The sequence below is a fragment of the Myripristis murdjan genome, chromosome 13 (assembly GCF_902150065.1).
Source record: "Myripristis murdjan chromosome 13, fMyrMur1.1, whole genome shotgun sequence".
NCBI classification, from domain to species: Eukaryota; Metazoa; Chordata; class Actinopteri; order Holocentriformes; family Holocentridae; genus Myripristis; species Myripristis murdjan.
The window spans coordinates 28,378,062-28,499,957 of NC_043992.1; the positions used below are offsets into that span (position 1 = coordinate 28,378,062).

General features: G+C 42.1%; 1 protein-coding gene and 1 long non-coding RNA gene across 3 annotated transcripts; one reads left to right on the forward strand and one right to left on the reverse strand.

Moving 5' to 3' along the window:
* Positions 1-28,374: 28,374 nt before the first annotated feature.
* On the reverse strand, positions 28,375-30,878 carry LOC115370751 (uncharacterized). The gene is made up of 3 exons (XR_003929279.1): positions 30,750-30,878; positions 29,955-30,165; positions 28,375-28,562 (listed from the first exon to the last, which is right to left on the reverse strand). It is a non-coding gene; the product is annotated as an uncharacterized LOC115370751 (long non-coding RNA).
* Positions 30,879-52,328: 21,450 nt separating this feature from the next.
* On the forward strand, positions 52,329-121,667 carry dock10 (dedicator of cytokinesis 10). 2 transcript variants are annotated; one of them, XM_030066700.1, is made up of 57 exons: positions 52,329-52,576; positions 83,900-84,019; positions 85,545-85,634; positions 87,839-87,921; positions 89,651-89,723; positions 90,510-90,641; positions 91,222-91,356; positions 91,908-92,094; positions 93,020-93,105; positions 93,269-93,352; positions 93,879-94,037; positions 94,243-94,494; positions 94,642-94,764; positions 95,301-95,383; positions 95,729-95,851; positions 95,960-96,039; positions 96,169-96,356; positions 96,618-96,683; positions 96,832-96,924; positions 97,064-97,187; positions 97,347-97,468; positions 97,675-97,758; positions 98,341-98,433; positions 98,614-98,732; positions 99,012-99,081; positions 100,093-100,206; positions 100,814-100,885; positions 101,071-101,217; positions 101,552-101,635; positions 101,792-101,888; positions 102,074-102,106; positions 102,581-102,759; positions 103,751-103,867; positions 103,984-104,101; positions 105,551-105,672; positions 106,093-106,207; positions 107,194-107,260; positions 107,720-107,767; positions 110,098-110,217; positions 110,838-110,950; positions 111,454-111,569; positions 112,079-112,216; positions 112,559-112,741; positions 112,873-112,983; positions 113,185-113,400; positions 113,534-113,591; positions 114,429-114,530; positions 115,179-115,285; positions 115,507-115,629; positions 116,073-116,186; positions 117,975-117,980; positions 118,695-118,841; positions 119,008-119,218; positions 119,396-119,586; positions 119,699-119,799; positions 120,129-120,267; positions 120,757-121,667. In XM_030066700.1, exons 1-57 carry the CDS (start codon positions 52,469-52,471, stop codon positions 120,802-120,804), a joined length of 6,534 nt encoding a protein of 2,177 aa, XP_029922560.1. In that variant the 5' UTR covers positions 52,329-52,468; the 3' UTR covers positions 120,805-121,667. The 2 variants fall into 2 exon arrangements, with proteins under 2 accessions (XP_029922560.1, XP_029922558.1); XM_030066698.1 differs by lacking the exons at positions 52,329-52,576; positions 117,975-117,980 and adding an exon at positions 74,198-74,356.
* Positions 121,668-121,896: the final 229 nt, after the last annotated feature.

Genomic DNA, 121,896 nt, shown 5'->3' on the forward strand with positions numbered 1-121,896 from the left:
AATGCAGCTTCCCAAGAAAACACCCATCGCTCCCCTCTCTGTCGACCCCTTCCTTGTTTCCCTCTCTCTCCCTTTCTCTCTGTCTCTTCCTCACTCTCTTTATTTGTCATCAAGAATCTATTACCATTTTTACCCCACAGTGAAGTGTCAGGTTATTGTAAATAAGATGATATTTTCCCTGGTGGAGTATGTGTGTGTGTGTGTGTGTGTGTGTGTGTGTGTATTTTTGTGTGTGCAGTGCATTTGCGCAAGGAGACAGTATAGCTTTATGATGTTGATTTATCAGCTTGTCAGAATCAAGTATCTCTTAGAAATTAATGTGTGTGTGCATGTGTGTGTCTGTGCCTGGCCTGCGCACATGCATGTGTGTGTGTGTGTGTGTGTGTGTGTGTGTGTGTGTGTGCATGTGCATGTGACGGCTGCATGTCTCGTGCACTTGCTCTGATCCTGTCACAGTCCCCACAACCCGTCCTGGCTGCTCATCAGCCTGTGTTGATTGGTTCAGTCACATCAAATCAACATTAATTCTGATCATTTATTGGTCGGTCTCTTGTCCCTCCCGTTAGGCAGCCAGCTGAGCGGTATTGGCTTTCCAATCAATGTGCTGATTGTTATGGAGGGGAGATATTTATTCAAAATGGAATGCTTTTGCTGTCTTTACAACCTCTTTTGACGGCGCATGATATTGATTTTATATTCCTCACAAACAGCGATTAAGTTTCTTCTTTCGCAAACAATCAGCTGATAAAGTAAAGATGACAATAGCGACTGAGGTGAGGCCTCTATCCTGTTACAGTGTGTTTTTTGAAAATGTTTGTGTGAATCAGGTTGTGCAATTAACTCTCTCAAAAGAGGTGGAGAAAGCAGTATGTACAGAGGTGGAAGATGGGGTGTGTGTGTGTGTGTGTGTGTGTGAGTGCACCACTTCAGGTTGACTGAACAGATGGCACGGGAAATAGACCACTTGAACCTCATCTCTCTTTCTGTCTCTCTATCTTCTCTATCACTAAACCTTTTCCTCTCTTTCTGTCTTTGCCTCCATTTCTGTCTTTCGTTGTCTCTATCACTTTTTTTCTGTGTATCTGGATTCGGCATATAAGGAGTGTGAAATGGTTGCATTATGTTGTACTGGAGCAGGGCTGACTGTGAAAAGCTCTCAATAAAAGACAGCAAAGTAGTGCTGATAGCTTGCTCTCCTCTCCCGGTGGAGAAGCCAAAAGCTAGTGTAACTTTATAGATACACTGGGCAAGCGTTTTATGCAAAAATACATGTTTTTATCAACATAAATGACAGAGTGGCAATAGTGAAGAATGGCCCCTTCTCCTCTACCTGAGACTCTGAGACCACCCAAATGAAATGCTGATGTGGATATTATAGTACAGACAAATCAAAACTTAGGAGCAAAATCCATAACTAATCTTATGAACAGCATTAAGCAACTGCTGGACCTACCACTGTAAAATTTGTTTCCTCTCTTGTCCCTTTAGTATAAAGCAAAGACATACCAGCCAGGTTAGTAAACATGAATGTGCCACAATTTCTTGGCATTCTGATGCACAACTTGTGGGTGCTGAAGTTTGAATTTGAACCTTTCACTGTCATCTGCAGCCGCCAGCATGTAAAGCTGCCTTGTGTAGCTTTAAAGGTAAACATGACTCTGTAAGAAGACCAGAATATGAAATGGAACAGGGGGAAAAGAGCCATAAAAAAAGCCAAAAAAAGCCAAAAAAAAAAAAATGCTATCACCAGCGCTGTCACCAGTGATAAGCCCTTAAAATTAGAAATGGACGCACAAATAGTCTTCACAAGGCAGTAGTATTAGTAGTATAGAACATCAGGATAGAGCATCTTACAAAAAATCCCTATAAAAAAGGCCTTTTGATTGTGTGCATGAGAACTACAGCCTCACCGACGTTTTACTTTCTGTATATGAATAATGAAGTGAAAGCAACATTTTGAAAAATACAGTGTGTTTTATATAAATTTCAGAGTCAATGTAGTGTAATTATAAAGACTGGTAATTGACATTACGATAACTCACTGTCCTATAGTTATTTATTTATTTATTTATTTATTTATTTTGTGGAGGGCCTGCCGGCTAGCTGCCCGGGACAATGAGGCCCCAAGATGAATGCAGGGAAGTGTGATAATTACTGCTATTCTGAGAACCAGCGACGGAGAGCAGGAGAAGGAGGGAATTATTGTTCTTCAGCGAGGGAGGGGAAATACATGTTTCCTCTGGAGCTAAATATTTACCCTCGTCTACGGGCCGTTGACTCACGCTCAGACGGCAGCACACACGGACCCGGAAAGGCCCGTTGATGGCTCCAAGAAGGGACACCCATACATACACTAACATGCTCCCTCTCCCTCTCTCTCTGAACACACACACACACACACACACACACACACATTACTTCCTGATCTGATTAGTGGACTGTGGTGCCCTGTTAGCCTGATGACAGCCTGCTTCCCATTTTCCCATCAGGCCACTGTCCTGCCCTTGTCCTGCATGGGACAAATTTGTGGGAGCAGGTGACAAAAGACTGGAGGAAGTGAGACAGTGTGTGTGTGTGTGTGTGTGTGTGTGCTGCGTGTGTTATAAAGTCACACCATCAGGGAGAAACCTGCTTACTTACTTAAGAATGCAGATGAGCTACATTTTGCATGACTATTCAAGGCCTGGTTTTATTTAACTAGACTTTAACTCACAAATTTAGCGCAACTTTTTTTTTTCCAAAGCGTTTTCCAAGAAGAAAATGGGAGAAAGTTTTCCTCTTGTAAACTCATGTATATAGCTTAGCATTCTATTTACCCTTTTAATTCTTTTAATATAGAGAGGTTCATGGAACAGGTGGCCAGCTGTTGTCCATACCGTGTGTACCTTCATATGGAATATATGATGTGGTATTAGTGAGTGGTGACTGAATTAAACAATAGGAGAAGGACCTGGTGAGCAGTGTTGCTTGTTGACCGCACTGACCTGAAAGCTGCAGTCCTTCTGTCACCTATGTTTACTTTCTTCCACCAGCATGCATGGTCAATCTGTCTTGACGACCCTCAAACACACACACACGCACACACACACACACACACACACACACACACACACACACACACACACACACACAAGCACTGTTCTCCAACTCATGGAACGCAAATGAGAACTTTGTTTAGAAAGAGAAAAAAACAAAACAAAACAAAACAAGCACATGTTTATTGTTCCAAACCAACTTCACTAAGTTCTCTCTGCTCATAATTCAACAAATGGAGGGAAGATTAGAATGCAGATGTCTTATTGTTTGAGGTCACTGCGAAAAGTCTGTCGGTTCAAATTGAAGCTATCAGCAAAGACCATGTGTGTCATCTTCCTCTTACTCTCATCTTGGTTCAGCTTCTTCACTGGTAGCCGACTAATAGTCAACCCTAACACATCCAGCTGGCTAATAAAAGCTTGCAGAGTAGACCTATCTGCTGCATTTGAGGCAGAGTAAAGGCAGGAGAGGGTCTTCGGTTTTCAAACTTTTTCATCTTTTTCAACTTTTCAACTCCTAAGACGACTTTCACTAAGCTGCAGAACCCCATTTGAAGTGATTTTGCCCTAGGGATCCTGATATGAAAAGATTTCGGTCTGTGTTCAGTATTAAATAGTCTAGATGTCATTCTTTAACACTGACAAATGTATTCAGTGATGAGATTAAAGTATGTCACTCATGCATTTTCTTCCAAAACAGTTTCTGGTGAATTACATTATAGTGAAATTAAACTATTCCAAATTTTGTTGAGGACACCGCTGAGAAACCCGAAGGACCCCTGGGGGTTCCCAGGCCGCACTTTGAAAACCACCATCTTAGCACATTTCAGTGCATAGCCGGGCTTTATCACCTGCCCCACTTTACAGCCTCAGTATCTGGTAGCACATGCTGAATACAGCCACGTAAACTATTTATTAACCATCTTATTAATACTCCAGTACCATCCCTTCTCCCCCATAGCCTTCCCTATCGTGGTACATGGGAAAGAGAGTGAAGCAGAGAGAGAAAGAATGAGAGAGAGAGAGAGAGAGAGAGAGAATATTTGTATCAGTCAGTTTGTCAGTCTTTTTTCAACTGTGCCATGTCATGATGAGCATCAGTATCAAATCAGAGAGCTTTGCCATGGTGAAGGCTTATGGTAGAAATAACTCTATTGCTGTATTCATTGCTGCAATCCCGAGTGAAAACAAAAGAGACAATAAATAATAAATGCTGCTCTTTAAGCTGTGTTCCTAACATCAAAAAGTAATGCCCCTTAATATGCATCTAATATCCCATATTTTGTCCTCGGTGGAAACTAATGAATAACACAACTATACCAATTAGGTGCAGGAAGTTACCGTTAATTACATTTCTAAGTTCTATTATGTAGTTAGCATGCATTAATCACAATGTTATTTTTCTAAATCCTATTTGTGGTTAAAGCAGAGTCAAAGTGTATTTGGAGTGGATTATGGCTCAGCTGCTGGATGTAGAAGTGCTCAGATAAACAGCAATGTACCGTGATACATTAGGGATGCATGCTATCAGATAAGAGAAACCCATTCTTGCAGCAGCATAATTCAATAATATGTATGCAGATTCATATTGATACAATTGTGCGGTTTTAGATATTGTGGAATAATAAAGACATAGCTGAGACGAAGCAAGGTCCAGTTTAAACATTACACTGACAAATTTAAGCAACGCAATAAGAAGATGACACTGACCGGCCGCCGAGGTGATAAAATTCTCCTTGGACCATGTAATTGCGAATTTGCAAAGTAACAATGTCGTAAGAACTCAATTACAATTGGGTACTCAGGTACAACTGCTGCAACATTGATGAAGAGACCAAGTCATAAAAAGAAAAATAAAACGAGGAGCAAAGTGACAGGAGGCCAAGGGCTGGAGGGAGACAATAATTGTTTTCCTGAGGTCAAAGAGAGAGTGTATAGAGGACACACTTCCTTCTAATCAAAACCAGTACAACAATCCCCAGTTTCCGCCTCCCAAGCCTGCATGCTCCAGAAAGAGGAATTACATAGCTAAACAGGAAATGTCAGATATAAAACCAGGAAGTGAGAGTTAGATTATCAAATCACAGAGGAAGTGAAAGTTTGACTTTAAAACTATGGGATATTCTGCAACTTGTGGTGGGCCAGTGATTTAGTCCAGCACATATATGGTATTACATATACACACTAACAATCATCCCAGCTGCCTGCGTGCAGATCTTGGCTTTCTCAAAACAAGGGGGTCCATTTTTCTCAGACATCCATCCCTCCATCCATCCATCTTTCCATGTTAACCCTGTTTTACCAGCGTCTCTTTAGACGAGCAAAAAAGCCCAAATTTGTCTGATGTTGTGGCAATAGCCTATTCAAACATTTGCAGTCTGAGCAAACTGACCAAATAAAAACAATTACTTAGGACAAAAGGGGACTTTCCTACCCAAGGAAATTAGTCTTGCAGTACAACAGACCTTGTCAACATTTGGGCCCGGGCTTCCACCTCATGGGACTCCAAATTGTTCTTAGAGGATCAAACAGTTTCTATAAATAGATGAAAACACCCAAAAAGAGGAGGAGGAGGATGAGGAGCAAGAAGAGGAGGTGGAACAACTGGAGGACTGCTTTAATCTACCCCACTCCTCTGACCCTAATCCACTATTCAAGTATCCAGCAGCACCAAGACAACTTATTGGCATCCATTAATTGTGAATTGGCTAACAATCAATGGTTTCCTCAATACCTCCTTATTCATTCATCCATCAATACTTAGCCCAGGCCCGGCCCCCATGTGTCCCACTTGTCACAAGCTTGTCCCTGCATCCCGAGCACCAGCCATTTGCCTCCAATGCTTTTTAAAGGGCAGTTGGTCAAGAGCCATGCTTTCATTTTTTTTCATTTTTTTTTTTTGGTTTTGGTTGTTTGTTTTCGGTTTTTCTAGGCTGGGAATGAGGGAAGTGATGTGGCTGATTGATATGACTGATGAGTCCGCTGCAGATCCCGTAATGTCCCAGCGGCTGGTGACCCATCTGTGTGTTTGTTTGTGTGTGTGTGTGTGTGTGTGTGTGTGTGTGAGAGAGAGAGAGAGAGAGGGAGAGAGATCCCAGCGCGTGCCACTGACAGTGGGTGATCAGATGGACGTGTGAATGGGCGTGTCAGTCTCCTCAAAGTAAATCAGTTAAGCTGCTGGAATCTCTAGGGAGAGAGAGAGAGAGAGAGATGGAAAGAGAGGGAGAGAGAGAAAGAAAGACAGAAAGGTGCTATTTCCTGTCTTCGACTCCCTTGAGCCCATTAAAATACACATATAATTCAAGATGTAATCTAAATTCCCATTACCAAGGCCATAGCCGTACTATAGAGGCACCTCTGGTCTTTATGGGCCCAGCTGTTGTGTCCCATAATACGGTCTCCTAAACCAGAAATCAAGAGCAACTTTGCCAATTTATATATATATATGTGTATATATATATATATATATATATATATATATATATATATATATATATATATATATATAATTGTGATTGTTTCTCTTTGTTATCTTGAGTGAAGGCTGTCTCTCTTTTCTCCTTTCCCTTATACTTGAGTTACAAACCAAAGTAGCTAAATCAGCTGAATGTTTAATCAGATTAGGTTGTGATGAACCACAGAGATGGACAGATTAAGTGTAATCCAATCTCCTCACCACAGGTGTTTAAGTTGAACACGAGTGTGCATTTGAGTGGGGTGTTTAGGGTGTGGAAAATGTCCTGTGTTGTGTTAAGGATTTATGTATGGCTACAGAGACAGATGACAATGATGCGCATCACCATTTAAAGAACTGTAAACAACAACAGGCATTTCAGTGATAATATGATGATAATGTACGTTGAAAACAATGATGTGCTGAGCATGAGCCAAACGCCGACGTTCAAAGGTTGCACTGTCCCTGAGGGGAAGGGGGCGGGTGGCACCTGGGGAACGCTTAGCCTCTCCAGGAGGAAGAAACCCACCCAGGGTCTAAAGGCAAAGTCTTGCCCATATTATTATGAATATTATTACAAATTCATGAATAAGTCTCATTCATGTGTTTGTCCAGTGTGAGCAAACCGGCATCTAAATGTTGTTAAAAATAAATCTGTTCACTGTTTAAAGGTGAGGATGGGGCGTTTATTAATTTGCATTCTGATTGAATCTTTATGGCTGAGGAGGACAAAAATTACTCACAACAACCTTTCCCCAATTCAGCCTCACTGAAACATCCTCGAGCAATCCACCCCTCACCCCTCGCTCTTCCACCTCCATCCTCACCCTGAACCCTCACCTTAACTCCCCGAGAGGCATGGGGCTGGGAACGGGACACGGGCTATAGATGAGGGCAGCGAAAAAGAGCACTGTTTTAATTGACACCCTTTAAGTTCTCTGCAAGATAATTATGGCCAACAGCTGTAGATGGTGCAACATGCAACAATGGGACTTATTAGCATTCTGATGGAGCCGCCGTCAGAAGCGCTTCACTCAGGGCGTGCCAGACCAAATGAGTGATGTTTAAACAATGTTGATATGTAGTATGAACGCAGGCACAATTCACTAAGGCACGCTCGAAAATATACACACATTTTGCACACAGTGGAATTACAGACGCACAAACATGTATGGATACACACTAGCTTCCTGCTCCTTTGAGGGAGAGCTGGAAACAGTTGAGGAGAAGCTGCTACTGATGACTTTTGTTATTTTCGCATTGCACTGAGGGGTCATAGCTCTTTAAAACCATATTCTCGGCTCTGCCTCAAAGCAACAGCAGACCCCGCTGAGCTTAAGAATATGTGCTCCCCAGTTTAGTGCTAATACAAGAATTAATTATGAATTAATTAACATTACGCTTAGGAGCGGCTACTTTTGAATCTCTCTCTCTCTCTCTCTCTCTCTCTCTCTTACTCTTTCTCTCTCTCTTTGAATGTAGTAAGGGAGAATATGAGAGCAAGAAAGAAAGGGAAAGGTAGATAGAGAAAAAGAGAGCGAGAGAAAGGGAATGAGAGAGAAAGAGAGATTGTGCATTGTGTTCCTCTATCTCTGACTATCTCCAGGTTATGAATTAGAGAATGTGTGTAGAGTTTGTTTCTCCCGGCAAGCCATTAAATATTTCATGAAGGGGGATAAATGCTGGGAGAATGCCACCCCCTCCCAACCTGATCCACACTGCAATTAGAGGCCCATTATCCCTCTCTCAACCCTCACACTCCGTACAAACTGGGCCTCAAAAGCAGCAATAAAGAGCCCTGTGATGAGATATAATACAGAAATGATGAATAGAATACTCATCGTTAGGATTTATAATGAAATTACATAGTTTTGCTAACCCCAGTATTTTTATAGGTCATTTCCCCCTCAACATCATCAAAAAAAAGAAAGGAAACCCTCCAGCTTTACACTATTGGGTTTCATTCATTTCATTTGATTTGACATATCATGCTTCTGTGCCTTGGCAATAAGGACACAACATTGCAGCATATTGGCAAGCTCATTTGCTTTTCATAGTGAGCGTTGTGTCCAAAAAAAAGTGCCCCCTGGGATAAACACGTGTACGGGGACTGCGGGCGCGCCGCCCCAGCAGCAGGTGGCCCATTGCTGCCTAATGAACACCGCAATCTGTTACTATCGCGGCGGCGCTTTTCACCAGACAATTAGGCGACTAAGCATGTCATTATTCCAGGCCAACAAGAAGAGCCTCTTCTCTAATTTCATCTTTTCATTCCTGTTTACTCACCCACACTCCCCTCATTAACGAGAGATTTTCCAGTCCATGCTAATTGGTTTCAATAACATTCATTTTAGTTGAAAGGAAACGATTCTGTTAATTGAGGAGCGCAGAGAGAGGAGAGGGGGAGAGAGGAAAAAAAAAAGAGGGGCTTCTTTTCATTTTCAAGTGCGTCCATGAGATGACGCTTTTGAAAAAGCGCTCTACAGGTTCAGAGCTAATGAAATTAAGTGATGCCGGCCGTGGCAAAAAGGAAAGCCCAAATTAAAAGCAATTTATTTTCATTGAGGCATGTGGCACTGTTCGGGCACAATTAATGGGCTGAGCATAGACACAGAGACACGGAGAGAGGGAGGAAAAAAGAGAGACGGAAAGACAGAATGAGAGAATTGGTGGCACAGATATGTCAAGAGAAGGCAAAGAGTAGATGCGTGCAGATACACAACTGAAATGATTTCTGTTATTTTGTTTGGTTTGAGTTAAAAATGCTTGCTTTGGTTGCTCAAATATTTAAGACCATTTCAAATAGGTGTTTGTCTAAAGTCTGGTACAGCCACTAGGCCATCTCATTCCTCTTATTGCTCAGGTAATATGGGGGATTAAAAGCAGCGTACCTGGAATTAGGGAAGAGTCATACTCCAAAGAGATGCTGTTAACCTGGGAAGAGAGAATGTTAGACACAGCTTTTGTCTATTAATTCCTCTATAATTCTGTATATCATTTTCATAGTTCTGTAGTTGTTAAAAAACACAGCAGTTAAAAGAGTTTTATATCGGCACCTTACCATTCACATATGTTGGTAAACATTCACTCACTACTCACCACTTCTTTACTTTTGGCCATTTGCCTGTGGAGAGAGGGTCATTTTATTCTTTACCTATATCCACTTAATTGTGATTGTACAAGCTTATATTTTGCCCAACTCACACACACTGTGGACTGTGCTACAACTCGGCCTACTAATAAAAAATACAGGATGAAGAGCTGAAGGGAGGAAACCCTGTTTTTTCCTCACAACTGACTTCGGTAAATGAAACATGAATCTCTCTGTAGCCTCAATGTCTATTTGAGTGGAGCAAATGACGGTGTAATGACACAGTCAACTATGCAATATGCTGTCCTGTAGGCAAAATATATGATTTGATTTTTTTTAATCAATAATGCACAGAAGTACAAAAAGTGATAAAACACCACTGTGTTTGTGAATGAGGCCAATCCCAGCAAGGATTTCATGCAAAGTGGCAGCAGCCACTGTTAGCCTTGCAGTGCATTTAATGCTCATCTACAGACCTTCAGGGCGGCATCATTAAGACAATGACTCTGCAATCATTCCTCCCAGTATATCAAGTGTTAGCTTAATGCCACTGCCAAGAGCAGAGCCATGGTTGGGCCATAACCTCTGCACAACATCACCATTCTGTTACGGTCAGTCAGCTGCCTAACTGGCCATTCGATGCTTGTGTAGTGATGGCAGAGTGAGTGTGTTAATAGCCTGTCTAAAAAGCCTCAGCTGGGGGCCACAGTGATGGGAAGGGGGCAGGGTGGCTGTGGTTACTCTGCCGGCTGCAGGTGCTTGCAGACTGTTGCCCATAAAGGCATCTGGAGACCTTGGGAAAGAGCAAAGTGACCAAGGGGATGAGTCGAGTAGCTATAATCATTACTGATCAATACGCTGACAAGCAGAGAGAGAACGACAGAGAGAGACAGAAAGTTTGGACGGGGTTAGCGTGAGGATGAACAATTAAAAGAGTTATTTGCAGGCAATTGTGCTGTCTGTTTCCTAGCTGAACCATCAGTATAGCTGTCTCTGCCTGTGTTTCAGCCAATGAGAAACCAAACTAGTATAAAGTATGACTAAATGCCCTGCTAGTCTCTGAGGAGCTCTGAGTGTGGAGCTAGCGGGAGATCAGTGCAGTTAATTTACATAGCATTTGCATTATGTCAGGACATGAGCTACAAATAGGTATGAGTGTGTGGCTTAATTAGAAATGAGCCAGGCTTTTCAAAAACACCCTTTTGCATCATAATTGAGTCAGCTCAGCGCTGGTATAAACGGCTGCGAATGGGGGAAAAGATGCCTGTTTCTGAACAAGCTCAGAGATGTTTGGTAATTATGGTACACCTACCTGGGCTCAAAGAAAGTTGTATTATTTTTGTACAAAACATTTGAATAAGCAGCTTAACATCAGCAAGGCAAACAGTCCTGTAAGTCCTGGCACAAAATAATGACATGTGTTAAATATTGTACATGATAAAAACTGCCCTGTGATGGGTTACATCACATGGGGACGGGAAGCAGGACCTTTTTAAACTCCACCTTGTTGGTGCCCCTGGATGTCGGGATATGCTGAAGTTGTGTATTGTGTGTGAATATGTACTTACTGTTATCCACCATGTGAAATGTTGCTCTATCCCTGCACCTATGCAAAAATAAATTCCCTTAACTTGGTGAATAAAGTTATTTAGATTCTGATTCTGACTGAAAATGCAGAGCTTCCCACTGGAATTTGATTCAACCATTCAAAACGCCTGAGATTTTTTGGGTTGAGCAGTCATTTTCTCTTGTTTAATAATTAAATCATTTACAATTTTAATCTTAAAACATGAAGTAAGTTATAACAGTTTCATTTAACCACAAATACCTGCGTATTGTGTCATTATTCTGACAATGCCGCACAGTAGCAATAGTCTCTGTGTTGGAAATTCAAATTAGTTGGCAGTTAAAACCTTAATGCAGCTGCCTTAATGAATTTTATAGATTTTAAATGCTAAAAAGTATGTCTGTTTGACTCTGTTGCATTTGATTATCACTGATTATGATTGCTTTGGTTGTTAATGTGGTCTATCAGCATGGAAATGTGTGCCAGTTTTAGTTGAACACAGTCCTATTGAAAACCCACTACGGCTGTACGTGCTAATATTCTGAAATTCTATCAGCGCGATGAGTGGGAGTGATATTGGCTGCAGGGGGTGCGTGACTTGAAGGCTGCCAGTTTTTTCAAGATTGTCTGGGAAAATCTTGTTCTGCAGAGGCATTCCTCTGACCTACAACTACCACTGAAGTGAACTTGATCAAGCCAATGACATGACAAATGCATCCATCCATCCATCCATCCATCCATTCATCTATCCATCAACATCTACCTGCAAATTAATGCCACATCTACATGTGACTCTGTGTGCTTGCGTGCATGCACACAGAATACATTCATGTCTGTAATAATCTACTATATATGTGTGTGATGTGTTACCTGTGTGGCCTCACCTGTGTTTCTATAAGTCCCTTGAACCTGCTAAATGATGAGCCAGAATAGGTAGGTGTTGGGGATCTGGGGTGTGAGAGTACCTGGGGTTACCAAGGTTACCAAATTGAATCATCCCCTCAGACATGACTGATTTACATAATTTGGTGGCATCATTCACAGCATCTCACAGCCCGGGTGATGAATGGCACCTGCAGAAGATAATATTTCTGCTTGGATGTAATAAATCTTATGTAAAGTGCTCCAGTGCTTATACAGCTATGGAAGCAAGGAGGGAAGAAAGACACCCGCCTTCTTCTTTACTCTATCTCTCTGTGATGGCTTCTCTCAGTCCCCATCTCTCTCACACACAGTAATTCCTTTCCGGCTTCTCATTCAGTCTTTGAACAACCCATGTGTGGGTTGTACACACACACACACACACACACACACACACACACACACACTTATGCCAAAAGGAGGCCCTGCTTGTTCCTCGAAGATGAAGAGTTCAATCACTGCCTTCCAGAGAGGAGTTTCTGCAAACCAGTAGAGTCTTCTTACTCTTGGAGACTTGGGCCTAACCCTCTATCTGCTATATTAGTCAATGACCTTGATGGATACAGCACAAGCAGTGGGTTGAAATGTGAGAAATTCCACTGAAATGAATGTGTATTGTGGTGTATACATGTAACTTTTCATTTTCCATGCTGTATAGACTATGATAACTTTGGTCTCCTCAGGGACCCCTTCTCTCCGCTTCCTCCTCTGCTGCTCCTGTACCTGTGGTATTGATCGAAGCCCCGGCCATCCCCACTCAGACAGCCCGCAGTGTCCTGCTATTACTAAAGCAGCCCCGGGGTCATGCACTCGTGACCTGCTGTTGCTCAGCACTGCTCAGTGAGGGGGCATGACCCCCACAAGGGGCTGGGAAGCCAGGGACCCTCTGGGTAGCTATTCAGTTATTCATCGCTAACCGGTCATGATGTGTTTGCATGTGCTTATCATGCATTAACACTCATTAAAACACAATGAAAAACAGATGCTGATCTTTAGAAGGGCTTTCTGATAGATGCCTGGGTTTAGAATAAGCTGGGTTTTGATTCTGCAGGTACACTGAAACAGGAAGAAAAGCTAAGAAAAAAACTGAGGTATGTGTGGAGAACTTTCCATAAATATAAAAGTACAACATTGTTGCAGGTTTGTTTTTATATTTTGAGTAACGGGGAGCATGTGCAAATTGAATACAAACTGTGCCTTTTAATTGCATTAGCCTATCATTTGATTTATGATAATACTTTCCCTAAAATTCAGAATATTCAGGACTAAATATCTATTTATTCCAAGGGTTACTAATTACATTTGTTTACTAATTAAGTTTTTCACTCTCTGTCCTCCTATTATGCCTGTTTTTAATAAGCTGAGAGTCAGGTGTACTTGACAGTAATGAATGACTGATTTTAGCTGATCGTTATTGCTGCCCTCCTCTCGCCCGCTATGCGCTACATGTGTGTGTGCGCTCGCGCGTGTTTGCGTGCGTGCTGTGTCTGCCTAATAAAAGGGATAATTGTTCCATCTTTGCTTGCAGACACATAAAGCAGTGTGTATTGACTGCTTGACAGGCTGTGATTCCAGTGAAGCTAATGGCTTTCTCAATTCTCCTGCGCCATCCATCAGACTCCGAGAGCACCCCGTCATGTTTTCAATTAATGAAGAGAAAACAGTAAAAAGTTAAAAGGCAGGGTGACACAGTGGATGACACACAGTGTCTCCAAACACACACACACACACACACACACACCCACATAGGCAAAGGCACACAGATACACACACTCAAACTTGTAATCACCAATGTGAAATACAAACATGCAGCCATGTGCATACACACAAAACACACAGACTTTTGACATGAAAAAAGCATCTGAAAGCTCACACAGCTTTTAGACCTCCACACACAGGAAGCAGAGCCATCGCATTTGTTGTTCGCTGTTGATTTGAATTGTACCTGTGCCTCAAGTTCAGGCCCTCAGCTTGTAATCATTATGCATATATGTATTGTGGTGCTGGGCCTGCCTGGTTTGGATGCAGCTTGCTGGCTTTATGTAGGAGATAAAGGGAAGCTTCCGATCTGCCTGGGTGAGCGATAGCAAAGCCCTCCAAGTCAGGCAGGAAATTATGGAGTAAGTGGCTTGGTGGCTGATAGTCAAATGAAGCCAGGGCGGCTGGATGCCTGCTCTAATTAACCAGCTGGCAGGTTTCAGCGCTATCAGGAGTCCTACCGGCTAACCTGATGACAAGACCAGGGGTACATGCAGGATAATACACACACACACACACACACACACACACACACAAACACACAGACATACACCCACATAAACAAACACACATGCCCACACAGATGATTATCTGAAATGTAGGTCGCTCATGATGAATCCCTACAAAGATCAAACCCAGCGAAAACTCCATCCTGAACCCTTGACCCTGTAATGTCCGTGTGATAAACGCAAACATGCATGGTGCCTAGATTCATTTCCTGCCAATATACAGACCAAGACAAACATTCAACACGGGGAAATGTTTTGTCACCATATGAACAATACGCCGCTTATATTCTCGCTAATTGCCAATCGCTTCCGAAATGAAAACAAAAAAGGAAGGGGAAATTAGGAGATGAGAGAAAACACACAAATAACCTGCATTGGATTCTCAAATGCAGACAGCCATTTTCTCTGCACAAATACCCCCTATTGTCTAATGATGGCTCCTGTGTGAAGATCAGCAGCAATCTAACAATCACATCATCAGGCGCTTTACAGAATTAATTTTAAATGATTGACAGTCTTTTATATGCATATCGCTAATCTCTGTAATAGTCCATTACCTTACTGGGTGGAAATGTGGAGAAAGAAAATGGGAAAACACTTTTAGCAGAACAATCAGCTGAGAGAAAACAGTATAATTCTTTGGAGTGTTTTAGAAGCCAGTGATTGACTAGGCATTAAAACTGGAGTGAGTTTGAGGGTAATGTATTGTAATGTCTAAATACTCAGTCAATTTATTTGAGCCCCGAGCATGTGTCTACAGCATATTACGGTGGAATATTGGGAGAAATGAGACGATAAGGCAGGTTGGCCGGCGAGTTCGAGATTTATGCCTCTTCCTGTGTTTAATTTGCCGGCTTAAATCACTGGTGACGTCATGTGAAAGGAACCTAAAAAATAAATGACACGGTGACAAGAACGCCTGCTGGGAAATGTTCAGCATGACTGCCATATTCCTGAGGTCTGCTGGCAATGTTTAGTCCATATAGACGTATAAAACATTTATCTCCACCACTGGTTTCTCTGAAGCTAATCAGGAGGAGTACCAACAGAGGAGACCGTGACTGCGGCTCTCAGTAAACTGTAAGGAGCTCATTTAGGAGAGGATATTTCTATATTTCTCCACTTTCTCTTACACATATGTAATGTTGACACCCTGTTCGTGGTGGAGCCTCTGTGTGTGTTTCCATGTGCTTGTGTGGTTCTGACTCAGTGCTATGGGAGTTTTTGCACCTTACCCTCTAGGCGCAATGGTTTCCTGATCAGTAATAAGTTTAATGAGATGAAAATTGAGAGCGGAAAAGAACATGTTAGCTTGGTGAGAATGACTTGATAGAAATCATAGGAGTACCTCATATCCAACGCCTCCTCACTTTAACCAAACAGAGCTGAAGGTGAGAGAGTTTCTGAGGGATGGATGAAGAGAGTGCAATCATGTGTGGGAGTGAGATACAACCGATGCTTGTCAATCATCATCAAGCGCTGTTCTTGATGCTTGCGGTTTGACTTTCCTCATCACTCGGGGTAAGTACACCACTAACCTGGCACACTTGAGGGATTCTGATTTCGATTTAGACGTGGTTATTTCTCACTTTGCTTGTGCATGCTGAATGTGACACATACCTTATTCTGCCTCACTAACACACAGACAATTTCACTGAGATGTTTTTTTTCTTTTTTTTTTTTTGTGGGAGGGAGAAAAGGAGGAATGGCAGCTGAGGATAAATGCATTTTTCATTATTATACATTCTCTTCACTTCTCTCCTGGCAGCGCAGAGCAGCAACCTCTGCTTAAACATCTCTTCTCTGCCCCTCAGCACTCCCTGTGTTTGGACGCCGGCCAAGGAAAAAGTAATTTAAACATTACAGGAAATTAAATCTCACATTTCCAATTTTTACCCTAAAGTTTTAGTACAATGAAAATGTCACCCATGAATTATGGAGTCAAGTTGAATTTCTCCTAGAAACTTAACACTGCAAACGTAAACGTCCCTGACAACAAGATGGTCTCTTTGAGGCTCCTCTGCTCTCCGCCTCTGATGCGATGCTGTGGCCAATCACGAGCAGGTAAAGACGACAATACCATCTTTCTGGTCACCATGGGCTACATTTTTCCATCTCATTAGAATTTCCCTTTACTTCAGTGAACACTCCCACTTCGTCTAACTTTTGGCAGGCTTCTGGCCTTGAGCAGAGGGGCGTGTGCTGTATATAGTTTCATATGTATTATCATGGCAAACTGTTGAATTCCCTGGCAAAGAAAGCATCTGTTTAACATCATCTATCACAGTATCTAATGTAATATCTTATATTAAGACATCATACCATTCTGCAGAGTTCGGAGTTATCCTAACATCACCTGTTAAAACATGTCTTTGTGATTTTTCATCCTCTAAGCGCAGCATTACTACGAAGATAATACATCCACTTGATACGTCTCACACCCAGACCAAATTATATTTACTGCTAAATCACATTTCTGATGGCGCCGCGTTATTAGAAGATTGCGTGTTGTGCATTTGATTTATGTCCCGACATATCGAGAGGAAAAAAAAAAAAACATCCACCCTCCCACCCTTGCAGGTGAGATGAGTTCCTACAGATTGCTGTTAGTGTCATCCTCCAGGCTAAGTGTTGTATATTAAAGAGACATCGCAGTGGGTTGTCACCCTGGTGCCCCACCGCCGAGCAATGGGCCAGCTTTAATTATGGTCCGACGGAGGTGAATGCATCAGAAAAGGCCTGACAGAGCGGCCAATGTGTAGATTATTTTAATTTGCGCCCCGCCCCTAGGTGAGCGATGTGGCCGGCCTTGACCCTCCTCTGACTGCATGGATTAATGCCTGGTAATGACTGCTGAGGCTATCATTGCGGCGGGCATCATTAATTATCCTTATTGATTGTTGCTCTCAGAGATAAAGCGTTCTGCTGACTGGAAAATACCCTCCACGCGCAAGGTCAAGGTAAAAAAAAAAAAAAAAAAAAAAAAGGAACTTAGATAATCGCACAGGGGCAACCACGCCAACAATTGAAAATAAATACGGTTACAGCCCCCTCTCCCCTCATTGCTTCCCCCACGCAACACTGCTGTCTCACCGTCACCGTCCTGTCCTTCCACCCTGTCCCAATATCTCCTCCTTTCTGCCTCAATCTCTGTCTGTGTCTCACCATTTCCTGCTGTCCTGTCATCTTCCCCCAACAGGGAGTGTAAGGGACTCCAATAGGAAACCTAAGCAGGTCTTGTTAGGTGTATCAGTATTAGAGCATACCGGGTGCATTTGTGTGTGAAGGCTAATGATATGACAGATGAATTGGTGAGGGGAGAGGGAGGCATAAGCAGAGAGAGATGTTGAGAGAGAGAGAGAGAGCAAGAAAGAAAAGAAACGGTTGGAGGAGGAAGGGCAGGAAAAGAGCGAGAGGGAGCAGAGGGAGACAGAGGAGAGGCAGGCTGGCAGGCAGCTGTAGTGCTCCAGCAGATTAAGTTTCCCTGGCTGCTATAATGGAGGAGACAGCAGGAAGTCAGGGTTTTATATTTACACTACTCTACATCACCCTGCCCTCATACACACACAGGCGAAGACATTTAACCTATATTTAACTCCTCATCCTCCATATAAAGTCCGCTCTCATCCATATAGAACCTACTAATTGGACCTTCTGACTGCTGGTAGGATCACGGTTGTTTGAGTGTTGCGTGCATTTTCTGTGTCATTTCACAGTAGGTGAGTGAGTGGGATCTTAGCAAGCCTCCAGTCTTTGTGAGATGTCTTGGGTGTGCATCTGTGTGTGTGTGGGTACGCACGTCTCCTCTCTCCCCTCTTCTCCCCCTCTAAAACAGTGCTCGGCTCCTCAGCCTGATCTCGGAGACGGGAAGTGAGTGTGACAGAAATGTATTCGCTTTTCAAACGCTGGTTGGAGAGGCTGCCGTAGCTCTCCTCATGTCCTCTCTGTTCCCTCCCTTCCCTAAGCCTGTGATTGGCATGTCTTCATATGTGGATCCTGTTCTTCCTGCGACTCGCTCCTTTGTACAACTAGCCAGTGTCAAACACTGGAAATAAATAAAACTAAATCCAGTGAGAGAGGGAGAGGGAAAAGTGAGGGAAGTGAGGTGGGGGACAGGGAGAGAGGAAGTGGGAGAGAGAAAGACTGACAGAGAGAGACAGATAATTTACTGTAAGAGACACTAAAGAGGAAGAGCATGCAGACACTTAGCCATAAAAGTTGATGTGGTCTTACCAAAGAGCTGCCAGGTTTTTATGCTCTTAAAATCGATATGAGAGATGCATTTAGGCGCATGCCAGTGGTTTGGATGGCCTTGACCCATAAACACTCTTTGTCTGTCTGGGTTTCATAAGGAGGTGACAGAGAGGAATGGATATTCAGACAGGGGAGGTAGGGCAAGATGAAGGGGTAGTCTGTCTTTTTTTGTTAGTACCTGTTTGAAGTGTATCAGAAGGAGCTTTCCAAGGTCTGGAAATTCATTACTGGGCAGAAGCTTTGAAAGAGGCCTGTTGGACGGTTGTGTGTGTGTGTGTGTGTGTGTGTGTGTGTGTGTGTGTGTGTGTGTGCATGTGCGTGTGTGTACAAGTCTGCTGCAGCCTATTGTATTCAGAGTGGAATTGTTAAGCAGTTGCCTGAGGCCATGAGAAGGCAGCTATAGCCAGGTATGGCTAGCCATTACTGCAGGGCATCAGACTCTCTGGAGAACAGATCATACGGACCATACACACCCATATAGGTAGTGTGTGTGTGTGTGTGTGTGTGTGTGTATTTGTGTGTGTATGTGTGTGTGTGTGCATTTGTTTGAAAGAGACAGACGGAAGAGCTACAGCATGTACGTCTATGCCATAACTCTTTCCTAAGATCCAGAGCATTTGAACATAGATGCTGATCTCATTCAGTCAATGGTTTTCTTAATCCAACCAGAGGGTATTTGTCTGTACAATGTGTATGTTTATAAATGTCTGTGTGTGTCGGTGTGTATGTGTGCAAGCGTTTGAAGAGAAAACAGAGAAAGTCAGTTTGTGTTATTGTACAACTGCCGGCTAATCAATATGTGACCACAACACTGACAGAAGAACCAAATCCGAGGCCAAAGGCTGGAGGAATGACCGCAGCACTCACAGGTTTACACCGAAGTGTATGACTGCTGTGTTGTATCGTGCTGTTGTGCTTCTCTTCTCTTCTCTTTTCTTTTCTCATTTGTCACAAGTGTGAGGAAACACAAGATTAAACCCTGAAGTGCCTTTAGCTTTAAGCAGAAAGTGAGCAGGATTTGTGTTCAAATGAGAATACGCCAAGAAGAGCAGGAGAGAATATCCTTGGGGCGAACAGACATACTCACTCCCAGGACAACCATCACTGAGACGGGCTCGACAGCTACTAGAGTCCCAGGATGCATCAATCATCCAACTGGGCCTTCTGGGGGAAACAAAGGCAATAGTCCTTGGAATTGTTGAATGCAATCTTAGTATATATTCATAACTGGTGTGAGAAAATACGCTATGCACAAATGCATGTAATGTTTGCATAAAATACTAATCTGTCATGCAATATTTTATGACTGAATGTTCTACGTGATATATAAATCTTGTCTCATTCTCTAGAATGTGTTACACGTATAACCTCTCTTTTCTTTTTTTTCAGTATTTAACAAAAATTTGGCTTTTTGGATGCTGTGAGACCAGGTGCGGGCAGGTGTGATGTCTTATTTGAGCACACACACATTTGATAAAAACACACATGCAAAACAATTTGAGGGGGTGAAGGGGGCTGGGGTGCCGTAGCATGATGCCCATCTATCTTTCTGACATCTCCTAACCCAATCCCACTGGGGCTAACTGAATTCAATCCTCAACATTAGATAAGCACATACCCCCTCCCCTCCACACGTACCCCCCCATGCGTGCGTGTGTGTGTGTGTCTATGCACATGTCACACACATAGCAGGTTGAGATTGTTTCTACAGTCAAGCGTTAGTGTGCAGGTCACATAGCAGGATGGGGAATGAGGCAGAAATCAAGAGAAAAAAGGCAACAGGCCCAGCAGACAAAGAGAGACCCCAGCAGAGTGAGAGGGAGAGAAAGAGGTTTGACGTTGCCCGTCCAGTGGGAGTCCATCCTCTGTTTCTGCTCTCACCCATTCTCTCTCTCCCCCTTTCTTCCTCACTCACAGCGCCCCCCTCCCCCCTCTCGGCAGCTCTCCGCTGATTGTTTGGGCTTCTCGGTGCCTATCAGGCAGATCGCTCTATGTTTCCATCAAACACAGCATTTATCTTATCATTGCCTTGACAACTGCCTATTAGTCCAAAAGAGTCTGCGGGCTCTGTGTTCCCATGGCGATGACATGGTGACATTGCCAGGCAGCTCTGAACTGCCTGCTGAGATAGTGGACCCCTCTCTTCTCCTCCCTTCATCCTGCTCTTCCCTCTATCTGCCTCTTTGCCTGTCCTTTTGCACAACTGTACCTCCCCACGGCCCTCTTTCCCCAGAGGTTATGACTCTTTGAGGGTGTGCATATGTGTGCGTCTGTGTGTGAGTGTGTGTGCGTCTGTGTGTGTAAATGTGCATGGCTCTGCACTTGGGACAGATGGGAAACTCCCCTGCTCAGTTTGTCTGCCTGCCTATCTGCCTATTTGTCAGTCTGTATGTACAGTATGTGATGGTGTTACAGTCAAGAGGTGCATGTCGCCGGTGAGGGGAGAAGACAGGCTCCAGGAGTGCTTGACACCACCCCTGGTGTATCTTCAAGCATGCCAGCCCCTTGTGTTTGTGTGTGTGTGTGTGTGTGGAGGGGTGTAAGCACGGTGGAGCTGAGTGAAGTTTGAAATTTAAAGTTAGAGTGGCTTATACTTTTTACAAAATCTAACTATGCATGCCTGATGTAACACTGTTACATCAGGCGTATAATAGATGCAAGAGATGTCTGGAAAGCTTATGTTACATGGACTAAGACGCCAGAAGACTGTTGTTCTACAACTGCAATTACAAACAGTCACCACATTGGGATGAGACACTGTTACCTCAGCTATTGGTTTGGCCTGTTATAGATACATGACTGAATGCAGTATCGTACAGCTACTTTGCACCCATTATTGTTTATGTTTAGGACTGACTTGTACAATTGTGAGCATAAATAAAAATAGTAACGTGTTGTGAGTTACATCTGATCTCATTAATGATGTTCTGGGAAGTAGCTGATAGCCCAGAATAACTGGCATAATGAAAAATCTGACTGAGCAGTCAGTGAGAAATAGATACTATAATCACTTTTTAAGAGCTGAATTAGAAACTCTGAAAAAAACTGCAAATGCAATCAAGCAAGCAAGTGGTCAGATGCTTTGAATTTGACAGGGCCCAGCAGCTGCAGGGAGCGCCCCTGTCCTGGTGCTTATCTTCTCTGTGGTAGCATGTGTAATTACCAAGAAACACAAGTTCAGCAATAACAACCGCAGCAGTCAGGGCAGCAGAGAGCAGCAGACCTGCAGACTGGAGCACGGTGGGGTAGGTCAGGCTCACGAGGAGAGAGAGAGATGGAAGAGCACGGTGGGGTAGGTCAGGCTCACGAGGAGAGAGAGAGATGGAAGAGGTGAGGATGCACTTACGCTTAAGCAAAAGCAGGTATAGGGTATTTGATAGGGTATTTGAATAGGGCATGGTGGAAGAAGCAAAAAGGGAGCAGGATATTGCAAATGGCTAGGCCGCTGACCCAAATCAAGCCTTTCACTGCCTGCCAGTATTTGTGTATTGTGGAACTAGCTGGCAATGCCAGTAGTGATCAGATGGTTGCCTGGCGAGTGTCTGCATGTTGAGCACAGACAGAGATGGATAATGAGAGGGGGCACTAGAAATGACAGAGTTGGAAGATGTGTTGACTGTACAACTCATTTCCTCCCTCCTCTTCTCTCCCTTCCTCTAGCTCCCTCCGAGTCCTGCCACTGAGCTCCAATGAGTGTTATTAGGACTCGTTAACAGCACTGTATGGTCTTAACATACAGGTATTGTCATCCCCTCTGCTGCTATTTCACAGAAGCTGGGACGCAGTTGTAATAACGTTCAAATGATATCTTATAATATGCTGTGTAATTCTATGTCACTCAAAACAACTTATGGGATGGAGACACAACAGATGTGCACATATTTGCTTGGGAAGGCAAATTGGCGCACACGTCCACAAACACAGTATTTTTGCCTCTTATCAGCATGTTATCCTGTGGTCAGTGATTCATTGTATTAGCTGTGATCTGCAGTCTTTCTCTGTGCTCTCTTTGCCAGGATCTGAAAGAGAGTGGAAGGGGTCTCCAAGGGCAGCTCACAGGGGCCCAGCTCTAATAATAGAGTGTAAATCTTAGTCATTACTGCACTGACAGGACACTGTGTCATCATTGTCTGACTCACAACTCTACTGGAGTGGAGAGGCTTCAGTTAACAACTGTTTTTATTCTGGGCAACCCAAAGTCCCTCACAGCTTGGTAAATGACAGAGTGTAAGGGGAGGTATGGGAACAGCGCAGTCACCACAGGATGTCTGATTCAACAACAGATGTTAGGATTGAATATTGAACCATGACTTGGTGTCCATCAATCCAGACGACTGCCATGAGACCAGAAAACTTTTGCACTGTTGAAGGATTTTTTTTTTTTTTTTTGTATACAAATGCCAAGCAGGACCAATCCCAGCAATCCCGGTTGAAAACCAACCGAGATATACTTTGTAATTTGCTCTCTCTCCTGTTCAAGCTCCATACTGCTGGGACTGACATTCCATATCGCGTTAAGTAGGAAATCGTCATTGGTCTCAATAACGCCGGGCCATAAAATCACATTTCAGCATCCATTGATTTTTATTTCATAGTAAATGGCAGGTAACAAACCAGGAGGACGCTGAGCGGTCTGGTGTAAATGCGCCTCTGATAAACAGTTAAAGAAGTTCATCCACTCCACCGAACTGCGGCTTGGCGGCAGAAAAATCAACACTAATCTGATGAGAGGCAGCAAAACAAATTCTGCTGTTGTGCTCTCAACACAAGACCCAAGGGAGAGGAGAGGAGAGGGGAGGAGAGGAGAAGAGAGGAGAAGAGCGCACAACACAAGAGAGAGAAGGAGAGGGAAGGAGAGAACACCAGTTAAGGGAAGTGGAAGAGATGAGAAGAAATAAAGGAGAATATAGCTTAGGAAATTTGGAGGAAAGATAGGGGGAAAGGAGAAGGGGAGAGGGATGGAAAAGTAAGACACAGGAGACTGAGAGAGCGAGGGGAAAAGAAGAAGAGAGAAGATGAGAAGGAGATAGTAAGGTCAGGAGATGAGAAGTCAAGGAGATGAGGGAGAGAAGAGGGGAGTGGACCCCAGTGGCACATGGCTGCAGATATCATGGCAGCATCCTTGAAGCTCACCACACGACACCTCGCTGTGTGTGGCTAATAAAGCAACAGACGAGAGGCCATGCTTCAACATCACAGCTGTGGCGATGCCTGCGATTACAGCCACGATGTTATATAGTATAACACAAGCCTCGCGTGTTCTGTGTATACAACAGTTACAATTTTTCCAGCACAACAACATTTTTCAACAATTTTCTCATATAAAATGGTGAAACTAAGTTGCTGTTGCCGCTTTTAATGCTCCACCAAAAACTTAGGTCCTCCAACTACAGTGATACGGCTCCTGTCATGTTATAATAAATACCACACAGCTCATTGTGCTCATTGAATATAATCAGAATATATCTGAAATAAAGTTGTGATTACTGTTTTTTTTTTTTTTTTTTTTTTTTATCATACTCTGTGAAAAAGTAGTTTCCCTCACAAAAACTTGTTTAGCAACATGAACCAATCAGAGTGACAGACTGTTCACACTGGTCTACATGTTATAAATTAGTTTATAGCCTACCGTTAAACAGCTGAGGGCCCAACACCGCCTGTCCTGTGGTGGCCACCTCGTTTCCTCCATTCTCCAGTTTGTTCAGCTCACCTCCTGTCACAGTAACGTGACGAGAAATTTAATCTGTCACCTTATGAACGTTAACGCTTACATTGTCTTCCTTTTCTTCAGACCATTTGGGAGCATATCCATTTGTTAGCCACTCAGAAAATGTTGCGTGTGGTAGGTGTTGTCCGATGTCAGCTAGCTAGCTTAAACAAATTGTAATCACCTGTTATTGATAAGCAGCTGATAGTTTGATAGTTGTTGTGGTGGAAAAAAAACAAACAAGTTCACTTCAGTTGGAAAGTCAGGTAAGTGAGCACAAACATAAAGTTAAATTATTAATTATTAATTATTATTATTAAATTATGAATTTAACAAAAGGCTATGGAAAAAAACCCCATGATTTGAACACAGCATACACAGTCCATGTTCACTAGAAAAGCTAGGCAAATTTAACTGTGTTAGTTATGAAAATAACTGCTAGCACAAGCATAGCATTAGCATCACCAGTATTGTGTTACGGAGTGATCAAAATGATGCATAACTCATGGACTCATGGACATAATCGTGTACAAATACAGTCTGTCAAATACAGTGTCAGCGTTTAGGCTTACATTAATGCTATTATATTCACAACTCCTGTATTGATGCTACACTTGCAATTATAGCTTAGCCTGGCTTTTGTTTGGCCAAAATGGACTGTTAGGCTTATGGGCATCCAGGCATCAGAGTTCATCGCCTTCATATGATGTTAGGCTACTTTATAACAAGTTGATTTCCCCCTGGTGGATTTCATGGAGGCCACCATGATGTCTGCAACCACTTCCTTCTTGAAAGGCAAAGGATCGAGTGGAAAGGATGCAATATATTTTGGTTCCTGTGGTCCTGCTTCTCTCCTTTTTGTCTTGTTTTGTCTCTGCTTACCCTTACACATCCTACTGCTCCCTCTTCTGCCACTCTCTTTCTCTCCTGTCTCCTCCTGTTCTCGCTCGGATATCAATGGAGAAAAATGCCAGATCGACAGAAATGTCACATCCAGGATAAGGAGCTTACTGTTGTATCTTCTAATTGAAGTGCCTTCCAACCTTAGAGTCTGACATCTCCTTTTGACATGTGATGTGTTTTTTTTGAGAGCGAATCAGCTTTCTTTGGCTCTGAGTGCAATAGACAGCCGGGATTGGCGAGGGTCAAGCTGAATGCTGGTCTCTAAGACTGAGTTACTGCTGCCTCCTGCCATCACAAAGCATGTCATTCATCTTATCATTAACCTGGCCTTCCTCTTTCAGCGGATACAGTCTACTCTTTTTTTTTCTTTTCTAAACGGCTTTATTCACTGGGAGAGAGCGTACCACCAAGCACTTTTTCATTTAGCAGGCGTTCTGTACAGCAACATACACATGTACCAATGATGCTCAGTGGCTCTGTGTTCCTCAGAAATGTGTGTGATGCTATAAATTAAAACGTATGGACGCACACCACAGCAAGAGACACAGTAAGGCAGGAAAGTAAAGAGATCTGAGAAAACAGCACGGTTAGTTCCAATTATTTCACTAGTAAGACACTATAGGAAAGCGTTGCATCACTGCGATTTTGTTTGGCTGCATTTCGTCCTAGAAAAAATCTGTACTCCCACTTAAGAAATGCACACACAGATTCATAAACCGTATCCTCAAATTGCAAATCCATACCCTTGGATCTGTAAACTGTATCCTCAAATTATGAATCCAAACCTTTGTATTTGCCATGCATGCCTACTTTTTTTCATTCACACAAGCAGTTGCAATACAGCATCAGCAAGGTAAAGCCATTTCATGTGGTTTAAAGGAGGTATCTGATGATGTTAATGCTCCATTGGACACTTCAGAGCCAGTGGATGTGCTTTTCATTCAGTCCATTGGCTATGTAGTCCCTTCATGGTTTTCAAATCTTTGGGGTTGGATTTTTAATGTGAGGATATGGTTTGCACATCTGAGGGTCCAGATTTGTTATTCGGTTACAAATTACAAGGGTACAGTTTATGAATCTGTGTGTGCAGATTTTTAAACTGAGAATAGGCTACAGATTTGCACATGGATTTATTTTTTCTACTGTGTGACCCCCAGGAGGTTTCCATGGAGAATGGTCCTTACTTTGTCCACGTCTTGTGGTTGTGGTTGCATAGTCCAAAATTGTTCCAAACTGCATTTCTAATCCCATCCCATCTTCACTTGTGGTGTCCAGCATCACTTGATGACCAGCCAGTGTGTGAACTTTAAATATTTCTCTGTCAAACACACACACAGCCTGTCCTCATCTCTGGCTCCCAGCCACCTCCACAAATCATTTCTCTCTCTCCCTCTCTCTCAATTTCTCTTTTTTGTCTGGAGATTTTCCTAAATTTTACTCCCTTCATCCCTTCGCCTCTACTTGGCCTCTTCCCACTTTCCCACTCCAGTACTGTGTGTGTGATATTATCAAGAGCAGATTTTCCATAGAGGAAATGAAAGAGCTTGTTAGCGGAGGAGGGGAGAGAGAGGGAGAGGGAGAGAGAGAGAGATCAGAGGGCGAGCGTCGAGGCTGACAGCAGCCCAGTTTCCGCCACTATCGTCCGACCCACCCAGCAGCTCAGCAGCCTTCACAGGGCTGCAGAAATCCACATGCAGGTCACATTACTGCTCGCCTTCATCAATGTTTACTGGCATGTTAAAGATTGTAATAACATCGGTCAGGACAGAGATTTTTAATTTAGATGTTTTTTTTAAGAGTTTGTAACCCAGCTGTGGCAGGGAGGCAGAGAGAGAGAGAGAGAGAGAGAGGGAGAGAGATAGAGAAAGAGAGAGAGAGAGAGAGAGAGAGAGAGAGAGAGAGAGAGAGAGAGAGAGAGAGAGAGAGAGAGAGACAGAGTGAGTCAGAAAGAGGCAGACGCTGGCAGAGGGAAGAGAGGTGTAACCACACTTGGACTGAGATGAGAACGAGGCCTGCAAGGTCATGTTCTATAAACAGTCTTCAAATCAGGATGCTAGACTTTTGTTATACATGCTAGGTTCAGTCAACAATTTGTGTATGTCTTCATGTTTTCAGTGATCATTTGAGGTAATATAATAAAAGCGGTTTGAATCATGACAGTAAACACTCAACTATGGCAAGAAAATTACCCACAAGACCAACCGTGCAGAGGCAAATCAGAAATTCCCCTTTTCCATTGCCAGCATCTCTCTCTCTCACTCTCTCTCTGTTTAACTTGTGTATTTCTCTCTCTCTCTCTTGGTTTAACGTCTGCGAAAAGGCTTGAAGCTGAAACATGGTTTTTCGGTGTATTTTCTTTGGGTAGAAGGCCATATTACACTTAACTTAGATATATTGGATTTTGATCAAATGCTTGAGAAGTGGCACAAGGACTTTGTGCTTATTTGAACTGTAATGTTGAATACACAAATCAGACCAGGCGCTGTGATGAGGCCTACATACACACACACATACTCTCTCTCTCTCTCTCTCTCTCTCTCTCTCTCTCTCTCTCTCTCTCTCTCTCTCTCGCTCTCTCTCACACACACATTCCCCTCTGCCCCATAGAGCCTGGCTGCACAGAGTTTGGGCTCCTAAATCAAAGCTTGTAGAGTCTTGCCGTGCTCAAGGTTGCACACCCACTGTTCTGTTCCACTGAGCTGTGTAACCATAACAGTTTAATGACATGCTATTACAGGGCTATCACACTTACACCATCATGTTAACACCATAACCTCTGCTTCAGTCCCACACAGACAGTAGGCCATATCAGATTTAGGCTCTAATTCTACTCATTTGGCCTCTGTGTTTCATTTTTTGCAAACACGTTTAACTTTCCTCTGTCTCTCCTCCTTCCTTCCTTCTTTCTTTCTTTCTGTCTTTCTTTCTTTCTTTCTTTCTTTCTTTCCATACAAAAACTGTTGAGTGATTTTCAAACTCGTGATTCAGACTCAGCACATTGCCCCCTTTTTTTTAGCTTTATCATCAAAAGAGGTAAAAGGCAACATGTTTCTTGTCTAGTCTGCTGTGCACAACAAACAACGCTGGTCTGACTTGTTTGTTTTGATGCATTAAACCTGACCCTCAGAATCGGCCACAACAACAAACCCATGCCAACCCCCGAAGCCGGGCCAGTCACTTGTGATTTATTTCATATTTCCATTTGATTGGGGGCTGTTTGGGATAATCAGGCTCTGACAGTGGGCCCTGTGCTGTGGCTGAGCTGTTTACATAGCTCTGCTGGAGACATGTTGACAGTACGGAGGGTCTGAGACGAGGAATAGAGCTGCTCTCAAGGTCTGGACACTATGGTTCTTAGCTGGCCTGTTGGGGAGAGGTACAAGTCAGCCAGAGCAGAAAGAGGGAAAGACGGATAAGAACCAGGCAGGAGAGACAGAAGAGTGCAGGAGTTTGACATAAGAGAAAAGTTTTAAGGAAAAACTCATGCTAAAACACTTAAACATACTGTAAAAAAACAGATTTCTGAGTAACTTGCATGTCTGGGCCCATTTAGTATTCTGCTAAATTCAACTAAGTAAAATATCAGTGGTATCAGTGTCAAAATTTTGTCGACTGGAAAAACTCTTGTTATCTTTCATGCTCCACCTACATGTGTAATGCACCCACATGTATGTAAAGTTTAAAGGAACACTTTATCCAATCTACAAAAAGTAAGATATTTTTCCCTGGTGCCGCCTATCCATTCAGATTTCTGTGTTACATCTGGGCCATGCTGCTTAGTCGAGAGGTGTGTGCGTGCCTTTTGATTTTCATTTTGGCGCCCATATTAAGAGATTAGAGCAGCCACACAGCCTGCATGAGCAGTGTGTCTCAGACACGGCTTGAGTCTTGCAGAAAGACGTGCCAGTTCGAGTTTCGGCGTGGAGCCTGTTTTCTCCGTGTGAGGTGCGTGGTTCTCAGCAAAAATAGGCAGGACAAATGATCTGCTGATAGTCATATTGACAGCACAACAGCAACACTGCATAGCTAACACCTTTCACTATGTAAAATGTGTCACAGACATGAAAAAATCTAATTTTTTACAAACGATTTTAGCAATTGCATGGAGAAAGTGGAGTCTATGCCTGAGTGGGTTTTTGGGGATGCTGAACACACCAGTCTTGGTCCTGTGTTGCTACAATCTTCCATTCTGGAGATATATATATAAAAAATATGTTGGCCTTTATCAAATGTAAACTCAGTGTAAAAAGATAGGGCTGTGGACACCACATGCGTGTGCGCCACAACAGTTCAGCGAGGTAGGTCGAGGTCAAGCACAGGTAGAGGTAACCAGTCTGGCCTGGGCATTATTTGGTGAAGTTTCCAGTCCACTGTGATCCCTGTCTCCAGGCTTCCCAGTACAATGGGGCTGGATGGGTATTGTTTTATCGAGCTTAAAAAGTAAAACATTTACATGTGAGTAGCTCAACAGCTGTACAATTAGACAAGGGAGATTTAGGGTAAATGGGTACACCAAAAAAAGTAAATTACAACCTTTTATCACAAAGTCACTACAGTAATGCACCAAACGTCATGACTGTACAATATGTAAAGTTGAGTTTGGGTTGATTTTTCCTTTAAGGAGAAGTAAACTGTGGACTGAAGTGGGTTGGACTTGGTGGGCTCAGCAGGACTGAGAGAAACTATGAACCCAAACCAGGTGAGGGAGAATTTCCGTGCCTCTGGCAGACATTATTTCTGCAAAATTGTCCTCACCTGCCCGGAACTATATTGATGTTCAGAAGGTAACAAATACCCTTGATGTGCTGTAGAGCCAAAAAATCCAAAAAGTTCCATTTCTGAGATCGAACATACAGGTAGAGCTGTCACACAGGCATCTTTTCCTCTTTTCCTTTCCTGCAAAAGACCCTTGTGGTAAAAGTCAACAGCCCGCTCTGCACCTGCTCTAGAAGTAGGCCCCGGGTCACTGATGGAAGAAAAGAGAGACAAAAGGCATGTTTGTGAACTTTTCCAGTGCAAGCGAGAGCGATATTGAACTTTTCACATTGAGTTGCATCAAAAACCTGAAAAGTTTGGAGAACCTAATCAATTTACCAAAAGGTTTTGTTTGACTGCAGAGCAAGAGTCAAGTCTTTGAAAAGCAGAGGCTGACATCCTTGAAAAAAGACGCGCACTGAACCCACGCCTTTGTATTCTTTTGGTCTTTGTTTGTAGAAGGTTCTTACATGGAGGAGGAGGTGGTTGGCTCTGAGTATCAACCTCAAGTAATAACACACACACTCGCACACATGCACACACATACATGCACATACACACACATTTGCTCAGTCTTTAAAAGAAATGTATAATGCTGTTAGATATTATTTTAAGGCGAGGTACTGATTTCAATGCCAAATGTCAAATCAGATGTAGATGACTAGGAGGGTTCTTTATGCTAATGAGAAGGAGTGTTAATATTCAGATGATATGTCTACACGAAGCCTGAGTGTGTTTTTAATATCCCAGAGAAGGTGTGTGTGCATGTGTATATGTGTGTGCGTGTGTGTCTACCTCCAGTTAGAGACAGAGATGGTGCACCCAGGGGCGAGATGGTGCACTAGCTAGCCTGCGTCGGCGCGACTGGAGTGCCTGACTGTTTTACCGCAGGAAGTAACACAAAAGAGCAGCAGGAATGTTTATGAACACCTCAAATCCCCAAGGACCTGCGGGCTGACCTGATTATCGCCTGTCTGTAATTCCACAGTCGGCAAGGTGTTGCTACTCCTGGAGGGGTTCGAGGGGTGTGAGGGTGTGTGTGTGTGTCTGTGTGTGTGTGTGTCTGTGTGTCTGTGTATTCCATCACTGATAGGTATCATTAAACATCATTAGAGGGTTGGAAGAGTCTCAAGCTTCTTTGGTTTCGTGTGTAAGAGTGTTTCTGTCAGGCGCACTCGAGGAAGATCACTAACAGTGTGGCCCTGAAGACACATGCACACACACACACACACACACACACACACACATGTACACACACACAAACTCAAAAGAGGGTATTTACCAGTCAAACTTGTTTTGTTATTGCATGCATTCTTTTGACATGAGCTCTGACTGTGGCCTTTGTAAAAGAGGAAATCAAATAACAGGGCCAACAGGAGCAGAGCTACAACCCCCTCCAGCATACACACACAGAAATAAACCTCTGCTCTATATCTAACAATAGGACAACAACTTTTACTTCAAGGCCATTGCAAAGTTTGAGCAGTCATTTAAGGGTTTTGTGTGTATTTGTCTGCTTGTGTATTTTGATACGGCTGGCATCTGCTCATTTATTTCCCCAGACAGCTATTTGTTTTAAGTTATGTTTAGTATTCGCTGCCAGAATGTGTCGTGTGATTGTGTTGATCAGCTGCTGATTCCTGGGATGTTCCAGGAATGCCACGGTTAACTGGTTCCGCATATTTAAATGGAGAGAGCAGTGGTGAGGAGCAGGCTCCTGATCAGCTCGCTGACCTACACTGTGTAGAAGGCACGGCCGCGAAACATCTCTATCATTGGACACAGCGTGTCTATGAACAGAGTGATGAGCAGAATAGAGACCCAGAAAGGCCGAAGCATAGCTGGGTGCTGCCATCTGCTGGCTAAGTGCCACACAATGAGGGCCAAATCCATATCATAAGAGAATTATGCATGTTTTCTATATTCAAGTTCACGTCATTTGGTTGTCATAGAGCCATAACAATGGGATAAATGTTAAATAGGCTTTAAATTACAGCTTTGTAACAGTCTTCCATTAACTGAGGTTTACATCTGGGGCAATTTAAAATCAAATTCTTTCCCTTCCTGCTTCAAATGGAAACACCTTACAAATGTGAAGTATTTTTGCAGACTTAATTTGTTGATTTTTGTGTAATAAGTGCATCAGTGATGAGTATCCTCTAAAACTTAAAAGCTTCCATAATCTATGTTGCTTTGTGGTGGAATTTGCTGTAACTCCTCAGGTGATCATACAGTGCTGCAGAGAAGCTAGAAAAAGCTCCTGGCTACCTCTCTAAACCCTAGCTGAACATGTCAAGCTAATACAGGGTGACGCGTGGTGAGTTATTGTACTGAGTACCAGGCCGCTGGTTCTGCTCACAGGCCTGGTTTGATCTTTTATTTACACTCCTTTTTGCTCAGGATTTCAGGACAATTTTCCCAGCTCTTTACAGTCAACAAACTACAAAGCAAGGCCCCCATCTCTGGGAGGCATGTTGAATAGAGAAACAGACCGCTGGCTTGGCTGCTTGCTTCAGAAACAAAAAGCTACACCGCTTCAGCCACTTTGGACTCCATGTTGGCCTGGTAAATAGGTTGATCCTACTGTGAGAGTCCGGGAGAAATGGGTAGGTGGGTGGATGGATGGGTGGATGGATGGATGTGGAGAGACAGTTGCGAAAGCACAAAGAAGCAGGCAAACAGACAAACAGGCCGACAGACCAACCACCAGAGAGTCCTAAGAGCCAGATACTGCAGACAGAAAGACAGACAGACCATTAGATAGTTGAGGCGGAGGACAAACCATTCTGACTGCAAGTACAGTTGCATATTCACTCAAGTGGCTGTCTGTATCAGAGAAATAGAGCCAGTAGCTAAAACTATTATTCTGCCATTAGTTTTCTGCAGGTCACGATTGTGGCATAATGCAATAGCATTCATCTATTTCATTCATTTTAGTTCTTAGAGAGCGACACACAATTTAATTACCCATCCTCCTCTTTGGCTGTTGGAGCGGGAGCAAACGCCTCGCCCCCCTCCCTTTGCTCACTCACTTCTCGTAAAGGATCGAGGGTGCCGAAACAATGATGGATAGAGTCTGAAAAGTGCATTATTTCTGATGCATTTTTGATTATTTCTACCCTTTCCCTTTTTTTCAGGTAATGCAATAAGCCTGATATGCCCTGAGTTCTGTCAGAGACATGGATATTGCAACAGCTCAGGCATCCCTTTCTATTGGCAGGCAAGTCATTGTTTCTTAAACAAGGAGCTCTTGTCTTTTTTTTGTTCTTTTTCTCTTCTTTTGCTCCTTTACATTTTTTTTGTTCCATTTTCCTCTGTGTTAGATTGTCTGTCTTTCCTTTGTACTTCTATCTGTCTGTCTGTCTGTCTGTCTCCAGCTTGGAGACATTATCATTTGGACCAGTGCCTTGGATCCCCCAACAGACCGCCACAATAGTTCCTCATCGAAACCATTTCAAGGGCCTCTTCAAAGTGAATGAATCAATAAGACTCATATGTGGGGTTAAAGCAGAGGTTACACCGATATTATTCAGTTTGAGATGTTCCCTTAGCCCCAGTGTACTACCCAGAGCCAGCGACCTCTTGCTTACTTAATATAATTCATTCTGAGAATAGAGAACATCCATCCCCCCAAATATAACCCCATTTTGCCCCCAAAACAATATGTATATATAACTGCAAAAAGGCAAAGCAAACCTTAGGGCTTATTCATCAAAACTCCTTTGTCTAAACTATTTCCTCCAGAGCCAGACAATGCAAATGTTTGTGATGTCTTAAATATATGTGCTGCCAAAAGGCATTGATCCCACGGTCCTCATGTTGTAGGAGATATTCTCCACCAAATCCGTTTTGAGCACAATTCCTTGTATTCAAATTGTTATACAATATTTCACATGCTGCAAATCCCTATTGGTCGCATGCTTTCTACTCACTGTGATATGAAGAAACCTCATTGATCTCAGATAGCACCAACAAGAACTGTTTGACACACAACCAAATGCTTCTTAAGTGGCTCATGCTGTTCACCACCATTAACGCATCTTCAATGCACTGTACTGCCTACATGTTATGTAGCCATTATTGATTTTATATGTTGTGTTATAACCACATCTTGGCAAAAAACACTGAATGTGTGGAGTTTCCACCAAACAGAGAACATTAATAGTTGATTTTCATTATATTCTCTAAACAGTAATTATATATGCGACACAATGCCATGAACCCAGACTGATTTACCAGCAGAAGTATCAGTCCCATCAAATCCCATCAAAATATTCTTTTATTATTCAGTTAGTTGTAAATTATTGAATTATTCCAAAAATTAATTTGTTGACCTTTATTTCATAATTTACCCCTCCAAAGCTCTCAGCAAAGATCAATAAACTGTCAAAAGGTATCAACAGAAAACTATGTACCAATGGATGTATCTTAGGTAAAAAAAAAACCAAAAAAAAAAACAAAAGAACAAAGAAAGAAAGAAAAATACCACAATGCTTATAGTGTAGGGTCATACATTTTTCCAGCGAATAACAACAAAGAACCACTTGGATACAAGATGGCACTCTACAACGCCATGTGAAGATCTTGCTATGTACCACCGCAAAAAAAAAAAAAAACAGGTTCAGTGTAGCACCAAAAACAAAGCCAAAGAACAACCATTTGGCACTGTTTAACACCTTTCTTTCTTAGAGTGTATGCCCTGTGCCTTGCTAACCCTTCTCTCACTTACCAGCGTTGCACACCACTTTGCTTTGATACAGCCAACAGCTCTACACATACAGAGCTGCACTGCACTATTGGGTCACAGGCACAGGTGAAGCAGCCCAGGTGAGCTTGGCAGGAGAACGCAGGCGGCTGTCTGTAGGACGTGAGACTCAGATGGGCTCTGAAGCCTTGTCTTGGCATCCCACTTCACACAGAAACACAATGTAACCCAGGTAAGGCAATAATATAGTGTACACAGTATTGGCCAGGCTCCATCATGTGTGTGATTGGCCACAGGCCATTTCGTAATATACAGTGAAAAAATGAGCAGTCATTGTTTAATTGGTTCATTCAAAGCTTTATCTTTCAGGGTAAGACCTCAGCAAAATCTAAATTGATTTTTTGATGAATTAATGGAGGTGTATTACAGCCAAAGTGTGGTTTATTACTGTTCGATGGCTGTACCTTAACCAGCCCTTTCACTGAAATATGGCATGATGGGATTATCTTCATGGCCTCCAGGTTGAACTCAATTGACAAAGCTGAACTCTGTTGCTCTGTAATACAAAAGTTCCTTGCTTGAAATACCAGCTGGTAATAAGGGCAGTCCATCACCCATCTATGACTCAGCAGTCACCAACCTTTTTTGTACTGCGAACAGGTTCAATATTGACAGTATTCTTGTGGACCGGCTGACTGGGGTGGGTGGTGATAATCACAACAGGAATATAGCTTAGGTTTATAAGTCAATAACATCATAACATTTAAGTGACGTTTGGATATTAAACACACACTGCATATTTTCCTTGCATGAACATATAAGTATACTGCAACTCAAAAATATCGCTGAATCAGTGGGAGCACTGGGCTTGTTTCCCTGCAACAAGACGGTTCCATAGAGGGGAAGCAGCTGGGAAGCAGTAACATCAAAATGGTGTTCCTTATGTCCAGGCATTTCCACAGTGTAATTTTTATTGCATTCATTGCATAAGATCTCACTTTGCAGAGATATGATGTTGGAAATGCAAGCAAAGTTTTCAGTGCTTCCATGGCTATCCAGGATTTTCACCCTTGACTTTGATCCAGAATATCAGCAGAGATGTTAGGTCAAACTACTTTTCAGTCCACCATCATTTGCGAGCCCGAGGAGTTGATCTTCTTGCACTGACATGGACGATTCACCAGGGACGTTCACAAATGGGTCATAGATCCATTCCTTTGCACTTCCTGGTTCATCTGTGGTTGTGAAGTAATGCTTGAATTCTGAAAACTGCAAAGATAGGTGATCATGCACCAGCTGGGATCCAGTTCCAGTCTCAGTCTCTCCCAAAATCCCTGCTAATGTTTCCAGTAGGTCTTTGAATCCAGACACTTGAAGACAGTTGTCACTCTCTGCTGAAGTAACAAATTGAGTTCACTGAGCAGGGTGAAGATGTTGCACAGGTAAGCGAGTTTTGCCATCCACTCCCCCAGCTAGGGCTCTTCCCCTTGATAGCTACCTGACTTCAGTGTGTCAGAGAAAGCCTTTGTGCTCTGAGCATATTTGTGAGGAAATGGAGAGAAACAGACACGAGTTCAAGGCATGTGCTTAAATGTTATCGATAGTATTAACAATGTCACTTAAGTTTAGGTGACATTTTAAGATCATGTGACAATTTTCTGGTTGTGAAACCAGTCTTGTAACTCTTGAAAGTTTCCAGCATATCTGACTCACTGTATTGCTGGTGCTACCGGCTGTGGCTGTGCTGGCTGCCAGTAATGTTAATATCAGCAAATACCCCCCATCAAATATACTTATCAAACAGAAAGATTTGGAAATAAAGGCTTCTCTCTAAGAAAAGCCTCCCTCAAATAAAGGCCTGGTATGCTCTGCAGTTGAGGTAAATAAAGACCATTATTTGAGGAAATACGGTCTGTTTAATATCCAGAGTTTTTAAAGATTTTTTTGTTTTTGCCCAATCATATTGTTTCCTCGCCATCCGGAAGTGAATTCTGTGTGATCCGGTGCTGGTCTGTGGCCCAGTGGTTTGGGACCGCTGCTCGAAATGATGTCAGCAGGAGTTAAAAGGTTGAGGTGTGAGTGAAGCCGGGGAACTTTCTCTAACTTACTTGCCCCAAGTATTCACATAGACATGCACATGTGCACGCACACACACACACACAAACCCATACCTACCACATTGATTCACCTGCATCCAGATTCTTCTAGCTTTCCTTATACACACGCACGCATGCACACACGTGCGCGCGCACACACACACATACACATGCACAGAGACTCTTAACAGGCCTGAGGTCTCCTGACATACCCTCTCCAGTGACATTTTGTCAGCAGGTGAGTGTGGCATCCCGGCCTTGTTGATGTGATTGGCTTTGTGCTCTGCTGTCGTAGTGACCGAGAGAAGATTGATCGTAGAGGCCTTGTGTGTGTGTATGTGTGTACGAGTGTGTGTGTGTATGTCTGTTTGAGAGGGGACAGCATGGAAAGGTCAGGCTCTGAGGTGAAGCCTGTGATATTGACTCTACAAAGGTTCCCCCTGATGAGGCTTTAATGCTTGGGATCCTACATCCCTGTGGTGTACACTCTCTCTCTCTCTCACACACACTGAAGGATGCACTTAGAGTCATAACGATGCTCTGAAGATCACTTAGAATTGATAAAAGCACTAGTTGAGCAGTAATTCCTGTACCTAGAATAACAACTGTTTTTTTTTTTTTTCCAATGGTGTGTATTCACTTGAAGCAATTCAAGTTGTTTAATGGTTTGAAAAAATAAAGATACCCTGTGCACAGCAGTGCATCTCTCCTGGGTGCAAGCTGGTGCAGCGTAAACCACAGTAAACCAAAAAGAATATTCCAGTGCACACCAGGATACCAGGATTGACTCTTTTATTAATTGATTATACTAAAACAGAAGGAGAAAACACTACACAGTCCACATGTTGGCTTCATCAGATTCATTCCATCTGATAAAGCAAATCTGATGAAGCAACAGGTGAAACACTTAGTTCACGTCTTCTGTTTTAATGTAGTATATTAATAAAATTGTGTCAATCCTAGTATTCTGGTGTGTGCTGGAATAGTGTTTTAAGGTGTTTTATGCTGTGTCATGGTTCAGCTTGCCTCATAAACACCATAGAAACCATTGTTCAAACACCATGCTCTGTCCCGCTGCGCTTACTCTAACTGTGGTGCAGACTTTTCCTCAAATTTCCATGCCATCATCTGCAGGAGCGTGACTGTGGTTCTGCAGTGTCATCATTACCAAATTTCAAATTCTCTATCTGCCTTACCTGTCTAAAGGCACTAGCCAGACATGTGTATAATGCTTATGCTCCATTTATCACTCTCTCTCACTCTGCTCCTTTCTCCCCTTTCCTCTGTCCCTCATTCTATTCAAGTTTCTCTCTCCCTCCATCTTAACTGCTCCTCTCCTTCCTCTTCCTTCACCATTTCTTTCCTTTCGTCACTTCTTTCTTTCTTTCCTTCTTCTCCTTTCCTTGCTCCAGTCCTCTCTCAGCACTCGTTGCTGTGTTTTCTCCAGGACATTTCCTATCATTGTGCTTCAGCTCGCAGTGCCATGCCTGTATGTTTCCTGCTCCCTCTCAATCTGTGCCCACACCCATTCGTCTTACACAGCCACCTGGCAGCGAGAGCCTGCCTCTCAGCAGTTCCTCGGCTCTGTGGGCCCAGACCTTCTCACTCGCTGAGCCCCTTGCCCCGAGAACCTGCCTCCCTAATTAAAGGAAAACAAACTCTGAGCTTTCCACCCTCTCACCGCAAAACACCGCTTATTAAGAAGTAAAAAGTCAAACTTCATGATTCATTAAGAAGAGGAAGTCTGAACAGACTGGACAGATCAGAGAGAGTGGAGGGCTGTGTAGAGATGGAGGAAAGGAGGAAATGGAGGAGGGTGTGGGACTCTCTCTGTGTGTGTGTGTGTGTGTGTGAATGCCTTACTATATTTAAATGTCCAGATTCAGTCATTGGGTCTGGGGTCCTCCACACTCCCCAGTATTCCAGGCTCTTAAATGTGGTTTATTTCAGTGTAATAGGCCTGTCCCTCAATATCCTTGTCCTACTTTCTATCAGAAGTCATTCTATTATCTCAACTTTTTTTTGTATCCTTCCCTCTCAGTCCTAACCTCACTCTGCTCTGTTGTAGCCTCTGTCCTCTCCTTGTGTCTTTGGTGTGAGTCTTGTGTTTTCCTCTGGTGTAAAAATAAAATATCTGAGTTAATTTAGATTGCATGTATTTGGGATTTTTTGCGTGAGAGTTTTCTGCAAAGTTCAATGCAAAAATATGTATATTTACATTTATGTGAATGTGAATTAAAACCCAAATTCTAGTTTAGCAACACAGATTTTCAACCCTTTTGCTTATTTGAGTGAAAGTGCTACACCCGCCACAGCAACATTGTCATATTGCTGTGATCATGTAGAAAGCTTGTAACTCCAGTTTTTCGTGGTTTTCATATTTCACTTATGATTGCACCTTATACTGTCAATATGACTGTACCACCCACAAAAAAAATATATTTACACAAATTAAAGTAAAAATTGCAAGAAAAACCACCACCACCCAGTCTGCAGGAGCATGTGGGTCTACAGAATAAATGCAAGTGCTGCCTGTCAGTATGCGGACAGGTCAGCTGTGAAATCTAGTACTAATGTTTAGAGTCTGTCTAAGTCTATCTAAGATGTCTAGAGTGTCTACAGTGGTGACTGCTGATATCAAGGCTGTCTATTGTGTCCAATGTTTTGACTGAAAAGAGAATTAGATAATGTGGGTTCCCCATTAAGTTGCAATAATGCAACTTTAAAAGCTGTACTATTGCAACATATCCCATTTTTTCAAGTTGCATAGAGCCATTTGACTTGTGCCATATTGCAGAGTACCAGCCAGGCAAGGTAGAAGCCCAATGGTTGCACCATTAATATTAGCAGCACAGTCATAAATGTATTGCATGGTAGTTTGACTGACAAAACCTTTCACTTTTGAGCAGTAGTGTGCTTTTTTTTTTTTTTTCCCTCAATTTAAGACTGATGCCTCCATATGACCTACATAAGCAAACGGGACAATCACTGAGAAGATTGGCTATTTCAGTATAGTTATTCTAAATGCCTAAATGGCAAATTTCACATGAATTAATGTAGTTTGTAAGTCTGTAGGTTAACATACTGACATGCTCATAGCTCATGTTAACATACTGACATGTATCGTCCTAGCTCCACTGTTCCCCAGTGGCCTGTGTTAACTGTATGGACTGTGGCTCACATGCTACGTTGACGTCTTTTTTTCACTCACTTTCAAAACAAGGCCAGTTCATGACACAACTTGTGTCGTAAAGATTAATCTTCACGACATGAGATGGTGACGCTCATGGGGAAATGCATTCTTCATTTTGGGAAACATTACCGCTTTTGTCCACAGGGGCCACCAAAATCAACACATAATGAAACTTCTCTGTCGTTGCTCTTAGGTCCTATATATGTAATTTAATGTGAATTTGAGCTTGAACTTAAAAATAAATGTTGTGTTATGTATTTATATTTAAAAGTTGTAGAGGTCAAAAGAAGGTGGAGACAAAAAGACAGACTCACCTCAACAGTGTGTGCATGTGTCTGCATGCATGAGTGTGAGTGTGTGTGTGTGTGTGTGTGTGTGTGTGTGTGTGTGTGTGTGTGTGTGATATTTGTACACAACAGATGCATACATGTAGTAGGTGATTACCAATTGTGTGTAAATGTATGGAAGTCCATGAAATATTTGTGTAGTAATCACTGATGTCAACAGAAATGCCATGATCCCTGGCAGGCCAGTTACTGTAAATGAGGCTGCAGGGTTGTGTGCATGTGTGTGTGTGTGTGCATGTTTACATATGTCACTGACATCTTGAAGTCAAATCAATGCTCATATCTGGACATGTGCCAGTTAGCGCGAGTCTTTCTTCATTGTGTGTGTGTGTGTGGGTGTGTGTGTGTGTGTATGTGTGTTCCCATTTCTCCTTTCTCTCCTCTCTTTCAGCTTTCCACAGTGTGATGTTTTCCTTCGGCACTAATGAGTTCTAAGTGGCCAATACTTTCTTCTGCAGGAAACTCGTGTCAAACTAATTAACTTTTAATGAGAGGAAACCCACTGATTAGAGTGTTTTTCTTGGCAAACGAGCCTATTAATTCTGTTGGTCTGAGCAGTGGGGCTGAGGAGCCGGGTGAGAAGAAGGAGGCCTCGCTTCAGCCGTCTGCACCACTCCTGGCTTTTCTCTCTCGCTCTCTCTCTCTCTCTCTCTCTCTCTCACACACACACACACACACACACACACAACACATACACACACATATACACACTCAAAGCTCCAGCCTGAACCCCCGCTCAGTCTGTTTGGCCAGCTGCTGAAGCAGGGCATTTTGAGTCCACTTTCTCTCTCTCTCTCTCTCTCTCTCTCTCTCTCTCTCTCTCTCTCTCTCACTCTACCTCACACACACACAAGCATGCACGCACGCACATACTGACTACATTGCATCTCCACTCTTATCGTTGCCCAATACTGCTCTCTAGTGAGCAGAGTGATTCTTGATGATGTTTTGCAGTCATATTTGTGTCCATGCTGTTCTTTGCAATGTCTCATCATTTGCTCTCTTTACTTTCCCCATGTATGAATAAAGGTGAAATGGGGATGAAGCAGGAAGAAGAGCAAAACAACAACAACAACAACAACAACAACAACAATTTTTCACCTGCTCATCAAACTAACAAAACAATATAGGTATGTTTTTAACCTTGAATAAAAGGTTTTTTGGATGCCCTTTAGCTTCCCACGCTTGTATGTTAATAAACTTATTATGGAATGCAAAATTTTGCCATGCTTCCTCGCTCTCCAGCACAGACAAAGAGCAGCAACTGCAAGAGCAATGAAACTGAGAAAAATGACCTCAGTGCTCTCATTCTATCAAAATTGTTGTCGGTCAGATACAGATTGTACAAGTTGTACCCTCGTTGTTGAAATAAAATCTAAACCATAAACTTGAACTGTGCCCTTTCAAACACACTGATATTTGTATTGCTGTGAGTGTTTACTCTCCACAAATATTTACTTAACTTACAGGATGTAGATTAAGTATAAAAATGAGCATTTGCTTCTCTAATATTTTTGAGAATCAATGCTTCAGTATACCTAAAATAGAACTTTTATATCAAAACTCTATCTTGTTCATCTCATTGCTGTTGCTAGGCTGTCTCAATTTCTACTATCACCACACATGATTCACCATAAACCTGATAATCCTTCATGTTAATATTTGAAGTCATGGTTATCACCATGTCACCATGCTGTAACTGCAATTAAAATGTTTTCTGCAAAGTTAAAAAGAAGTAACTGCGTTTAAAGGCAGAAAACAGTATCTATACAGTTGATACGCAAAACAGATATCATATCATCAAGGCATTATCAAGAGAAAAAGTCATTTTTTGACACAACTGTCAGTTATTCCCTTTGTAGGGCAGCATGTGTCTGAAGTAGGCTTACATTATAAATCTGTGTAATGTTAAACCAGCGTCCACATGGGGCCTAAACATCAGGGGGCAATATTTCAATGACACACAGACACATTTTCATGATGGAACTATCTTTATCCTGTCTGTTGGTGTGTGTGCGTGTGTGTGTGTGTGTGTGTGTGTGTGTGTACTTCACCACGATCAGCAGTGGGCCTATTTGACTCATATTTTCATATCAGAGTGAGTTTAACTGCCAATATTCTACATTAGAAAGTGCTAAAATCTCTTAACAGCGGCATTTAGATCCAGTGGGAGCAGAGCGCCGCTCTCTGCCATTCCCTGGAATCCCGAGTGGGAGCGTTTGATGTACCGATCGGAGCGGGCCTCTCAGAACCTGGAAAATGTGTCTGTTTCATCTCTCAATTACTGTCAGGGTTTGAAGTACTGATGTTCTGCCTTTATCTGTCACAATATGTCTCAAGTTTGTTGAAGTGTCTGGAAAAAAAAGCGAGGCAAAGAGTCCAAAAGAGAAAGAGAGAGAGACAAGCAGGCCCGGCAGCTGGTGCTGTTTCAAAGCCTGCCCCGAGCCCTTAAAGATGAAATCCATTTTGTTTCAAGTTCCGCATCCAGCTCGCCTGATGAGGGATCTAGGGGTGAAGAGAGGGAGAGAGAGAAGGAAAGAAAGAAAGAGAGATAGAGAGAAAAATCTGTTTGATTTGTCAGAAGTTCTCTAATTTAATCTACAGCTGTCAGGATGCTGAGGATCCAGACCTCATCACTGCCTTTTATCTGCCTGATTTCACCCCAGGCACCAGACACGCTTTGCTAAAATACACACACACACACACACACACACACACACACACACACACACACACACACACACACACACACACACACACACATATACAGAGAGAGGGAGAGAGAGAGAGAGAGAGAGAGAGAGAGTAAATGAATGATAGAGAGTACAGGATGAATGCTGTTGGTTTATTAGAGAACACAGCGAAAAGCGAGCATGTAAGAGTAATATACAAATAAAGAAGGGCCTGTCATCTGTTATCGAGGAATCTCTGTTGGGCTCAGAACAACATACCACGTATCTGAGCAGCTTTGTAACACTCCAAATTATGCAGAAAGAGACAGACATAGGGAGAGGCACGAACAAACAGAGAAAGACAAACTAAAAGGTGAGAACAGCGGTGTGAGTATGCCACATGTACAGCAAAACACACACCCATACTTACACACAGATGCATGTATACACAAACATGTACACACAAATACACACAGAGAAACAGTTTGTCTTGCGCTATTATAATAGGATTAGTTTGACGACAGTATGCGCATAGGTACGTTATTTTTGCCCATATGTCTCCTGCCCCTCGAGCCAGGTAAGGATGAGGGTAAGGGTTGTAGGACTCCTTCCCTTCCCTGTTCTCTCTGTATTTCTTTTCCTTCACACTTCCCAACTGGCCACAGATTTATGCTGAAGCTCGACACACCTCCTCACCTGCAGGCGGTCTCTGTGTGTGTCTGCTGTGCATTTACACAGAGAAGATGCACACATTGCTTCTGTTGACCATCATAATTTATGACAGACAACTGGGGTTTAGAGGGAATTCTGCACTACACATTTATTACTGCATGGCATTACACAAGGCACTTTGTGAGCTGGATTTATCTGTGACAAACACATGAACCAAATCAGCTTACCGCTCAGTGCATTTGCATTTGTGGTCATTTCACTGTGAGGATATTGAAAAACTATGGATAAACCAAAACCCCCAGCCTAATCTACATAGGTTTTTCTGTGATCCTGAATACAATTGCTCAATTTGTGAACATGAGTACACTTCTCCTAAAAGTGCAGAGCCAAGATTCTTCTCACAGTGGAGGCCCAAACCTTGGAGCTGCTCCAAGCAAATCAGAGTCGCGGTACCTCAGCCGAGGGTGACGTGACGGAGATACGATTTCTGGCAGATACATGTAAGATACTCTAACTATGTCTGAGGCCAATATGTCTACTGACTATTTTGGTTAACCTCTCTCAATTTGACATTGATTTTTGTATTTGTCATGGTTTAAGATTAGTTTTAGGGTTAAGCTGCACCATTACAGTATTGAAGCAGCAATGTAAAAATGTAAACAAACAAACAAAAACTCTAGCATTAATTTGTTTGGTTATTCAGCATGTGATACTATATATGATAGCATGGAGAGACGGCACCCATGTGATAATATCTGCTCCTTGTTTGATGGCTTTTTTTTTTTTTAAATAAGCTGATAGCTCATATAATAAATTTAACAGGCTCTGTGTAGAGGTAGGTCTTTTCCACTCAGGTTTTGATTGTTTGCATTTGAAAAACTTGAAAGATCATGTTAAACGAGGTGTGCAGAGTAATTTTGCTATCATTTTTTTTTTTTTTTTGCTCATTTCGGTGCTCTAAAAAGTGGCACCCATGAGCTTTAGTTTTGGAGTAGGCTGCTATGGAGTTGCACTAGCTACATGTTGGACAAAGATGTAACTTGTCTTTCAGCTGGCACAAAAGTTTCATTAATAGGTGAACTGTACCTTTAAAGGACAAACAGATTGGTAAGTGAGCAAATCCTTGGTAAATCCTTTTGATATGTGACACTGGCGAAAAATAAAATTCACTGTCACTAGAGCAGCTCCATGCTTTGTATCTCTGTGACATCATAGTCTACACCTTTTGTCTTGTGCTTCCTACCTTTGGGACAGTGTTGTGTTTAAATTTACTGACCGAACTGCTGGAGGTGACTGCGGTAACAAATGTAAGCTGTGCTTTAGGCTGGATTTTCTCCTTGACAGCTTCACCTTTCTGCCACAGTTGGAGGCTCATATGTTTACAGATCCCCCACTGTCTCCGGTGTTGTGTTTTCATTTTTCTCCATCTTTGCCTCCCCACCCACCTTTTAATATCGCTATATCTCTCCCTCTGTCTGAATCTCTCTCTGTGGTAGTATATTCACCATCAGCTTGTCCTCTCCTGGCAGAGGGCCTCATTTTCCATACTCTCTAAATCTGACACCAGTCCAGTCACTTGCTTTCCCCTCACATCATACCTCTCTCTTTTTTTTTAGCATCTTGCACACTCAGCACACACACAGGCATCATACTCTCACACATACACACCATTCTTCTCTTCCTTTCCCATCGGGGGACTGTACTGCAGGCGGACACAGACTCTTTTTGTGTTAGCGTGCAAAAGAGGAAATTAGAATTAGACATTGGGACGGAGCTTGGCGTGCAGAAATGTGTTCTTGCCGCTCTCCCATAAGGTATTTTTCTTTTCTCTGTCCTCATGATAGCCTTACTTGTTTTGTGGAACCGGTAGACTCTGGGGAGTGCTATCTAGTTATTGAATCTAAGGACTGGACAAGAAAAATAGGCTGCCTAAAGCTTTGCAATGGTCCAAGCCCTGCTTGAGGGGATCCAGCAGTTTACCAACCCTCTTCACTCCCTTTCTCTGTCTTGGCTGCTCCTCTGTCTCTTTCCCGTATACTGTATTTCACTTTCACCTTTCTGTTAACCTTTACTGTCAACCATGCAGAGCTGGGATTAGGGTACAGTTCGGCACAGTACATTTATAAAGGTATGGCTAAGTCATTATGAGCTAAATTTATCATTTACTGGCCCCCAACCCCGCTTTCTTGGCTGTCTCTCTCCCTATTACGTGTCTTCTCCATTTCCCGTCTTTTATACACCTATCAGTCTTCTCTCAATCTGTCTGTCTCTTCAGGCTGCTCCTCTCTTCATCTCTTCCCCTATTCCTCTCATCTGGCTGTTTCTATCTACAGCTCTGAGGTGAGACTAGATGTCTGTCAGACCGCACAAGATTCTGTCATACATCCAAATCGCACATCTACTTTCTCTGGCCAGTTTATTAGTTAAACCTTGCTAGTGCTGGCTTTTGCTTCAAGAACAACGTGAATTCTTTGAGTCATGGATTAAAAAAGGTGCTGGAAATGTCCCACGGGGACCCTGGTCTACTCTGACTTGAAAGCATCACACAGTTCCTGCAGATTTTTATATGTGCATTTATAATTACGATTAATTATAATTATTACATTCATAATTGCACATCTCGGGTCTGCCTTATCCTAATGGCTCTCTATCGGGAGGAGACCTGGTGTCTGTGCAGACCACTGGACTGAACTAAAGTCACTGTCATGTCCCTGGAACTATCTTGAGATAATATGTGCTTTGTGATACAGCATATTATCTCACTCCGAATATCCATTTGAAAAAAAAGTCAGACTGTGGACATGAAGGCATGCACTTTGTCAGCAACAACGCTCAGGTATACGGTGGCATTTAAACAATGCTCAGTTTCTTACTCAGAGGGCTAATCTGTACCAAGAGAACAGTTCCTTATCCATTATACTACCACCAACAGCCTGTACTCCTGATACCAGGCAAGTTCTCATGTTATTTACACCAAATTATGACCCCGCCATCAGTTTGCAGGATTGTTCAGAATAGGTCAGGGGTGAGTAGAGTGCAGAATAATTATACTGAGTGGGAGAACAGCTACTCATCTAAAAATGTACTTGAGTATGAGCAAAAGTTAGCCTGTAGGAACAATACTCAAGCAAGAGTAAAGGAGTATTCAGTAGAGATACTTTTACACTCCATGTCCATGTTTATTTTGATATATGACTGAATTTTTTCCAGTTTGATTTTGGACAACACTATCAATAGGTGTTACATTCAGCTAATTCTTTGCAAATGAAAAACTTACCTTGATGTGCTTGTGTGGGTTGGATGATGAATTTTTAAATGATGAAATTTTGGTGGTTTGGGGCATGCATAGGCAGCACCTCATAATGTAACTGCTTTCCTTTTTTTCCAAATCCTTTTAGAAAGTGAATCTAAATGCAGCCAAGCGTTGCTCTCTGCACCCTCTGATTCAGCTGTTTGACCTTCCGTTGCTGCTAGCGAGCTAGCCAGCGTGGCCTTCTTCTTTAACCACTGGCTTTACTGTGCAGTCAAATCATCTGCTTTTTATTAACCATCAGGAAGGAATAAACAATTGTACAACCTATTTGGTCAAATGTAATGAGGAAAAGAGTAGATTATCGTTTTTAAAGTACAGTCCACAGAAAATAACGTGAGTACACCTTCAAGGGGCAGCTCCACCCCAAGGATGGATGACTCTCCTCACATCTCTCATCAGAGTTTGGAACTGTTGTGTTTGGCATCGACAGTCGCACCATGTTAAATGTAACTTAAATGATATACTTTGTCCATTTTCACATATTTTTTCAAAAGGGAACTGAATCTGTTGACCCTGTATACTGTATACTGTAGATACTGACTGATAGTCTGGAGGTACTTTTTGTGTAGGTAATCTTAGGTCTACCTACCAAAATAACCACTGTGTGTGTGTGTGTGTGTGTGTGTGTGTGTGTGTGTGTGTGTGCCTATGTGTGTGCATGCATGCCACTACTCATATGATGCAGACTAGCTGTTTGAAGATTTACTTGGGTGGAGAGGCTCATCGAGAGAAATGCACAATGTGACACTGCCACCCTCAGATCAAACAGGGGAAATCAGTTTTTCAGTACAGCACACGGGAAGTCTTGCCCAGTGACTTTTACTTCCTTGTAGGGTTATTTTTGCCAAAGATCCTTTATCTTTGCATGGGTGTTTAAGTTCAGTGCCTCACTGATTTGAAAAGCCTGCATGTCAACAGTCTTTGTGTCTTCATTGTGCATTCACAAGCTCACATGAAGCTCTGACATCCAGGCCCTCCAAGCTGGCTGCCAAACAGCTTTGCCTTCACGTTATTTGTCTGAAAAAGCATCAGAGGACAAACCAGCAAACTATAGATAAACATCAGCATCATGAAAAGGATGACAAAGATATGGCTTTTTATTACCATAATCTGCATAATTAACAAATGGACATTCATTTTCCCAAATTGTCAATGGCTTTTCATGGAAAAAATTATTCTACCGTTTTTTTTTTTTTTTTTTTTTTTTAATCTTTATTTTGGGACCTTGTTAATGTATCAAGATACTTTCCCATTCCCCAGCACCCCAAATTATTTTGCTGCCTCAAAGCAATGTTGTGCAATAAAGGTACCAAAACAGGGAGAAGAATGATATTTTTTCATAACATTAATTTAATGAAAAAAGTAGAAACAACACAATTTTCCATCAGTAAACTTTCTCAAAACATATCTCCTCTGTGCTGTACAGTTCACTGTCCTCAATATCCAAAAGGATCAAGCTTAACAGCCCCACTGGCTCCTTTCTTCCACAGTAAAGTTTTGTGTGCATTTCCTGTGAATACAAGTTCATATACTGCCAAACAAACAAACAAACAAACAAACAAACAAAAAACAAACAAAAAAACAAACAAACAAACAAAAAAACAAAAACAAAAACAAAACCTCTTCCCCTCTTATTACATTTTAATGCAGTAAATTGTGGTGCTAATAAACCTGTCTCATAGTTATATTATTTCCTTATTTTGTTGATGACATCCACACTGTTATCTACTGTGATGCCACTGCCTCTGAGCCCACTGCCTCCTGAGGGTCCACACTCTCTGTCAACTGCATCATGAGGTCCCTCTACTTGCAGGATAGACATTAACAAGAGCATACGGTTTCCTCTCCACTCCTCTCTGAACAATGAAGAGTTGTTTTTCAATAAATCCATTGCTTCATCAGGCTCCACTGTCTGTCAGTGATGTGCCTTTACCTTCAGAAAACACATCACAGTGTTTCCAAATTTAACGAGAGATATTAAGTGAGTAAATAAGTGAAAGAATGTTTAGGTTGAATAAAAAAGGTCTTCTCCTTCTCCTTCTCCTTCTCCTTGAAACCTTATTTCCCAAACACACTGGTTCACCTGTTCCAGTTTTATCAGCAGCACAGAAGTGGCTTTGGGTGTATCAGATTACGTCCATAAGTTGAAGAGGCCCAAATTAGATTTTTGTTCTGCCTACATGTGGTACAGATTAGTTTTTTTTTCTATTCAGTGTGAACATAAAAATCCAACTTTAATATGTGGGTTTAAATCAGATATGTATCTGATTCCTGCCGACGGCTGTGATGGCTGTGTGAGTGGTCAGATCAGAATTCATCTTTTTTTTTTTTTTTTTTTTTTTTTGGTCAGAGCATCATCAGTCATTCAGTGTTGGGCTAAAACAAAATGTGGAGGACAACAGCAAATTTAATAGCTGTATGGGAAGATGCTTCAATCCAAGTCCTTTTTTGCTTATTTGCCCTCAGCCCCAACAACTGTCACCATGCCACTGTAAGCACAGCAAACATCTCAAAAAACGCATGTCTGCACTGCTATTTCAATCATTGTGATGATGGACTGTCATGCAAATGACATTTGGTCAGATCTGAGGTTGAATTTGAAGTGGGTCACTTTCATCCACAGTGTGAATGTAGCTTTCCAGTCAGTGCAGCTGCTCATTGATTGTGCTCCTACATCCAGACAGTTTTAGCCCAGTACCTCTATCCACTGTACTGTCCTGGGTGGAGGGGTGGTGGTGACCACGGTACTGATGGATACTGTACCGGGGCCTCTAGCCAGGTGCTGATTTTAGACCACCCTGTGCCCACTCATAACAGATGTAATGAGAAATAGATTAGCTAACTTAGCTGTGGGCAGAAATGTGCACCACTAGAAAGTGAATTTGAATTTGAGAAAACTGAATTTGAATCACATATCTTGAATTTGATTTTTTTTTAAATAATGAATTTGTGTCAAATAATTTGAATTCTAATTCAATAAAAATTCAATAAAATTCAATAAAAAAAACTGAATGTGAATCACATGAATGTGAACTTTGGCTTTTTAAGCTGAATAACTGAATTGAAAAAGTGCATCTGAATTTTGAAATTTGAAATTGAATTGGTTTGGAGCTGTACTCAAACGTGACTATAAGCTAAACCTTCAAGCCTAACTAGTGATAAATGACTGTATTTAAGTCCAGCTGCCCCTCACAGACGTTGTGATCCTGAAAGCTGCAGTGCTGCACAGACACACAAGAGGGAGCCAGAGCACTTTGTTATGGCGCACTGAGCGGGGCCGTTTGAGTGACTCATTTTACAGAAGTGTGTTTCTGAGAAACTCTGTGGTAGGTCGGAAGACTTGCGGACGGGAGAATCAAATCAGATAATATTACTTGGTTGCTTTCAGTGTGTGTCCAGCTTCTGTATCTACCAGCCAACATCTCCATTTAACAATTCTGCTGAAACTGTTAAACAGATTAGGCTGTAGTCCCTCATTCCACCCCTCTCAGGGGGCTGTCCTCTCTCTCTCTCTCTCTCTCTCTCTCTCTCTCTCTCTCTCTCTCTCTCTCTCTCTCTGCCTCAAACACAAAGAGTAACCTTTTCACTTGCCAGTGCAGGATCAGGATCATATGCGGTGAGGTACTGGCAGTGGTGGAAAAATACTCAGATCCTTCACTTACCTGAAAGTGGCAATAATGTGAGAAACAAATATTTGACTAGAGTAAAAGCCCTGCATACAAATTGCACATGCATAAAACCCCAGTCTGCAGAAATTTCTTATAGCAGTAAACGCACTCAGGATTCTAAAGTAAAAGCATACTTATTCTGAAGAATTATTACTGACATCTTAATCCAGTTGTAGCCCTAACTGTTTCATATACTGTTGGGTATAGTTGAAACTCCAACAATTCACAATATTTTATGATATTATTGATACATCTAGTGTAATTAAAAGTATAAGTATTCCCCTAAAATGTAGTGGATTTAAAGTATGAAGCCTCATAAATTGGAAGTACAGTGCCAGTGTGTCAAAATTGTACATAAGTACAGTGCCTTCATAATGTAGCTACCTAGAGTTACTTATTTTCCACCTCTGTGTATTGGTAATTAAACAGAGGCCCTCCAGTCAGCCATCTTCATATGTAAGGCAGGCAATACCAAAAAGATCAGAAAAATCATTATATTCTTTTAAAATCTACTTTAAAACTTTTAAAAAACGATCTGTATATGAAACTACTGGGATATACTGTAAGTTGTTTAGATCTACAGCTATAGCTCTAGCCAACAATTCACTGGCGAGTTTACTGTGCTTCTATAACAAGTGCATAATGGATAGTGTTTTTCCGCATCATCTCCATTTTGATAACCTGAGCAGCCACTGTGCATGATGGCAGAGCATTTCTATTTGAATATGAACACACAGCCTTCCCTCCGCGCTGTGTCGCTATTGGCCAGTGTTTTGTCTCCGTCTACTAACATGAAGCCCTACTGTATATGCTGCTCCATCCCTCCCTGGTCGTGAGTGGACTGCTGATGAGTTGGTTGACATTTCAGAGCTCCCCCAGAGATACACTCCCCGATACCAGCTATACGCTGATCTGGGCAAATCGATTTTAAAAGCAAGTCATATTGGTCTCTATTCGGAAAAAAAGAGTAATGTCTTTTAGCGAAGCTGTAGGTGAAGGTCTGGCTGGTGACTGTTATAGATTTTCTTAAAGGAAGTGAAAGGTTTGCATGATTCATCGCCTGCTGCTTGAAAAGCCTTCTGTTGGTCGGAAACCAGTAGAAATACCATTAGCCACAACTCTGGTGTTTAGATTATTATCATTATATTACATGTCATGTGTCTGCTAGAAGTGATGGTTGCCTCCAGTAGGTCTCCTAGAGCAGACCTACCTAGAGAAGATGTTTGGAAATGTGTTTCAAAATATACAGAAATTTTACCCAGAAGTGCCTGTGTGTAGATTAGGCAACATAGGTTTCATTTAAGACAAGCATGATAAGAAAAAAATCTCCCCATAATATATTTAGAAATATATTTACATATTTGGAATGAAAGTTTTATATTTGTCGTCTACCCAAATTCATTTCGGTCTCTTTTACAAACGTATATTCAATTATATCTCTCAAATTAATTCTGAGGAAAGATATGTGCAATTCTGGAGCAGCACAGGGTGAATTCTCCTTCTTTGGACGCGTAAAGTTGGCCAAAGATAGCAGAAGAAGATCGGAAGTTCTGATTTCAAAAGAAAAGTGTCAACCGTACTCATAAGGAAATATTGTATCAGGTTCCTCAAGAAGGGCTTTAAATGTGAGGCATTTTCCGGAAGCCGTGTCTTGCATTCGCTGCAGCTTGACGGCGACAGCGCACAAGCATCCTCTGCACCCCGCGCTCTGCGTGTGTGTGGAGTTGGTGTGTGGAGTGTGTGTATGCGCACGCTGGGACGGCTCATGTGAGGAGCGAGGGCTAGATTTGAGTGCCATAAAATACCAGGTTGTGTTTTCCCTCCCTCGGTCACCGCTCAGATGAAGAAATGGCAGCTGAATCAACCCGGAGATTCACCAAGAACCTGCTGAAACCGGGGAGCGCAGCGGAGATACGGCAGACAGCGTGCAACGCAGTCAGACACTCCGCAGTGACGGTGAGTGGACTGCTATGAATAAAAACATGATAGTAAAAACATGACGGCAGTGGAAACCTGATCACCACCTGTGGGCCTAAAATCACAGCTTTGCCCCACACAATTACTCCGCTGCTGGCCTTAGAAGCTGCAATCATAGGCGTTTTTTTTTTTTTTTTTTTTTTTACAGCTGGAGACGGAATGGTTTCGCTAGAATGTATGAACCTCCCGCAGACTGGAGGGGTTGGTTCGGCGGAGACCGCACCATTGCACCCGCACTGTTGCGGGCTTGACATTGACATTCATCTTGCATCTTTCTTTGCAGTAGTCGATTACAAGCACCACTGCTGCTCATCTGGAGCCCTGATCCTACAGGCACACGATTTTTTTTTTTTTTTTTTAAATTATTACCGAACCCATTGAATGGATCTGCGATGCTCTGTCGGTGTAAGAATGGGCGCATTTCGCTTCAGCAAACCGTCTATTGGTTGGTAATAGCGCTATAAAACCGTACAGCCTATCATATTCCCCTGTGGGTTTGGAGTTCATTTCAGACTGGCTGGTTGAATTAAGTCAATTAAATAAATAATGGCTCGGTAGTAGGATAGTGGGATGCGGTGTGACATCGTCAGTCGTAACATCTGTCCAGCGGTGCAGGCAGAGAGACACCAGCAGAGATGGTGGGAAAAAGGGGAGAGCGGGGTGGGAATGAGGGGTGGAAGGAGATGAATGCGTCGATGGGGCTTGATCTAAGCTGTGATAATTACGGGTCTGATTATATTACTATTAAATCATCAGCCTGTTATTATTTCTACGCTTGTGTGAGATGTGAAAGGCGGATTTTAGTGGGTGTGTCACGTCTCATGACGAGAGGCTCTGGTTGACAGAAGATACTGGGAGGAGGGGTAATCCAGGAAACACTAGCATGTACAACGCATCACACATTTGCATGCACGCACGGACGCGCACTCACACATACACACACGCAAAGGATTTGTGTTTGATGATGTCCTTTTCATTCATCTGCCAGACAGAGGACAAATCCTCTACCTTACATTGTGTATATGTGTATGTGTGTTTGTGTGTGTATGTGTGTTTGTGTGTGTGTGTGTGAGATCCTCCAGCCTCTAGTAGAGATTAGCATAGAGAAGGTCACTCCACTTCAGCCCCCCTTTAGTGCTCTCTACACCCTCACTGATGTTAGTGTGTCACTGGGACATCATCAAAACAGAATGCGATAATACTGAGAATTTCTCTACGGGGGCGGATGATGAGTAAAACAAAATGTTATTGATTCCACTGATGGGTGTATAAATCTATCAGTGGTGATAGATCATATGGCCTGTGACCTACATTTCTAGAGGCGATGCACTGCAGTGACAACAGACTGCAGGAGTGAACTGCCTTGCTCAAGGACACAGCAGCTGCGGTGACACACTCAAGCTGTTGTTATCCAAACACATAAAACAAGCGAATGCTCAAAGAATGAAGGAGTGCATTACAATGACACTGAGAGATGGAGGGGAATAGTTGCAGAGTAAGAGCACACAACTCATCATGAAACAAGAGACACTTCAGCTGCCTTTTGTCACCATGATATGTTAATTGTAACCTGTTACATGTTAATACCGTCATTAATTAAGCTAAATAATGCATTAAAAGGTTCACTTAACATACTACAGTAATACTTTTGAGGTTTCTCCTAAACATTTTTTTTTAGATGAGACATCATAAGTTAGCAAAGATTTCTGTGCCAAAATACAGTACTTATCTCTACTTGGGTAGTTCACAGTCATTATTTAAATTAACGATAGGAAAATTTATACAGAACAATGCTTCTAAAACTGAACAGATCTACTCTATAGAGAGAGTCTGTTGTGCAAGTATGGCATTTCAATCATTTATGTATTCCTGAGTTATGTGTTCGTAAGATTGTGTCTCACCTTCACAACACAGACAGACACACGGACAACAGCATGATAGCATAATGTCCCACTGTATATGGTGCCATGCAAAAAAATGCTATATTCTTGGTGGACCATGGAGTAATATAAACCATAGTTTAGATATTCTAATCGATGTTAGTAGGCACAAAATACTTGCTGCTTTTTGTCCCTCTGATCCTCTGATCACATTACAGTCTACATTAAGAAGCCGGCTAGTTGGTCCGTCTCCACTCCGCTCTAAAACCAAAGGAATTCATGTTTCTCAATGGCTGCCCACTGGTCACTGGATCGGTGCCTGCTGCCTACTAACTCTGGCCTTAACTTAAGCTCTGAAGAGACAGAGCCTCTGAGAGAGAAGATTATGAGAGATGAATGATGACTTCAAGGATGTGACTCCTGAGATTTACTATGCAAAGACCTGGGATACAGAAATAAAGATGGGGAAATAGAGAGAACATGGGTAAGAGTGTGAATGCATATGTACAGCCTAATGCTCACACAGACTTGCGTAGGTTAAGTGGGTGTGTAAATGGCCTATAGGCATTGCATGCATGTGTGTGCACATATTTGTGAGTGTGTTAATGCATGGTCTTTGTTGGTGAAAGAAACCAGGTCAGCAGAATTGGGCCCTGTGGGGGAACGCTCGATGAAGCATGAGTGTCTCTCTCTCTCTCTCTCTCTCTCTCTCTCTCTCTCTCTCTCTCTTTCTCTCTCTCTCTCTCACTTTCATTCTTTGTCTCTTTTCAGTTTCTTTTCCTCTGTAGGTCTGTGACCCTGAGTCACTTTTCACACAAGCCCTTTTTCCTCATTCACCTGACTTCACCTCCTCCATAACTTCTCTCTCCGTCTCATCCTTTTCCACTGTTTGAGTTTCCCCTATATTACTTTTTTCCTTTCTGTGTGTCTCTCTGCCCCACTGCTCCACATGCATCCTGACCTGGGTTGTATCAGTGACTGAAGTGTGTGTGAACTTATCTGTGCTATCGAGCAGCACAAATGCTTACCAGCTTATACCGCATGATACCCAGTGAAGCTCCTAGATGCGTGCTGAGTTTTCCTCTCACTGCTCTGTCAAACCAATCACTGCTTTCTGCTTACTTCACCGTCAGATTTAGACTTACTCATAAATAATAATTTGTTTATTAAGCACATTTAAAAACAACAAATGTTGAAGTGCTGATGCGCATAGTGTGTAAAAGTGGCTAACGCTCTGCTGACTCAGTTACTCCAGAGCTCCAAACCTCCTCTGGCATAGGAGAACGTTCCCTGCCTGACTGCACTGTGCCAACTGTAAAGTTTGGTGGAGGGAAGGGTAATGCTATGGGTTTATTTTTCTGGGGTCAGCCTCGGCCCCTTAGTTCCAGTGAAGGGAAATCTTAATGCTTCAGTTCACCAAGACATTTTGGGCAATTCTCTGCTTCCAACTTTGTAGGAACAGTTTGGGGAAGGCCCTTTTCTGCTCCAGCATAACTGCCCTAGTGCACAAAACAGCTCCATAAAGGCATGGTTGGCTGAGTTTAGTGTGGAAGAACTTGACTGGCCTGCACAGAGCCCTGACCTCAACCCGATAGAACACCTTTGGGATGAACTAGAATGGAGATTGTGAGCCGGGCCCTCTCGTCCAACATCAGTGTCTGACCTCATAAATGCTCTTCTGGATGAACAGGCAAAAGTTCCCACAGACACACTCCAAAATCTTGTAGAAAGCCTTCCGAGGCAAGTGGAAGCTGTTATACCTGCAAAGGGGGGACCAACTCCATGTCATTGCCTATGGATTTAGAATGGGATGCCATAAAAGCTCCTCTGGGTGTGATGTGGACATGGCCCAATACTTTTGTCCATCTAGTGTATTATCAGAATGTAAGTTGGCATTAGTCAGGCTTAAAGCCTAAAGTGTGGCATTTAAAACAAATAAACACTTATTTTTGACCTAATTCTTCTTAGTGTTGGCATCAGATGGAGTGTGTTTGTTTTGACCGAGCAAAAGTGAGCAGCATTGTAATCCAACACACAAGTGTCATTCTTGTGACACTGGCTTCCTGCTGGGATGGACCTGCCACATGCCATACCATGCTTTTAGGATGCCAGCCACACTAACCCCACAGCCAGTGAATGGGGCCAACATGCTAAGTCTGGCATCACACTGTAGTTCAGTGTTTATTTTGCCCAGAACCACCGGGTTGCTTGTCTGCAGTCACCATCACTGACTGCTTTTGGCCATATGCATGCCCCTGCCTTTCCACATGGCATCTCAGTGTTTTGTGATACATCTCCATGGTCCTGTCCCCCTATTGGCATCAGATGCTGCTGCTTCTTGCCCTTGGCATTACCCGAGTCCTTATGGTACTACCAGTGTAATGCCTAGTCACTTTCTGCTTGTGCTTGGTGCATTCACTTTCTAGTCATTTTCCATTGTGTTACTAACCACAGTTGTCCAGTTGTCCCACCATCTATAATGTTATTGCCCATACTGTCTATAATATATTTTATATGATGTGTATTAGCACCTGGTTCCCTGGCTCTCAGTCTTCCAGTCCTATTGCAGTATGTAGCCTGGTTTGTTTGGGGCTGTGGTGTGCTGTATGGGAATGGTCAGACCTCATCTGGGACCATCACCAGACATCAGCATGTGTTCTTCTGCATTACTGCCAAAGATGGAACAAACACACACACACACACACACACACACACACACACACACAGTCTGCATCTTTCAGAAAGAAGGAGAAGTCACGCTTTATTTAAAGTTCAAATGTCTTTCCTTCCTCAGTTTTTTGCGGTTTTATTATGAGAGCTTTGGCCTTGCATTGGATGTTGTCAAATATTAAGAAACTAATTCATAAGGTATCCGCCTCCCTTTCAGGGTTTCTTTTTCCTCTCCGTCTCTGTCTTGACCTCATCTGTTCCCTAACTTATCTCACTTTATAGCTTGACAGAGAGGACAGCAGAGTATTTGTGCAGATTTGTTGAGGGCTCCTTTCCTTTCCTTTCCTTTCCTTTCCTTTCCTTTCCTTTCCTTTCCTTTCCCTTCCTCTCCTCTTGATTATATCTGCTGCATTTTCTGTCCTCTCCTTCTGCCTGTACATTCATCAGCATGTCTGCATGTCTTTTCATCCAGTAAATATCATTACCAGGCATGTCTGTCTGTCTGTCTGTCTGTCTGTCTGGAGCTAGACTGCATGTCTGACAGCGTGGAGCAGGAATTTGTCAGCGGGGGGTTTGTTGGGCAGGCAGGCTTGCCCCACTGTAGTAGTGTGCATGTGTCTAGTGGCTTGGGGGAGATGCTGTCACCATGACTCCCCTCCCTCCTCATGACACATCATGTTAACAGCCTCGGGAGCATCGTGCATGACTGGTGACCTGCCCATTTGTGCAGCACACAGACAACATAGCTGTGCATTTGCATGTTTGTGTCTGTGTGTATCTTTGCATGTGTGTGAGTGGATGCGCTTGTGCTTTTTTTGTGTGCTCCACTTTTCTGACAGCTACATAGCTTGTGGCCGCTCTGAAACTCCAGCCGTTTATGCAGTGTAGCGTACTGTAGGCTACTGCCGGGTGAAAAAGTAGCCTACACATAGTGAGAAAGAGTAAGTGGGTGTATTAGTGTCAGGCTTTGTTTTTTAGTTGTTGTTGTTCTGCTCACATTATGCCACAATATTTCAAAAAGATATCACTGTCACGCACACACACACACACACACACACACACACAGAGTCACTATTAGCATGCCCCACTGACTAATATCCAAACCTCATGCAAGTCAGTCAACCTGATAAATGTTGGAAATCAATGATGCCAGTGGAAGGAAACCAGTTAGATTACTGGTAATTACTCTTCTGCAACAGTGCCTCTGTTACCATAGCGACAGAGAAAGGTCAATTAGGTTGGAATTCTAACCAGGAGGCACTCCTATCACTCCTTGCATATCTGTACTTTTCTTCCCGTCTGTATCTCACTCTATCTCGTCCATCGCTCTTGAGGTCGCTCTTCCGTTCCCACACTCTCTCATCTGGATCTGTCAAGATAGTGTGTCACAAAATTATTTCCTCATCTGCGTAATGTCTAGTTAAGCTTGCTTATATCACGCCTTCTCATGCCTTCCTTTAACCCTTTTTTCTTATGTCTTTATCGTCTTCATTATCCTTTATTTACTTCTTTTCTGCTCTCAGGGTTCTTCAAGATGACTAGTCACGACTGTTGTTGCCTGGCTGATGTTGCAAGAGACCTGTATTGATCCTGACATTTCTGTCACATGCCTCCTATTACATCTGAACAAGACAGGATAGGATAGGGCAGGAGGGGAGTTGGAACCAGGAGCAAGGCTATAATTGGGTCAGACATCAGCAGTCTTATTATTTAAGAAAGCAAGATGATAGAGAGGGGAAAACCAGGGAGAACCTGGGGGAGAACAAGTGACAGAGAGAAGGGAGAGAACCCAGCTATCATCTGGTCTATCTGCACTCCTCCCCTCCCAGAGGAGTTTGCGGTGAGGAGCCAACTGCAGATTACTTGTCCCCTTATAAACACATTGCGTGTGTGTGTGTGTGTGTGTGTGTGTGTGTGTGTATGTGTGTGTGTAGTTAAGTGTTATTCACACAGTCTAGCAGACTACCAAGTTTTCAGATCTGTGTGTCTGTGTGAGAGTGCATGTGTTATAAGAATAAGTTTGCAAGCTAGTGAGTTTCAGGTCTCTGTGGACAGTCATGTGGCTGCTCCAATTTTTTAAGGAAACTCAGATTGGATTCTCAACACATGGGGACAGAAAATAGAAATATTCCACTACAACGACTGTCTCTATTCCCATACGGTCAGTTATGAAGCTGCTCTATGAAGGAAAAGAGATGACATTTCCTTCCGTGCCAATACAGTTACTCTTACATAAGTTTGGGGTTTTGGAAAGCATACCCCAGTTGGATTATATAACCAAAGTGTGTGAGAGAGGAGACAGAAGAGACTATCCCACCCAGAACAATTAAGAAAGGGGCTCATGGCCAGTCGCATCAATATGCATCGGAGGAAATACTTTTAATGTAGCGCGATCAGAGCGTGATTTTAGCAGAGCCAGCACTGATACACACATCTGCCACAAGGTGCAGGATTAAGTGCTCAAGTGACTCATCATCAGCAACTTAGCACTGGGCTAATTACCAAGCTACTACATGCATTGTGTGACACACATTCTGAATTTGTCATCTTAAGTTTGGCATTACAGTATGTCACAGATAAGAATAGTGGCTTTATTTCTGTAGCACTTCTAAAAACCTACAGTCCACCAATAAATACGTACATACATACATACATACATAAAAGAGAATCTGTTAAAATTCAAGACCATGACGTAAAACCTAAAACAGTCGCAAAATAAAAACAAAATTCTTGGACTGCATTACATTCGGTAATATGTTATATGTTATATGTTAGATATGTCACACCCAACACTCTTCTGCACATTCTGCACAGAGCTTACTGTATAATACTACATGTCAAAGTAGATTGTGAAAGTGTCACCTACACCGCGTGTGTGCGATTTCTGACAATGTGAGACAGGATGTTGTGCTCGGTCTCTATTTCTCAGAGCATTTTGAGTCTTTGAACAGCACAGCATGCTGCTTTTCTGAGAAGCCTCACTGTGCAGTTCCTCACACAGTGTTTGCCACGCACTGCAACTTAAATGTGTGTGCATAGCAACATCGTCATTTTATCAAAAGTGAGACCCACATTGTCTCCTCTTCCTGTCAAACTGCAGTCTCTGCCCTCCCCATCTCCTTCTACCCCTTGCTCCACTTTGCCTCTGCCTCTCTATCCGTCTGCTCTGGCTCCGTCTCCTCTTTTTCCCTCTCTACATGAACTCCCTAATTGCCTTCTCTCTCTCTATACCTTCCTTTTCTCCCTTCTTCTCCTTCCTCCTCTTTCTTTCTCAACTTCAACTGGATTATGTTCACCCAGTACTTCGGTTTTTCAGTCCTTGTTATTGTGAGAGAATGGTTCCAGTGTCACCGGTGTGTATACAATGCAGACAAGAGAATAGAGACATGGATTAGAGGAGATGAATAGCTCTTTGACATTTGTTATGACTGAGCTGCAGACAACTCGGCCATGTTTGCTCGATAACAGTGGGACCGCGCGCTGCCAGGCCTTGGTGTGTGTCTGTGCCTATCCTTTCAATGAGTCATTCAGAAAGAACAGAGATATAAAAGCAAAGCGAGGGAGAGAGAGAGAGAGAGAGAGAGAGAGAAAGAAAAGAAATCAGAGCCTGTCACTGTCACTAGTGACACTGTCTCCTGCTGAATTCCCCCAGTGTTTGAACTCTGTGTGATCTCGCACTCTGTTGTGTGTGTGTGTGGTGTGTGTGTGTGTGTGTGGATTTCCTGGTCAGTGCACGAGTATGAAAAATTGAAATTTCCTTGCAGTAGCCTTGCCGTATCAAGCACTGGACCGTAGTGAAGATGAAATGTCTGTTTAGTCTAAGTAGGAGAGCGGGATAGAGAGAAAGTATGTCTGTCTGTATGCCAGTGTTTGTAAGAGGTCACATGAGAGTGGAGTGGACAGAGGGCAGTGTAATTGAAAAAGAGTGGGAATGCAAGGCAGAGAGGGGAGAGAGGGAGAGGGGTCCCTCGCGGCTCCATGCATTGTGCCAGTGTAGGTTTACAATAGGCTCTTTGGAGAGGCTTCACAGCCAGTGAACTGCTCCATTCAGACTTAGCTGACCAGGCTTCGCCTCACTGGAGCTTAGCTTTTACCCTTTCTCTCTCTCTTTTTCTTTCTCTATCTATCTGTCCCTCTCTCTCTCTCTCTCTCTCTCTCTCTCTCTCTCTCTCTCTCTCTCCCTCTCTCTTTCACTCTTTAAAGCCATCCATCCAGCATAGCCGTGCTGCTCAATCGTCCGGGCTCTCTTTCAGCCCCCTGGGACGGGGAGTCCACTTCACATACTGGACTAAGAATAGTTTGCTGACTCCCTGCGAGTGAATTGCAGTGTTGTATCTCTCCCTCGCTCAGCATTCCAGAGTAGGAGGCCTGAATATTCTGCTGTCATTACTGTACACCACCAGCCTGCCCCCATCCTCTCCCGCCCTACTGCCTTGGCCGTGCTGTATGCACACACGCAATAAACACACACACGCACACACACACACACACACACACACACACACGTACACGTTGTATGACAGCTGTACATGACCCATCCGTTCCCTCATTAGCTGGCTCTATTGGCTGCATAGGGTGAGAGGACAGGGATGATCTAATTAAGCACCAAATTGGCTGAATTAAATGAAAATAAGTCATATGCTCCTATTTGTGCCCATCCTCCCTCATAGCCTTGTCCAAAAATCTTATGCCTGAATGACTTTTGCTCACAGGTGCAAATTCTGATTTGTTTCTTTCTTTTTACTTATATTTTTTATTTCTCAAAACCAGTGATTCTGCACTGGTTTAGCCACATTTTTCCTCAGTCATTTTATTTCGCAAAATGACAAGAGTGGTAATCCTCAATGCTTTCTTGCACTGCGAAATCACGAAACAGTTCCTTGAACTCGCGCAGTCTTCTTTGAAGAACCTCCCCTGGTTTCTCTACACTGGCTGAATGTGTCATTGCTATTTGCTGTTTTAGCTTGGATGGGGTCATGTTGGTATGTGCCAGTACATCACTGCACACAGCACACTGCAGTTGTTGGCCTTGTGTGTCCTCGATGCTAGTAAAGCCAATTTTAACATATTCATCGTCATACTTGCACTTGGCCATGTTGTGCAGCTAGCTAGCTTCCTCTCTTTCTATGTAGCTGGCCTCATTTACATGCTGCAGTGGGAAATAATGGCTCAACATAAAAGTGCTGTACCAGATATTCATTTATTCATACACTACAAAATATTTTTTTCTTTTTCTTTTTTTTTTTTTGCATTTTATTTTTGGACAAAGTTGACACACCCGCGATCCACTCAGTATTGGCCTGCAGTCCACTTTTGATCTGTGACCTGGCAGTTTGAGCACCAGAGCTCTAAATATATATACTGCTAGATCAACCTGTCTGACCCACCAATAATCCTGTCTGATCGACTCTGCCCTCTTGGCACTGGTGGCAGAGGGGAGCGAGAGAAAGAGGCAGCCATCTGCTACTGAAGCTGTATGCACCCACCCACCTTCCTGCACACACACACACACACACACACACACACACACACACACACGCACACACACACACACACACACAATACACATACATGGAGCACCAGCATCATTACTTTCTGAGGCATTATTAATGTTTCATAATCAGCATCCAGCTCCACACATACATACGCACAAAAATAAAGCCACACACACACACATGCACGCACACATTATAATTTATGTTTTTGCTGTGTCCCTGTTAGAAACACAGCAGATCGTTCTTCACTGATTGAAGAGAGGCTTTCCAACAGATAGCAGCATGTTGCCTTGGGGCTGCAGAGCCCAAGATGACATAGCTGGCATAACTGGCTGGCACTGGCCAAGATAACTGGCTTAAGAGCCCATTCTTTCAAGATACGACTGTCGTCACTCTGCTCAGTTGGTTGAATGCTGGATAGAAATATTTAGTGTGGCGCTGTTATGACTCTCTCTGGCACTTCATATTATTTCTACACCACTCGTTTCTTTCTGAATCGTTCAGACTCTTGAACGTGGCCCAGCACACAGTCATACAGTTTCCCTGAATCAAATGCTCTACCAGCCAATTGACAAAGAGAAGTGTCTTGCTGACAAATGTCCCAGGAGAAACGCAGGCCCGAGCTAAAATGAACAATAACCATGCGAGTAAAAAAAAAAAAAAAAAAAAAGAGTATGTGGAGAAACAATGGGCAGCCGTATGATGGATGCTGCCTTGTCTTCCATGCTTGTGCAAGCTGATATTAGAGGGAAGGAGTCAGTGGGATTTCTGTTTTGTTTTCTCTGTTTTGGATTTACAGCCAGTCTGTGGGTCTGTGCTGGCTCACAGTGTGTGTTTGCATGTGTGTTCACCTCCATCATTTTGTGTGTTTGTGTGTGTGTGTGTGTGTGTTGTTGTGTGTATCAGTGCCTGTGCGTGCATTCATTTTTGTGGGCCTTAATGTTCCGCCAAAGAGCTGAAAGCGGATCTGTAAAAGAAATAAGGGAGAGGAAAGCAGAGGGCAGAGGAAAGGGGAAACAGAGGAGTGGGGAGGAGGGGAGGAGGAGGAGGAAAACGTAAGGGAAGATAATATATGTATGAGAATGAGGAAGCATGAGGAAAAGTCTTCAGTATAGCCGTGTCCTCAGTCTAAGCTGGGACCTCGGGGAGAGGGAGCGGTGCTGAGTGGGCGTCTGTTAGATGGTTTGCGCTGGTGTAGAGGTTACACAGAGGTTACATGTATGCTTTGTGTAGGTGTGATGTGAAGGCGTTATGACAGGATGATTTATAGCAAACTAGGCGTCACAGTGGGCTTTTTCTTGGCTTTAGGGTTGCATGAGTGTAAAGCTTATTTTCAGGTTGGGGATAAGCGTGTGATAAAAGTGTTGCGATTTTTTTTGCAGTAATCTGCGTGGAATTAAGCTAATATGATTATTCACGGTATGCATAGTATCAATTTAGTCTAATCTGAGTCTCTTGCAAGACAGGGTAAATATTGGTGTGGGTGTGAGCTTTTCTTAAGATGAATGTACATCAGGTTCAGAGAGAGGACACAACCTTAAAGCTAACTGAGTGTAAGAAATGGAAATTGTAAGTGATAAAAGCTTAAAGACTGCGTCAGTATCTGTAGCCCAGACGTGCAGTGGGAGTGCAGCAGGGGTTTGGGTGCTCCAGAGTTTGTTTTGGCGAACACGGAGAAAGTCAACTATCCCATCGGACGGAGACTCTTTACCTGAGCAGGAAACAGAAGAGGCCTAACAGCTGTGTAAATGGGCCAGATAAGACCATGGAGAAACTGTGGACACATGGCAGCGCTGAGACAGAAATCATAGCTCCTGCGCTACACTGGTACATACATTATGCAGCAGTGGTAGCCTGCCTTCTCCAGCCAAACTACCAAACTCAGGTTTGATTAATGGATTAGCACTGGCAAAATGCTAAATCCTCCTCTCTCAGCAGTAAAGTAAAGGGTATAGTAGACCTGCATCACTTTTTCTTCCTTTTAATCTGTTTCTCATTAATGTGCTCTCTCTCTCTCTGTCTCTCTCTCTGTCTGTCTCCCTGTCTCTCTCTCCTGGACAGAAAATCACCATTAAAACCAGCAGCTCTATTGGAATGCTGCTAACATTTGTTTGCTCCTGGATGTTATTACATTAGGTTTGCACCACAGTATGTGTCTCTGTCTGCCTTCCTCTGATAAAATGAATTCATACCGCTCTTACAGTACTGCACAAACAGAAAAAAATAAAACAAACAAACAAACAAACAAACAAAACGTATTAGCTGAGTTTTCATGAAATGTTTTAAGCACAGTTTACACTAGTAAATTCAGGTGCAGGGATGTCGGGGCAAATGTTAATTTTAGGTTGCTCAAGTGTGTGCACAGACAGACAGAAGGCTGTGATTTTCAGTTTAATGTGTACGAGTGCTGTGGAGGGACCTGAGGGGGAGGGGAGGAAGGAGAGAACAGCGGGGAGATGTGGAGGGATGCCACGTGGGAGAGTGAATTAATGAGACACCGGCCACTCTGACAGTCACTGTGTGTTTTTCTGCTGCTTTCGCTACTACTCTACATAGCTGCTTAATAATGATACTTGTGCATTACTGTTACTTTGTGCATTACTCTCATAGTCATTTTTCTCTCCTGATATGATACATATCCAAGTCAGTGAGTGAGTGAATGTGATATAGATTAGGGTACTATCTTTGGGGGGGTGGGGGTTGGAGGACATTCCCTCCCCTGTATTGTAATGAGTCAGCTTGAAATGAAAGGAAATAATTAAAAAAAGACATTTTTGATACTAATCATATAGTTAACAGATATTGGACATCCTTCTCAAAACGAATGTGACTTTCTTCCAGTTGTTTTAAACATTGTTGATGTACTGGCAACAACAGTGTTTGACTCTAGCTTGTGATCTTTTATATAGTAAAAAACATTTTATGTATGACTCTTATTATGACTTCTTATATGATCCAATAAAGAGAGAATACCCTTTTACCTTTAATACAAATATTTATCTTGACATACAGTATATTTATGTATATGTGTTTGTGTATGTGTGTGTGTGTGTGTGTGTGTGTGTGTGTGTGTGTGTGTGTGTGTGTGTGTATATATTTACAGATTTTTAATATAAAATGAGTGATATTCCTCCACATTAAAACTATATAGGGTTTAGGAAACCCACCCTAATGATTATGCGCTCTGCAAATCAAAACTCCAGTCAGTGGAGTTTCCCAGCATGCTTTTGGGCAACAGACATTTACTTAGCCCAGTTCGTTGTTGTTTGGCCCATGTTCCCTATTTAATTATTTAGTTTTTATGTGTATTTTTTATCATGTGGGCTTTGTGTTGTGTTATTAAGTTTAAGGATGGTTTCACATTATTTGTGAAGCGCGGCTGTTATTGTCTGTTCTTTTGGTGCATCTCCATCCACTGTGGGTTTGTTGAATTAATATCCAGGTCTGCACTCCTTCAAAGCAAAAGGCTGAACATCAAAAGCAGCCAAAGCAGTGTCATTTCTCACAAATAAGCCCATATAAGTAAGATAATATATAAATGATAGAAAGCTGATCTTTTAGGAAAAGTGTTCAGTAGGGACATTTCTTGGCCTCATAGCATTTAGTAACTTTAGACTTGATGCCGTAAACTGTGTTTATCTATGAATATGAACTTTCAATAGATGTTGTAGGATGTACTTGCAGTTTCATTATCTGTCAAAATAACATCATATCAAGATCACTCACCCCACCTCTAGCCTTTTACCTTTCTTTGGATCTCTTGCCTTTGAGAGGTGCTCCTTTTTTTCTTTTCTTTTCTTTTTTTTTTTTTTTTGAACTAATCCAATTATAGTCCTTTACTTAACCCTTAGATGCATAAGTGGGGTCAAAAATGACCCCAGAGGTGCAATATCTTAGTCATTTTAAATTTGTATCATTTATTCTTCCATGTATACCTCAAATGGGTTGTCTTTGACATTAGGCCATTTGGATTTGTATCTAATTGTTATATTTTTTAAGTAATTGCATTTTTTATATCAATACCCCACTCTTCCATACGTGGGGTCAAAAATAACCCCTGCTCACAGTGAGAAGAGAGAAGACGCGCGTGTGTGTACATATGTGTGGACGTGCATAGACAGACAGACAGACAGACAGACAAATAATGAATGTTGACGTTTTGATAGCTGCATTGATAGCAATATTTTGATCAAATGAAAGAAGGTGATAAATCAGGGCTACTCAACTTAAGATGGCTCAGGGGCCACTCAGCAGAACTCAGCTCCAAGGGCCACAAGCTAAAAATGTCTGTCCTAATTTGGACGTTTAAACAATAATTTTGTCACAGGCTACATGACTAGTCTAAAAATGAATGAAACATACAGAAAACTGCTACATTTCCATTCAAGGCCAAACCTCACTGAATAAAAGATTGTCATGCAATGATTAATGATGAAATGATCAGGTTACAACAAAATGAGGCTTTATTCCCAAAATGATTAGATAGAATCATAATATTTTTATTATATGATAGTGGCGGGCTGCATAAAAATTACATACGGGATGTATGTGTCCCCCGGGCCGCGGGTTTAGTAGCCCTGTGATAAATGAACATGTAAAACATGAAATTATTCTTGTGTTGACCAAAATATAATAAGAATCATTATTTTAAAACCAAAATGAAGAAATATTGCATTAAACACATTGTTTCGAATAGGGATAATTTTTGGATGTTTACTTTTTTGACCTATTAAAAATATGTTTTTGATAAAATGTTTATTAAAAGTGATAAATGACATGTCAAACATGAAATAATTCTTTTGTTGACCAAAATACAATAAAAATCATCATCTTTAACCAAAATGAAAGAAATTTCTGAAGTTTACAGCATAAAACGCATTCATTCCAATTGGGGTCATTTTTGACCCCACTCATGGAAGAGTGTAGGTATCGGTGAGCCATGCATCTAAGGGTTAAGGATTATAGTGATTAGTCATATAGCAGACTGGTTCAAGTGTCATAGAGACTTTTTGAAATTGCAGTGTGTTTTTGGCTCTACAGTCTGTGTATGTTTTGGATGGTTAGAAGCATAGAAAGGGAAGAACGGAGGAAAGTAATGTTTTGGATGGTCAGATGGGGAACGGAAGAAGGTTGAAGTTCATTGATTTTAAAGGGTTTAGGAGGTTTTTTACAGAATACATTCAAAGGAGCAGGAGAGTCCAAGAAGAATGAATGGAAACTTTTAACTGTCCTCTGTTCCTGGCAGCTCCTTCTCAATGCTGCCCCCCTCTCCCATATTCTTCTTCTTACCCCCAACCCCTCCTTCCTCCCTCCTCCCACTTCCCCCCTGCCTCCGGACTTAAGTTCTCAGTTAAAGACATTTTAATAGCTTCCTTTTCTAAACAAACACTGCCGCCAGAGGACCAGATACACATCTCTGGCATAGAGCGCCTCCTGGAGGAAATTTAGGAAAGACATGGTGTAAGGAAGGAGACACACACGCACACGCACAAGCACATTCTCACACAGATGTCTGCACAATGCTCTCTAAGCCCTGTCTTCCTCCATACACAAACAAATGGAGTAAGGAAGACAGACAGGGACTTTGAATCAAGGGGTTAGCGCGGCACCAGAGGCACAGCAGTGGACCCTGTTTCCTCTGCATCCACAGAGCCTGTTGTGTTGAGCCTGTTGTGATTAGTTCTCAGCACTAGATGGCATTGGCAGTGTGTTGTAGACCTCAGTTTGCCTCTTCACTTGACCTCCTCCAGGAAAGAGCTCAAGTCACAGCCAGATGCAGCTCTGTCAGACATTATACACATTCGTCCTGCTTTGTCAGAGTCACTGAACCTGTTAGTCATTATCTTACTAGAGATGCTCTATAGATTATAGAGACATAGGCAAGTGGGACGTTCCAGAGTAGCTTAGTGCATTAGGTTCACTGAAGACCTTGTCTCTTCCTGTTTGTGCTTGAGGTGATGTGCTTTGGTGCTGCATCCGCAGGCTGAGGTTTTACTCAGAACAACACATCATGATGGTTGATCTCAGGGGAGACAAGCCATGCTCTCTCATTCAAACACACTCATGCACACACACCGCCAACATGTGATACACCCGAGGCCTAAATGGAACAATCACCACAAATATGCGGTAACACCTTGAGCTACACTGCTGTAAACACCAAACATAAAACCAGTAACACGGAGTGAGAAGAGATAGTGTGTGAAAAACACATTTTAGCGGAGGTGGTAAGTTTGCACCCTCAACTGACCCAGCAGAAGAAAAGAGACAGAAGAGAAGAAGAAAATAGGAAAACAGTTGACACAGACAGATGAACCTAAGCAGAGGAGTCCAGGTTTACTTTATCTTCAGTTTTGTCATCTGCAGAGTTAAGCCTGGTTTCCTGGCTGGATTTTCCACTCAGCTCTACTCTTTGAATGTTTTTTTTTTTTTTTTTTTACAATGTGCTCTATCCATCTCTGCAGCGGCATCTGTGAGAGAGACTGTGCATGTGCTATGTCAGGCCAGGGAGGCAGGGCAGCTCGAAAGAGGCTGACCCCTTGTCCCTCTTGTTGCTGTGCGACTGACGGAGGTCAAGCTGTAGTTTGCTGAGAAACCAGCACTTCTGAGTGACAGCATCCTTCCTGTTGTGGTCGCCATGGGAACAAGGGAGTGTTTTCCCAAGTAAACTCAGTGGAGCTTTACACCACATCAAACACTGCTGCCATGAGTCAGCCTCCAGCTCTACAGGGAGGCTAACTATAGCGAAGCTAACTGCTTACAAGGCAGTGTGCCGGAGTCTTAATGGAGTGCGGTTTCTTAGCTGGCCTAGTTGGCTAGTTGTCTGTGGTATGAAGAGTCAGTAAAACAGCATAGGATTATTTTTTCTAAAGAGTTAATCTACCTATATTCATGTGCAAATGCATGTCAAAGTCCTACCAATCTAATGCACATTACCACCAACTGCTGCGCTCCAACACACAGCACTGTTGCTCTTAGTTTTTCTCTGTCAGCGTTGTTCAGCAGAGTAATAGTTCTGTCAGGAACAGAGGGATTATGTTGCTATGGTTGTGCAGAGGCTGTACAGCTGGAAAACATTAACTCCACAAATGATGGAGGCACACTGCCCCACACAACCCCACTGATGTCATCCTTCACCGAGATTCGGACTTACACACAACTTTAACCCGGAAACACGGGCAAGTACACAAAGAGAAGTGCCCGTAGACGCAGATACAGTGCAGTGGAACTGGTGCACGCACGCCCGCAGACATACATGTACGCAAACTCTCTCAGCGGATGGCATTTAGTTTTGCCATGGCGTACCCAAGAGAGTTCAGAGATTGGCAGCTTGAGTTAATGGGTAGAGTTAATGAACAGAGGAAAAATGAGAGTGGGAGAGAGAGGAGGCAAAAGAAGGGGGGGAAGAATGAAAAATGGAAGAGCAGAGTGTTTAGTCGTATTGTGTGCATGGGGGTGAGGCGGCTTGTGGTTTTGTCTAGGGACATGACATTATCCTTGTAGTGTTTTGCTCTCTCTCATTCCATTGTGTTATTTATTTATGCTCTTAACCGACTGTAACTCGAGGACAGGTGGTCTGGGAGCTGTGCTGTTTTGCACCGTATCATCTCCATATCTCTGTTTCAGCCACAGCTTTTGTGTCAGAGTTTCCTCATTCCCTTTCCATGGAAGCCGGAGGTCCTCATGACTAATTCAGAAGTCACCATCTAATTCACTGAATTTAGCCTCAGGTGTTTTTTTTTAAATTCCTCTCCTCCTCACTCTGTCTCTCTTTAAAAGCGAGTTCAGGTGAGCCATTTCAAAGTGGCTTCAACAATACAGACAAAATGCAGAGAGGAAGCTACCATGCAGCCCACCCAGTCCTTTTGGTGGTGGAGCAGCAGTGCCGCTGCAGTATTGCAAGCATGGGAAAAGAAAGTGATTTCAGTGACAGTTACCTCTCCATCCATGTCACTGTGGTGTGAACATACATCACTGTATAGCATAAGATGTTGGAATGGATTAATACATCAGCAGACTGACATCATGGCTGATACCATGTGAAAGTACAATATTGCTGTCAGTTCAATATTATTTTTACTCTCAATATCTCTATTTCTAGGAGTGTGTCACTTAACAGAACTGTAAAATTAGCAACAGAGTAAAACTAGTTTGGTGTTTTGTTTAAAAAAAAAAAAAAAAGAAAGAAAACAGAATGGGCTACCTGTGACACTTCAGTGCAATATTTGTATAATTTTCTATTTGATGTTTGTATGAATATATGCTGTCGATTTGTTGTTATAGTTAATCTTTATATTTAATGCTGCCATTTTATATGCTTTGTGGTTGTCTGTGGTTTCTTCCAATTTGGTCTCTTGGCCTCATCCTATTTTTCTCCCCATTGGTTTTTTTTTTTTTTTTTTTTTTTAGTCCCATGTGAGTGTCTAAGGACAGAGGATGTCGTATCGGTATAAAGCCCGTAGAGGCAAATTTGTGATTTGTGATACTCGGCTATACAAATAAAATTGGCTTTTCTTGATTTGTGAACAGTGTGTCTTGTGGCATTAGACACATTTCAGTTCTTCTGGCAATAAAGCGTAATCTAAGCAAATTTCACAGGCCTGTCTGAAAATCTGAACCTGTTTTTTGCGCCTGCATTTGCTTTATGATTCTCACAAAAATTTTGATTGATATCAGTCTTGGTATCAGTAACTATGGATGGGAAGATAACAGATTTGGGGACTTACCTAAAAAAACATAAAAACAAAACACATATTAGTCGTCTAACCCCACACTGCACCTCTCACAGTACTATAATCTCTCCATGTGTGAAGGCAGACAGATCAAATGCGAGCAGAACACCAGGCGATCTGTGTAAAATGGGGAGTCTGCTGGCAGCCAGAGAGCATGGCTGTGTGGGCATATTTGCATGACAGGACCATTGTGGAGGCCTGGCATACAAACAAAGCCCATCTCTGTGGTTCTGTGTGTTGTAGCTGCTGTATGAAGCATGTTGCTGCTACTGAGCCGTTACTGAGAGGTGCTGGTGGTCGTTGTTTGGGGGGTGGGGGTGTTGCACTGTCATCTGCTACTGTGTGGGGGACATGAGCATTTGTACACTGTGTGGGAGAGGAATTGTTCATGTTTGTGTGTGTGTGTGTCTGTGTGTGTGTGTGTGTGTGTGTGTGTGTGCATCTGTGCTGCAATGTTTATATTTAGCTGGATAAAGCGTTGTAATAATGAGTGTGTATGTGGGCGGTGGGCGGGATTATCTGTCACAGGGACTCTAATGACCCTAATCATGACTTAACAACATTGGCATGGTTAGCGCTGGGTGATCTGGCCAAAATCAATTATCACAACATCTTTGACCATATAACCTACATATCGCTATTGTGACGATAGTGCAGGGATGAGCAACTAGAGCAGTCTCATAAAGTCAGAAAATGTGATTCCTCCATGTTGTTCCCGGATTATACAAACATCTTGACCTGTTCATTATGCATCGCTCATTTTGAGCTGTGCTGATGGATTCTGAACTCATTGTGATCCATGACAGCACTACTGCCTCCTCCCTGTTAGCAAAACCAGACTTTAAGTTATAAAATAATCCCCCAAATGATTCCAGCTGTAAGCAGTTTGTTGTGCCTGTGTAATCCAGTGATGCTTTTATCTGTCCCGTATCGCCACAGGTTTTTCCATTACCATCCCTCTACATGTGTGGAATCTGCATTTACAAGTTTGACCTTGCATTTGTTAAACTGTGTGATGCAACCTTTTTTTTTTTTGCAAATGAAAACAGAAAACAGGCACTCAGTCCATTCACACTGCAGTGACTTCAGTTTCACATCTAACTTTGACCTTCCATTGTTTTGTAAATGAAATTCCCTTAAACAAGGACTATCAAAAAAGATAGATAGATAGATACATAGATAGCATGTCTATATCTAAGGCCAAAACAAGTTATCCAGCAACTTGGACGATGTTGTTTTTCTGAGGAAAACAAAGTTTTTTTAAATTTAGACTGACAAGAATGGCAACCTGCCATTTAACATTAACATAACTATTGTTTGGAGAATGAACATGGTTTCTTTCAGCATAGCCACACACAATGAGAGGACGACAAGAACAACAGAGCGAGAGCAGACAGACATTATTGAGGAAAGTTAGATTGGTAAAATGGATTAAACCTTGCTGGTGTTGAGGAGCTGAAGGAGATCAGAGCTGATTCAGCGCAGCTCGGTGCTCAGCTGCAGACTCTTGGCTCTGTGTTTCAGATATTAGTACGGGCCCTTTCTGTGCTCTGATGCCTGTCTATGTCAATATGCTGAGCCAAACTCAGGGAAATTTCACATGCTATCTCTACTCTGCTCTACGCTCGTAAAACTCAACATGCACACTTCATCTGTGAAGCCTCCCACTCTTCACTTTCCATCCACTTTCCATTCAGTAAAGCCTTGCTCACCATTCCTGCAACCTCCACCGGCCCCTACCCTCCCCCAGAGTCGAACACATGGCCAACCACCACTCAGGAACATTAAACTGAATTTGTAGAAATCTATTGCATGCACACTCCAGCACACACAGGCACATGCATACACATACACACATACATGCACAGTACATATGTACACCTCTTTCCTAATAAAAAAAAAAAAAAAAAATAAAGCAAACATAAAATCCAACAGTCTGTTCCACAAACTGAGAGAATCAAATTAAATGAGAAAGAGAGGCAAGACACATGTTGGGATAATGTGTCTGCACTGGGGGTCCTGTCTGTGCAACAGTGTGTGTGTATGTGTGTGTGTGTGTGTGTGTGTCTGCAGTATTGCACGCACACACACTTACACACACACACACACACACACGCACGCACATGCACAGAAATGACTGGTGTGTTCAGAGTAGCAGGGGGAAGGAGAGTGCCGCAGAGTGAAAATCAGAAAAATTATGAAACCAGTTTGTGCTCGTGTGTTTGTGTGCGTGCGCACAGCGGCTGGTTCTGGTCAGCTGACAGCTATTGCAGATGGTGATTTGTTGGCTGGGCTGGGTTGGGCTGAACTGTGCACAGCTGCAGTGTATGTGTGTGTGTATGTGTGTGTTAGAGGAGAGAGAGAGGGAGAGAGAGAGACCCATGTAAGGCTGCCAGTGTGTAAGCTCAGCAACAGCAACAGCAACAGCAGGGGTTGGAGGCAAGAGGAAGAGTGGAGCAGAGCAGCACACTGGAGCCAGAGAAAGCTAAGCAGGGCTGGTAAAGAGTGGAGCTGGAGAGATATAGGTGAGGCAGGGCAGGGCAGGGCAGGGTAGGATGGAGTCTGAAATGTTCCCCTGGGACTGAAGCAAGCACAGCACCACTGGCTGGACCAGAGGGCTTGGTGCTGGGACAGGAGTTTGACTTACCAGGTTGGGTATGGGCCACAGCTGCACCAAAGCTAGACTGAAGCTGTGAAGGAGTAAAGTATAAAGGGGACCAGGTAGGACTGAACTTGGCAGTGCTAGACTGAGCTAGTCTGAACTAAATCACAGTTTGGACTGGACGGAATCAGGCTGGATTTGGGAGCCAACGGCAGGGGATTATGGGTTGCTCAGCCAGTGTGGTCCTGCTCCTGCGCTCAGTGGGTGGAGCTGGCTGTAGTCACATGTGTTCACGGCAGGACCAGCTGTCAATGGACGCCGCCACGCCCACCCTAGAGGGCTACACCGCTACCGACTCACCTCTAACCATCATTGTAATGGTAACCAGCATGACTGCAATCCCCTACTCTAGTCTGATGTGCCTTGCCACCTAATGCATGTGTGGGTAGGCAGGGGGGAGTGTGTGGGTGTGGAGAGAGTGCGTGTACTGCACTGGACACATGTACATGTTTGGATGTGCATGTGTGGATGTGTGTTTTCAGCTGTAATGATGAGGGCATTGATGGAGCCAAAAAACAACAATTGAATTTCAGCTTTGCTGATTCAGAGCCATAATTTTTACCATGTGTCAACTTTAATTCAGTTCATCTGTGTTCTCTCATGCCTTTTACTTTCCTTGCTGCTCAACCTTTCTCCTTCTCTCTTCCCTAAAGTCTTTCTTGTTCTTTCTGCTGGTTATGATGATGTATTACCTAGGAGTGGGGCCTGGCTGGGTCCCTCAGCTGAGAAAGAAGGACGGAAGTGGAGGGAAGAGGGAGGAGAATAAAGGGGGATTGGGATGGGATGGGGTTGGGGGGGGTCAGACCTGAGGAATGTAGTTTCTGTGGGAAAAATCTGCTTTCTCTGCATATGGCTTCGCTCATGGCAAGAGAGAATGACAAAAATAGCTAGTCAAACAAAACAATGAATAAAATGGTGGGCAAGCAACTGTGTGAACAAGTAATTGAATGAATGAATGAATGAGCATAACATTAGATATGGCTTTCTCATTGCACGACTTTCAGCCTCCTCTGTATCTTGCATGTCCGCCATCTGTTTGGTGTCTGTATCCTCCAGTGTTGGACAGATCACTTTATTCCCAGAAAGACCCTGGTTTCTCTAAGCCCAGTGGAAAAAATGTCAGAGTTTTGGCAGGGTGTGATCTTTACAGTCGCCCCCTCTATTTCCCCTTTCTTTCTTTCTCTCTGTAAACCTCCCCTCTTTTGTGATGCCCTTCTTCCAGTCTTTGTGACAAAGTAGAGCCATGTTAGTGTGCACTGTAAAACCATGTTCCCCTGCAGATTGTTGCAAGTATAGGGGAGGGAGCTGGTCTGTTTGGGTCCAGCTTTGCTTGAAACTAGTGCATTACTGTAATTCTGTCGATGATTTTTTTTTTTTTTTTTTTTTTAGCTTTTCCAGGCTTGGATCTCAATGGCAAACTTAATTAAACTGAAAGGTATTCTAAAATGTTTTTTTCTTCCTGTTGGAAAAACAAATCAATGCAACAGTCATGACTTAAAAAAACAAAGATGATTGAAAAACACAACTCCTTTGTAAGCAAGGTCCTAACATGACATGTTGTGTAACTTTGATGTTGGATATCTCATTTTTTAATGAAACAGATCATAAAACATGTAACGGAACATATGACTGTATTTGTCATTAGGGGACCCACACCACCTGGGGCTGGGAACCCTTTTTTGGTGCCAATTTGAGAAGTTAGGGTCTAACCCATGCTGCATTATATTGAGGCAGAAAATGGGATTTACAGTAGAGTTGGGCACTATGTAGATATTTTATCAATGTTGTGATATTAGAATAAATATTGTCTGAGATTTTGGATATCCTTAGTTAATAACGTGGTGCAAGTGTTGTCTTGTATTAACAGCTGCATTAAAGTTTTTTGTGAACTTGTTCTTGCTTTCTATGATTTGCCTTTACCTACTTGGTCCTCACTAAAGATTGTTTATCAAAATATCGTCTGTATAAATATCTCATGACAGCATCATCTCTACAATATTGTCGCACTATTAGTATTGAAATATGTGGTGAAAGATTTGTGATATGTAATTCTGTCCATCTTGCCCAGCCGTAATTGACAGCAGAAAGCGAGGCTGGGCTGCACTTGGGACACATGCAACACCAGAGCTCATGGACTGGCTGCCAGACACACAGTCCTCCTTCTTCTCCTCCAGGCTTCACACTCTCTGTCTGTCTGCCACTCTGTCATTGCCACTGTGGTCAGAGAAAAATGCAAGTGCTTCAGTCTCTTGACCACTGTCATTCTTCTGCATTCACTTCATGCGTTATACTGTGTCTGCATGTCTCTTTGCCCCTCTGTTTTTCTGTCACTAATGGTAGCTTTGTGGCTTACCAAAAAAAGTCATTCATCTTCAGAGAAAGGTCACCGTTTTCTGTTCTGCAACTCATATACTTTTCGTTGTGGTGAAATGTTCAGTAGTTTACAAGATCTGTAAATTAGGAAATGGCACATTGGTCCAACCACTGCAGAATGTGGGCTGTTGTCAGTTTGTGTAAATGACTGTTCTCTCACTCAGCTTCAGTTGCTTGAAGGTGACTATATGCAATATCGCCATGGATAGACTAAAGCAAGTGGCCTTTAGATTCAGCTGACGGAAAACATTGAATACGCATGTTATCTGATTGTCAAGCCTGCATGGTTCTCATTTTTGGGCCGACTCACTGCTAGATTATGTGATTATTTTCATCAGTTGCATCTAAAGGATCATCACTTCAGTCTGCCTTTGGCAATCGTTGCATAGTGCATGTTTAAATAGATACAAAGCGTACACTAGGTGTCAAACAGCCAGTCACCACAGTACCGTGTATATTTTGAAAGACGGTTAGTTACAAAAAATGCTCATGAGCCGCATGCCGCTAACTCAACATGTCAGACTGACAGAGGAGCAGCTTCTCTCTGCAGTCTGAATGCCTGAAAGTCCCACTGCGTCTCTCTGTAGACCTTATAGTCCTGTAATGATGTAAAGCAGATGGCTTCTGTCTGGTTTCTTCTCTCTGCTGCATCAGCTGTTTCAGTCCCTCCATCCATCTATCTCTTGGTCATCTCCCACAGTTCCCCCCTCTCTCCGTCTTTGTCACACTCTCCTCTCATCTTTTCCTGAACGATAAGCTCTTAAACCCTGTGCTTGAGGGTGACATAGACCAGCTTGTGCAGATAATATACAAAGGGGTGAACCCCGGGTCTTTATTGTCAGCCCTCTCTCTTTTCTTTAATCTCTGCCTTTCTTTTCTGGTTTTTGGCACTCCTTCATTCCCTTTGGTCTGCACCATCTTATTCATTTCTCAGCTTTGATTTATTCACATCACATTTTTCTGTTCATTCACAGCAGTCATCCTCCCCTCTCCCCCGTCTCTCTCTCTCTCTCTCTCTCTCTCTCTCTCTCTCTCCGTCTCTTTTTCTCTCCTCTATCTGTGTCTCACTCCCTTGTTCACAGTTATGCTGGAGGGAAGCCGTGCTGTGAGCCAGCCGCCTTGTGCTCTATTTGTGCCTTTGACACAGCTGTAGTTTACCAACATCAACACCCACTCTGCCTCACCCCTGCTGTGAGGGAGGGGCAGGAAAAAAAAAAAAAACAGTGGAGAGGGGCATTAAAAGAGTGATACAAAAAAAGAACACAGAGAAGAGGTGATTAATGAGGTGAAGATGTGAACAAGGGAGCCGGTTGAGAGACAGAACATGAAAAAAGAGAAAATGAATGAAATAAAAAGAAGAAAAAGGAGTGTGAAGACACAGGAGTGTGAAGTAGGGAGGGTGCTGGGGATGTTTGATGAGATGAGGAAGTGATGGAGAAGAGGAAGAGAGTGAGAGATGGAGGGATGGAGCCAGCTGAGGCAGCTGGTGCAGAAGAGAGAGGGAAGGATTGAGGGAGGGAGGGCAAGCTGGCGTGTACTGCTGCTGTGTTCAGAAGAGGCTGTTAAATCGGCTTGAAGGAGTGCAGTGCTAAAAGCGTCATTATGATTCACTATTTCAGAGGCAAAACATCAAAGACTTACTAAGGGTTATTAAATTAGGCTAACACAGATTACGATTAATGCATTGCTTAAAAGTATTGTTATCTTGCTGGTGGAGTATCAGGGCCTTGTCATGTCACTCTTTTGTAGCTCTTCTCAGTTTACAGACACAATCATGGGAAACAGTGACTGCTGGCGCCTTTCTTGTTGTCATGTATTCGCTGAATCATAATGAGCTTCCAGCACAAAGGGAAAAACAAAGACAGAAATCTTTATGTTAGGAGTGCTGTTAAATGTGTACTAGAGGTGTGAACATTTCAAATAAGCATCTCGCCTAAGCCTAAAAGTTTTTCTTTTTTTTGAATTTCACACTATGTAACCCGCAAAAACGACCATCAACTGAATGGAATCAGCGTTGTTCCATTTCCTGTGGCCTGTTGTAGTATATTTAGAGTGAGACCGTGAAAACGAGTTAAAAGATGATTTTTGTATTTTTGAAGTTTGGCTGTATTTCTGTGTTCTTTACTGGCAAATACAGCAGTTTTACTGACCATCTGTATTGTATTGGGGTACTTACTGCTAAAAATCATGCTACAGTTGAACTGCATGGGGTGATTGAGCCATCTGTGAAGTAGTGCTGAAAAATAAATGTCCATTTTGGACTGAAAACGCTCAGTCTGTAGTCGGCTACAGGTTATATCTCATCCATCTGCTGCAGTTCAAATCACGGTATTGCAGTTCATGTAGCCTAAATATGGCCAGCACAGTCCTCATGGATTTTGGAAGATAGGTAGCCAATGTCAGTTGTTTTACCAAGATAAAAAAAAAAAAAAAAGATAAAATGTTTCATTTTCTCTGGCTTGTTGCCCATGGGGGCTTGAAAGCAGTCCTCATGAAACAGCAGTTAGCACAGAACAAATCTTCTGTTCCATCTAGTCTACAAAAGCCAGGGGTTTATCAGTGCAATAAAAGTTTTTTTTTTTTTTTTTTTTTTTTTTATGAGTAGCATACCATAATCACATAATGTGTTATAATGTCTTATAATGGACTAAAGTCAGAGCATTTCAAGGAACATATTAAAAGGAACGCATTAATTCTGTGCTGACAGTTGTTCCCTGGGGGATTTCAAAGGGATATGAGGGCAAGCGTTATGCAAATAGCCAAAAAAGTTTTAGCTTTTTATCCTTTTTTATCTCACTCAACAATGGCTGCCTTCATTACAGATACTGAAATTGATGAAGACTATTTTGATTGCATTAGCCAACCTTAACAAGTATCAAGGGAAACGACATTTAGGGGTGTTTTTCAGTGCTACTTTGCAGATGGTTCAGGTGAGGACTTTGTTGGTTATGCTCACATCTCCAGCACATATTTTACAGCACACAATGCAATGATTTCTCTCTCTTTTTGAGTTTGTGCTGGAAGTTCATTTTGATATGACAAATGAGGCAACAAATTAAAGGAATAACCAACAGCTATTCCTGTATTTTACTAAGGTGTTGGGCTGCCTTTAGTCATCAGAACAGCTTTATTGCTCCTTGGCATAGACTGTACAAGTCTCTGAACTCTGCTGGAGAGATGGAGCTCCATTCTTCCAAAAGATATTCCCTCATTTGGTGTTTTGGAGGAGAGTGCTGTCTAACACATTGCTTCAAAATCTCCCATAGGTTTTGAACCTGGTTGAGATGTGGTGACTGTGAATTCCACAGCACAAGATTTACATGATTTTCATCCCCATCAAACCATTCAGTGCCCTGTGGATCAGAGCATTGTCATTCTGGACAAGACCAATCCCAGGATAGAAATGTTTCATCACAGCATAAAGGTGATCACTCAGAATAACTTTGTTGACTTGCAGTGAGTCTTCCCTCTAAGGGGAAGAGTGGAGCCAAACCTGCCAGGAAAATGACCCCCCCATATCATAGCAGAGTCAGCGGACAGCCTCACTGTAGGGGTCCAGCAGTCAGGCCTGCAGTGCTCTCCTGGTGGACGCCACACATGCCCTCGCCCACTAGTCCAGAATATAGGACGACTCATCTGACCACATCGCTTTTTTCCACATCTCTGGAGACCAGTGTCTATGTTTTTTTCACCACTGAACTCCCAGATGTGCTTTTTTCTTTGTAATGAGGGGTTTATGCATTGCAACCCTACTATAAAATCTATAGTATGATGCCATACTTCTCTATGTACAGTATCTTTTAGAAGAATGGAGTTCCATCCCTCCAATAGAGTTTCAGAGACTTCAGAATCTATTTCAAGCCACACTGAACCTATTGTGGCTGCTAGTGGTGGGCCATCACCTTACTTTTTTTCTTAAATTTGTCACTCGTCTGTGTATGACACAGAGAATACTTTTTCCCATAAGTGATACTTTTCCCATAATCTAAGAAGACTGCATTATGTGAAAAACAGCATTTTTGTTCACCCTGTATGATAATACTGAAAGCTTCAAATGGGCAAACTCCATTGATTTGTCTGTATAGTTGAAGTCATAAATATGTGTGCAGTATCTTATGTAATGGTATTAACTAAGTCAGGCCAGTTTGTTGTATCATCAGAAGTTGTTTCCTCTAATACAGGTCTCTGTTCTGCTATGGAGCTAAATCTGGGGAAGTGAGTGTGTGTGTTTGTGTGTGCCTATACCAGCAAGCATGAAAATATGCAAATGTCATGTTAAATGGTTTATATGAAATTCTGCAAAGTGGGAAGCACACATCCACTGCCTCAGCGAATAATTATGTCTGAAATAGTGCTGTTATTTGTAGACATTCCATGTGATCACACTATTATGATACACTGCCTTGCAGACGTCTGAATGCAAAAGGGACAGAGACTACCTTGGTTTAGAACAGGAAGTTGGGGGTGTTGTATTAGTGTGTGTGGTGCGTGCCTGTATGCATGCGCGTGATAGCTGTGGGTGTGTCACTGCTGGTGAACCACTAACATTGAGTCTGACACCCAAAGGTACCATGCAGTACCTGGCATAGCCCTGCCTACTGTGTCCTTAGCACTAAGGCAGCACTTGCACTTGCACTAACTGCAGTCCAAAACTTGATGGGCATGTTTGTGCTATAATATCTTTAGCGGAATCAGACCTTGAGACGGCACAGACAACAATTGCAAGTGACGCACAATTAATTGTGCTATCAGCAGCCACAATCCATTCTTTGTTGATTCACCCGCGAGAGTGAACATGAATTTACATAACAGTGTTTAACTGTAGAAGGAAGAAGGTGTGTCTGGTTGCAGTCTTGAGATCTCTAGATCTTGATCTTACTGAGTGACTTTTACTTTCAGTACAGATTATATTTTTTAAATTACCGGAAAAGACCCTTAAATGAATGATGTCAACAAGAGAGCACGGTTGGAAATTTTTTTGTTTTCCTGGTGCTGCCTCAACCTGTGTGCATTTTTGTGTGTTAATGCACACTCTGTGTACGCTCAACACAGTGTGTGTTGGACATCAACCACCCACTTCCTTCACATCCACGTGCTCTGACACACAAATCATGAACCTCCTCAGTGTTAGTTCTGCTTCTGACAGTGCATATGTCCTCAGCGTGTGTTTGATTAACCTGTAGCGGTTTCCTTTGACTGGAACTGTGACAAGTTTTATTCTAGATGGTAGATAGTTTGCTGCTCGTCTTTTTAGCACTGTAACTTGTACACTTGTTACTTGAGCACTTATTTGTAGTTACAATGAGCTTCAGGAGCAAAATCACCTTCAGGAAGAAAATTAAGAGCAAACGAGAGCGATCGAATTTCAACCGCCTGAGTATTGTATGTATCAACTCTTTCTGTCTCACTTAGAGTGTGAGCATCACATTCAGGACTGTATGTGTATCAGTAATCCAGAGTTAAATGACTACTGCGTAGCTATGGTTTACTATTTGTTACTTGTTTATCTGCTGCCCACCACTGCTATAAATGTGTTCACCTGCTTATTGTGGGCAGTCTATTTCAGCTTTGTGGTTATTGCACCCAGCCAATAATCCTTCCTTTATCATCAGAATTTATGATACCAACATTTTTGTCTGGTTCATTTCCTCTTCATGTGCAAGTGTTAAATTTGAATGTCACAGGAGACTGCGGCAGGCTCTGTATCTGTGAGAACGAATTGTTTTAAGGTGACAGATTAAATGTTACGTATTGCATCACCAATGTTACTGCGCATGAATCAGCTGAAAGGTGTCAGCTTGGCAGGGAAAAACCAGACACACATAGCCATGCTTATGACAAGGATCAGAGAAATTCATCCTCATCTGAGGATGAATTTTGTTTGGCAGTCACAATGTGTACATGAGATAACCTTAACCTCGATTAATCTGTCAGCATGTCTGTATGTATGTCTTTTCTCTGCTCCCTCTCTGTGCTCATGGCTGTATTTTATATAGGTTTTGTGGGATAGTTTTTTTCCTCGTTGCTGAGCATATAATTATGGCATTAACAAGTTACACAAAAAATAAGCATCAGTGTTTGGACGTAAGAAGACTCTGAATATAGTAAAATGTAGTGCCATTGCAACATAGACTAGCATGCTGAGTTGTGGTTTACTGTATGTGTTCTTTAAAAAGTAAATATGAATACCATCTATACATTATTAGGGGTGGAACAATAAAGACGTGTTTGTTCCCTGACTTTTGGTATTTTAGATGGAGCTGTTCTGTCATGTGCATGTTGCAGTTGCTCGGTATATTAAAACACTGAAATACTCGACTGACTCCTGCTCATTGGAAAATTATTTTTGCTTATCCAGAGTATTTTTTTCTTCTTCCGCTGCAGATATTGTGATGTATCATAGCTGATTATTTTACATTATTTTACATTCGTTATTGTGGTTAAAATGTTGTGACAGCCTGTCATGAGTTTCCCAGTGATTCCCACCCCTATACAAATGGATTGTGTGGATTAAAATGTCTGGTATTTAGCGTATTTCAGGCAGAGCACCTATATAGTAATCTCATTTTCAGCTCTAACAGAACCATTACTAATTGGGCATCCCAGGAGATTACCTCCTCAGACAGCACATCGTGGAGTTTCCTACACTCGTGCCTGTTCCCCTTGTGCTGTCTGTTGTTTGTGTCCCAAGGGGCCTCTGTTTCTGTAAAGGTGGCTGTGGCGCGTAAAAGCCCTTGCTCGCACTGCATGCGTGTGTGTGAACAGAGGCTAAAGAGATCAGTACTTCCTCTCTGTCCCTCACCACAGTCTGTTTCAGCTCTCATTTTTACTGCTGCTGATGTTTAGAAGTTAATCTTATGTGTGCTGTGTGCTTGTTATGCACAACATGGCTGATAGGTTAAATGAAACTGTCTCACAAATAGATTAAAAAAAAAAACAAAAAATACTTGACGTGTGTATTTTGCACGAGCCTGCAGTGTGTATTACCAAAGCAGTAATATGAGTATGTGCCTCATCGGTGGTGCTGCTTCCTCTGTGCTTCTTTTAGCTCCTGATGAGGTCACAGCAAAGCACAGGAAATGGCATGGTTATGTTTTTTTCCAGACTACAGAGATTATGTGTTGGCTCTGCCAGTTTTAATGTGCCTGCTTCCATCTTTAAGGCCCATGTTTTACATGTAGTGCAAGTTGCCACACTGATACTGTACTGTCAGTCCTCCTTCAAGAAGAGTTTGGTACAAAACAAAGAAATAATACCAGCTCAAGTCAGTGTTATGGGCTTCTACAATCACTATTGCCATAGCTGAGCTCTTAAAGCTGTCAGGAGGTGTAGTTCATGAGCACCGCTGGTCAAAGTTCTGCATTGTATGAATTCCCTGCTTTTACAGTAGACGTCAGTGATATACAATGAAATGTTACTTCATTTTGCCAACAGCTGAGCAAGTAAATAGTGACTGAATATTTTATCTGTTTGTGTGTGTCCAACTGCAGCAAGAGAAGCCTAAGCTGATTGATCCTCTCGACTATGAGGCTGTCATTTCTGAACTGGGAGACGAACTGAAAGAAGACCCTCTCAGAGACCTGCTCCTCTTCCCTGACAATGACTTCTCGGTAAGAGTGTATATGTGTATGTAGTGGGAACAGGCATAACTCACATTTGCTGTGACAAGCTATGTGTTTCATTTTCACACCAATAAACAGGTTAGTTACCGAAAACAAACAGGGCCATCCCTGTAAAGACTGGAAGCGTGCACTGGACTCTACACAGCATTTTACGTTATGTGTCATCATGTTGGCTTTGGTGAAAAATGTGTTTTAGAGCACAATGGGAGAAAAAGAGTTGGTATTCTTCCCGCACTCATGGGGGGAAACTGAACAAAGTTTCTTGTAGATGGTGGTGAGAGTGAAAAACCACTTCCAAACGTGTTTTTAATCCATTCAGTAAAAGTGAAACAGAAAACCGATGAACCTGTGATCAAAGACACAGGGATCCTTTCTGTAACTGTAAGCAAGGGAGGATTTATGGGAAATGGTCTTAATTTTGACTGATACTTGCACTAACAATACAACTGGCAGGGTGTGGTTTCTTACGGTTATAATGCCAAGGTATCACAATTAATCAGTCAGTAACAGATTGATGTTAAATAAAGCTACATGTAGCAATATTTCACTTTAAAACCAACCCATAAATAAATGTTTGCTAACACAAACCTCAGCCTAAATCCCACTATGACACAGTTATTGACACTTAGCCATGCATGTTTTGTATTGCGGTCTTTTCATTACATCCAGCAATTTATGCTCTCCAACTTCGCATAGCTCTTTGTTCATTAGGGTGTTCATTACTGTGCAAATGTGTTCCTGCAGACTCAGATCCACTAAACATTAGGATGGCCTATTTGGCTGCTTGTGGTAAAGACGATTGTCTGTCTGTGAACCCTGGAGTTGGCGTTTTAATACATGACTCTGCTGGTTCCAGGTTCTTTCTGGCTACAAAACAATATACTCTGATAGACTTTGTCTCTGCAGGCTACAGTCTACAGTCTGCAGGCTTCTTTAATTGACAGTGAAAGCGGCTTGGCGAAGTATTGCTAATGCAAAATTCACCAGAGCTGCTTCTTTGCCAGCTGGGTTGTGAGTGCAGCTTTCTAGCCAGCTGATTGGTTGTGCAAATCAAAGTTGAAGTCACTGCTCATGGAACCAGATCATTATCACAGGCGTGTTTTCACTGCCTCTCTGCACCATTGTTAGGAGTAAAGTCTCTATAATTCTGCCTGAATATGAACTTCCAGCTAAAAGATCGGAATGTTGATTTCCTATATGATAGATTGTCCAAAGTAGTATATAATTAACTCTAAATGTTTCATGTTTCAGATAGATTAATAACTACAGGTCTAATCAGTACAATCAGTGCCAAGAAAGAGAATACATATTTATGGAGTGGACTTTGAATGATGAAACTATTACATTGATTTAGTGTATATATTTTTTTTGCATATCCTGCCATAACATCCCTCATGCACGCTTAATAACACTAATACAAGTATTATGCACATTCTCATTAGACTCTCCATTATTTTTCTGGTGGTGACCTCATCATGGTAACGGCCCCTCCTCTCTCCCTTTTCCTCTGCAGGTGTCCACGGTGCCTCAGGAGAGACGGACTCTCAACTCCACTGTCCCTGAGGGGGCAGAGTTACAGGCTGAATGTCTGCTGGTCAGACAGGTGAGGGCTTGTATGCATGTGCGTGTTTGGTGTCTTTCTCCATGTGTATACCCAGTGTGTGCAAGACTCAACTGAAGCCACTGTGGTTTGGATGGAAGACAGTTTCAGTTAGTGGTGGTTAGGTCTTTCAGTTTTGGCTGTTCTTAATATAGGACCTCCTGATACTGGTGGCGCGGTTTTCCCGGCCTGCGCCATGCCTCAAACCAGATGTGTGTCTTTGCATGTGATGTATTTGGTGTGTGTGTGTGTATGTGTGTGTGTCTGTGTGTGAGTTTGTCAGGCCCACCATGGCCCATTGCCGAGGAAAGTCATTGATTGAGCACTTATAATCACAAGGGCTCAATGTAGAAATAATATCTATGTAGACAGAAACACCCCAGACAGCACTGTGTGTGTAAATGTGTATGCGAAGCACATCTCTGCCAGTCTGTGTTTGTATGTGTGTGTGTGTGTGTGTGTGTGTGTGTGTGTGTAGTCTGTTTTTGACTACCTTCAGGGACAAACACCAGTTGTATGATCAGTTAATTGGGGATGGCTTGTCCAATTGGGGTCAAAATTTGAGTCCCCATTTGGAAAAAGATGCTTTTTAGGTCAGTGCTTAAGGTTAGGTGTTAGGAAACAATACACTTGATAGCTCACACCTACACCATCTCCAATTTTGGTAGTATGAGCGGCTTGCGAGGTGAGTTTTCAGGAGAAAAGGCACTGGAATACATCTGTTAACTTATTTGATACAACCCTGAAGAACAACACGCCTCGACACCATTTCTAAGTTAAGAGCTATAAGAATTAGTCCAAACTTGTGGTACCGCCCTCCCCCCTTAGTTTTTTACTTTTTTCAACAAATTGGGGCTCTATGTCCTGTCAGATAAGCTACATGTATTATCAGTAGTTACTATGCAGCTGTTAGTAAGAACCAACCTGCGGTGAGGGATCTGTAACAAAACCCTGCGACCCCTTGCCTATACCCCGTCCCCAATGCTATCACAAAGGTCAGCGACTGTTGGTTGTTAGGAATTTATTATTAGGGAAATGGATAAGAAGTAGCTCTCCCTCATACTAATTTTACCATGGGTTATCAACCATTATATTCACTGCTTTGTAAGTACTGTTCCTGAATCACAGTGCGTTTAGCTTGGCATCTGAGTTAATGTGAGTCCAGGTGGCAGTCCTGATGCCTGCTACTGGGAGGCGGAAACCATCTTATGGACACACACCCTCACCTTTTGTGCTTTGTACAGCACAACAACATGGGGCTCCAGTTATGTTTTCTAAAAATGTGTATAGACAGTGGTTATTTTTAAAGTCTGAGTTTGGTTAAGGTTTGGGTAAGGTTACGTTGCGAATCTGTAATTTTAATCCTATTCTGAAATGGTTAAGGTTAGAGTTTAGATTGGTTTGGACCTAAGAATTATTCAGGGTGTAAGTTTGGTTAAGGTCAGGGCCAGGCTGTGGTTAGAGCCAAATGTGTTTCCTATTTTGAAATGGTTAGTGATAGTATTTAGATTGATTAAGGTCTAGTTTTAAACAGAATGGAAGACATTCATTGACAATTCATTGAAATTTCTGTCTTGTAGTCAGCACCTACACTTCAACACTAATCACACAGTATCCAGAATTCAAGAAGATATTTTGTCTTGTATCCCAATAGCTATAAAATTTCAATATAACTGTGTGTTATTGTTATTGTAGTTGGTAATATGGTTGCTTTGTGCGGAATATCTGACAGTTACTAGTTAAAATAGTATCATGACATAACAAAGAACATAGACACCAACACTCACCAGTTAGCCAGAGAGAGGATGTGAAACTGTTTGTGTGTCTCTGTGTTTGTGTGTTTGAGAAAGAAAATGAGAGCATCAGTGAGGAACCTCCGTGCCATCTGAGAGTGCCATTTAAACCCACGGGACAGACAAGGAATCTATTAAGATATAAAGATATCTTCTTTATAGAATCTTTGGGGGCAGGATCTTAATTCAGTTCCTTATGTGGTTTAAATAATCTAATGATGAATCACAGCTTGCAAATGAGTAAGTCGGCCTGGGGAGTGTTGGAGTCTAACTGTGCTATTTGGACTGTAGTATAACACTCTTAATCGTCTGCAGAAGCTTGAGCTGCCCCAAGTCAAGGTTTCCCGGAGAGGCCATCATTTTGGAAAGTTAATATTTTATCACTTTTCACTAAATCTTCTTCCCCTCCTCCAGGCCTGCAAGTACTACAACTCGGATCTAAATGTGGTCCAGTTCAAGTATGATGACTACGCTGGAGACTATCGCTTGCTGCCCAGGTAATAAATCGCAGTTCTCTTCTTCCATGTATTCTCTGGCTGTTGTTTAGGGCTTTATCTGAATGTTCATATGGTATTGTTGTGCTTTTGTAAGTCTTTCCTTTGCTTTTCAGCTTTTTAAGACTTATTATGTTTCCACTTGCCTTGTGTACAGATATTTTTCCTTTTCTATTGACCTTATGCAGTCAACCCATTGTTACCATTTTCTTTGTATATCCTGTTACTGTATTTCACAGCAAAGATACTAGTTAGCATGGATAATCTCAAACAAAATAAATAATGTATATATGATCAAAATTGAGTACCTTGTGTCTTTTTCTTTCAAAATTGACGGACTTGGAAGATTCATAGATCCCTTTCTGGACATTGCACCAGGATAAAGCAAGGCAAAGCTGAAGGTGTTGCCTAGCGACATATCATGGATTCTTCTAAACTTTTGAGATGTTATGATATTATGAAAATTGTTAAGTGTTGAACCAATATTGGTTGAATTCAAGTCTTGGCCAGTGACCTGTCTTGGTCAATATGCTGGCTGTTTTCCCTGTTTTTACCTGTCAAACAGGCAGCGCAGTTCAAATGAACAGCTCCTAGCATTTGCAACAATGAAAATCTGTCACACTGTTGTGGGAGGTCGGTAACAAGAACAAGATGGGGGCTGGTGTTGAGTGAAAGAGAAGTTTACTCCAAGGGCCGTCCACTCCAGCAGATGTGAACTTTCATTTCCCCCCAGCCCCTTTTTTTAGATTGCAGCCAGCCATCCAATCAGCCAGTCATTCAGTCAGTGCATCAGTCAGTCAGCCATTTATTTAGTCAGGCTGTCAGTCAGTCAGACAGAGTTCTGCTCACAACCACAGGAATGTTCGTCCTTTCTCCCACGGCTTGCCACTATATACTTTCGGTCAGTTCACATGACCTGTGGACTGATACCCGCGATGTGCTATAAAATAAGAAGAACACAAGCACAGCTAAAGTAACTGTATTAAGTTCACTCATCTTTTCATAGTCTGCATTTTGTAGATTACAGTACAAAGACAAATATGTCATGGCTCTTTTAAAGTTTACCAAGCTTAAACTGTAAGCTTCCATGTTTATAGATTCGTTTAAATACTGCCAAAATGCAAATACATCAGGGAAACCTTGACAGAGCAGGAAAAAAGAGTCAGTTTTCAGTTATATGTGGCTAAAGCTGTATGTGTGGTTTTCACACATTCATGTGTCTGAAGCTCTTGTCTTCAGCATGAAATTGTCTTTGTCTTTGTATGCCAAGATTTACATCCCGTGTCAGTGTCCAGCCCACAAATGACAGTTTTCTAAACGGCTTCCCCATAAGAGATCTTGTCAGATAACTTTAACAATTGTGTAACTTTTAGCAGAGAGCAGTTCCAGTGCTATCCTCTATAGATGGCAGCCTAGTTGTCTGCAGCTCACAGCACACACACAAAGGCATTTTATCCGATGGCTCACACACAAAGCTGGGTGACCCAGTGAAATCAGTGGAGCGGGATCTAGTGAGGAATACCTATTGTTGACTCCTGACAGAAAGATGGAGCACAGTCGGCCACACACAGGTCATTTGCATCGGTCAAATGGAGTGGGTTAATTTAATCCCAGAAATCATTCTCTCTTTGCGTTAGTGGATTTCACTGTCATTATTCTTGGATTGCACATGTGTTGAACAGCACCACATATTTGCTAATGTCTGCCTCTTCCTTTCCTCATTCCTTTATAGGAAACTATATAAAGCAGAAAAGCTGCCATCCCATTCTTTTGAGATTGACCATGAAGACATGGACAAGGATGAGGTGGGTAATGACTGACCAGTGTTTGGGAACATTGCTTTTAAAAGTAATTTAATACATCCCAAAATTATTTCCATTCAAAGTAACTCATTACATAATAGCATTATGTAAAGTACTTTACTGCTACTAAAAACAGAAGCCCTGTGTGATGCCTTGTGCCTGAAGATTGTTACTTCCTTTGTCTTAACACTATAGACAATGTATTGCATAGCCATCTATGGTCCTTAATTAACTTTACAGTGTAATAACAGGAATGACAAATGCAATATCTCCTTTAGAGTTCTTTATTAATTTGTTTATTACTATACCCAGAAACCACAGACAGGTATTTTATTTTTATTTATGTTTCTCAACAACAAAAGAATCAGGATAAATTATTATGCATTATGCTTGCTTATTGGAAAATACAACAAAGCACTTGATTACTTGAACTGAAAAAGGAAAATTTTAGGCTACTAGTTAAAGTAGTGTCCTCTAACGGTAATGGCGATCTTCTGATGAATGCATTTATAAAGCTTGCTACATGCTGAATACACCACCAACATTACAGTACTCTAAGTCCACATTGAAATGAGTGCATAGCAGCCTTAAAGTTGTTAAAAGCTTATTGCATGGATCTTTGGAAACAGAGGCACTGTTTACAAACCTGACATATTGCCATTATGAAACTGAATTAGTCTAGACAACTTCCTTTCCTTTTCCTTTTCGATTATCTCTAGGATCATCTGTGCCAGAGGGATGACAGCTAATGTATATATACACTTTACACACTTTATTTGTATCTTACAGGACACCACCTCCCTGTCGTCATCCAAAGGAGGTGGGGGTGGAGGAGGAGGAGGAGGGATTGGTGTGTTTCGGTCAGGCTGGCTCTACAAAGGGAACTTTAACAGCACTGTCAACAATAGTATCACTGTTCGGGTGAGGAAACTGGACAGAAACATAAACTCCCACAATTCAGCTCTCTGTCCCTGTCTTGTCCACTTTGGTGTCTGTTGCACTCTCTTTTCACACACACACACACACACACACACACACACACACACATCTTTCACTCTCTTCCTTCCTTCCTTCCTTCCTCTTCCTTTGCCTTCTTACCTATTAAATTCAACATTACTGTAGTGTGGATGTAGTTTATATTACAGTTTATATTATGTAGTTTATATAGTTTATATTATAGTTAGTTGATATTTGTCATTATAGTTATTGTGTTAGATGTGAACACATCTTTAGAGGTGAAGCCCCAAGGTTTTGAGTGCTGCTGATAATCTTATTACTACCAAGACTGCCCGGGGTGACAACAGAAGTATTATCATTATTATTAAAGAAGTTAAACATTATTATTTTTTAAATCACTGTGAGCTTCAGGAAGTATTTGGACATTTTTGTGTTTTCTTGAGTCATTTTCAGCATATAGACATTAATTATAGCTAGGAGCTAATGACTTCATCCATAACTAAGGTTAATATTTTATATTTTACCCTTATTTCTGTCTGTGCAGTCATTCAAGAGGAGGTATTTCCAGCTTACTCAGCTGACTGACAACTCCTACATCATGAACTTCTACAAAGATGAGAAGATCTCCAAGGAACCCAAAGGATGCATTTTCCTTGATTCATGCACTGGTGTAGTACAGGTGGGTTTTTAAACAGGCATTTGTGTAAGCGAGTACGCACACACACAGACACACTCACACACATACACACACACATAACCACATGCTGCACTGATTTGTTATCAAGTCAACAGTAATGTAATCTTTCTTGGCAGCACCCTATAACATTTCTTCCTGATCTAGCACAACTATACACCATGGCTACAGTCACTGTCATATAGATATCAGATTCCCTTTGTAGGACAACGTACTGGGGCCATTGTAGGGAGAAAAAAAGATTACGGAGGGGGGTTAATGTTCTGAGGAAAAAATAAGAATTTTCAAGATTAAAGTCACAAATTTGTGAGAAAAAAATCCCTCTCCCTACAATGGTGCTAATATGCCAATGTACCTTTGCACTCTATTTATCTATTTGTTAATGACACTACCCTTGGTTTAGTCGCTAGGCCCTGGTCAATAAATTATTGGTTTTAAAGGATGTAGGGTTTATACTTCTGGAGGTCTGATATTGTTGAATAGCTACAGATATCATGCTCATCCATCTGTCCATCCGTCCATTCATCCCCATACAGAATAACCGCCTGAGGAAGCATGCCTTTGAGCTGAAGATGAATGAGGTGACGTACTTTGTTTTGGCTGCGGAGAGCGAGCAGGATATGGAGGAGTGGATCAGCACTTTGACCCGCATCCTACAGATCAGCCCCCATGACGGGCCTGTTCCAGACCGCAAGAGTCTGGACCTCACTGACCATCGACAGGGTGAGGCTGGATCTGTCACTGTACCTAAACAATATAATAAGGTTAGCTGCCATGGATTTAGAGCACTGGAGCAGGATTGGGGAAAAAAAAAAATCAAGCGAGGAAAGTTTAGGGAAGTGTGATTGGTAGTTTCGAGGAAACAGGGCTATTTGGAGGGCAGAATGGGGAATTTTAGAATAATTCCACCAGATAAATAGATCATGGTGCCTGTTAGGACTGATTTCATACTGAATGTCAGCAGAAATATATCTTTTTCTTCTTTGTGTCTGACATTACTGAATGACTTCTGTCATCATGCCATGCCCTACGGGGAGAGTTAACATGGGAAATGAGACATGACACCAACCGAGGACTCCACCTTGGTTTAGTGGCTGTTCCTTATTTTAAAAACTGTGCATGGGAGGAAAATCTATAATGTAGAACTTATGTGCCAGCACTGTGAGAGCCTGGGCATGGGAATATAGCCTGTAACATAACACACACTGACAGAGCATGGAGAATTGGCCTAGTGAAAAGTGATGGAATGATGTAATAGCCTCAGCCATTGTGGCTCTGTGGTCCGTTACCGTGCCTGTAAATCAAGTGGTGACCCAACATTAATGAGCCATTTTGTTCAGTGTGGCCTTTGGGGAGAATAACTCCAGGCACGTATAAGTTACATTTCTCCAGAAGCTTGCCTGCCTTATAGCCCATGAATATGAAAGATTTAGTACAAATACAGTCTGAGATGAATATATGCAGACTGACTGTGATTACTGTCTATTTACTGCACTGTTTGACCTTTTCAGAAAGTGATCCATCACGCTTGACCTATGGATGAAATGGGCTTCTTAGATAAACATCCCCCTTGAATCAAAATGGGCATTTACCATTCATACACGGGAGACACTCTTAAAAGCCTTTGTTGTGTTTGTTCTGTCTCCAGATGTGTTTGACCTGTCACTCGGTGATGGCTCTTTGCAAGAGAGTGAAGAAACTACAGAGAATGGCATCAATCCAGAGTTGGCTAAGGTTGGTACTGGCAGCTCTTGACTTTTTTTTTAACTGAATCAGTCCACTCCACAGTTATCCTTATCACATTTATACGTCGTCTTTTCTGATATCATAATTGACAATAATTCAGTTTTTCAACATGGAGCTCTTGTGTCTCTTTCTGTCTCTCTCCCGGTCACAGTACATCTCTGAGACGGAGGAGGGTGTTCGCTCTGCCAGGAGAGAAGAGAGGCTGAATCTGTTCTCACTAGACCCCGATACTCCTGTATGTATAAACTTATGGTTACACACCTATGTGTTCTGAATTTATGCTGACCTCTTTAATTTGTATGACTTTAAACATAATTTGGCTTCATACTGTATTTTACTGTAAGATAATGGCTCTTCATTTTAGTTATGATGCAGCTCTCTTGACTACGTCACTTCCAAAAAAGAGGGAAGTTAACCCTGTGGATTTTCCCTTAAGTGGTTTCAAAATTTCGCTGAAGCTACATCACACTTACATTGGGTGAAATATTTAAACCAAATATGCTGTTGGTTTATGTCCGCACCATTACATCAAATAGAAAATATCTAGGAGTCTTGTGCATCATTTTATATACATTCCCTGTAATTCAGCGGCACAGACAGGCACTTTTGAACACCTTTGGATCTTCACTAGAATTTATAGCAAAGATTCAAAGTTTGAATATTGTATTTGTAATGATGATCCTGCCAATGGGACAGGCTGGACTGAACAGATTTTAAATAACTTGAAGTGCCTGTAATAATATGTGTGTGGTTGATCCCAGGTCTTGAGGAGCCCGCGAGGAGACTGTCCTTCAGCTGAGAGTGCATCAGTGCGGCCATTTGAGGAGAAGCTGGGCAGAAGGTTCATGATAACCTGTCGATCCCTCAACCTCACGCTACAGGGCTGTGTCAATGAGACTGAAACTGGACCCGTCACCAATGTGAGGAATGCAAACCACCTGGGAGGATGTCTGGCTTACACTGTCTAATATTCATTGGGGGATTTTCTCATTAATATGTCACTGTGAAATTAGCTGTTATCATAACATGTACCCTTAGCATTTGTAAGGACATCTCAGTTTGTATTATGCATTGTTGCTGCTCAATGCTGCTCAATATGCTAATATCACACCTCTGTCCCACCAGATTGAGCCCTTTTTTGTGACAGTGGTTCTGCTGGATGTTCGGGAAGGGAGGAAGGTGTCGGCAGACTTCCACGTAGACCTCAACCACGAGGCAGTTCGTCAGATGCTGGGAGGCTGCAGTAATGGGACAGGGGGTCCAGGGACAGGGCTTGGACTGGGTCAGGAGAACGGCCTGAGCTCCCCTGCTGAGAAGAAGCCAGGGGACTGTTTCCTCAGTTTGGAAATGGAGCACTGGCTACAATTTCCCAAACAGGTGCAAGAATAAGACTTAACAACGTCACATTTTGTAGATTCCCATACAGTAGACACTTTTTAGGCACTTCATAAAAGGGAATGCACTTGCCATGTATTTACCCTGTAATATTTGTCTAAATGTGTATATCCGTTGTATTCCATGTAGGCCATCTTCTCAGTGACGAACCCCCACCCAGACATAGTGATGATGGCCAGGGTGGAGAAGGTGCTGATGGGAAATATTACTTGTGGGGCTGAACCTTATATCAAGAATGCAGACTCCAGCAAGGTTTGTTTTTTTCATTATCTTGACATTCTCACTGCCACTTTTTACTAGAAACATTCGAGGTAAACATTTTATATTGTCTTGTTTCATTGAGCATTCAGGGAAAAACAGCTTATGAAACATGCTGGTAGGCCCAATTATTGCAAGGGAAATGGCCTAATCTTTTCAAACGGTTGTATGTATGACATTTATGAAGTGCTTTTCCCGTAATGCTCTACCAGTTTATCTCCATCATTGTATGCCAGTCAGATGGGTTAGAAATTAGGTTTTTCCTAGATCCTGTCCAAGATGTTCCCTTGCTGCCCCAATGGCGGTGCTCCTTGTGGTCTTTGTTTAGAGGACTAAGTGAATCACCAGACGTTCAACCTGCTGCCAGAGTTACTGTATTAAACAACCTCTAATTGATCTGTCACTCTGTCTAGCTCAGCCACAATTTAGGGTTGATCACATCCCACAGAATTCAAGAATATCAACCTCTGTGGCCTTTTGGTAACATTGCCCTCCGTCTGTCTGTTTTTCTTTGCTTGTGTCTTGCACAGACTGTCCAGAAGATGTTGAAGTCCAACAAGCAGTTCTGTAGTAAACTGGGAAAGTACCGTATGCCATTTGCTTGGTCTGTCAGGTCAGTAACACTCTTTAGCGGTTCTGATATCTAAACACTTAGCCTCTGATTTCCTAAAGCTTGTGTGTTTTGTGTTTTGTTTTGTGTGCAAAAACTTTTGTGTTTGCACAACCAATAACATGACCCCTCATCGGTCAAGAGGATTGTCTTGCACGTTGTGCAAGACTTAACTGACTTTGAAAACTGAAAATGTTTTAGCTAACTTAACTTTAACTTTTTTCTTGTCTTTATGGGGTTTTACATAGTGCAGTGTCAGCCTAACATCACTGAATAACAACCATGTATGGAGTTATGGCTAGTATCTGGCCACCATTCATTAATGATGTTTATTTCTACCTATTACAGGTCAGTGTTTAAAGACAACCAGGGGACGTTAGACAGAGAGTCCCGTTTCTCACCTCTCTACAAGCAGGAGAGCAACAAGATTTCCACAGATGACCTGATTAAGCTGGTGTCTGAGTATAGGAGGTAAGATATAGGCTTCACCAAATAAGTAGATCATGCCCACTTTTCACATTTTCATCTTCTCACAAGATCTGATCTTTGACCTGACCTCTTTCACCTGTGTATCTATAGAGCTGAGAAGACCAGCAAGCTGCAGACTATTCCTGGGAATCTGGACATCACTGTAGACTACGTCCCTATGGAGCATCCTAGTATGCCCACTCCTCATAATACTTCCTGTGTTTCTTTGTCCATGTTGCCATTCCGCTGTTTGCTTCAGTCCTTCTACATACATTGAAATGGCTTTCAGGTCTAGATTTCCGTTTTCCCTGTCCTTCCAGACTGTGTGACATCATCCTATGTACCAGTTAAGCCCTTTGAAGAACTGAGCCGACACCCGCCTACAGTGGAGGTGGAGGAGTTTGTTCAGGACACCACCAAGTTTACCCAGCCACACCGTGTCTACAGGAATCACATCTATGTCTACCCCAAACACCTCAAGTATGACAGCCAGAAGAGCTTCGCCAAGGTAATTCTTGGCAGTATTAAACATAAAGCACAATTGGAGAACAGCAAGAGCTAATCTTGTACAGAGGATGTGAACCTTACTGCATAAATGTACAATTGCGTATAGTTTCTCCTACTTTCAGCAAGAAATTGTGCTATAATGGTTTCACTTAAAAGCATAACTTGTATTTTATATGCTTTATGTACTTTTATTACTCATATGTAAGTGGTTGTGTAGGTATATGGCCATTAATTAATGTTACAATGGTTTCTTTGTTCACAGGCTCGTAATATTGCAGTCTATGTGGAGTTTCGTAGCTCAGATGAGGAAGTTGCCAAACCTTTAAAGGTAAAACACATTGTATTCTAAAACACACTGATGGGCCATTATTCAGTCTTTAGAAAACCCAGTTCTCCCTGTTTTATCCCTTTCACTGGGGAAAGAAAGGCTGAGCATGACATTTTATTTTGTTTGCTTTCTGTTACCTTGTTTTTAGTGCATCTATGGCAAGCCAGGAAGTCCAGTCTTCACCACAGCAGCCTCTTCCACAGTCCTACATCACTGCCAGAACCCCGACTTCTACGATGAGGTGAGGACAGACGCAGCATTATAGATAGGATCAGGACACAGAAAAGACAGGGTGTTTGACAGTGTCTTTAGTGTGAAGATGTAAAAGGTTGCCAGTACAATCATATAATATGACCCATCATTTGCAATTTTGTCCACAGGTGAAGATTGAGCTTCCAACCCAGCTCCATGAAAAACATCATATTCTCTTCTCTTTTTACCATGTCACTTGTGACATCAATGCCAAGACCAATGCTAAGAGGAAAGAAGCTCTAGAGACCCCAGGTGATGACGGCGGTAGACTAGAACAAGGGTTCAGCTAAAACTAGTTCACTTTTGTTAGAAAACTTTGCAAATTGGTTCGCAGGTTACACTACAGTTTGTGTTGTCTACCATTCAGTGTCTTCTATGTGTGTGTGTATATGCTGATGTGTGCTTTTTTAGTGGGGTATTCCTGGCTGCCTCTCCTCAGAGAAGGTCGTCTGGCATCTCAGGAGTTCAACATCCCCGTCTCCTGTAATCTTCCTCCAGGATACCTGGCCGTAAAAGAACCCAGCAATGCCAAGGTAAAAGAGTCAGGGAGTCTACTACTGTTGAAAATATTGCTGTATAAGGAACAAAAATAACTTGATTTGTTAGAGAATAAGGGATTAAATAAGTGATAAGTCAAAGCATAGGATAAATGGAGCATTCCACAAGAAGAAATGTGGGACAATGGCATTCTTCCTCTCTGATATTCATACTCCGTCTGTCTCCTCTATCCATCATACAGAATGGAGCAGATGTGAAATGGGTAGATGGAGGAAAACCAATCTTCAAAGTGTCCACCAACGTTCTCTCCACAGTCTACACTCAGGTGAGACTGTCATGAGTTCCTACAATTTCACCCCCATGTCAGTCAAAACTCCACTTTGTATGACTGCCAAACACGCAGTGACCAAATAATTCTTCGATTTCTTCAAACACATTAAATTGAACACTTACCAGAATTAAATGATTAACAGATGTGTCAAAAAAGCTATTGTGGCATATTTAAGTGTTTTGTAGCAAAACATTGCTGTTGTAAACAGGATCAGTAAATGTCTCACACAAGAAACTGTTTCCACTAACCAGAATAAATCAACATACTAAGGTATATGCTAATTTTATGGACTCACAATGCAGTTGTTTGGCTACAAAACACTTGAATTATGCCGCACCACTTTTTTTTAGAGGTGCCTTAGCGATAATCATTTTAATGTCCTCTTTTTTGAGCACTAATTTGCTGTGTGTTTGGTGGCGCTACAATCTTCAGTGTAGTTTTGACTAGTCTGGTGGTCAGTGTATAATGACAGAGTTTTCATTTTAGGGTGAACTTTTCCTTTTAACGGAACCAGTCCAGTAAATATTATTCCAGATCGTAGTCACTGATTCTCATGGATTTGCTTGTCTGTGCCAGGACCCCCACCTGAACCGATTCTTCCAGCAATGCCAGAAGAGAGAGCTGGACCTCTCGCTACCTCCTAACTCCAACTTCCTCAACTGCCTTAAGGTCAGTGCGAATACAGTGTATCCTCTCACCTTTCATTGCTACTGAGACTGTGCCACACTAAACCAGACTTGTTTTTCTTTTCTCCCCCTCTCTGTTTTATTTTTCATTTCTTTTCTTCTCCTCCCCCTCCCCCTCCTCCCCCTCCTCCTCCTCCTCTGCTATCCTCCCACACTCCTCCAGGGTCTCCTAAGTATGGAGAGAATCCCAGTGATCATCCGGTTTCTACCGGTGTTATTCAACCAGCTGTTCAAGGTTCTGACTCAAAATGACAACGATGAGGTTACTACTGCCACCACCAGGTAGGCAGCGGTACTACTCGATCCGCCACACTATTGTGTTGACACAAGGTCAGGGCCCAGTGGATGTGATAAAACACACCATTTAGACTCATAAAGATGTGCATACAAAAAAGCTGAAATAAAACATATCTAGAATGGAGCTCAGGGGACTGATAAAAACATCCTGTGAACAGAGAATGTGCCTGACAGTGTTCGACAGATGTTTTCCACCATGGTCTGATGCAGGCATGCTGCAACGCTGAGATCAATAAGCTCTTTGATGTTATCATGTGTCTGCAGAGTGCTGGTCCACATTGTCGCAAAGTGCCACGAGGAAAATCTGGACCACTACCTGCACTCGTATATCAAGGTATGATAAGCTGGCATTTGGAGTCGTGGTGGTGGGGGCAAAGGGGTGTGCATGCAACGTGTGTCCATCCTTTTGTGGTTTTGCGTGCATGTGTGTGTGTGTTCATAAGGAGATTATATGATAATTATGAAGGCTGTTTGTTTGCCTTGAAGGAGTGGGGTCAGTGCACAGACAACTTCATTAGCAGAGAACAGAGAGGGGGCTTTGTGTGTGCGCATGTGTTTGGGCCAACAGGAGTGTGGCTAGGGCTGCATGCCCAGAACTCTGTACACACAGGGAGAGAGGGAGGGAAGGGAGGGGCAGAAAAAGAAGAGAGGGTGATTGAGGAGGAGGCAAACCAGGACATTCAGCCTGCTCAATAAGAAACACAAGGCACGCTTGTTTAGGGAGAAAGTCAGCAAGAGAATTAGGGAAGAGAGCAAGAGAAACCAGGAGTCCTGTTTCATGTTGGCCACAATGAGGGAAAACTACTATGCTTGAAGAGGTGGTGGCAGAGACGAATGGAAGCAGGGGAGGAGAATGGAATAGTGGAGCAGAGTTAATGGAACCAGGGTTGCTATAGTAACAGATTGGCATGATGTTCAGGACTAGTGGTGTACAATTTGAACCGCTGCTCTGTGTGTGTGTGTGTGTGTGTGTGTGTGTGTGTGTGTGTGTGTGTGTGTGTGTGTGTGTGTGTGTGTGTGTGCGTGCGTGCATGTGTGTGCATGTGTATGAGAGAGAGAAGGAGGGGGAGAGGATGCAGATTCAATTTACTGTCGTAGGAGTAGTATGCAGCAATACTACTTGAATTATCTGCATTTCCTGTAAAGACAAAAAAGTATAAGACAGTATGTTCCATCAGTCTTTGTTGTACTGCAATTTTTTTTTCATTTTTTGTTGGTGGTTTAGATTTTTGGTCATACCTTAGATGCTGTGTAATACCTACATGAAGTGGCTGTGCATGTACAATTTGTATGCACCTTATCTCACTGCATGGTTCTGCCTTTCTGTGTGTGTGTGTGTGTGTAGTATGTGTTCAAGTCAGAGGCCCATGGCTTCAGGACAGTCCATGAAGAGCTGGCTAAAGGGATGACCTTTGACCTGAAGAGCAACGAGCAGGCAGCCGTCAAGAATGTCCTAAGGGTTAGTGCCGCTGCACCTACTCTTCACTTCCTCTGCCTTTTTATTTGAAAATTCTTAACTTGACACCCTCCACTAAGCTCCCAGAGAAACTTAAGTGTAATGATGCTTTCACTGCACTAATGCATCGATTATTAATTTGACCAATTCACCTGAATTGTTTTGCTTAAAGAAATAAATAAAATGAATCACTCTGACTTTGACCTGAATTGATATGAAACGGTTTGAGCTGATTCATTCATGATTCTTAAAAAAGTTGCACTGTATTATAAATTACTTTTTTGTCAATAATGTTTTTTTAATAGAAATAATAATATTAAAGTAATTCTGTTGTCTGTTTTTCACATTCCATTATTGTACATGCTTATTGATGGATGCAAAATTATGGCTAAATCAAATCGATTCAAATCTAACAAGTGAATCTTGAATCAAACTGAATCAATGTCAACCCGAAGATTCACACCCACAGTCTTAGTCAGTGTGAGATTTGTCATATTACCAAACAAAATCATGTGTCCATCATTTCATTAAAGAGCTGATGACAGAGAATAGTAGAAAAGGGGGGACTTCAGAAATCATGTACTATGGTTTTGATGTCTCATTCTCACAGTTTTCCTGGTTCTTCTTTGAGCTGATTGTCAAGTCCATGGCCCAGCATTTGGTCGACTCTGACAAACTCAAGGTAAGCACACTCCTTGGAAACCTAAAATCACTGTGACACCTCTTGTTGCTGCATGGAAAGTTAAAAAGCCCATGTCCTAGAATAAATTTCGGTTTGTCACATTTTATGAGTGACAGGATACTTGATTGTATTATTACTGTGTTGTGCGCACTTATTGAGTGTTTTCCTCCTCTGGTGTGTTATAGCTACCTAGGCCCCAGCGGTTTCCCTCGTCCTATCTGAACCGAGTAGAAACCCTGCTGGAGACGGTCTCTGACCACGTCTTCTGGAAGAACAAAGACCTGGCAGAGGAGACACGCAGCGCCAACTTGGCTGTGGCAGCTTTTGTCAAGGTGGGAACACCAAGTTCATTTGAATTCTAAAGTCAGTTTAAACATCATTCATGAGGCAGGGTAACAGCACCATTAAACCCAATAAACTTTAAGTACATGTGAAGGGTACATGTCTATGCTAAAGATGCCGAGAGGGATCAATACAATCAGCCCTGCAGTTTGCAAATGGAAATTGCTTCCATTTGCTATTGTTTCCTATTGATTTCCCTAAATGTTTTTTGTTAAATGGTCTGTCTCGCACTCTCTCATTAACTAAAGTTGGGTCTAATCCAATTTCTTTGTCTTTCTCTCCCTCACCCTCTCTCTCTGTCTCTCTCTCTCTCTCTCTGTGCAGCGTTGCTTTACTGTGATGGACAGAGGCTTCACCTTCAAACTGATTAGCAGCTACATCAACATGATCACCGCTACTGACAGCAAGGTAAAAAAAAAAAAAAAATGCTTAAGTGCCCAAGAGAATGGGCTTATTTTTCATTGTCACAACTCTTTCAGGGATAGAGTTTTAAGGGAAAAATATAATTTGCTGAAAATATAATTACCAAGTTACTAGACAGTTTCTTATCCTTTCTTTTGACAGGTTTTGTGTGAGCTGAAGTTTGAGTTTTTGAGGGAGGTGTGTAACCACGAACACTACATTCCCCTCAGCCTGCCTCTGCCCTCTGCTCGCATCACAGGTTGGAGTCTAGGGTTTATTCTGTTGTGCAGTAATGCTCATGCAGACATGATAGATATCATACATCAAGTAGCTTTCACTCCCATTTGTCTATTAACACACATTCTCTCTATTTCTGTCTCTTTTACTCTCCTTTTCTCTGTCATCCTCTTTTACTCTCACTCTCATGTTATCTGTCCACGTCAGACCATGCATCTCCAGAGCCACAAAGTACCCATGGTAAATAAGTTCATTCATTTACTTGTAATGTTGCATTTTATGTGTTTATCAGGATCATACAATGGGATCATCATGTTTGCTACTAACAAAGGCAACTGGCTTGTTGCATGTTTTGCTCATTATCTTTTGTACAGTGGTTTTGTTACATTCCTTTGTTTGGAAAAGGATTGATGAACAAAGTCCTCGGGCATGGGCATTATTGAAAACATGGGCATCTCAGTTAGATTCCATTTTAAATGTGATTTTCTTTTGCTGCCTCTTCTACAGTAAAACAAACAGGAGGGAAGTGTGCTGCTCTGTGTTTTAGGAGTGGGGGCTCATACTCTGATGAAGGCTGATGGCTGAAACATGTCAGCATTTGTTGGCTACCACAGTGTTTAAATTTATTGTAAGAAAGACCTGAAGAATGGAGACCTGAGGTATGATTCATTTTTTGAGTGCCGCCTTTCTCTATTGATTTCGTCTCTTCTACAGTGTCAGTGCCAGAGTACAGTCTGACTGGGGAGTTCTGCAGGAAGCACTTCCTAACTGGCCTGTTGCTACGGGAACTGGGGCTGGCTCTACAGGATGAGCAGGACCTGAGGCACCTAGCCCTGGCCACCCTGAAGACGCTAATGGCCAAACACTCTCTGGATGCACGCTATGCCACCAAGGTAGACAGAACATATGTGTTTACATGGGATGAAACTGGAGGCATGAATAATGAGTCATGAGCTCAGAGTAGGAATTCCTCACATGTGACTCACACAAACCCGCACAGACTGATGTGTGATTGTTCCTAACAGCTGGGAGCAGCAGAGAAGATGGCTTGTTGGGTGCTGGGAACTGTCCAGATCAGATCAAGTCTCTAATCTGCCCTCTGCCAAACACTGCCAAACACTGCCAACCACAAAACAACACCAGGGCTACAGTCAAAGCCGAGACTTTAGTCTTGATTGCACTCGAATCATTCTATCATGGATAAGTGCAAGACCATAGAAATCTGAACTTGAGACCAGATTTGAGTGTTATAATCCTGCAGTATAAATTGCCTCACCATTTAATTGAAATGTGGTACTTGTATTGAATGTCTTATAAACTAGTGCTAACTGTAGTGTCCTGTAATGTATACATAAATGCTAGATTAAGGATTAAGTTATGACTTAATGTTTAGTAGGATAGCTGGTATGTTGGCCTGATGTGCCTGTAACATGAAGTGAAATGGAAGAGTTTCACCCCTCTCACCGAGCCACAGCAGTGAAATCCAGATGTAAACATGTGAACAAATTAAGAGTACCCTACCCAGCTTTAAATACAAGTGAAATCCACAGTAATAAATATAACATGATCCACGTCATAATCTGTACTGTGAAAAAAGCAAGTGAAAAAAGCAAGTGTCTCTGTGAAAAAGGCAAGTGACAGCATCTCATGCCATATTTTATGACTCAATTATCAACAGTTACACCTTTTATTTGAGAAATACACTTGCATACAGTCTTTTCAAACAATATAATTATCTTGCTTTCCGATCAACTTTGCAATTGTGAAATGTTCTCACTGTAGAGAACAAGGTCTACATTGCATGATAAACTTAAGTTTAATCAACTCATTTTACAGAAGCTGCAGTAGATGATGAAATGCCTTTCTGCTCTGCTGCCTTTCTAGGAGAAGCAGGCAAGGATTGCATCTCTGTACCTGCCTCTGTATGGCCTGATCCTGGACAACATGCCTCGATTCTTCCTCAGGGACCTCTTCCCCATCTACTTCACCTCTAGTGACCAGGTGAGGAGTCGAGGCGTTGTCTGATAGAATGACTGATTTACTCTCTCACATTTCATTTCAAGTGTCAAGCATCTTTCTATATAGACATATCCACACAATGTTTAAATGCCTACCAGGGCTCCAGGGATGACCTTAGTGTTGGAGGGGGAGTGGCTGGAGGAGTGACTCATGTAACTCGCCATGGCAACTCTGTGGATGCCTCTTTCTCCAAAGAAGTGCTCAACTCCATCACAGGTAATTGGCAGCGTGTGAGTGTTTGTGAGAGTGTGTGAGGAGCAAAAAAAAACAACTTCAAAACAGCAAATGACTATACAGACCACAAAACATCAAGGCATGCAGGACCAACATGGTAAAATAAAAAGTAAAATTAAGATGCTAAGCCCTTTGACACACTAGCTTTCAGGCACTTTTTGAAAGTCAGTATACAGTCAGCTGATCAGATGTTCGATGTTCGAGTCGACACCAAGGAATAGACAAACATCCTTGGCTGGATGACCAGGGGTGCCTGGTTATAGTGTAGGGGCAGAGTAACTCTCTCATGTAACATGGGGCAAGACTGTATTGTGAACTATATGTGACTAGAATTATTTTGACATTTTGAACAGAGTTTTGTACAAAACTTGAAGGCAGTGCTAGGAAGCCAAAACAGGTCCTGTGACTAGACTCTATGAGCTGCAGCTGCCGTCATTTTACAACAGCTTGAGTGAGGCATGAGAAAAGGGAATCACGGTAATCCAGTCGTGAGAATGCAAAGTTGTGGCTAATTTTCTTCATGTCAGCATTTCACAAGATTGCTATAATTCCGGCAATACTCCTACAATGAATATGAATATCTGGGCCCATAACTACACTTTCTGATTTTTCTGTTTAATTAGTCTGACTGCAGAAAATTTTGAGAAATTCATGGAGAAATCCATCCTTAATTGCAGATATACAGTCATGAAGAAATAGCAGGTTGTTTTGATTGCGTGCTGTGCGCATAGCAATGGCAAGACACCCAAAGCAATGAAAAATGTATCCCAAAGTATACACAAAGTCTGGGGTACGCCACGTATTACAGAGATTGACAGTAAGATGAACTCACTGACAGAGACAATTTGTCTTGATTAAATACAATGAAGCAGAGTGAGACAATAAACCGGTCTTTCAGCCTTTCAGTTAAGACGGTATGGTGTCAAAGACAGCAGTCAAGTCAAGTAGCACTAAACAGAAGATGGACCTGAATCTGCATTTACAAGGATGTATTTTGTGACTCTCAGTAGTGCCGTTTTACAGGTGTGCATTTGATGGAAGGCAAAATTAAACATATTTAAGGTGTTATTTTTTCCTGGCCACATTAAGAAGTTGCTCAACGGCCAGTTTTTTTTTTTTTTTTTTTTTTTTCAAAGATTTTGTTAAATATGTAGCTGTGGAATGAGGCCAGGTTTCTGTCTGCTGGTTGATTTAAAAAAAAAAAGTCAGGCACATTGTTGTATGAGTGTGTGTGTATGCCTGTGTGTAGTGTGTGTTTTTGTCTGTCTGTGGTTTGAGATGTGTGTGTCTTTTGGTGTTGTAGTGTTTGGTGTGTGTCTGTGTGTGTGTGTGTGTGTGTGTGTGTGTGTGTACACCTACCTGTCTATTTCTCTTGTCTATATAAAGGTGTGAATGAGGATAACAATACTCACACCCCTCCCCCTCCACCAGCCTTCTCATCTTTGGCAGTTGCCACGGGTAACCAGGCCGACTCTCGGGGCTCTCTGATCAGCGTGGACTCCAACCCTAGCAACAGTGACAGGAACAGTGAGAAGATGGATGGATGTGAGAAGGTGAGAAAAGGAAAAGTAAAGAAGAAAAGTAAAGAAAGCACAACAGCTGTCACCTCCTGTCATATGATATATCCCACTTGGTTTTTATTTCTGACACTTGTGAAGCCAGCAGACCTGTCAGAGGATATGAAATCCCTTAAATAGACTTCGGCTGTTGTAACAGTGAGGCTCCTATTCTTTTTCTATATGATACACAGTAACTGGCATCTAAACTTTGGGTCAGTGAGTTTTGGTGTGGCTTTTATTTTTATTCTAGAGCCATTCATGCTTTGATGTATTTATTGATTTCACATAAAAATGAATGTGAGGCAAGAGGTTTCCATTTTATAACATGTTCATCCATACTCTCACAACAGACCAACTTGAGTTCACAGACCTTTGGTTGTGTTTTCTGTCTGGGTTTCTGTTGTCTGTCTTTAGTTTGCCCGGCCTCAGTCCCTGATAGGCTATGGCTCTCGATGTGACAAGCTGGACCAGGCAGAGACACGCAGCCTCCTCATGTGCTTCCTGCACATCATGAAAACCATATCTGAGGGTGAGTCCCAACAGAACTGACCTCTGAGAAACATTCATGCCCTGATAATACAATCCAGTCCAGACTCATGCCAAATACTATTTGAAAATACTTTTTATGCCTTATTCTAGCATTTAAGGTGCCAGGAGGTTTAGACGAATATTTGAATTTTTATTCTTTAAATTATTATTTAATGAAATTTAAATTTTTTGAACTTTTTAAGATTTTCTGTAAATGATTTCCACAACCGTACAGTATCTGAATTACCCTGATTATTGTGAACCCCACATGTCTTTACTCTAAAGAGGCTAAAACACTTTTTTTTTTTTTTTTTTTGCCACTATTATGACCCAGAGTGTTCATGTGTCTGCAACAACATCTTTGCATAGCGGTGCAGAGAAAGGGTGAATGTGACTGGCAGAGGATTGCATAGGAGCTGATATCCACGCCCCAAAAAATCTCAACAACTTGCTCCTTTGCTAAGCATCAAATAAATGCTGATCGACTGAGTATACTTCTGGTAGCGTTTCGTAACAGAAACAAGCAGAATCACCATTGCACCCAGGACTGCACAACATGATGGAGCAGATAAAGGAGGTTCCTCAATATAGGCTTTTAAACAATCCTTTAAATGCCTACAGCAGTGATTTTAACAATAGAGGAGTTACAATGACTTCATGTCAAGAGGCAGGTTTCTGGTTCCATGTTTCTTATTTGGTTTTGGTGCATCCTGCTTCAGTAAGTGCAGCAGTGCCACCTAGTACACATATTTACATAGTATAATGGCAGCCGCTTATATGTTTCATCTGTTCATGATGCTCATACAGATATACAGACATGCAGGCATGCAGACGTGGAACCAATGTCAGTCTGCAGAATTTCTGTCTACAGAATATAACCCTATGAAAAGCTGCAGTGCCACTGCAAATCTATGGAATGCCACTGGCTCGCACACTAAAAAATCTGCTAAGCTCTGTAAAATATGGTCTCTTAATATCTGTCTCCAGATGTGCTGGTGTCCTACTGGCACAGGGCCATTCACCAGGAGATCTCAGACTTCTTCAACATCCTGGAGTAAGTGTGCTCTTTCTTCACTGCAGAGTACCACTGTGGCTCCCATTAGACTGACTTGTGATAACATATGCACAGAGAGGAAAGCCGCTGTGACAAACACAGATGGGGACAGGAGAATGAGAAGATACAAAAGGGAAACTTGGCCAACAGGGAGCAGATGAATGCAGAGAGAGAGGGAGAGAGAGAGAGAGAGAGAGAGAGAGAGAGAGAGAGAGAGAGAGAGAGAGAGAGAGAGAAAGAGAGTGAGAGATAGAGAGACAGTTCCCTATCGTTTGAACAATGCGGTAAATTAATTGTGTGTTTTTCCTGTTTGTGTCAGCATCTATCCTGTGCTGGTGCAACTCAGCTCTTTCACATGTTCTCTATTTATGACCTCTCTTTAACTCACAAAGAACACACACATAGATAAACACAGGAAACCCCCTACTTAAAAGGTTTTTGCTTTTTTTTCCCCCTCAGGCTTTGTCTTCAGCACTTCAGGTTCCTTGGAAAACGCCACATAGCCAGGTGAGTGTGTCAGCCAGAGAGGTGGACCAGGTCTCATCTCCTCATGAAAAACATTCACATGTACTCAGAATGATGTTGTAGACATGAAAACAGTTTATTAAATCAATATACCTATTACAGGCAAAGGTTGAATGACCCCCACCTGTATAATTCATACAATCATATGCACACATATGCAGGCGTGCACATGCAAATATACAGTACACACACACACACACACATATATAAAACACACACACAAAGGACTGAAGCAGACACAGTCAAGCAGAAACACTAATATGTGTTCTGTATGCGTGTGCACACCCAGGGATGAGCTTCAAGTGGGGAAGAGGTAAAAAAGGGAAGAAAAGGGAAGAATAGGAGGGGGGAGGGAAAAACTCTGCTGTCGAGAGTAAAGCACTGTTGGATATTGTACTGTCATAGTTGGCAAGCACAGGATGGGGGTTGTTACTGTGTGTGTATGTGTGTGTGTGTGTGTGTGTGTGTGTGTGTTCATGCTCCTGGAGTCGCGCCATTGGCACTGCTAGACTCCTCTATCTTCTGGTTCCTCCCAGCTAATTAAATTAGCCCTCTTTTCCCTTTCAGCATTAAGATGCTGAGATGTAAGCCAACAAAAGGCTGGGAGAACTCACTCTGCTTTACAGTGCGAGGAAGCATTAACAGAATAAAGATAGCTGGAAGCCTAGCAAGCTCTCTCAGACGTTGTTGAGCCTGTCTGGGGCTGCTAGCTACTTAACATTCGTCTGTAATACCAGACCATGGGGGATTCACAATCACACGCCTCTGTGTCTGTCTCTGTGTCTCTCTCTCCCTCTCTACTTGCTCTTTGATGCCTGGCTGAGTCTGTATGGGGTTCCACTGACGTTAGGGAGCAGTGACTACAGTAGCACCTTGTAGCCATCAGCCAGCAAGCCAGACAGACAGACAGACAGGCAGTAAGCCAGCCAATCACACAGCCAGTCAGTCATTTTTCTGAGAAGTGCTATAGTTTGAAGCACAGACTTTCTGTTCTTGTTTTGCTTATTTCTTGGGAGCTCCTTAGCTTCTGCTTTTACTCAAAATAAAAGGCTCAGAAGCACACAAATATCCAACCACATGTATACATAGACATGCACACACATTTACACACACGTGTGTATACAGTGCACATTGTACATAACCTTGATTATCAACATAATGACAGTGAATTGCAGTGTTTTCTCCATGTATGACCTTGCTGTTGTAGTCCCCACCCCGGTGCATGCCTTATACCCTCCCCCTCTGTTTTCTGCCCTGTGTGCTGCATGAGGTGATGTAGCTACTGACTTGTTAATGGTCGTCTTTGCACATTTATTGATGTTCTGTCATATTATGTACAGTAAACTATACTGTATGTACACCATGGAGAGGATCTGAATCTATGGGGGATAATGTAACATTGTTTTTATTGTTCTGTGTATATATATTCTCTGTTTGCTCCATAAAGGTTTTAACAACTTGGCCTACTCATCCTTTTCATCATTTAAAGTCCATCTCTTAGTCCTCTTTTTCCATGTCTTTCTTCCACATGTTTTGACCGGCTGTGCGCTGCTTGGCTTGATTGGGTTTCCCTACTATGTGCTTATAGGCTTTGAGGTAGTTGCAACTGTGTTGATTGGCTTCTAGTTGTTTCTTCTTCCTTTTGATTGGACAAAGCGCTATTAGTTTTATGTGGCTTGGCACTAGTTGCTGTTCTTGCTTTATTTAGACATCATAGGAATATAATATGTTCAACATCTGTTTGTTGAGATCTAGTTACAGCGCTGCTTTGTGCTGCAGCTCTGCTGTCATTTGGCCTCATCATACTGTATCTACACATCTTAAATCCCCTGTAGGCTACTGTTTTGTATTAGCTTGGAGCACTGTAGATCAAATCAATAAAGTCAAACCACTTCTCTCAACTAACACTCTACCAGCACTAGAAACACCATTAACCAAACATTATACTAATGGCAAACTAAAACCTTTGACTCCTCTAGGCCACTAACCTTGCCATCTGGCTGGGCACTCTGTCCACTGACCTCGCTCTCTCCTGTATGATGTCCATTTCTTTCTCTAACCACTACCATCAGACCATCAGACCATAGACAAATTTAGTCTGCCTTTAATACAGTGTGACCTTGTTACCATACAGTAACAAGTTCACAAAAGTCAGTCTTCCTTGACTGCAAGCATGCTCAAGTAACTAGCATGCTATGCAAAGCTTAGATATATGGCTGATGATGGCACTGATGGACACAAAAACACAAAAACAGTAACGCTCTCAACTAAACCAACTAATGTTAGCTTTGGTGTGATTGGCTCGTGAACAGGAAGCTAGCGGCGGCAGTAAAGCTGGCCCAGTCCACCCAGGCCAATGGCACCCTGAAGGGCTCTAACCAGCACCCCCACCCCTCCCAGTCCTCTCAACCCTCAGGCCTCTTCCCACAATGGTAATTAACCTCCGCCAGGAAAGCAGACAGCACCTCAACCATAATGCTAGAGTTATGCTATTCAAAGATACTGAGTCTCAAATGGTCACTAAGCTAAATGTCCTTTATGTTAATGTTGTCTGTTAATGAATGGCTCAGACTTTGATTATTTATTCAGTGGGACTAAACCCTGGACTGTACTGTTGAAATGCAGGCACATATAACTTGAAAGGACACTTAGATAAATACACTGTTCTTGTCCTGTGTATATTCATCATTGATATGCTCATAGTTTGTGTATCCATGTAGTATACTGTAACTGTTCTCCCAGCATGCCCCTCTTCATATTGTAACAGTGGTGTTTGTGTGATTTGCCAATCTTTGTCTGTGTACTCCAATGTGTTAGTAGATATCTAATAACAGCAAGTCCCTCTGACATGGATGCCATTTATATTTACAGTACCTATACTCAAACATGTATAAAATGGCTAGTGCTTCCATTTCAGATGCAACGAAAGGAGAACAGGGTTCATTTTTAGCACTTTGCTTTTTTTTGTAGTCTTTTTAAAAGAGGTATTGACTTGAGCAGATGTTAGTTATTTGGTTGATATGAGCTGCTGAACCTTGCTGTCGGCCTCCAGGATGGCATCATCAGGTGGAGAAGGCCACCGGCATGCCCGCTCCCAGACAATGCCCATCATCAGGGGCAAGAACGCCCTTACCAACCCGAAGCTGCTGCAGATGATGGAGACAGGTAACACACACAGACACACACACACATAAATTCTGACATGATCTTCAGACACTTTTATTTTCTGATTCCCCCTCTCCATTTTGCTCCCTCCTCACTCTACCCCCAAAGCATTTTTTGTCTTACACCATACTGATTTATACTTTCTTCTTTTTTGCGCTTAGTTAAAGTTGCAGTCTTCTCTCTGCTTTCCATTTTCATTTTTTTTTGTCATTTATATTTTATGCTTATAGTAATTTTATCCTTCTCACCACACAAAAGACCTCGATGGGAAAAGTAGCAGCATATTACACATTAACAACTCATCATAGATTGCAAATAATTTAAAAAAAATCAAGTGAGGAGTAATCCGTACACTGTATATTTTCTTTTCCTTCCCATGTAAACATGTTGTTGCTTATTTTCATCTATTAACATGAAAACACCCACTTGTATTCTCAGCGATATGAATATTGCAGTAACTGTAGCTGGGATATTTGTGTCTGATACTGCTGCTGTGTTTTCAGATGGGAATATTCCAGAAGGGGACACACTAAGTCCTACAGATATCGAAGCCAACCTTTCCACTGAGGTGGCTCTTACCGTGCTGGATGTCTTAGGCCTCTTTGTTCACCATCACAAGGTCTGTGGTCCTCCTGCTGTTTCCAACCTGAAACTACATCCCACACCCAATACATACACGTTCCATCTGTCTTCAGCTTTTTAGGTGAATCTAGTGTCACATATACAGGAGAAAAAAAAAAAAAAAAAAACTTTATCAATTGAAAAATGCTTTGATCAGGCATCTGTAGACGTAAACTGCACACAGCTCATATTGACTTAAATTTATCTTAATAGTCACGTAATTGATACTCTACTGCCATCTGGTGGTCATTTCTGTTTCCATAATTTGGCCATAGTTTGTAGATTGGAGAAAAGGTAGTTTGTCTGCTGAACCATGCTGAATGTATATCTCTTCATATCTATATCCATATCTATATACCTACATATCTGCATATATATCTATATCTATCTACACACACACACACACACACACACACACACACACACACACACACAAACACACACACACACATATATTTGTGTATATCTGTATATTATATATGCTTGTATTCTTCTTCCTGCCTCCAGAAGCAGCTACTGATGGATGACGGACAGAATGCGTTGATGAAGAAGGTGCTGGACACCTACTTGCTCTTCTTTCAGATCAATCAGTCAACAGCAACTCTACGGCACGTCTTCGCTGCACTCAGGCTCTTTGTTCAAAAGGTCCTTTATATGTAACGTACATGTATGCATGCATGCTCATAAAATGTGCTCAGATGCACTCGAATGCACCCTGTTCAAACACACAGCCTCATATGTATCCCCTTTATTTATGCACTCACTCACTCACATACTCACCCACTCACATTCAAGCCACACAATAGAGGTCCAATATAGACCATCAGTTCACAAACAAACATACGCATACCCGCTCAACCGAACATGCCTCCCATCTGTGCCATTTAATCAGCAAGCATCCTTGAAATAGCTAAGATCTAAGTGAATCTTTCAAGAGATTCTCTAATGTGGGCTTTCTTTCTTTATCCCCTTTATCTCTGCCTGTAGTTTCCCAGTGCTTTCTTCCAGGGTAAAGCAGACCTGTGCGGCTGTCTGTGCTATGAAATCTTGAAGTGCTGTAACCATCGCTCCAGCTCCACCCAGACTGAGGCCGCTGCCCTGCTTTATTTTTTCATGAGGAAAAACTTTGAGTTTACCAAGGGCAAGTCCATAGTCCGCTCACACCTGCAGGTCAGTGAAACCAAATCTAGATTTCACACTATTCTTTCACTGTTGTCAGTATTATAACTTTGTATTTTTTGTCCCTGATGAACTATGGAGAAATACAATGATCTCAGCCCGTACCTCCTCCCTTTCTCCAGGTAATCAAGGCAGTGAGCCAGCTGATAGCAGACGCTGGCATTGGGGGCTCACGGTTCCAGCAGTCTCTGGCCATCATCAATAACTTTGCTAATGGAGATGCACCCCTCAAGGTAATGCAGATTAAATCAAGCATTCTTTACTGTGGTCTGCTGTTGGTATGTGTTGTATAACAGCATTCCCATTAATACTTGGTATTTTATTTCACTTAATTATTGAAGTAATTATTGAATTGAATTACACCTCCTGAAAGTATTTATTTATTTATTTATTTAAGTATTATTAATGCATTTTTCCTGGCACCTTTTGTCCAGAGTACTCCATTTCCAGCAGAGGTGAAGGACCTGACCAAGCGGATCAGGACTGTTCTGATGGCTACTGCCCAGATGAAGGAGCATGAGAAGGATCCTGAGATGCTGGTAGACCTGCAGTACAGCCTCGCCAACTCCTACGCAAGCACGCCTGAGCTTCGACGCACCTGGCTGGAGAGTATGGCTAAGGTCCATGTTCGCAACGGAGACCTCTCTGAGGTATGTCTGAAAAAATCCTTTTTAAAATGGAGTAGAGTGCTCTTACATATGTTTGGGTTGGGGTCAGAAAGAGTCAGAAATGGCTTTCAGGGTGAAATATTGGTTTAATTTGATTTGATTGTCTTTCCCTCAGGCTGCCATGTGCTACATCCACATCTCAGCCCTGATTGCTGAATCGCTGAAAAGAAGAGGTTAGTGCACATATATCACTGCTTTTACTTCCAACCTGTGTGGTAGTGTGGCTTAGTTTGCTCTGTTGGTGTGTGTGTGTGTGTGTGTGTGTGTGTGTGTGCACGCGTGCGTGCTTCTGTGTGTGTGCTTGTGTGTAGTTTGGTGCCTGTGTTTATTTGTGTGTGTGTGTGTGTGTGTGTGTGTGTGTGTGTGTGTGTGTGTACTTGTGTATGCACATCTGTGCATGTGTGTGTATCTGCTGCTGTTAAATTTCAGTGGAGTGTGTGCATCTGTGTAGACATGGCAACCTCTAACACAAAACTCCCATCGCAGTGGTGGCAGGCATCTTTTATCATTCAGCCAACCTCTCTCTGCTAACATGGTTATTTCTGTCTCAGGGCAACATACTGACCTTTTCTGCCATTAGTCCGTATCACCATGCGGTTTCAAGTAATGTCCACGCTTGAAAAGTGAGCACATTGTGGACTTGAAAAATGTATAGATCTACAGGGCTTTCTATGCATTGAAGTCCCATGCTCTTTCATGACTTTTAGAGCGTAGACTGATGTCTATACATTTTGCTATGCTGCATCGTCCTCTGTCTGCAAATCTGTTTTCTCCTGTGTGTGCATGCTTCATCATTTTGACTAGAGCATGTGTCTGCATCTTTGTCTTGATATGCAACCCACATCTTTTAGCATGTGTACACTGCACCTGTGTGCCAAAACAGCAAGCATAGCATGCCTGTAGCATGGCTGCTTGGTGAGCCTGTCAGCTGCCTTGTCCTTGACAAAAAAGGCAAAAGCAAGTGGACATAAACTATGTAAACCTCCTCCTCCTCCCCTCCTACCAAACAGGCTACTGGAGAGCTGACAAGGCCAGGATGTCCAGTGTGTCCCCTGAGGAAAGCCCTGTCTTTAACTGTAGCTCCTTACTAACTACCTCCCGAGAACAAGACAGTGAGTGTGTGCGCCTGGGGCCTGTGGGGAGGTGGGGCTGGGAGTTGTCTGAAAATAGGGATGGAGAGCAGAGAGACTGGGAGAAAGAGAGGGGTTGTGGTTTGGATTAAGCCAGCACTGGGCCCTCAGGTGCCAGAACAAACCTCACCACTCGAAATAATCATGGACAGTTTTGTCTGCCCCCTGTGTTATTTTAGGTATGTATTAAAATGAGTTGACGACCACTGTTCTTGTCTTTATAATTTGAGATTTTATGTGGTTATGATTAATTTTCACTGTGCAAGATTCTGTTTGACCTGCAATGTTCACTCATGTCTCACCGGATAAGATGTTCATTGTCACCAGGTTTGATATGAAGCACGTTCACATGTAACATCTTGTCACTTTTCTTTGGGTTTGCAAAAATAATATGGGTTGCATTGAAAGTTTGACTATAAAAATGATATAAAAACATCTTGTATTTTGAATACAAGAATGTTTCTGTAAGATTCTGAGTGAGTGTGAGGATGCATTTTATGCATCCGTCTGTTTGCAAGCTGAACATTACAGTACCAGTAGTAATGTATAAAGAGTAGGAAAAGAGGATATCTTCTGAATTGCTTGCTTCGGCCTTGCTCTAATGTCACTTTCACTTGTTTGAAATCTCAGCATCGTTCTCCATGGGCTGGGCAGCATTCATGTGCATCAGCCCCAATGTGAAGGAGGAAGGGGCCATGAAGGAGGACACTGGCACACAAGACACGCCCTATACTGAGGTACCCTGAACAATATGCCCAACAAAATTTTAGGCTGAACTGAATGAAAAGTGAAATTCTTTTTGCACTAAGCAGTAGTAGTTCATTATCATCACAATATAAGAATATAGCATCTCTCTCTCTCTCTCTCTCTCACTCTCTCTCTCTCTCTCTCTCTCTCTCTCTCTCTCTCTCTCTCTCTCACTCACTCTCTCTCTCTCTGATCTCCTTGGTCTGTGCAGGACACCCTAGTGGAGCAGCTGGAGCTGTGTGTGGACTACCTGTGGAAATCAGAGAGACATGAACTCATCGCTGACATCAACAAACCTGTGATCGCTGTGTTTGAAAAGAGGCGGGATTTCAAGGTAACTGCTCTCTAATTTTTTTCAAAGTGAGGTCCAGGGAGAACCAGGGGTCTTGGGGGCCTTCCAGGGGGTCCACAGCAAAATGAGGAATAGAGCTGAGATTAAATAACTGGAAACTTTTGCAATACACTAAAGGGAAAAAAGTAGGTGTGGCTATTGTAAGGATTACTTTAATATTATGCTTTAATCTCAACCCCTTTGAATCTATTTATCAAGGTTCAAGCATGACATCTAGATTATTTAACAATCAATCCCTAGAGCAAAATCAGTGATAATCAGGGTCAGCAGGTTAATGAAAGTCAACTTGGGGGTCTACATTAAAGTTTGAAAGCCCTTGCTCTAATGACCTCTCCACTCTGTGTGTGTGCATGTGTATTTGTGCAGGAGGAACAAAGTGCAACATTTTATGCATGTTCACATGTGTTTGTGTTTGTGACCCACAGAGGCTGTCGGAGCTGTACTATGACATCCATCGCTCCTATCTGAAGGTGACTGAGGTGGTGAACTCAGAAAAGCGACTCTTTGGCCGCTATTACCGTGTGGCTTTCTATGGACAGGTGAGGAACAGCAGCTGTTATAGTACCGGTTTATGCCAATAATACACTTAAGCACTGACATACACACCTAGAGATACATATCAACCACCTGAATGAATGCTATGCAGGAGGAGCAATCACTATAAATGCTATGGCTGGCAGATACAACCTACATGTAAAAGGTTAGCTTTGGTGCCTCACTACCCTGTATGCATTGCACTGTGCTATTTTAATGTTTATACACTGATTCTTGGGAATTTGGATAAAACAGGTTTTAATTTTGAAAAAAAAAAGTGAGTTAAATTACAAAATCTGAAGGTATATCCTTATAGGCCAAGGTCTTGGCTGTTCAGCAATGTATCGGTGCAACCTCCTCATTTTGCATTTTTTTCATAAAATAGGTTTTTCCAGTTATTAGGCTACTTTGTTTTTGTCAACACCGTCACTGTAATGTTTTTTTTTTTTTATTTGAAAAACATATTTTTGTATTAAAGAGACTATTACTTTAATAACTCAACAGCACCAAATAAACATATTGTAAGCATATTCATTTAAAACAAATCTAACTGCCTCTGATGGTGGTGACACTAATCTGACGGTGGTGACAGTTGCCTCATTAAAACATACATTTCCAAAATTTATACCACTCAAGTCAATGGCTTCTTGCTAAACAACTTTATTTAACTATTTGGTACAAAAAATAACAATCCTGAGCACTGTTATAAGCATTTTTCAGACTTCAGTCATCACCATCAGACAGAAAACCTGACGGTGGTGACGTCTGACGGTGGTGACAAAAACCTGCTCTTTCACATGATAAGCATGAGTTATTCACATTAGCCATCTTGTTTTCGCCCTGTTGCTACCTACATCAGACCTCTTCTTAAAAAGTATACATTTATTCCATAATCTAATTTAATATTTTTTATACAGACGTGACGGTGTTGACAATTTATGGTTGTGACAGTAGCAGTGTCCAAAAATATGAAGAGATTTAAGAGAAAATAACAAACTTCCAGGAGCCTGAGCAGTCTTGAAGCATGCAGTAGAGCTGAAGGTTTGAAAAGGGGTCCTCAGGAATGTAATTGACCTTGTAGTTTTTTTTAATTATTATTTTTTAAATAAATATCTGACGGTGGTGACGAATATCTGGGACACAATTATTACTTTTTGTTGTTTTAATCAAGTTGAAATGATTATCTTCTATCCGAGGACAACTAGTTTTGTAGGCCATGGGCCAACATATAATCATTAAATTAATACAAATTAAAAATAAACCTATAAAAGAACCTTACAAATGTGCAAAGGACCCCCTGATTATGCCTTTGATTCTTTTTATTCATTAAAATGTTGTAAATTTCCAGCAGAAATAGCATTTTTCTTAGTGGGACATGATTTATCCAAATTCTCAAGAATCAGTCTATAGTGTAAGTATAAAGCACAAAATATAAACATAATTAGGATAAATGTATATTGGACATAATGTGTAAACAGTTCTTTGAGGTATCTTAAAATCACTGGCTTTACCTATGGAGAGGCACTGTGGAGGCACTTTTGAGAATCTGGATCCTTGACACAGTTTAATATTTGTTAATGAGGGGATAATGTGTTTGTGAAGGAATTAGGGAGCTCTGAAGTGAAGCAGAGAGGTTATCCTGGGAGTAAAAAGCACCGTGAGAGATCCACTTATTAAGGAATAGCAGAAGAAGAAGAAGATAGAAAGATTAAGGAAGCCAGAGTCTTTGCTGAGTCAGTGTCTTTAATTTCTCTGTCTGCTCTTTTCTTCTTTTTTTTATATTCTATATCAAGATTGCGGTAAGTTTTTTGTCTGTCTTTGTTTTCCATCTTCTTCTCTTCTAACCGCTTTTACCTCTCTTTTCCCTCTGCCACTATTAACAACTACCTCTCTAACCCTTTGGAGGGTTTGTCTCAAGCTTGCCGTTGTCTATTGCGTATACATATTAATATGTATGTATAATATGTATACTTCCTATAATCTCCAGTGACCTTAAACATCTTGGTGTGTAACACACAGACCCTATGCGATGGGATTAGTGTGAAACACAGGACAGGCAGATATTGACATTCACCTTTGACCTTTCACCCCCATGGTGCTTTGAAAACGACCTCTGAACTGTCCCCGGCCAGGAAGTAACATTGATACTTCGTCAGTGCTAATTTGTTCTAACAAAACTGCAGAGTTGCTACTGTATGTGGCCTACTTGTTATATCACTAGTGACACAAGAAACCACAAGATGGCGATATAAAACTGGACTGCCATACTTCCCTTACACAGAGTGGAACCAGTGAAAAGAAACCCCACAGCAACAGGAACAAAATCAACATATTGCATTTACATTGCATATATACACATATACACACTAATATACTTACATCACGCACACAAACACACACACGTGCGCGTGTGCACATACACACGTTCATAAAAACACATAGGCACAAGTGTTGTATGTGTATAATCACTTTTGTGTGTGTGTCTGTGTGTGTGTGTTTGTGTGTTGTGGTAGGGTTTCTTTGAGGAAGAGGAGAGTAAGGAGTTCATCTACAAGGAGCCAAAGCTTACAGGACTGTCAGAAATTTCCCAGAGACTACTCAAACTTTACTCAGACAAGTTTGGAGCTGACAATGTCAAGATGATCCAGGACTCCAATAAGGTAACTTATACTGTAAAATTTGTTCCATCAGCGAGGCTTAATGGCATTTATTACTTCATTAAAGCTGATTGTACCTAGATGTCATTATGGCGTTGTTGGTTATTGGTTTGTTAATATATGACTCTTTATTCAAGAAGATGACATGAGCTTAACATTATACCAACAGGTTAACCCCAAAGACCTGGACCCCAAGTTTGCCTACATTCAGGTGACATATGTGGTGCCCTACTTGGACGAGAAAGAGCAGCAGGAGAAAAGGACGGATTTCGAAAGACATCACAACATCAACCGCTTTGTGTTCGAGACGCCGTTCACGCTGTCGGGGAAGAAGCATGGGGATGTGGAGGAGCAGTGCAAGAGACGCACCATATTGACCAGTAGGATAATAGATATTTACTATAGAGCCGCATATATGTGCCTCACGTATGGAGGCATTATGCAACTTTACAAAAAAAAAAAAAAAAAAAAAAATCCACTCGCCATACTGTAACTGACTGGTAGGGAACCAGAATATATGTCTGACAAGGGCATTTTTATCTCATCCTTCTTTCCAGCGAGTTCCAGCTTTCCCTACCTGAAGAAACGTATCCAGGTAGTGGAGCAGCAGAGCACAGAAATGAATCCCATTGAGGTGGCCATAGACGAGATGTCACGTAAGGTCTCTGAGCTCAACCAGCTCTGTAACATGGAGGAGGTGGACATGATACGGCTGCAGCTCAAACTGCAGGGCAGTGTCAGTGCCAAGGTGTGGATTGTACAGAGAGACACAGCTGCTGCACGCATGCACACAGACAAATACTGAAATCCAGACATGAGCTGCAGGGGCATAGTTTTCTCATCTGGCCATTATCTTCCAGGTGAACGCAGGGCCTATGGCCTATGCCCGAGCCTTTTTGGAGGAGAAAAATGCCAAGAAATACCCAGACAACCAGGTCAAACTGCTCAAGGAGATCTTCAGGTAGGATTTTACTGCACGTTTCTGTTCAAAATATGATACTATTCAGGGTGCCAGTGGATAAATGTGTGAATTGTACTGTATGAATGTTGACGCAGGGTGCAACCCACAAAAAAGTGCATTCATGCAAAGAAAAATTGTATTAATTTACCTCTGAGAGTTTAAAAAATAACAGTGTTCCAGTAAGTCCAAACCCATCAATTAATTTAACACACAACACTGGATAATGTGCTTAATGCTCAGTGTGCAGTTCACAGCACTAGCTGTCAATATCTTGCCAGTCAGTTCTGGAGGTGCTATACAGTAACATTATCCTAATATCCCCCCTGCAGGCAGTTTGCAGAAGCCTGTGGTCAGGCATTGGATGTCAATGAGCGTCTGATCAAGGAGGACCAGCTGGAGTACCAAGAAGAGATGAGAGCTCATTACAGAGACATGCTGACTGAACTGTTCGGCATCATGAATGAACAGGTCTCATTTTGGACTTGCCACAGTGTCACTTTTTTGTCACTTTTGCAACCTTTTTTTTTTTTCAATTTTATGTCAAATGCCAGAATTAACAATACATCAAGAAAAGCTCGCAGTCAGAAACAAAGCCACCCATCTCAGCATGAGGCTACTACAATAATTTAAATTTTTCAGACATGATACCCCAAAATTGTATTCCTTGGCCCTGTGTGTGCTGGCTCTCAACAATGCATTATTGTGAATTACACATTATGTTAATTATTTTTTAATACATCTTGCATTTTCATGAGTATCATTTTTTTCTTGGTGTTTTCTCTCATGACAGCTGCACATAAGTCTGTGAGCCCCCAGTAGCTCCTCTGTCTCTAACAGCTCTCTCTCTCTACTCTTTGTTTCCCTTTCCATCCAAGGACCAACCTATTGATCTTGATACTGGTGTCTGTATGATTTTTCCAGTTCTAATACCAGCTTTTCTTCCTTGTCCTTATCCAGATTCCTCATACAAGACAACCAGGAACGGAGCGGCACAGCACCTACTGAGTGACCAGTAGCTGCACAGGAAAACTGATTGTGCCACGAAGGACATTTTTCTCCCTTAATGGCTACGGTACGCCAATTTGAGCCTCAGAGTGGCTCATTTGCTTGTGTCTGACTGTAGTTGTCTCCTGCTGCTGGGAGCAGTGGGCGAGTGGAACGAAGACTGACAGAAAGTGTAGTGAAAACAAGGGAAGAAGTGTGTAGACTGTGGTTGTGGTAGTCTGTAGTCCTGTTGTTGAACGTTGACTATCTACAGTAGAGGCCAGGCTGCTGAAAAGTTAGCTACTGTTGTTTTGGTTTTAGAGACTCAATCCATTTCTAGTATGGACTTCCCTGCCCTGCCAACCAAACCATCACCATACATCCTGTATACACATTTAGACACACACACAAAAACATACACACATGTAGTGCATATACACAGCCACACACAAGCATACACACACATTCACATGCACAAACAACATGGGCCTTCTCTCCACAACCCTGTCCCTTTAGAGAACAGTGACCTTACCGAGCTTGAGGTGCGTTCAACTCAACAAACATTAAATAAAGCTCTCTGGTGCATTTTGATGACAATATTTCAATTATCTGTGGAGTATCATTTTACTTTGAACTATCTTAAAAGGTCTTGTAAGATGACTGTAATGTGAAAAGGAAACGATTTGGATCACATGTCTTAACTAACCAAGCATCTGATTGGTTGAACACACCTCTAGTTCCTGTTTGAATGTAGAGCAGCTCCACATTGCTACTTTGTATCCTTACTAACATTCTGGAATTCTCAGCTTGCAGATTTTCAAACGGAAAAGTTTATGTTTTGTAACATTTTTATGATTGATAATTTCATTGTTACTGTTATTATTTCCTGTACTGTTTTGAATTGTAAATAAGAAATATTAATATTTAAAATGTTTGAAATGTTTCTTTTTATAAAATATACAATATATGAATATTTGTTTAGCTGAATAAAAAAAAGAACAAACTAAAGTTTTATGCATAACATTTAAATAAAATTTTGTTAATGTCCAAGCCTCATGATTATACTCCTTATGACTGCCATGACAGATTACTCTGACTGTCGAAAAAATGCCA

Excerpts from the sequence above, each read along its gene's own strand:
- dock10 (XM_030066698.1), top strand. The coding sequence starts at position 74,198 with ATGGGTTGCTCAGCCAGTGTGGTCCTGCTCCTGCGCTCAGTGGGTGGA. Across the intron at positions 101,636-101,791 it reads TCACCGCTACTGACAGCAAG|GTTTTGTGTGAGCTGAAGTT; the intron begins GTAAAAAAAAAA and ends TTCTTTTGACAG. Across the intron at positions 120,268-120,756 it reads TCGGCATCATGAATGAACAG|ATTCCTCATACAAGACAACC; the intron begins GTCTCATTTTGG and ends GTCCTTATCCAG.